This window comes from Chelmon rostratus, chromosome 18, assembly GCF_017976325.1.
Source record: "Chelmon rostratus isolate fCheRos1 chromosome 18, fCheRos1.pri, whole genome shotgun sequence".
In the NCBI taxonomy this organism is placed as follows: domain Eukaryota; kingdom Metazoa; phylum Chordata; class Actinopteri; order Chaetodontiformes; family Chaetodontidae; genus Chelmon; species Chelmon rostratus.
This window is the reverse complement of record NC_055675.1, coordinates 11,360,504-11,495,340: the sequence shown is the minus strand read 5'-3', so window position 1 is coordinate 11,495,340 and position 134,837 is coordinate 11,360,504. Positions and strand designations below refer to the sequence as shown.

The 134,837-nt window shown below is 44.0% G+C and overlaps 7 protein-coding genes and 1 long non-coding RNA gene across 16 annotated transcripts; 5 read left to right on the top strand and 3 right to left on the bottom strand.

Moving 5' to 3' along the window:
* Nucleotides 1-1,240: 1,240 nt before the first annotated feature.
* fez2b (fasciculation and elongation protein zeta 2b) lies at nt 1,241-13,636 on the top strand. Its single transcript, XM_041958413.1, has 9 exons — nt 1,241-1,603; nt 5,369-5,477; nt 5,738-5,854; nt 7,148-7,289; nt 8,048-8,175; nt 8,718-8,867; nt 9,688-9,763; nt 9,855-9,920; nt 10,761-13,636. The coding sequence occupies exons 1-9, from the start codon at nt 1,296-1,298 to the stop codon at nt 10,775-10,777; spliced, it is 1,113 nt and encodes a 370-aa protein (XP_041814347.1). The 5' UTR covers nt 1,241-1,295; the 3' UTR covers nt 10,778-13,636.
* Nucleotides 13,637-22,537: 8,901 nt separating this feature from the next.
* On the bottom strand, nt 22,538-50,969 carry LOC121621661 (estrogen-related receptor gamma-like). 4 transcript variants are annotated; one of them, XM_041958210.1, is made up of 8 exons: nt 50,848-50,969; nt 38,039-38,290; nt 37,756-37,913; nt 36,363-36,479; nt 30,545-30,655; nt 29,973-30,155; nt 24,790-25,059; nt 22,538-24,388 (listed from the first exon to the last, which is right to left on the bottom strand). In XM_041958210.1, the coding sequence occupies exons 2-8, from the start codon at nt 38,275-38,277 to the stop codon at nt 24,144-24,146; spliced, it is 1,323 nt and encodes a 440-aa protein (XP_041814144.1). In that variant the 5' UTR covers nt 38,278-38,290; nt 50,848-50,969; the 3' UTR covers nt 22,538-24,143. The 4 variants fall into 4 exon arrangements, with proteins under 4 accessions (XP_041814144.1, XP_041814143.1, XP_041814142.1 ...); XM_041958209.1 differs by lacking the exon at nt 50,848-50,969 and adding an exon at nt 43,226-43,576; XM_041958208.1 differs by lacking the exon at nt 50,848-50,969 and adding an exon at nt 41,169-41,272.
* Nucleotides 50,970-52,810: 1,841 nt separating this feature from the next.
* gpatch2 (G patch domain containing 2) lies at nt 52,811-61,375 on the bottom strand. Of its 2 annotated transcripts, none has more exons than XM_041958613.1 (10): nt 61,224-61,375; nt 60,090-60,333; nt 58,931-59,475; nt 58,399-58,463; nt 58,025-58,222; nt 57,267-57,387; nt 56,657-56,696; nt 56,393-56,457; nt 56,110-56,198; nt 52,811-54,251 (listed from the first exon to the last, which is right to left on the bottom strand). In XM_041958613.1, the coding sequence occupies exons 1-10, from the start codon at nt 61,271-61,273 to the stop codon at nt 54,082-54,084; spliced, it is 1,587 nt and encodes a 528-aa protein (XP_041814547.1). In that variant the 5' UTR covers nt 61,274-61,375; the 3' UTR covers nt 52,811-54,081. The 2 variants fall into 2 exon arrangements, with proteins under 2 accessions (XP_041814547.1, XP_041814549.1); XM_041958615.1 differs by having other exon boundaries at nt 58,934-59,475.
* A 4,954-nt stretch (nt 61,376-66,329) lies between these two features.
* LOC121621597 (phosphatidate phosphatase LPIN1-like) lies at nt 66,330-78,966 on the top strand. Its single transcript, XM_041958086.1, has 20 exons — nt 66,330-66,493; nt 69,173-69,376; nt 69,525-69,620; nt 71,133-71,422; nt 72,755-72,856; nt 72,956-73,079; nt 73,195-73,534; nt 73,932-74,025; nt 74,102-74,286; nt 74,376-74,469; nt 74,627-74,696; nt 75,375-75,467; nt 75,547-75,608; nt 75,721-75,859; nt 75,969-76,117; nt 76,408-76,494; nt 76,628-76,780; nt 76,937-77,051; nt 77,254-77,357; nt 77,450-78,966. Exons 2-20 carry the CDS (start codon nt 69,185-69,187, stop codon nt 77,622-77,624), a joined length of 2,664 nt encoding a protein of 887 aa, XP_041814020.1. The 5' UTR covers nt 66,330-66,493; nt 69,173-69,184; the 3' UTR covers nt 77,625-78,966.
* Nucleotides 78,967-79,783: 817 nt separating this feature from the next.
* Nucleotides 79,784-88,443, top strand: gnpat2 (glyceronephosphate O-acyltransferase 2). 2 transcript variants are annotated; one of them, XM_041959108.1, is made up of 16 exons: nt 79,784-79,910; nt 80,515-80,715; nt 80,807-80,929; nt 81,633-81,762; nt 81,894-82,021; nt 82,131-82,206; nt 82,354-82,505; nt 82,725-82,855; nt 83,102-83,343; nt 84,586-84,843; nt 85,218-85,297; nt 85,545-85,685; nt 86,581-86,680; nt 86,783-86,876; nt 87,009-87,070; nt 87,704-88,443. In XM_041959108.1, exons 1-16 carry the CDS (start codon nt 79,899-79,901, stop codon nt 87,754-87,756), a joined length of 1,983 nt encoding a protein of 660 aa, XP_041815042.1. In that variant the 5' UTR covers nt 79,784-79,898; the 3' UTR covers nt 87,757-88,443. The 2 variants fall into 2 exon arrangements, with proteins under 2 accessions (XP_041815042.1, XP_041815041.1); XM_041959107.1 differs by having other exon boundaries at nt 80,807-80,983; nt 87,704-88,442.
* Nucleotides 88,444-91,676: 3,233 nt separating this feature from the next.
* On the top strand, nt 91,677-93,308 carry LOC121622208. Its single transcript, XR_006007680.1, has 3 exons — nt 91,677-92,047; nt 92,282-92,364; nt 93,235-93,308. It is a non-coding gene; the product is annotated as an uncharacterized LOC121622208 (long non-coding RNA).
* A 34-nt stretch (nt 93,309-93,342) lies between these two features.
* fam228a (family with sequence similarity 228 member A) lies at nt 93,343-95,203 on the top strand. Its single transcript, XM_041959372.1, has 7 exons — nt 93,343-93,454; nt 93,536-93,613; nt 93,721-93,915; nt 94,132-94,212; nt 94,317-94,404; nt 94,864-95,017; nt 95,110-95,203. Exons 2-7 carry the CDS (start codon nt 93,542-93,544, stop codon nt 95,201-95,203), a joined length of 684 nt encoding a protein of 227 aa, XP_041815306.1. The 5' UTR covers nt 93,343-93,454; nt 93,536-93,541.
* Nucleotides 95,204-95,352: 149 nt separating this feature from the next.
* Nucleotides 95,353-134,612, bottom strand: itsn2a (intersectin 2a). 4 transcript variants are annotated; one of them, XM_041959103.1, is made up of 39 exons: nt 134,521-134,612; nt 126,336-126,407; nt 120,573-120,665; nt 120,389-120,452; nt 119,860-120,035; nt 119,420-119,641; nt 117,538-117,631; nt 114,907-115,049; nt 114,562-114,625; nt 113,416-113,553; nt 113,209-113,315; nt 112,864-113,126; nt 112,630-112,779; nt 112,400-112,540; nt 112,199-112,286; nt 111,965-112,104; nt 109,465-109,604; nt 108,955-109,348; nt 108,357-108,526; nt 108,069-108,129; nt 106,594-106,826; nt 106,471-106,511; nt 106,201-106,367; nt 105,721-105,754; nt 105,466-105,587; nt 104,492-104,588; nt 103,867-104,058; nt 103,578-103,622; nt 100,776-100,897; nt 100,558-100,664; nt 100,135-100,318; nt 99,936-100,034; nt 99,670-99,837; nt 98,397-98,609; nt 98,153-98,274; nt 97,989-98,071; nt 97,337-97,420; nt 97,049-97,222; nt 95,353-96,154 (listed from the first exon to the last, which is right to left on the bottom strand). In XM_041959103.1, exons 2-39 carry the CDS (start codon nt 126,340-126,342, stop codon nt 96,003-96,005), a joined length of 5,094 nt encoding a protein of 1,697 aa, XP_041815037.1. In that variant the 5' UTR covers nt 126,343-126,407; nt 134,521-134,612; the 3' UTR covers nt 95,353-96,002. The 4 variants fall into 4 exon arrangements, with proteins under 4 accessions (XP_041815037.1, XP_041815038.1, XP_041815039.1 ...); XM_041959104.1 differs by lacking the exon at nt 134,521-134,612 and adding an exon at nt 132,579-132,599; XM_041959105.1 differs by lacking the exon at nt 134,521-134,612 and adding an exon at nt 132,351-132,372.
* Between the last annotated feature and the right edge of the window lie 225 nt (nt 134,613-134,837).

The window sequence follows — 134,837 nt, the reverse complement described above, 5'->3', positions numbered from 1 at the left end:
CGGCCCTGAATCACTGCTTTTGGCAAAGCATGTGTCAAAGGGCCTGTCGTGGACAACACTGGGTTTAACTGTCAAAAATCTACTTTGTATTCAGTCATTCATTTCTTGAAAGCAATGTCTGGAGCCAGACTCTGGGAAGAGGCTTTCTTCAATGCTATTAGGAATAATGAGAACAATTGCCAATAAAGTGATGTTATTTTGAGTAAGTCTTGTTGTTCACCACACATTTCTATCCAAAACTTGCCATTTATTTTTGGAAGCAAGTGCACAAAGCATGGGTGCTGGTAAAATGTGAGGATATCTAGAGTCCAAAAATGTTTAGTGTTACAAATAGAAATACATGAAGTCATGGAATTGTGAAATAATCCGATACATTTTTAACTTGGTTGCTTCTCAGACAGCATAAGTGGCCTGTTCATCCTGACTGCCAAGTAATGGCTTTGTGATGAAAAGTGGCATCAAGGAATAAAATGGCCATTGTGGAAAATGTTAGGAAATTGGAAAAAAATAACTGGGAAAGGGACCTTTTATAAATAAAAACAGTTGGGCTGAAACACAAATGACCTGCAATAAACTCTGTTACTGTGAAACAGACATGAAATAAAATTTCATAATAATGAGATGGGTTTTTTAAAAGGTACTGAATTACTTAACTATTTTGTGTCTATATTGAATATGTACTTGTTTCATTTTTATTTTCATATTTATAGACAACTATGATCTTTATTAATATGAAACATCAGATTCATTGCGCCACCTGGTGGTCAGATTATGTAAAAAGAAAAAACATTCAGACAAATATTGCACTTAATGGAAATCAAATGAAATTTGAACACAACAAAAAAGGATAAAGGTCTAGCTGGTCTTAAAGATCCACACAGGCACGGGTAGATGGTACACTCAAAAACCTTCAAACTGGGCACAAAAATCATGTGATCCGACCTCAAATCCAGCAGCAGTTTATTCCATCATCCATTACAGAGCGCCAGACCGTTTTGGATTGAGCAAACCTCCAGAATTAAAGTACATATGAACCAACATGAACAGCACAACCATCATATCCGCTGCAAAAACAGAGCTGACAGGGGTTTGTTTTGCTCCATCTGAAGGGGGCGGGGCGTATGGTACACGTCACGCTGGCCCGCCTCTCCCTCCCTCTCTCTCTCTCTTTCTCTCTCTCTCTCTCTCTCTCTCTCTCTCTCTCCGCCTGACCGTCTCGTCCAGTGTCTAGAAGCCGAAAACAGAGCACCATCGTGGGGGTATAACTGGCTGTCAACCGAGCTCTCACGGCAGTCATGGCGGCGCCGTTAGCCCACTTCGATGAGGACTGGCAGGATTTTAACGAGTTCAAGCCGTCCTCTGCGTCGGCCGACCAGCTGGACCAGCTGAACTCAAACGTGGCCGATTCGTCGTCGGGCCTAGACGATTTCTCAGACCTGGACAACAGTTTCTCCGGAGAGATCTGCAGCTTCAAATCGATGGAGGACCTCGTCCACGACTTCGACGAGAAGCTGACAGTGTGTTTCCGAAACTACAACACCGCGACGGAGAACATAGCCCCCGTCAAACCCATCACAGAGGACAATTACTTGAAGGACGACGAGTGAGTGGGAATTTTATGCGGGTTTTATTTACGCTAACTTTTAATCTCTAAGATAGCTAGCCGCGTTAGCCTCGGCAGGCTAACGTGATGTTGATGTGACCCGCGGAGGGGAGTCCTTAGCTTAGCTGCAATCACTGTCGTCCAAAGTTTAGCCAGCTGGGTCATGTTTGCTAAACGAGAACACACTTTCTGCCGTATTGTACTAAAATACGGACCACCTGTTTGTATTATGTGGCTAACTTGGATTTAAGTTGACATTCAGTTGTTAAAGATGTTGCTTGAGTTCATGTTCATTTGTATGTGTATGTGAGTGTGTGTGTGTGTGTGTGTAAGTGCTATGCCACGTTACCAATACTTGATTTCAAACTAGATTGGTTGTTTTTTTTAGCCATTAAAACCACTGATCCATTAACTGTACATTGAGAGTGAGGGACTGGCTGTTGACCACTGCACATTTGCTCGGTAACCTGTGTTTAAATCACTCAGATCATATGAGACAAAACGTTTTTGACCCGACTTTTAGGAGCCCTGCTGTTCCCTCTTTGTGCAAACAGACACAATATGTCACGTTTCATGCATGTACTCATTATTCTCTGAAATGTCAGCATCTGTTCTTACCACCTTAATAGCCCCTGTTATCTCAGTCGGAGGCGGTTGTTGTGCCTCACAGACTCTTAAATGTCACAATTACACATTCACATGACAACATGCTATTACCTCCCAGCAGCCATTCACATCAATCCCACACCATGAACAGGCTTCCCCGTGCTCTCTGCTTTCTTCTTCTTCTTCTTCTTTTACATGTAACATTGCAACACTGTAACATTGAGACACTGTCAGATCTGATCACATAATGTTGTTAAGCTTCCCCTGCTTTACCAAAGGGGATGCTAGTCATGCATGCACACGTCCACACAGACAGCGATGCTTTACTTGAATCTTGGACACGACTGAACTAGGACTTGAATATTATGTTTGGGATTTAGAAAGTGTTTCCGTGTATTATCACATGATCATGTAGTTCAGCACCAGAGACCTGTACTGTATGTGGACATAGATGTTGACAAAAGCAAGAAAAATGGAATTACTACTTAAAATGAGCAAAAATATTTTCCAACAGAACAGGAAAATATAATTTACCCTGACCATTAAGCAAAAATATCTCATCTCAATGAGCCAACAGTTATCTTAAAAGTAGTGCCCTAGACTAAAATTACAGTACATTTGTCTGGACACCAGGAAATTCTGACTTTGACAAAGCAGTTTTGTATTTGTCTGTGTTCATCAAACAGCTTTATAATTCTGGAAATTCTAGTTCCAAGCATTAAGTTACTCAGAACCACTAATAAAATCTCAGGCTATCTCAAGTTTTGATATCTAATTAAGATAATTAGAAAAATAAATACTTGAATCAAGTGAAATAACCCATCAAAAAACTGCCTGTTAGGAAAATGTATCAAGCACATATTACCTTGATTTAAGATATTTCACCTGCCTTATATTTTGCTTTGTGTGGTGTAGTCCATCAGCAGAAAAGTAATCTGCAATTATTGTCATTTATCTATCTTAAATACCAAACCTTTTCTGATGTCAGATTCTCAAATGTGATTATTTGCTGCTTAGCTCTGTTTATTTGGCTTTTTTCTCGCTTTATATCATTGTAATTTGATTGTCTTTGTGTTTTGGACTGCTAGTTGGACTAAGCAAGACATTTGATAATGTCAGCTTGGACTCCTGCGATGACCATTTTTTTCACTATTCACAGCCCAGATGATTAATTGATTTCAGACAAGTAGTTCATTAGCACAGTTATCTATAGTGAAAATAGTCATCAGTTGCAGCTCTAATTGTTAACCTGCTGATTATTTACTCGATAGATATTGTTAATTGGTGAATTGCTGCTTAGTTGTGAAAAACGGAAATATGCAATATCCTGATGTTTTGTTCAGTGAACACCCTAAAATCAAAAGATATTTAGTTTATTGTCGCATTAGAGAAATAAAGCAGCAAATTTCACATCTGGAAATTTATGGCTGGACTGCATCAAGACCATGAAGCATTAATGTTGTGTTTTTTACTTGACATTTTGAAACTTAACTGCAATCGTCGCAGCAAAGCGTAACCGCGGTCTCGCAGTAAATGGTCCTCTGAATGGTTTGGAGAACGTGTCAGACAGGGAAAGGAGAATCTGTGGATGTTCGAGGTAAGAGACGGAGGAAGGGCAGAATAGAATAATTGGACAGCGGCCCGGTGAAGCCCAAAGAGCAGCGCCAGGCTCCGTGAGAGTCTTTTCTGGATGACTGCACTTTGCAGGACGTGCCTAGGCGCTTAACAAGTTCTCCAGCAAGACCAAGGCTGAGACGAGCAACAGGGATGACAAGGAGGAAATGTGTGTGTATGTGTGCCGCTTTGGGTTAAGACGCAAATGGAGAAAAGCTAAATGTGCTTGTGTCCACCGAGTCTTGCACGTGGATTATGTGTGTGCAAGATAAAACGATATCTGCGTAAACATGTTCAAGCAAGTAATTCAGACAAATTGGCACAGCGATGATGTAGAAGCAAGACAATTGGTCCCTTGAAATCTAGACTGGCCTCGTTTTTTTTAAATGTAAATGCCCTCAGTGAGACTGAGGCGAATGTCGTGTTTTGGCGTGCGCTCACGTGGCCGAGACAGTGTCTTTGCTCGAGGCAGAAAAAAAATTTCCTGCCAGCCTTTGCCCTATTTAGAATAACCCCTCAGCCCCCCGCTCCCCGAGCTGTGCATGAGCACTTCAGGGATCAACATGCAAGTTACATAAATGTGTGAGTGTGAGAGAGAGAGAGAGGGAGAGGGTATGACGATGCAGAGTCACTGTGACACATGGGTTCACAGCATCCATCCTCGCTCTGCTCGCAGCAGTGAGCACCAAGAATAAAAACACAGTGATTTGCATGTGCACTTATGTTCTGCACAGACTCAGACGTGTTTGAAAACATGCATAATGCCTCCAGTTCTTGGGTCGGTTTCCACTAGGGTCCACATGAAGGAGCAGTTTTATTCGGTGTTTCTAAAATAGCATTTAAGACTTCTACAAATCCTGAGTAAAACAACGAAGCACAAGTCGAGTGTAATGCGTAGAGGTTTACAAACACCGGCTGTTTGGGTCGTACGAACATTTGGGAAGAAAGTACTACATGCTCGCTCACATTTGAAAAAAGATGATGGATTTCACAGTAAACTTGTTTTTTTAACAGACTCGGCGCCACCATCTGCTTGGCCGTGATTCGTCCTCTGCCAGCTTGCATGCTGCACAGTATTGTAAACATTCAGCAGCCTGTTGCTGAATCTGCAATGATGACACTGTTTCTAAATCAGCCGACATTGTCAGCAAACTTTTTTTTCTTTCAAAAGGCCCGATGATCTTAAAACACAGTTGTTGAATTAATTCCATATGGGCTACCAAAAAGTTGGCCGACCTCTGCTTTGAGGTTGAACGAGCATAAACGCGTCAGGGGAGCGTTTCCTGGGGAATAAGTGACGTGCGATGGAAGGAGCTGTTGCGTTCGTCAGTGGTTTGATGCAGCAGCAGGAACACAGTGAAGTGGTGAGGGGGTGGTCAAACAGCAGGACGTACTGTAACACTGCCAAGTAATGCTGTGTCACAGTGAAAAGAAGAAGGAAGCAGTGTTTGTCTTATCTACTGTCAGATGACAAGTTTTCTCATGTCCTCTGTCCTTAACTCTGGTTCTCATAATATTTTGTTCTCGTCCAATCCATTCCTCCAGGGTGTGGAACGCTCTCACGGATAACTATGGCAACGTGATGGCTGTGGACTGGAAGACATCGCACACTCGCACCCTACACCTGCCCACCCTCAACCTCACTGAGCATGAGGTACCACACACACACACACACACACACACACACAGTACTGCTGTCATGTAATATTTGAAGCAGTAAAACTCACAAGCTACCTTTCCATACTTCTGCACTGTTTTTTTAAATGTCACCTTGCAGGACAGGAGCCAAATGTAAGCGGTTCGCCCGTCTGCCCTCAATCTGCTAAACCACCTGTTTGCTGTCTCATCCAAGTCGCCTCTCTCTGTCTTTCTCTCCCCCTCAAATCTGCCCCCCCTTCCCTCTCTGGCGAGCAGAAGCTGGACAACCAGTCTCTGGATCTGTCGGACGACGAGGAGCTGAGAGAGCAGATGGACATGCACTCCATCATCGTCTCCTGCATCAACGATGAGCCGCTCTTCACTGCTGAACAGGTGACAGTGGCGTGGGTTACATTTGCGCGGTTGTTTTCGAGCATATTATTTATTGAGAAATGTAAATCCAGCAGATTTACATTTATCAATATGGCTCTGTTCCCATCAGTGTTTTCCACTGAATTTGAATTGATGTTCTAGTTATAAATCAAGTGTCTGCACCACAATTTCCATATTTTACTGGAAGCTACTTTGTTTTTGTGTTTGCGGTGTTTCATATCTGCAACAACGACATGTTGCTTATTCACTCTCTCTTCTTCTGGCCTAACATTCTGGCCTAACATTTTCTGTCTCAGTATTTCACATTTAGCATCTCAACATAATGTTCAGAGCATGTCAGGTTCTGTTATTTTGGCTTCATGCATACACACAGGATATTTCTTCCTGGGAAGCTGTTCTACATCTCATGCTGATCTAAAATAGATTTTAGAGGGGTGAACTCCAAACAGACTAAACTAAGAAGAACCAAAATAGCAACCTGGAAAAACGTTTTTGTCAGCTAAGACAACAACTTTGATCTTTCCATTAAAGGATAACTTTCGTTTTTTACAACCTGGACCTTATTTGTAGCATTAAATACGCCCATTTACTCACCAAGACAACTTTGGTGGCATTTGGAGTCGTTTTGAAGAAATTAGCCCCAGAGGAGCGGCGCGTATATCCATATAATGCGAGTACTCGTGCCATCCATGCACAGCCTCTATAAACGCATAATCTGCGGCGAAACTTGTTCATATTCCAATATTGTGTTATGATATGCTGGTGCTATTCCCCTCCGAGCCCGTGATGGCATATTATCAACATCCGGCGTCTCTAGACAACTACTTCTGACGTGGATGATGTCATTACCGAACGCCGGGCACTGCTAGCAGCCAGCCACAACACGGCTAACTCTGCGGCAGTCGGCTACGAATACGCAATAACGAACCATAGCTGTGCCAAACTGCAGCTAAACTAGCCGACCGCTGGCTCAGAGGGGAATAGCACCATATGCTATTGAACGAGCATATGGTGCTTGTGAATATGAACGAGTTTCTCCAAATGCCACCAAAGTTGTCTGGGTGAGAAAATGGTCGTATTTAATGCTAGAAATAAGGTCCAGGTTGTAAAAAACGAAAGTTATCCTTTAACACTGAACTCTGATGGTGGAGCCAGTACCTTAGCAGACACCAAAGATAATGATATTATACAGGAAAGCACAGTTTCTGGCTGTAAATGTCCAACACAGAAAACACACGGTCTGAAATGTAGTGCCACACAAGCGTGAACACATTTGTGCCTGTTTGTTGTTAGGTGATAGAGGAGATCGAGGAGATGATGCAGGAGTCTCCAGACCCAGAGGACGACGAGAGTCCGTCGCAGTCCGACCTGTCCATGCTCTCCCAGGACCTCCACGCACTGAAGCGCTCCGGCTCCAACACCAGCTACGAGGACCGTGAGTGCGCCGCGCTGCTCGTGTTGCATTTCCAAGGAGAGAGTGAATAATGTGAAGCTTTTAATGCTATCATGCACACCCCCTTGTGAGACAGCGGTGCTTTTTCACACTCTGCTGCCGTTTGACGGTTATCTAAATCACTTAATGAGGTGTAATAGGCAGCGCAGTCTGGCACACAAAGAAGAAGCCACACATGCACGCATGCAGTAACTTTCTTATGTAATGTGTGACAAATGCAGAAAGACAGCAATTAGGTTGTTCCTACATGTTATATAATCAACAGCATATATCTGGCTTGACTGGTGTAGACTGAGTTTGCCTTTAAGGCTACGCACTGTGTCTCAGATATCTACATATATTAACTAGTCTTCGTGTGTTTACATATTGGACAGCACATAATGAGTGTTTGCCTTTATAACCTAGGATAGACCTTAGGATGCACTTCTGTGTAATGTCATTACAATTATAATCTTATGTATTGTACATGTACCTTACAGAGTTGCAAATTTAAAAAGCTTTTGTGCACTTTCTAACACAATATAGGGTCTGGATGCTAACACAGATAGAACATTCGATGTTCACATGTACTTTAAGCGTCTTTATCTCAGTAATGACAATGTTGTTTGCTGACTCTGATGTTTAACTGATGGTCGTATTGGAAGCCACTACATAATAGTGATCATGAATATTCATATTCACATGAATAACTGCACAAGCATACATTGCTTCCTGCTAATGCATCTGCACACCATCTCCAGGGCTTCGTCAGCTGTCCATGTCTGAGCTGACCGAGACTTTGGAGGAGGTGGAGACGGCCATCCGCCGCTACAGCGAAGAGCTGATCCAGGCTCTGGCCCTGCGAGACGAACTGGACTACGAAAAGGAGGTGCTTTGATTTGAGTTTGTCAGGAGCAAAGAAACCAGGCCAAAAAAATAACAAATCATAGCACATCATTCAACAACAAGCGTGGCTGAAAGCGAAAGAAACATCGCTTTCTGCTGCACCGTGGAGGAGGTCAGGGGAGCAAGAAATCATTCCACAGGCTGTTATAGCAACTAAAGTCTGGGGAAGGTGTCATTTTTAAAGTTACATTACAATCCTTTTGAACGTTTGCAACACAAAGCAGTTGATATGTGGAAATTGCTTCACATTCACACAATTGTGCCTTTAAATGTTAGAAACTTGGTTCGAAGACGACCATTTGAACATCTGCTGTGTAGTGAGAACAGACTGCAGCGCTCACAGCGCTCTGTAGGCTGGTGACAGAGGTCAGTGAACCGCTAGCAGCTTTATTTCTACAATGTAATCTGCTTCAACGGCACCACTGTGACGGTCTATTTTTAACGGCAGATGAAAATAGATTTCTCTCTTTGTGCATCTAATGCAAAAACTAAACAGCGGCTCGGTCCTGTGTTTAATAAAAACAGGTGAAGAACAGCTTCATCTCGCTGTTGATCGACGTGCAGAACAGACAGAAGGAGCACCGCGAGCTGCTGAGGAAGAAGAAGAAAATCAGAAGTACGACGACGACCGGGCCCAACGGCCAGAGGACAGCCAGCACGCACATACCGGGCACGGTGAGTCATGTGGCGTGGGCGGCATGAACAAAGGCACACGCGTATGGCCTGTATGCATGATGATAATGAAGACACTGTCACACAGCCACGCGTTCCTTCGGGGTTTAAGCTAGCAGAGCTTGCATGAGAGAGCTGCTTGTGTACCAGCACTAAGGGTGTGTGCCTCACCTTCTTCCTCCTTTCTCTTAATGTAGAAACCTCCTCATCACTCTTTATTCTCTTCTTTTCCCTCCTTCCTCTCGCTCCTTGTAGCTCCTCACTCTGGAGGGACTCTCCAATGTCATTCAAAACGGCCTCCGTCAAACTTTTGGCAACACAGGAGGGGACAAACAGGTGCCCCCGCTCTTTCTTTAGACTCACATCCCTTTTCTTTGCAGATGTTTTCATTTTGTTTCTTTTTGTTTTACCACCGGCATGTTGGTTTCCTTCGCAGCAGCTGCCACTGGCGTTTGGTGTCATTCGTTCTGTCATTGATTTCTTTGGTTTTATTCGTCTCTTGCTTTACTGGATAACTTATTTCTGTCCTTCACTTGCCATTTTATTCATTTTATCTCATCACTCGTCATATTTTGCAGCGTTTTCTGTGTTTTCAGCTCATTGCTCCTTTATTTTAAGAGACACTGTTGCATAATGATTGCTTTCTTTAGCTCACATGAAAGTGAAAATTTACCCTGTTCAGTGTCTGAAAGGTTGAAGCCAGTTAGCAGTCAGCAGAATAAATTACAGGACTGCACAATGGAAGATATATATGGCTGTAATTGTCACCTGCATGTGTAACAGGGCTCTCTCATTGTGTCTTACCTGATCTTCTCCTTTTCAGTACCTGACCACAGTAATCCCCTATGAGAAGAAGGCTGGCTCCCCGTCAGTAGAAGACCTCCAGATCCTCACAAAGAGTGAGTGCATCTCCGCAGCTCTTTTTTCATGCACTTCTCTTTATTTTGCAACGGCTTCATGTCGTATCCTGTGCCGCTCTCTCCCTGCTAGTCCTCCACGCCATGAGGGATGACAGCGAGAAGGTGCCTGCCCTGCTAACAGACTACATTCTCAAAGGTAAGCGCACAGTCATCCTCAGTCATTTTCAACTGCTTCCCCGTGCATTTGATATCAGTGAGTGGGATGAAAAACAGAGCAAAATTAGTCACGTCAAGTGGGTTTATTGCATTAATGTATTAAAAAAAAAAAAGGGATATACAGCCACGTGACTTTTGATTGTGTCTGTTTAACCCGACACTCAGACATCCCGCCCCCTCTCGCATGAAAGAGGAAGTTAATTTGTCCATTTTCAGGGAAGCTGATGGTAGAAAGGAAAACAGTAGCGCTCAACACAAACATGAATCGATGCTGTTCTTGCCAGCCTTCACTGTTGACCTGTGCCTTCCTTGTCTTTCGTCTGTGCTGCATTGTCCTTTGGGTAGCTCTGGTATGAGAGCAGTGGAAACTGAGGTTTGTGAGGCTCTGATACATTAACACAGACTCTTCACCTTCAGCCTTCTCTTCTGAGCCCTGTCAAACGCCCCCTTTTCTGTCTCTTTCTCTTTCAGTACGCCTTTGTAGTATCACTATCTCCACCCCCCCCCCCCCAAAAGCAGCAGCCTTCCCTCACTCACTCTTTGCTGTAGTGCGTACCGTGCTGTGCAGTGCTTGTGGCTGCACTACACCCACCCTGACACACAACAAACACACTCATGCACATGACTCCCCCCGTGACCGCGAGCTTGTAGTAGCAGCTGCTGACGTGTCTGCTTCTCACCTGTTCTTCTTCTCTCTCTTCTCACCCCACATTTTCTCCCTGTGGTAGTTGCTCTTCCATAACGTACAGCTCTCCTTCATGTGCCACGGTCGCGATGAAACTGGCGCTGATCATCGGCCGATCTGCTCTTGTCTCCACAGTTCTTTGTCCCACGTAAAGCCAAAGGCGAGCCTCCTGTTGCCAGAACCGTTCGTTGGACGATCAGAAGAGGGTTCTGGTGATTCGGAAGACCCCAGATAATTGATTTAAGATCCAAATCTTCCTTCCTCTTTTTCAACACATAGACTTTCTTTCCTCGTGGCATTTTTTTTAACTCTGCCACTGTTGTTTCCCCTAAAATTTTAATCTAGATATAACTCTTCAGTCTGTATAGTTTCTTTTCATTTGTCATGTTTTAACCTTTTAATGCCCGAGTGCTACAACCCTGTATATCCCAACTGCATGGTGATTTGTCTATGGATGCCAGTAATTAGTATTAGTCTGACCACCTCACTTCCTGATTAGCCAGCAGCTCTTGAATGGAGAAAGGGTCAGGTGTGTTTTGATTCCATGGGCTTCATCGGCAGGCCTGTGGCAGGCTGGCAATGATCAAGCATTAATCCTGAATGGAAACCTTTGCCATGATTGCATAATTTGTTGATTGATCGCATATAATGTCTTGGGGTTGAAAACTCTGCTTGCTAAGGATCAAAGAGCAAACCCTTTAACTGTAAAATCCAAAATCGTCAGTCTACATGTCTTTGCATGTTGGTTTTGGGTTTATGCTCAATATTAGCCGTTAGTTGAATGTGAAAATGAAATATTTTGTATACGATTAAGAGAAATTGCACAGTTTTGGGAACTTTTTACTTTTTGAAAAAGGGAAAAAAAAGTCTTGAGAAAGTAATAGCTGGACGAACAAAACAGGGAAAGCATATTTTTGGAGAAAGGGGTTTGTTTTTAGCGAGATTAGGGACTTGCTAGTAGCCACTTTTTGTGACCACCTCGCAACATCATTTTGTAAATGCTGTCTGTTGACCTCTGAGCCCTCGAGTAGTGACCTCCATCCCCAACAACTTTATCACTTCCCCAGGAGTCGTCATTCGACGAGTCTGCAAATACTTCCATAAACAGCATAGTTAAGATTATGTTAGGTTTGATGATTGTGTAGTTAAGCTTCTGTTAAAAGTCGTGGGTTTTGTTAACCCTTTAACTGTTGTGTAAATTTTGTGGTAGCACTTTAGCCTGTCAGTGATCTGGTCATGTAGTTGTGGAGAGTACGTGTCACTAGCGTTAGAGGTTCAACCTAGTGGTGCCAAAAGCACGTCAGCATTAAGTGTTGTCATGCTTCCTGTTCCACCTGTTTACTTTATTGGTCGTCATGAGCATGAGACTTCAAACAACCATAAAGGGGCGTTCCACCAATCGTGCAGAGTCCTGCTCAGCCTGTAGAAAGCTGGGTCAGCAGGGTCATCTCAATTTGGGCTTGAGATGACTAAATCGAAACCAAGCCTCAGATTGGGCTCAAGGCTGCAAATTTGCATCTGCAAACAGAAAGCCTGCATGGACAAAAATAAAAGTTGCATTATGGGAATTGTAGGATCCAGTGTTTTCGGACTAAACGTCTGAATATCTCAGCCTCTGCCTCAACGTTCAGATCACCAGCTACTACAGGTGCACCACACACTGTCAGATCAGGTCTAGTCTAGCTCTCAGGTACGATCATCAGCGTTAGTAGATTAAAATCTTGTTGTGAAAGGTACTGACATTCCTGAGTCTTTGTACGTTCCTGGCGACGTTTTATCAGCTGTACATCAACTTGCTGCACTTTTATCTCACAAATTTCTCTAAATGCCTGGACGAGCAGGCGGAGGTAGTCGCGATAACCTCCTGACTGAATCAGGGGAGCATTACACGCGTCGGTTATGTCACAATTTGTTGAAACACAGTTTAAAGCTTGATTGCAACACTTGGCTTCGTTGTGACAGCAGCAGGTGTAGCCAGCACTTAAACGGCACAGGCTGCAGTAGCATCCGCTTGGCGTAGCGGTCTAGTTACGATAGCGTACATGCAGTTGTAACATTTAGAGCCAAACTTTGATTCTTTGGAAAATCAGTACTTATGTAATATGTAGGAGAAGGTGAGACTTAAAAAAAGGAATTTGCTTTTACATGTGAATTTTTAGGCATGTTTCTCACGCATGTGGCCAGAAGAAAAAGGGCATAGGAAGATGAAAAGGGGTGTGATAAAGTTCATGCATGTTGGGGAAGATTGCACAAAGGGTTGCTTAAATTTGAGGGGTCCATTTATTCTTTCGTAAAAGAAGACAAAAGCTTGTGATACTATATTTAACTCTTTATATGTAACAGTTGTTTCTACTGTTCCCAGCTTTGAAAACGATCAAAACCAAGCATGTGCTTCATGCACTTTACCGCTGCAAACACATTTCTAAAGACGATTCATTTGTTTGTTTATGGACTTATTAATATTACACTAAAGGGACAAGTGCATGTTGTAGTGAAATGCAGAAAAACTCAAAGCAAATCAGAAGGCTCGTGGCAGAGAAACATGAGCCGCTTCAAGAAAAGAAACCCTCAATCGATCGTAATCTTACAGCAGCTTCAACGAAAAGGACACCAACTGTGTAAATCTATCTTTTGTTGTATGATTAAATGGCAGCCAGCGTGGAAGTTACTGGAGGATCTCGTCTCAGGCCAGATCTGGTCTCTCGTTAGCAGACATATCAGTGTAACTACAATTAAGAGATTTATATTTATATATGTACAACGAAACAAGCAAGCAGAAAAAAGAGGCTGCCTTTGTAAATGCCTGACATTTTTTGTACATTAAACCCACTCCTTTTTGTTTTTAATGCAATATAATTGCCCAGTTTGGGGTTTTATGTTTACTGTCTCATGTGGTACTACAGTATATTAATTTATTATGTAAATGTTCGTTTTGTAACCATTATTATTGACTGTGATGGTACAAGTGTCTTGTGCCCACATTGCATTGCAGCTCATTTCAAATAAATTAATATGTGAAGATTAATGTGGTTTTGGTTCAGTGTGAGGTGTGTGTTTATGTGTGTGTGAGAGAGAGAGACACGCACACATTTTATCACAGTTTATTGTATTAGATCCATGCTGTACTCACAAACATGCACATTAAAAAAGACTGTCCTGTCCTGTGGAAACCATGCATCTCCCAAACTTTTTTTTAACTTAATGACAATTTCTAATAGCTTGATGGATTATTTATCTCATTAATATATATATATATATAAGAATACTTAATCCTACAGTTTGTCTAAATGGAACAAAATCACCAAATTTGGAGATGCATGGTTTCCAGTGAACAGCAACATTGACACAGGTTGCAGTTATCTCCATTAAAAATTAGTTATTACTTATAAAAAAAAGTTTAAAAGTTGCTTCTTTCTTTACCTCCTGAAGCAAAGCCTGACACACTTGAAGAGAAGTTGACAAGTGAGTGCTGATAATTGATATATTTCACTCCTTAAATACACAAATATGAAAGTCTTGATTACTTCTCATGAGTATTTGAATGATTCACAAGACTGTTTGCCTGCATGTCGAGGTCACACTAGACTGAGAACAATGAGGCCTGAAGCTGGTTGTTCGAACCATTTGCTGCATCAAATGGAAACCACGAGCCAGAAGTAGCAACCAACCAGTTCTTTTTTTTTTTTTTCATATCAAACTGTACATATCAGTCCGCTTCTGTATGGAGGGAGGAGGAATATGGAGGGGAAATGGGAAAAAGACAGCAGGAAACAGTCTGATTTGTGCATTCAGCATTTCACCTTCTACTGACTAACTTAATGGCACTTGCAAGCTGCATCCACCAAAAGTTTCCAGTCATGGAGACCTGATTAAGTTGAGTGTGTCTGTAGATAAAAAAAGTATCCCGCTTACAAAATCACCAGATTAAAGTACTCTCTTCAGGGGAAAGCTACAGGGAAAAGCTCAGATAGATAACTGTTCTGCTGCATAACAATACAGCATCTTTGGTTTTTTTGTCTCTTTCTCCATGTGTGCTCTGAGTGTGAGTGTGGCTGACCTAGACAGCCACACTAGATGCTTTAACTCGTCGGAACTTCGGACCAAACAAGGCGGCTTTTTATGTGGGCGAGTGGCCTTGCTTGTTGAGGCGTTAGAGCATCCGGGTTCAGCGTCGTGCCGGGGTCAAAGGTCATCCTTCAGGTCACAGGTTGGTGTCAGTGAACATGGTGTGCTCCTTCCTCACGGTGCTGAAGCCTTTGATGGTGTCCACAAACTCCTCATCGTCCATAAACTGTCAAGGAGGAGAACAGCTTAGATTACTCCTGGTTTCAAGTCTGCATCTTCTGCATCTGTGCAGTGGTGGAATGTAACTAAGTACATTTACTCAAGTACTGTGCTTAAGAACAAAATTCAAGGTACTTGTACTTTACTTGAGCATTTCCATTTATGTATCTCCAAAGTAGGTTAGTAAGACTTGGAAAATGCTATGATTTAACAGCGGTAACCGTGGTAACAGAGTGGTCCGACCAGGTCAAGCATACGTTTTTGGGGTCTCTCACCATCCCGCTGTCATGGCCTGAAATGTTTGGGTCCCACGCCTCGTCGTCCCCCGCGAGGGACTTCCCGTCCATCACCTGGCTGACGCTGCGCCTCAGGGAGTTCACGCTGAGGATCCCCAGCTCGCCCTGAGGGGGGACCTCTTCTGCGGGCTCACACTTGGCCTCCAGCACTTCCTGGTGGGAGGGGAGAAAGACAGATATGTTGGCCGTGCGGACGTGTGGCCACACTTTGTTGGCGAGGCGTTGGATTTTACCTCTATCTTCATGGTGAAGCCCTTGAGTGTTACACTGTTGGAGAAGCCTGTCGTGTCAGGTACAGTGTCAAACTGAAAAGGAGAGAGGGTGACTCTTTAATAACAGGTGAAATACGAGAACTTGCACTCTGAAAGTAATTCTGTCTCAAACACAAAAACATGGACTGTGTGTGACACTATTCACTATTAGTCTATCTGCCTTTTATTAGTGCTGGCCAGACATTATTTATGGCATTATATTTGTGCCCAGGACATCGTTTGCAAGGAAATAAATAACATTTTCTGGAGCTTTTTGTTTGCTTATATGAAGTTATTCTTTGCTTGTTAATAATATCTCAACAAAATCTAACTATTGTGCCTGCAAAAATCTTTCTCTGCACTCAAAATTTCCCATTGCGCTCCGAGGAAGGAGGCACAAATATAAATCCATAGTGATATCTCTCAGACTGCATATAGTTTACTTAGACTTTCCCGCAATGCAAAGTAAAGACTGCAGCAGATATTTTGTCGTCTTAGCAGGAAAATGACAGCAGTGATTAATAACACTGAAGTGTTATCTGGCTTGTTCTGAGTTACAGATGTGCTTTTCTCTGCTGTGACAGCCATTACTCTTTAAGGAGTGAACAGTGATTGGCACATGAACGTCCTCACCAGAACAGAGTTGCTGGCTGGATAAACGGCCATGGGGCTCCTCTTCTGCATGGGCAGGGCCACCAGCGGGGGTCTCTCTCTGGTGAAGGGGGGTTTGTTCAGAGCCTAGTGGCGGAGGGAAAAGACTTAATCGGACTCACAGGAAGAGCTGCTGCATACAAGTTGAGTTTTGCTAGTATCTGCTCCCGGAAGTGATGTCACACTGTGCTGCACTACATCCTGTTTTCTTACTGATGAAAGGAGCTGAATTTCAGAGGATCTGTGGTGTGGACGTCATTACAGAGCACAGAATAATCCTCTCTTACCTTATGAAGCATGACACCTAAGGCGACGGCCAGCAGCAGCAGGGCGATGCCTGTCATCACCACGATGAACCACAGCTCCCGGACGACCGGCTGGCCTCCCTGACCTCCCTCTGCCCGCTCACCACCCCCTCCTCCTCCTCCATGAGGAGTGGGGCTGGGTGAATCTGGAGGGAAGGAGTTTAGTGTTTTTATGTAGAGATATCTATAATTTGTGCATTGTCATTTAATTAAGAATGTCCCCTTAGAGCACTTGACCTGCTCCTTAAATGTTTTTTTTTTCTGTCAAAACCTGCTTTTTTCCTTTTTTTATTCAGACATCTGTTGGGTTTACATCTGATGGAAGTGCATCACAAGTCAACACTCAGTGAGAAAGAAAGACGATCACGCATGTACTGTGGAGGAGATAACACGGTAACTGGAGACATCCTTGTGCTCATGGCCTAGTTTCTAGCCTGCAGATAGCACCACACTCCACTTTTATCCATTCATATTTCCATAGACGTATGCGGTTTCAAACAGGTCAAGTCTCTGGAAGTATATAGAGTATATTGATGGACCCTGAAGGCAACACGATGTTCACTGAGTATAATAATTCCACATAATTTCACGCTCCTTTCCAGCACGTTCCAGGAAAAGCTCTGCAGTAGGAACCCATGTGTGTCCAAGATGTTGCATGTTTACACGTTCTTGTTGCAAAATGAGAAGAAGCGATGGGGAAAAAAAAGTACAGTGAGAGAGGAGTGCGTCCTCCCAGAGACTCACCAGTGCTGAGGTCCGTGGTTCGGCCTGTGGCAGGGGTCCTGGCAGCCCCTCACTGTGTGATACATCGATGAGAAGGGCTAAGACCTGCCGGGGCGTTTAGGATCACACCTGTCGCCCCATCAATATTTTACACCTGATACTTTTACTTGCTGACTTGCTCTCTCCTGCAGCAGACAAATGAGGAGACACTGGAGAAAAAAGTTAGATCCCCCATGTCTTCTTCCCTGCCCCGAGGCCAACGTTTCCTAGAGAGCAGGAGGAAGAAACACACTATCCGAGCTAAAAGAGCCTCGAACAAGCTGCATGTGTGTCCCTCTGACGCTTCTAAACTCCCATCAACCTTTGCTTTGCCATGGTAACAGCCAGGTGTCAGGTTGCAGTTTACCTGAAGAGGCATGGTAGTATCACCCCTCTGATCCTCTGGTGCACCATTTGTGTGTCCTTTCTTAATAGAACATATGCCACCATGTATGTTATGTTCACTTATTATATTTCCTATTTGTGTGCCATGTAGCGTGATTTGTTACACTGTGGATATTACTTTTCATGGTGGCATTTGGCAGCATAAAAAACACATTTGCAAGATACAAAGCATTCAAGATATTATTTGCAAATGTCTTCCCTGCTGAAGTGTCCTTGAGCAAGGCACAGATTGCCCTCCTGCTGCGGGGTGCAGGTGAATATTCCCGCTGCAATCACTGATTACGTGTGTGCGCTTGAGTTTTTATATCCCGTGATCATGATAAATGAGCATAGCAACTTCTTCTGTTCTGTCTGACGCGACACTTTAATGAACACAACAATAATCCAAACAACAGCATCCAGTCCAAATTTAAGGCGTAAATTAAGTAGATTTGATCACCTTGCTGCAAAATACAACATACTTGTTACAAATACCGTCAGATTAATGCATTAATTATATTAAACACCTCTTTAGTGGAATCAGTCATCTTATAATGACATTCTGTAAATTTAGAGGAGGAAATCCTCTTTTCTCTCTCAAACAATGATACTGTGGCTGTATAAGGATAACACAAGAATACACAGTGCATGGTGTTCCATGCAATGTGCTGTATGACCACATGATGGCGCTAAGTGGCAGCTGCTGGCTGTGTGCTGGGAGGCAGCGTCCAGTACAGTGAGTCAACAGCAGCAGAGAAGAAACTCCATATGCAACTATCAGCTGTGTCTCTTCTCCTCAGTCACGGCTATTAGTGCACTGTACTGTCATGCCAAGGCTGACAGCAGGTGTGCACGTCCACAGGTGCGCGCACGCTCAGAAATACTAAAGGTCTAAAGTTGTGATGAGCTGAAGGCAACTTTTCTCTGTGTCGTCCTCTAACTGTACATGTACAGTTGTCCATCTGCTGTGGGGGAATGATTGAGAATGACAGGGGAGAGGTGAGGCGGCACATTTAGAAACAGTTTGTCAGGGTGCTCGTGGGGGTGCCGCAGGAAGGCATAAAACTTTCAAACATGTGAGCAGCGTCCCCGGATGAGTTTAGGAGCCTGAATCAGGACCAGGTTGTATTTTACTGCTGTGTGGTCTTGTTTTCGTCTTCTGCTTCAGAATTTCTAAATTAAACATGATTCTCCGTGGTGCACTGCACAGCGGGGCTTCCCAGACAGAAATATTTTAACATGATGCATATTCCCACTTACCATTAAAGTACCCCTCCACTGAAAAAAAAAATCTGTTTGTGGCCTCACTTGGAAGTTTAATGCCACAAGGCTGTTTCCACATTCATCACGTTCCTCTGTGCTTGCCTCAAATCTGACTTTAAGACATGAACGTGCAAGCAAGATTTGTGACATCACCACTATTCCCCAAGCCAATTGTAGTTCAACAAGCAAAGAGGTAGCAAACGTCTCGGAGACGCATTGTTTCAAAAGGTTAAACATTTGAAATGAATAAACATTTGCACATTGATTGATTCTGAAATTTTCAATAAGGCAAACAGAGTAGATGTCATTTTAAGATTTTTTAACTACTCAATCAAAACTGTCTTGGGAAAAACATATCAGACACATATGATTTTTTTAGGAAAAGGAGTATTTTTATATGTCTGGACAGGATCTTTATGATTAAAGTGTTTGAAATGCATCAAGTTTGTATAAAAATGTCCTATTAAAAATTTCCTATGGAGACAAACTTGTGAAACATGTAAAAGTGCAACATGCAAGCTATAGTTTACTCTTCTTTCAGTGTTATGGCACATTTCACTGACTCCTGATCCAGTGAGTCCACACCAGTAGCAACAAAGTCCTTTATGAAAAGTTCCAAAGTCCATTTGAGATAACGCTATTTTTAATTACCACTCTTCCATATATCTCTTTAGGGTGATGGAAAAATTCTGTTAATTAATGAAAAACCACACTTCAGTGGGTCAGGTGGGTTCCTACGTCATGATAATTAAGATTGTTTTATAATTTTGTTTTTATGGACTTTGAGGTGAAAGCCAGCGGGGTTAAGATGTATTTCCTGCAAGAAAACAAGGCCAGCTTAATGTTTGAAAGCAACCACGTAATAATTCCACCCAAACAGGGTGATTATTTAACACTTCCTTTAAATCTGTAGGCACTGGTCCCCAGTTTCAGACATCACCACTCTGTAGAAGAGGGGCCCCCACATTAACCAGCAGCTCATCTGATTTATTTCCACAGGCGAGCTCTCCTTCTTCTAATACCCTAATCAGCATTCATACCTTGCCGTGATGATTCGGGACAATGCCTTTTTATTGAGGAAGTGATCTCACCCTTGAGTGCCAGAATCAGCCTTTTTTACAGCCCATCTCCTCAGGGCCTCATCCATCACCGAGGTGTCTGGGCGACACGACCGCTAGACACATACTAACTCATTTAAGGAGAGGGACATACGAGGATATATCACTCAAGATCACTAACTCACTTACTGACGGCTCATGTGGTGAAACATCTCCGGCTTGTTCCAAATCCCTCGGTGCAGCCCGTGAGTTTTAACCACAGGTAAATAAGGAGATTATTTCGATTCTGCTGACAGATAAGGAGGGATAGAGGACAAATGGGTTCCCTTGGATCTGAATTTGTCTTTCTATCCATCCATCCGTCTTTATTCTTCAGGTTTTCCTGATCTGCTCTCCTCTCCTTACATGAGCCAAATCACATGCTTCAAGTTACAGAACCAGTCGTGACTGATCGCCGCTGAGAGCTGCACGTCTCTCCACCTAATGCTTCCTTCATCGACTGGAAACTCAATCAAACACCATGTAATCCTGCAAAACACTGTATCTGTTCGCTCCACCGCCAGCCTAACAAAGGCAGAGGGCAATAATTTCCAATTACATTTTCGAAGCGAGCGTTGTAGAACATGGCTGTCACAAATATTGGTCGCACTTTATTTTAGCCCCCTGTTTAGCATTTATACGCTGTACATAAACAATTAAAGCGAGACCATGTAGCTTTCGCACTGTGGCCACCAGTGACAATTAGAAGATAATAGAAAAATGTCCAGTGTTGCAGCAGCACAAGCAGAGGACGGTCATTAAGTCAGTTCTGGTCGTACCAGACCAAGCAAAACACCCGAGTGTGCTGATCTGAGCAAGAGTCCATTTTTACTGCTTAGAAATTTAATTTTTCTTTTGTAAGAGGAGTAACATGTTACTTTTTCATGTTACTTCTACCTCTTTACTTTCTACCCCCTACCCGAACCAGGCTTTGTATTCCCACCCCGCTTTTATTGGTGCAGTTGGTGAGAGGCAGGGGTAGATGATGGTAGTGCAGCAATTGGCAGTTACATGGGGCATCTAGGCCTGTGCTAGCATTGTAGCAGCTAACAATAGCTAAAGCGGTGGTAGTGTGATAGTATCTTAGCAGTTAGTATTGGCATCTAGCAGTTAACATTAACAGTATAGGTGAATCTAGCTGTATTGTCTTCTTCTGTTCCTCCTAGCAGGTAGCGGTTAGCATTTAGCATTAGTATTAGCATTAGCATTGGCATTAGCATTAGCTAAATGGTTGCATCGGAACTGTATTGTCTTCTTCTGTTCTTCTTAGCGGTTAGCATTAGCATTAGCTAAATGGTAGCATCAGTACTGGCCACTACCTGGAGCATCTCTGGGTCAGTTGAACGTGGCAGTGCTGTTTGGATTGTGTAGGAGCAGTGTGAACTGGCACTAGGGGGGCACTAGGGGGGGTGACTCTGGGACGCCTAGCCTCCTGGAGGTGTCGTGGGACTAAGTAGGTGAAACACCGTTGAAGGGAGGTATCTACCTGATGACCCCCAGAGACGTGTTAGGAATCAGTGCTCTTTGCCATGTATAGAGGCAGATGAGGGGTCCAAGGTTCTTCACTGAGAATGAATCCTCTGTTTGAGCACAAGGATCTTGTGTTTAAATTAACTTTTTTTTATTGCATTTACGCATATTTTTACTGCATATTAATTTATTTCATTCCCTGATCTTTACTTTACTTCATTATCTTTCTTATTATCTACACGGGGGTTGCAAGGCAAATTTCGTTAACATGCTCAATGACAGTAAAGGATTCTTGATTCTTGATTCTTGAAAAGCTGCATGATCTCACTTTGACAGATGTTAAATAAAGATTCTATAATGTGGTATTTTTTATTTTTATTCATGTATTTTTTAGTAACTATAACTGCTCATGCGAAGCATCCTGTGAATAAGAATAACTGAGTATTAACAAATAATAGATGATTATCAATATAATGTCATAGTCATAATTGTATGAAATATGTCGACATAGACTATGAAATATGTAGCATATTTATTAATAAAGTACTTAATGCAATTTTATTTATTTATTTATGCAGACTTCTTCATGCTCCATGACAACTGAGCAAACTCCATCCACGAAGGCCACAAGATGCTGCTGAAAGCCCCGGAAGAGATGTAGTAAGTGGACCTTGAGTTAAGAAAGCTCAATGAGTCGTCATGATAAACAATTTATTACATGTCTATATGTTGCTTTTAACTGCTAAATAGACAAGTTTAAAGCTGAGCATTGCCAAAATATTATTACTTTTACCTAAAACTATATATAAATATATATGGTGATGATGGAGTTAGTCTCTCTCAGGATGATGATATGATGAAGCGATGAGTCGACTGTCTCTGCTTCCATCAGCCTCAACAGGCATCTGATGACCAGCACTCCCTAGAGCCACTGCTGGACTTCATTACATTATGGCTGTTAATTATAAATCTCCATCCAACTGGGCTCTGATGGCCTAAATGTGTCATAATGGGCCTCATTTGAAAATGAGAGTCCATTGTCAGACGGTGCAGATTAGACTTAGACTTACCAGCCTAATGGATTTGTTTCAGAGCCTGTTCTCTCTCCTCATTGAAAAAGACGACACTCAGGTGACATTTGCATTAAGGGGATGATCTTTATTGCCCAAGAATCCACCTGAGAATGAAATAGCACGGCACAGCTCATCCAAACAAAGCTTATTTGCATCTTTAAACATCTCTGTTGGCGTAAGACATGACGTACAGTATATACAGCAAAAACGTACAGTACATACATTTAAACCGGCATATGGCTGCCATCATCTTGTCACAAAAATATGCACGTTATAGTGTCACGTTACCTTGAGTGAAATAAGGAGCGAGACGTGGGCATTTTATTCACTGTACTGAGATTCCTTCAGAGTTTAATCCCTTCATTTGACGTGTGCGGAAAAAGACAAATTTCAGATATAATTACTCTTCACACAAAACACACTAACAGATTAACAGAGCCTCCATCACCGGTTTCCCCAAACTTTTTGGCTAAAAGGAAAAGTAGTGCACAAATTTCATCCTACACATAGACTTCTACCATTGAAAGGACATCAAATGCCTCCCTTATCCAGATTATACAGTATGGCAGCCGTTTTACATAGTTAAAGTTATATCTATGGGTCTACAACAACTCTACGACATATGAGCTTCAAGTATGTACTCCAATTCTAATCACGTTGCCTTGAATGTCATGATATGGTATGCGTGGTATGTGTCAGTGCTGTAGCAGAGAAGCTAGTAAAAAATTATCTTACAATGGTATCATTTAAAAATCTTTTAAAAAATTATTACCCACTGTAATTGCCTTAATCTACTCTTCATTAATGCCACATTAGTAAATAAAAAAAACAGCAAACGAACAGAGACACTTTGAAATAAATATCACTTTGCTGTCGTACACCTGTACCATGACATCAGGTACTCTTTCCCTGAAATGTTCTTCAAAGATCAGGAGGCCGATTATTGTTTTATGAGACTCCGACTGCTCACTTGCTTCCCTTTAATCGTCTATATATGAATGAAGTGGATAGATACTTTTGCGATACACAACACAGCAGAGATGCAGGTTTATGTGAATGTTTTACAGGCCACATTATATTATTGTGGACCTATGCTGGTATTATTCATTAATATGAGTCTTTACTCTTTGGCAAGACTTACCTGTTAGGAGACATTTACCTTCTCTATACAAAAAGGACAAAGAAAATCAAATCATTTAAAGGCTCTCTAAATGCACTAGAATGCAGATTAACAGGCTTCAAGATGGACGAAATAATCCACGAGGATCTTCAAGTATCAGGTGGTCTTTTGACAAAAGGAGCTCTACTTTTGGCATGTAACTGTAAATAACTCTAGAAGGCGATTTCTTCTGCTCGTATGCTGCTTGTCCGTCCGTCTTCAACCTTTGAATCGGGTCAACACACTTAGAGGAGTGTCACAGCCGTCTAAGATGCTAAATGCAAATTAAACCCGCCGCATTCGCTTCCGTTCAAACTTTCATTGGGAGTCGGAAGGGTCTTGCTCTAAAAATGTTCCAGCTGCTTCCCTACAGAGCGCCTGCAGATTCAAAAGTTTACCGTCAAAGCTGAGATGGACAAATACATAGTGTCAAACCACACCATTACCCGTTATCCTTCACTTCCGGTCGTCCCGACCCCGGTTTTGGGGGTCGGGACGAAGCTGGTGGCTGTCTGTGTTCGGGTCAGGCCTTGGCCTCCAGCAGTTCGAGGAACAGTTTGTGCATGGGCACGCGGCCGTCCTGTTTGATGCTGCAGAAGTGCTGGACGGCGCGAGCGGCCGTCTGACGGAGGAGAGGCAGGGTCATGATCAGTTTGCCGGCCCTCCTGGGGTCCTCTGGGTGGTGGGTGACCTCGTAGTCCTGCAGGGCACCGTGGAGGACGTCCTGGAGTCTCTGAACTGCCTCTGAGTCCTCAATTTGCATGGAGTCTATAAGGAGAGATGGAAGTGGAGGTAAATACGAATCAACATCTTAGTCTACAGCTAAGCTAGCTGGCTCTGCGATGCTAAAGTCAGGCATGCTAACACAGGCATGCTGGTATTTACCATGTTCTGCACCATCTTAGTAATATGTTAGCATTAGCATTGCTAACATCTTCAGTTTTGCAGGTATTTGCTCATAAACCAAAGTACTCAATAGTTAAAGGGTTCATTCTCCGAGGACCGTGAATGTCTGTACATGATGTTGTGGCAAATGATCCAATAGTTGTTGAGATATTTCAGCGTAGACCAAAAGCGGTTAGCGGTCCAGTCAACTGACCGACCATCCATAGAAATCTGCGCAGATACGGAGCCAGAGAGCCCGATCTCTGTAATAAGTAACTTCATACCTGAGTTAGCAAGCGCAATAGCCTTCAGGACCACGAACTCCTCCTTCTCCAGCCCCATGGTTTTATACTTCTTCACCAGCTGCAGGATGGCGTTGTTGAGGTCAAGCAGCCCGGCCAGCTTCGACTGCTCCTCGTCCATGACGTAGTCCTCGGCGTACACCAGCTTATCCTCCAGGGCCAGCGAGCGAAACACCACCCGGAGAATCAAAATCTCCATCCAGCCGCTCTGCAGTAAACTCATCTGGTCAGCCAGAGAGAGGGAGGGGAAGCCTGGAAAGATGGGAGGATAACAATGGACCCGTTACTGGGATGCAGAGAGGGAAGATTTTAAAGGGAAGCTCCACATGAGGAAGCATTTTACACATAAAGGCCTTTACCTGTCATACAGTCGTAACCTGCCTGTAAAAACAGCTAAATATGGTTTTCGTTGGCTTTTGAGGGAGCTTTCTAAAAGTGCGGATGACAGAAATGTGAAACCTGCTTGATAAATCAAGGACATGCATCATGGGAATTGTAGGATCCAGATTATTGAAGGCTGTTGAACATGAATGATTCCCCAAAATTGCCAGCATGCTTAGAAGATGCTTGACAGTTGGATTAGAAGGTTGATACCTGTCTCATGTCTGTGCAGCAAATATGAAGCTGGAGCCAGCAGCTGGTTAGCTTAGCTTAGCATTAAGACTAGACTGTTTTTTTTTTTGTTTTTCTGGACTGGGTGACAGCAAAGAGATCAATAAATTCCTAATTTTTAGAGGTGTTGGTAGGCGGATTTTGTCAGTGGTTGACAAAATGTGAAAATAATAATTAGTATATGTTATAAGATCACTGATGATACAGAATATTCTTGCAGCAGAGTGTTTCAGTTGCAAAGGGCAGAACAAAGGACAGAGGAGTGAATGAGCGGTGAATTTAATTACACTCTGTTGGACACACCCACTTTGATTGACAATTACACCCCACAGGAGCCTGATTAAACCCGCTCACGTCCCGCACATAAACCTGCATACACACACTCACACACACGTTTACTGTAATTAAATAGATGATTTTACAGAGCGAGGGGAGGAAGGGGAGGCGTTCGTATTTTTGACACCATCAGTGATTGTTATCAGGATCCATTGCTCTTTACAATCACCACGGGGACGTCAGTGGCGCCCCTTTCCCCACTATCGCTCCCTGATTGATTGGAAACGCTGCCTGTGCACAATTTCATTGGTCGATAGGGATCAGTATTCTGGCACGGCACCATCGATCAGGGACGGGGACCTGTGTGAGTGTGATGAAATCTCAGGCAACATATCGATAGATTTTAAGGACATATACAAGTTAAACCTTCAATAAAGAGAAAAGGCCACGCTTTATTTTCCAAAGCGAAGGGCACTGAGGGCAATAAGGAGAGGGAAATTGCCTTGCCAGTGTTAGTTTTATCATATCAACAACAACACGCAGCCAGTCACACCACAGTTGCTCTTGCACGCACACACACACACACACATTTGACAGCCAACTTGCAGCATGGACTCAAAAAGGCCAAAAGCAAAGAGGGCAGTTGGTCTTTAGCCAGCTCATCTGCCAGTCTGGCCCTCAGACTTCAGACCACATCACTGTCAATCTGCCTGATAAGAGCAGACACAGAGGAGGGGGAGCAGCCAGGACAGTAGCCCCATCACACTCACCTCCCCCTGGGCAAAGAACTCAGATGGCCCTGGCCACTTTGCCCAGGACCCTGGTTCTCCCAGCGATGGGGGCCGTGTGGCCTGCCACTCATCCAGAGCTGATGTGACATGGTCATTACGCTGCTAGGAGGGGGCAGTCTTTTTTTTCTATCCATCTTTGTATGTCTCTTTTATCTACCTTTCCTTCTTTGTCTCCAGCCGGTTGAGACGTCTTGGTCTCTTTTACCTCCTCAACCTGTTCCTTGAATGATGCCATTGTCCCTTCATCGCATTTTGCCTTCTGTCTCATGATCTCTGTCATCTCCGCTCAAGTCACTCTCATTTGTTCTTCATCCTTTTTCTTGCTCTGCCTCTCCCTTTTCTCTTTTTCTTTCTTTTTTTTTTATCAGTGATGCCAACCAAAAACTCCACGTCGCTGTAATGACATTATTTTCCAGTGTGAGTATGTTTGCCAAAACGTCCAACCAGTTTATTCAGGTTCAGGTTACTTTTATTTGTACCCATAGGTTGATTTGGTTTGGAGTCGGCAGGTCATCCATCTCATGAATAATTATGATTTCCAATTTATCTTCAGAATAGATTAATGCCATTATATTTCTGACCAAAAAACGAACCAGAGGCTAAATATTATATATTTCATTTTATACTGAAATCCTTCACTGATCAATAAAATAAAATGTGACTAAATTTCTTTTGACTTAGCTGATAAAATCTTAAAAGTAAAAAAAATACTCACCAGACCTTATCTGAGCATAAAATAATGTATTAAGTGAATGTTATTTATAACTGATGAACTTCATTATCGATGGATTGCCACAAATCTGTTCTATTCATCATAACAGGAAGAGTTTGACATTTTAGGAAACATGCTCATTTGCTTTCTTGCCAAGAGTTAAATCAGAACATCGATACCACTCTCATATCTGTCTGTTAGCCAATTAGCTTAGCTTAGCATAAAGACTGGAAACGGGCAAACAGCTAGCCTGGCTCTGTCCAAAGATGACCAAATCTACTGGCACCTCTAAAGTGGTGACTTTGCGACAGCCAAGTCCAGCAAAAGGAAAAGGAGAAAGTTTCAATGTTTATGCTAAGCTAAGATAACTGGCTGCTATAGACATATACAGTCAAGTATAAGGGTGATATCAATTTGGTCATTTAACTCTCGGCAAGAAAACAAATCAGCATATTTCACAAAATTTTACCTTTTTCTGTAAACTAGTGTGGGCAGACTATGGCAGCAATGTCATATTCATGTTTGTTTTCATACGGTTATAATCACCTGGAAATAAGAATCATTGTGTTTTCATTAGCTTAAAATGAGCTCTGTATGTCAACAGAGCGTCCTCTTCCACAGAGTCCGCCATGTTGCACCGGCATGTTTCTACAGACAAACCAGATACTGACTCTGTGTACGTTCTCCTACATGCTTGGAGGGGGGGGGGGGGGGGGGGTGTTCAGTGGTTCAGTGGGATGCAATTCGCAACCTCACCACTAGATGCCACTAAATCCTACACACTGGTCCTTTATCTAATGGTTTGAACAGTTAATCTCTTTATTAGTTGAGCAGAGAAAAAGTGCCCTGACTGTTTTTGCAATATAGACATGTTGCCTCATATTCCATGTTATCAAAGAAAAAAACAGTTTGAAGTAGTCAAAACAACTTAAAATGTTATCAACAACCTTTCCTTTATCTTTAGATGAGAGCATTCAACATTAAACTGACACTAATGGACAGTAACAGTCTGCCTGCTCCTGATCAGGTCTTTAAAAGCCCACAAGAAGCCATTTATGTGCCTCAGCTCGCCTGATGGAAGTGCATCTTTTGTTGCATTTCATTTTGTTTTTTGTGACATTTCAAAACTTTTAGTCAAATTTGCTTGACAGTTGGATGAATACATGGCTCCCCGCCTCCCTCTCCCCCCTCAGGTGGGTGTCTGCTGTGTGTATGGCTTCCTCTCACCGCTGCCCCGCTCCCCCAGCCAAACCCTCCACTGGCAAAGGGCTACAAATACACCCATCAGTCGCACTCTGTCTGTCTCGTGCTCTGACAGTAAAGAGCCGCTACGGGAGAAAAGAGGCAGACAGCAACAGCCCGGGGGTGGGGGGAAGAGGAGGAGGAGGTGGAGGAGGTGATGCTCTTCCTCCTTTTCTAACAGAACAATGGAAACGCTGATGAGGGACACCAAACACTAACACACACTCAAATGGTTGCTTCATATCCACTGTGTCGGAAGAAATATGAGGACAAATATAGTAGAGATACAAGCACACACACACACACACACACACACACACACACACACACACACACACACACCTGCTTTGTTTGTTTTGTAAGCATTTCAGAGACAAGACATCAACAAAAAAACCCAGGTGTTTTCCTGGTGATGTTTTGGGTGTGGATAACCACGGCTGATAAAGCAGCTTCAGTTAGAGGAAAAAAGACGATAAGAAAACAGGACAGAAATCAAAAGTGATGACAGCGCCTCGAGTACGTGGATCATTGCTGGAGCCCGTATCTGTACGAGGGTACAGGGCATATATGCAATTAATAGTTTAACTGCCTAACATCCGGTTTTTCTATTTCATTTCCCTCCTAAGAAGCTTTAAGGTTGAAAAATGAGATTATTCCACCCTGTGTGATTGTATCACATCTATTATGTGCACTGTGTCAATCAACACCCCATTAAAGTTATATAATGTTTACAGTAAAACATTCACATGCTTTTTATGGCTGCATCAGTGCTCATTTTATACGCTTACCTTCAAAATCCAGCATTACATATTTGCAACTGCAAACTGCACATTTGAGGAGGTGGAAGCAGCAGATATTTGTATTTTCACTTGACAAATGGTTGAAATGATTAATCTGTTAACAAAAATTTTGTGCAAGTGCTGTTTGTCACTTGTAAGTGTCATAAAGGTGTCCAGAGCCAAGTATCAAAAGCAGACCTGCAAACCTCTGCTGCCACCACGTACACTGACATCCGCCAACATAGCTGCATACCAGCTTTTTAATCCCACTAATCTGTCAGAACGCACTTCCCCTCTCCTTTCCACCCTCTCATCCAAAGGAAAAAAAAAAACTCTGGACATCCCTTCTGCCGCTCCTGTGTCAGAGGAGAAGCTAAGTGTGGTCCAAGTGTCAGGTGGATTTCCGTAATTCAGAGGCGGCCACGGCCCAGGAAATGAATTAAAACGCCCAGGTGGCCCCGCTGGTCATCTGGTTGATATATTAGGAACACGCAAGGACACGCACACACACTCGCGGATGGAGGATGACTGACAGATAACACACAGCAGTGCCAACACGGCCTCTCTCCTCTGGGCATCCGGCGAGTGTCTTGGCAATCGCAAGTCACAACAATCTCCTCCTCTGATCTGATTATAGACTTAATGTGAGCTAATGTGTGCGGCGGATTGTGTGAGCAAACGACTGACTGACTGACTGACTGACTGACTGACTGAGCGAGCGAGCGAGACCCGGGGTTTCACACCGAGACGTACCTGGGATGTGTTTGGCCCAGCCGATGTTGACCACCAGCTCCCTGTCAGCCAGGTCACACAGCGTGGTCAGAGCCTTGATGTCGCTCTCAGGTACAGTGGGGTCCGGCATGGCGAAGATGCCCTCTGGCTCGGCCACCAGCAGCAGAGACACCACCTTGTTTTCCACCACGCCGCCAACAGTGACTGAGAGGGATGGAGCCAAATTTGATTTCTATTATTAGAAACAACTTTATTTGATTGTACACAGATATGACTATTCAAGCTCACAAACTGAGTAACATAATGATATATATATTTTTTAAACTGTCCAGTGAAAACCACGTATCTCCAGATTTGGATCTGCAAAAATGCATGGTCCTTCATTACAGGGCTGTTACGTGGTTTTCACAGGACAAAAACTATAGTTGGAATAGTAATGAGCAGATAGCGGCTATAAAAATGATCTAACGCTATGACAACATGGACAGCATCATGTGACCGTTGCAGGCCACGACACAGATAAACCCGAGCCTCTGGTAGTCCACTGACACAGACTGACTGCAGTCGACGTGAGCTTTAGTCTGCACGCTTACATGTTCTTTTCTGAGGCAAGGCATTCTGTGGGTGCAGATACGGGCTGTTCTCGGCGTCTATTCTCCTCTTGTACTTCTGTCTGCCGCCTCGAACCCGGTCCAGACGCACACCTACACAAACACAAACGCAGGACCTTAATGATGCATTTGCTGTAAACAGTCACACTCTAAATATACACACCAGTGTGACCTACTATAAGTGCTAAATACCAACAGTCCCATCTGGATGCATACATATAGGAAAGGTGCTTATATCAAAAATTCAGTCATTTCATTTAAAAAGTAGTAGAATTATAGTAAACTTGTAGAAACGAAGGTTAAATAAATCTGTGGATTTTGGAAATGAAGGAATGTAATTGACCATATTTCATTAGTATTGATGAAAAGAGTAATTTCTGCACACTGACTCGACACAACAAACGTATCTGAATGGACGACCTGTCAGTGTCACTCAGATCTGCGCTGGCTGAAGAGCTGGACCAGTTTGGAGTCGGTGTGCAGAAGTTACTTTCTGCATCAGTTGAGTGTTTGACACAGTTCAAACAGGTAGTTAACTTGTCAGAAAGAGGCTTCACGTGGAGCTCGGTCAACCATCGGGACGTTGCCCAATCACCTGCTGCCATGTCTTAACGATCCCAAGGAGACTGCACAGGACACGTCTAATGCCGGCACAGCAGCACGCATCCTGAAACATGACTCCCAACAACTGCAAGAGTGGCCGATGACAACTGCTCATCTTAACGAGCATTGTGGTAACCTTGTCACCATGCCAATGGGGATTTAAGAGTGTGTGTGTGTGTGTGTGTGTGTGTGTGTGTACAGGGGGCATTTAGATAAGAAAAAAGCAGATTGGATTCATGTTCATAAAGGAGAAAACACACATATTGAGAGGAACAAACAGTCACAGAGTGCATCTCTAAAGAAAATGTGTGTGCGTGTGTGTGTGTGTGTGTGCGCGTGTGTGTGAACGTGACTCAGGGAGCCTTTAGTCTTGGTGTTGGGTTACCTGATCCACACAGTGTAAACGGCCATAGCGGCCATGGATAGATCTATAGCAGCACTCGTGTCTGAAAGAGACACTCTGAGGGTATTATTTGCCAACTTGACACCTCACGGCGATACTCCATCCCCTTGAGCCTGCTGCCTCCTGCACTCATCCTTACTTGCGCATCCACGTAAAATAACACAATGTCCTCTTAATCAGACATATAAAATGTGCAGTGGGGTTGTATCCGCTTATGGAAAGGTTCTTTGGTTTGAAAAGCTATTTTGAGTCATTTCATAGCGAAGATATTGCCTTCACAACAGTTTTATGGGCTTTCTGCTTTATTAATTAATGTACCGTGAACAGAGATAGGAAGTTGGAAAGAGAGGACCACTCATAACAAAGTGATGGTGTGAGAATGTAGTCTGTGACCTTCACTGTAAGCCAGCTGACTCTTACATGAGACAATTATTAAACATCACACTCAGGTGTTGTATCATATAATAAACATTTGAAAACTTTTGAGAAATAATTTAAATGTGAAACCAAGTTTTCAGGGGCTTTAAGTGTGACGTTTGAATCGGGGCTGGATGAGAAATCCAATTAATTGGATTAGCTACATTGTGAATCTGATACCACGCTGATTGGTCCTTTAATAAAGGTTTATGACTGTTGAAAGTGGCAGAGAAAAGCTAGCAGGTGGATTTAAATTGAGATTGGGATTTTTTCTTTACTTTTAAGGGTCATGAACTAAAAGTGTCATGAATGAAATTATAACAACTACTGAGCTCAGATGTGAACAAAACCATCCCGGAGCAAACTCCATCTGCTGATGACAACAGAACAGAAATACTGTTAATAGTTTGAATCCCATTTCATTTAGCTTGCTGTTACATTACAAATAATGAGATCAAACACAAGTTCAACCAACCATCAACCCCACTTCAGTTCAGTTATTAAACACTGTGTTCATCGGTTTTTAAATTTATAGAAGAGGTTTAAAAGAAAAACTCGATTATTATTTAAAATTCAAACATATCATATTGGGAAAACCTTCAACTGGGCCAAGTCAAGATGAAAATGATTGATTCAGAAGCACTGAAGCAAGAAAAAACAAGCCCCTGATTTAATTTAACAGGAACGTATGATTTAAGAAGCACAAATGACTGAGAAAGTGACTCAGTGAATAATGAATATGGAAGATGTGTTTGAGAAAAGGTGCATTTTAGTTGATGGGGAATTATAACGACATCATCAAAATGCATCAGAAGGTCAGTTACCAGCGTTACATATATGCATGTGTAGCATGCACGCTCGAGCATGCATGCATGAACGTATAGGTGAGTGCATGTATATGTGTAAATGTGTTTAATAAACATAAGTGTGTGCAGTTTGTTTAGTTTCTCATTGCAGATTGTCTTTATCACGAGTTTACTTGAAAGCAGCTAAGTGCATATATGAGAATGCAATTGAAAAAAATAAAGCTTAAAAAAATAAATTCTTTTCATATATAAAATAATTTATTTTCATGAAGAGAGATGTGACGAATGATCCTGGCAGTGATTTTATCTCCTTCATACTTTTGGGCGGCACATTTCCGCGATGGTAAGATGTGAGTTTCAGGGTTAAAAGAATGAAGTGATGAGCTCGCATTCAAGAAGATGAGTGGGATATTGAAGAAGGGATTGCCCAGGTAAACTCCCCCCCACCCTCAGGTGACGCCATGTGGGGCAAACAGTGGGCATGGATTATCCTGTGGGCGTAGGATGAGGGTGCGTACGTACGCGTCGTCAACAGATTTGAAACAAACTGTTGGCAAACACCGGATTAAATCGCAAGAATCTGGCTGTTCGATATTGTTTGAAAAGCGTGTTTTATACGGGCGCATCTGTGTGTGTGTGTGTGCTCGGATCTGACAGTTATTCAAACACACACATCTGAGCTAAGTGTAACTCTTCACAGTGGAATGTGCTGACAACCAAAAGGCCAAGAATAGCTTTGGTGGATAACAGACACACACACACACACCTCCACCCGGTCCGTCTGTGCAGCCCATCAGAGTTCGATAAACACGGGCCGCTCAGGCATTGATCTATTTTCTGCCACTTTCATCACTCGGCTTTCTTTTGAGGGTGTCTGGACCTTCACATGAGAGGCTTTACAGGTTCCCAAAAGGCACACGGCGCAGCAGGATCAGGAACATGGAGATCAGCCACTGATCATCAGCCCCCCCCCCCCCCCCCCCCACCTCCTGCCTCCATCACTGCTGCTGCTGCCACCGCCAGCATGTGTCCAGCATAAACAATCCCACGCTTCTCAGGTATTGTGACAAACGTACGCATGGCTGCCCCCAACGCCACCGTGGCGCTGCTCCTGGTTGCAAATGAAAGGGATTTGGAAAGTTGGCAGCCATGCACGCACACAGTCCCTCCGTCCGTTCTGTTCTGACGCTTTTCTCAGAATGCAGATTAACGCACCTGAGACCAAATAACTTCAGCCAGCAGGAAGCGGGGATGAGGCGGTGAAGAAGAGACAAAGAAGGAGACGAAGGTGCTTTATAGAGGAACTGCTGCACCACTGACCACATTTCTTCAGGAGCATAAACCCTTTAAATACAGGATCACACAGTTACGTCTGTATGATACATTAGATTTTTAAGATACTGCACACATTTTGCTAACATACATGTTTTTACTGCCCTTAGAAGCAGCACCAACTGCAGAACTGACCCCTAAACAGGGCTTAATCAAATCCTGCCCGGGGTCTATATGTCTTTTAGCTGTGTATTTAATACGGCTCTGACTCTCCCCATTAAACCTCACAGCTCCTCTGTCTCAGCCTTTACTGCGGCCTCTCCGGGGAAGAGGGGCATTACGAGACACGGTGAAGCGCGTTACGAGGGCGCTTACGACTGGAGTTACGAGGGGCAGTTCGCATTTCACGGAGGTCCAGGAATCCCACAAGGCATCTGGAGGAATTTACGAGGGGGGAGGGAAAGCAAAGGGGGTGGCGAGAGGGGGTGGGGCTGAGAGGCGGCCTGGGACGCTGTTGATGCCCCTGCCCTATTAAAAGCGGCTAATTTAGAAAAAGGGCAGACACGCACCCGCTCACAAAAACACACAGAGGTGTGTGCATGAACGTGAGCGCAGGCAGACGTGTTTGAACAAACTCATATACGCAAACTGATGCGCGTGTAAAGATGCTATAATTCTGTGTATCCATAACTCACACACACACACACACACACACTGAGGAAGACTCAGAGCAGCGATAAACAGACGCTGGAGATGAGCAGGTGGTATTAAAGGATCATTCCGGTTTATTACAACTGGGATCTTTCCCACTTCTGTCGGTTGTGACAACATTATACTTATGAAGGTAATTGCTGAAATCGGAAACCAACAAAGTCTGACAGAGCGAGAAAAGAGAGTCAGACGATCGCACGGGTTGTAAACAAGTCAACAATTCAGCCACATTATGAATTCATTCGGAGGTGAAACCAAAAGTGAGTGCATCCAAGTTGATCTTGCGGTTCATTTTCTCTCTGGAATAAGTTAAGTTGGGGTTGAGGCTTGCGTTAAGGCTAAGCTTTGCATGAAGGCCTGGTCACACCAGCATTTAAACCAGCAAACCTTAAAATCAAAATCAAATAATTTTAAGTTCAACTTCATGAACTTTGTCTTGCATATTCTCCGGAGTTAGCAAGCAAGCATCTCTTTCCTTTTCAATAACTCTTCCATGAATGAAACGATGCCCTGAGAACAATCAAATGCTTCATCGTTACAATCCCTCAGTCCACCACACACGCACGCACGCACACACACACACGTTTTATCTGCTCTCCCCTCTTTATTATCATCTCTTGGCCCCACACAGCATGAGGCAAGTGGCCGGTACAGTAGGAGGTCGCTAATGTTTTCCTTTTTGAGTCACTTCTAAATCTGGACAATATGCCACCACGGAGGCACACAGTCAGACTCCAGGAGCACCTGACCGCTGTCACTGACTCTCCGTGTGCTACCGACACATGCCACCGCGCTCTGTCCACATTTCTGAGCGCACATAATGAAGTTTTGCACAGGAGAAATTAGCTGCACAAGAATGTTAGAATTTGAAAAGTTGTCGCTAAAATTATTTGCCGTATTTTCTATATAAGAAATTTTAAAAAAAACAGCTGTATATCACATCGTAGTAGGATGAGTTGTGTCGTTTGCTTGTCCCTTTCTAATTAATCCCCAAATGTATCTCAAACTTTTTAAAAAGTCCCTACATTTCATTTAAAAGGAGCCCCTAGCAACGGCTCGCTCCATTATCCCACTAGCTCCTGCAGTGTTGAACACACACACACACACACACACTCTGGCAGATTTCCAGAAGCTATTTTGGAGGAACACTGGTGAAGCAAAGACTGACACAATCGAACAGTTAGCGGCCCTCTCCACCCCCTCAAAGACGCAGCTACGCATTGTTCGGCCCTGTGTTTACTACCCATACACGCACCCACACACACTCATCACAGCTGGCACTCAGGGGCGGAAGTTTAACTGTCAAAAGTTTTAGGTTTCACTGGAGTCTACAGAACCACAGTACATGCCATCAGGTGAGACACTGAGACAATCTCAGCTGGTTATCAGTGTATTGTTTCCTGGAATGCACAACAAAGAAATTGCAGACTCGTGTTAGCCGTCGCTCTCCGGGTGCCTTTTTTTTCTCAACTGTCTGAAGGATGAGGTCTGAACTTCTGCCAAGTCTGCCGACCGATCAATCCTGGAAGAAGCGACTCAAACAATGATTTGACCCAGCCCTTAAAGTGATTTTCTGTGTATAGCTGACCTTCTCTCAACATGCCCACAGCCAGACATTTCACAAATCGACAGGCCTGGCAGGATTTCCTCCTTCGCTTGGTGATTTCACATTCATTGGACGCCGGGCAGCTGTATTCAATGTTACCTGGAGGGAAGAGAAAAAACATGTTTTTTTAAGTGGAGCAGTAATTCAGTATTATTGTTTCTCATCTCTTCGTTCAATTCTGATAAAACTCTCGTGTTGAGATTCACGGCTCAGACGTCAAAACTTACATTTCATTAAAATGCGTCACACACGAGATCTTAAAGGGATACTCCAGTGATTCAGCAACTTTCATTAAGTTGGGGGACTCACGAGAGACAAAAACCTACACTTCCCTTAATGCAACTGGAAAGTGGAAGTCCTCACTCCAAACTCCACACCTCCAGTTTTTGTGACTCAGGCTTTATGGTTTAAATTTGTAATCTCAAGCAGTACCTAAGATGACCCTGATGACATCATCAGGGTTATTTTGCCAGAGATGACAAAGCTCCCTTCATCGCTACCGAAGACATTAAATGATTGTTTTCACGGGCTGTGAAGTGCTCCTCGGGATGTGTAAACTGGACTTCACGTGTAGAATCGCTGGAGGTCACCTTCATATTCTCGAGAATAAACATCCTCATTAATTGTGGCTTTATCGCTCACAGTCAGTGTAGCCACATTGAAAAAAAACACGCTCCCGACACCTAATTGGGAGTAAGAGCCATGGCAGCCAAATATGCACGCTAAGCCCGATGGCGATCGGCCAGTTGCAGGCACTCTCAGCTGCCACCCTCGATCACAAACAGGAAGTAGCTGATGAGCCAGACATCAGATCTCCCCGTTTGATCTGACAGCCTCTGATCCTGTTTGCCCTTTGAACCCATCTAGAGTGGCCAACTTCTAGAGGCCTAAACACAGCGGAGCCTGCCAGGTCCTTAACCTGGGCCACGAGCCGACAGAGCGCAGCTCTATCCTTATAAAACCCAGACTCTGCACGCTGCTGGCTCTCGCCACTGACAGATTTCAGGGCTGAAGCGAATGCACACACATTCAGCACCATATGTTATCTGAAGATTTAAAGCCTGAACTCAAACATGTTGACTATATACACGATGCTCCGTAAGTAAAACCCCATATCAGCTGTTTGCAAACAGGTCTTTGTTGTGCAGTGTGAGAGGCAGGAGGCTGAAGCTGTGAGCTAACTGATTGAGGCATGTTTATACCAAAACAATCGCTCAGGGAACGACTGCATCTGCACCGTGTTGCTCGTAAAACAGGTTTATATGACACAGGAAGACATTATCAGCCATGCACAATAAACTCTGTTACTAAGTATAAAACTGAGCATGTTCCTGTAGTGAGAGTGTGTGTGTGTGTGTGTTTGTCTCGCCCTTACCCTGGATGGTTCTCTTGAAGAAGGCCTTGCAGGCCTCACAGGAGGCCACGCCGTAGTGGTAGCCCGAGGCCACGTCGCCGCACACCAGACACAGCCGCTTGGCCACCGTGCCCAGCATAAATTCACACTTCACTGGACTTTCCTCCTCCACAAACCTCCTGGACAGAGGTGGAGAGACAGAGAGGAAGTGAAGGGAAGAAACTAAGAGGACCGTGCTCAGATAGTAACATCTGAAGTGGGGTGAAACACACAAAATAAGGGACAGCGTAGCGCATACACCAACCTGTTAGTTCCGACGTTGTTGGCCAACCCCGCCGCATGACCGTAGAGGCCCGGCGAGTCCAGCCCATTGCTGTGGTTGTGGCCTTTGATCAGGGGCCCGTAGCTGGAGTTCGTGTCCGAGGACGAGCTTCCGGGGCTGGGCTGGGCCGGGCTGACGTCGCCCTGAGAGCTGGGGCTGGGGCTGGAGGGCTCACGCTTTATCGTGGAAGGACAGGCGGGGTCTAAGCCCCTCACTGACATCCTGTCGAGATGTCTGGAGAAGAGAGAGGAGAGAGGGGAAAAAAGAGGAGAAAACATATTAAATTTGATTGCATATGCACCTTATTGTCATACATATTCATAATGGTGAGAGATCTGACTTTCAGATGAGCTTTATATTAGGAGTCACCTTGGTATTGTTATTAATATTAATTACTGGAAACTGACCTTCAGGCTGGCAGGCTTTGATTATTTTTATTAAGTCAGGCATCATTTACACAGATAGTAATCATGTAATAAGAAGCTTGGAAAAATCACTACCATGATTAATTTATGGTTACATATATATTATTTATTATACAGTATTTTCACACCACATCCAGAAACACAAAGGCACAGGAAGCTCACATTCTTTCAACTACATCCTTTTTTTCTCATCAGTATCACAATGCCGCAACAATCTCCACATCTCCACCTATCCTCGTTCATGCGTCCATCCATCCCGGCCCTATCTAAACCAGCCGTTTGTCATTTCCCACATATGCAAAGCTGCTGTCCATTACACTGCTTTGTTTTCAAAGAAGGAGATGACTTAAACAAACCTAGGGAAATAGCCAAACCAGCAATCATCCGCGTCATCATCGCCATTATGTTCAATCCAAACACGTCGCCTCTCTCTCTCTCGTTTTTTTAACCTCTCTCTATTGTCTTTGAGACTCATCACACCTGTCAAACACTACAGCCTAAAACAGCAACAACAATGCTACAACAGTGTTTTTTTTTTACTGTTAGGAAATATTAGAAATGTGGACACATGATAAATGAGTTCAGTGAAACATGAACAAATGCTTCACAATGCAATAACTGAGATTAAATGTTGGAAAGCCAATTCAAAAATCCCTAAAAAGGACACTAAAGACTTCCTGTTGACAGCTATCTAAATGTTTTTTTAATGACATGACACATGTCCCTTATCTTGGCATTGATGACATATTTTTAGAATTAGTTTCTAAGAACGCCTCCATTATAACTGCTTGAAATAAATCTTCTCCCAGGCCTGCTGGATTACAATGTGACCGCAACAGACTCTCTGTCACCGCGCCGAGGAGAAAAAAGCAGCTGAGGTGTACTGTAGGCTCACTGGCATGTGATCTGCGCTCACACACACACACACACACACACACATCCTGAAAACACACGCTCACATCATGGCGCCGTTCAAGCGCGGATGTAAAAATAAAAATCATAGACAGGCTCCCACTTCTATGCATACGCCTCAGATTCACGTGGTGTTGGAGCTGCCCGCGCACACACACTTACACACACGCTTACAGACACATTTTAAAGCAAGTGTCTTCATAAACGCCCCGACACGTACTCGCATGCAAGTGTTCGCCGCCGGGCCGACTTTAAAAACTCTCCGTCGCGCGCTTCCACGCACAGAGGAGTAAACACGGGCACGCGCTCACCCGTGCGTCTTTCCCACTCTAATCTCGGCCCGGTCAGGTGGATCAAAGTCAGTCTGTTTCCTGTCATGTAAATCAGTATTTTCTCAGCCACAAGTCATTTGGTAGGCAAAAAAACTGGCTGCTTTTAACCACCCCCAGAGAAAACCATGGGCACGCGCTACTGACCCCTCTACAAACCCACAAAGACAGACATGCAGACGCAAGTTCAGGGACGGACGACGAGCAGGGACGCCACAGGAGGCGGCAGAAGGCGCTCCTATGAGAAAGCCAAACAATATGGAGCAACATAGTCACAGCAGCTGCTGCCTTAAAGTATTAAAAGTTGCTATGGCAACAACTGACACATTTACACCTTACAAACATGTTATGGCGAACATGCTCGCAAATGTTTGCTAGCTACACATCCATTAGACACAGAACAACATTAGCATTTGTTTGGAGTCGTGTTTCCGGTCACATGACGTGTGTAAGTCCAACATTCGCTCTGCTTTTAGCTCTGCTTTGGTCCCCGCCGACTCCAGAAAGACATGTGCGGCTCTTTAGCTAGATGCTAGTACTACGTCAGCTAGCTAGGTGCTGATTTTTCCTGTCTGGTGCTTTGGTGTTGGGCGGGTAGCGTACAAAAGGTTTGCCCGAGCTATTCCTCAAGGTCAACAAGAGCGAATCAAAACGCTGCAGGCCGTAAAACCAAAAACAGTTAGCCTGAGGACGCTAAAAAGCGTAGTTCTCTGTAGGTTTGTCACTACAAGTGACCCCTTTCACATTACACTGAGTTATTTGTTCAGTTAACATAGAAACACGAATGAGTGCAGCTTTAAACATTTTGAGAGGCTTTTGTTGAAAGAAAAAAGGGTTTGTAGAAAAGTACGCCGTCATCTTCCACATTCCTGAAGGTACCTAATCAGCACTGGTGTTCAATACCCAGCTCTAGTCTCAAGGCCCCAAAGTTTACCTGAATAACCAATAAACAAGATGGCATTTTGAATCCACCCTCCTTGTCATCTCTCACCTTGGAGAAACGGCACAGTGGAGAGATTTCAGTTTCCTTTTAAAGTGACTCACTGGTTTACTGGCTGGCTATCTATCACAGGCGTCCATATTGCTGTGTCAAGTCTCTGACAGGTACAGAGTGAGATATTCTTTGTGCTCTCCCATTACAATGCATCACGGAGAGGAAGAGGAGGAGGAGGAGGAGGAGTTGGGGGGAGTCTTGGCGTTTTGCTTTCATAATAAAATAACATTAGAGTGGGGTGATCAGATGTGATGTAATATTCACTCTGACAGATTACTAATCTACAACTCCGCATAAAAGCCCATCAAAAGACGGTTGGTGCAGCTCCTACAGCGTGCAGGAGGGATAAATCAGGGAGGATGTGTGTGTGTGTGTGTGTGTGTGTGTGTGTGTGTGCGCATGCATGTCTGTGTGTGTGTGTGCGTGTCAGTGGGTATTCAAAGTTATCATACCTTATCCCCTTTGTGTCCAAAACAAGCCTAATGGCACCTTGGCAACAAAGGCCAAAATGCAGCATGAAACGACAAGGAGACAAAAAAACACAGAAGAAGAAGAAGAAGAAGACGAGGAGGAGAGGCGGGAGGAAATTACAAGAGAGGCAGACAGATAGAGGGAGTGTGAAAAGACCAGGCAGGGACAGAGGGAAGGGGGCAGTCCTGTGGCTCATTAACCTGGGGGGTGCTGAAAGAAAAGAGAGAAGGCAACACTCACTTTCAAATGAGCAGAGTCATAATGCAGACAATGACCCAACGGATGAGGGAGGGAGGGAGGAAAACAGCAAGGGAAGGAAAAAGAGAAAATTAGAGGGAACTGACCAAGAGATATAAAGAAAATGGAGTGAAGGCAAATCTACGGGTTATGGGGAGATGGGGAAAAGGTTCAAGGCGACAGAGATATTCCCTGCACTGTCCCAAAACCAACACAAATATATCTGAGGTCCTTTTCGCTGACCCTTCAGCTCTAACCCCAACCCCGAGGAGCAGTTATGTAGGTCAGTGGGGTCTCAGTAGGTTTTTTTTTTTTTTTTTTTTTTTTTACTAATGAGCCAGTAGGAGATGAGCAGGGATCAGTAGCACCCGCAGCCGGCCGTAAGAGCCTTAGTCAGGCTTTGGACGAAGCTGTTAGCAGGGAGATGAGGTGCCTGTGGCTGGGGCCTGGACCCGCAGGCTCTGGAAACATGGATAGCGTGCCATACAGGGGATCATGATCATTTCTCCCACTCTTTATCTGGCCGCTTCTGTCACCAGCAATCAGCCAACCTGTACATCCGCATGTCTTCTGCCTTCGCTGTCTTTTTTGTCCCTGTCTGTCTGTCTGTCTGTCTGTCTCTGAACTCTCTTTATCTCTCCCTGCTGGGGGAAAGTTAATTTCAGTCCTAAAATGCTCGGTGTGATGTGCTCTCAGAGGCCAGTGATTACGCCGCAGCTGATAAAAAGCGCAGCGGTGATGATAATGAACACAATTTTTTTTTATGATTACAGAAAAGAAAAGGCAATCAAAAAGCAGTCTCGGGGTAATCAAACAGCTGCTCGGCACATCTCGTCGCAGGCTTTCATTCGCTTTTCCTCGCACCAAACTGATCTTACCCACCCACCCTCACCATCAACACGCAAAGAGGCCGGGCAGCGACGACCGTAAGCAATGCAAACAAGCCTTCTCACCTCAGAAATGCTCATGGAAACTTCCCCAAAGCACAAAGGGGGAGAAAAAAAATATTTGAACACTTATTTCTGTAAATCTGTTTCTATTATGTATGGAGCTGAAACCATCAGCCAGTCACAATCAACCTTCATGGACTAAACTGGGGGGATTTTCCTCTGTTTTCAATAATTTAAACTGAATATATTTAAGTTCAGGACTGTTGGTTAGACAGCACAAGCAATTTTAAGACGTCATCTTTGGTTTTGGGAACGTGAGATGAGCATTAATTAGTATTTTCTAACATTTTATAGACTGAAAATAACTGTCAGGGTCATCCGTAGTAAGTCTGCAGGCCTAAATTTACACCAGCTTAATCAAGGTGGGGGGAATTTGTGCATTATTCTCAAATAAAGTGCAAATTGCAACTAATGAACGAGCAAATGTTAAAGTAGAGGTCAGGCTTTCCCACATAGATACAGGGGATAGTCATGATGCTGAAGCACAGCAGTTCAAATACTTGTGCTGTCCTTCCTCCATCGCGGTTGGTGGTCTTGAGTGTGATGGTTCTCACGCTCCAACTCTCCTAAAGCGCGGAGAAATCTTTATTTCGAGCGCACAGATGCGTCATGGATGAAACTGATCCTCTGAAGTATTCAAATCGACTTGAAAACGAAAAGAGCGCACGAACGGCAGATAGCGAGGAGCAGACACCCGCGAGTCACGAGACGCGCACGTAGCGTCCCACAGATCATATAAGGGGGCGACCGGTCATTATTCCTGCAGCTTTCGCCCTCGGCTCAGTTTGCCATCACACCTGCGCGGCACTGATTTCCAGAGTACAGTCATTTAGCAGAGTGGAAGTACTTACTCTGTCTCAGAGTGGTAGGTGAAGCACTCTGGGAGGTAGAGGTCGACTAAATCCATGTGCGCTCTGCCACCATGCTCCGAGGGGGAGAAGAATGTTGTGTCCGGGAACGCGTGTTCCTGTCTGCCTGCCCTCCTCTACAGATTTTATAAAGCTGTATCTCTCCCTGCTCTGTTTGTCACTTTCTCTTTATTCTGCCTCCAAACTTTGTCTCCATCTACTGCCCTTGTGTCACACTCTCAGCTCCTCTCATTGCCCCCTGCCTGCGTCCTCCTTCCTGTCATTCACACTTCTCTCCGACAGCCCCCGGCCGCTGGCCGCCTTTGAAGTTCCGACTGTTGTGACTGAGGCTGGCTGCTGTGACAAGGGTCTCCGAGCAAAGCTGGCCCTCATGAATACCCAGCCATATCATTTGAATGGCCTTCCCCCGGAACGCTGAGCCGGCAGCTGATTGGCTGCCCCCTGAGCCTATTAGAGCCGGCCTCTCACTGGGGCAGGTGGCTGACAACAGAGGATGTTGAGTACTTCACAGGTTTCAGTTCTTAGAGGGATCTTTAGGCCTGTATGGAAATGTGGAGCAAGAATTATCGACTAATCGCAGCAGATTTTGTTTCAATCATAGTGGCTGAGAAAAAACGGACAAATAATTATCTGTATCTATAAGTGAATTAAAGGATAACATTTAAACCTTTTTCTTATTTCCGGCCTCAAAACACAGCCATCTGAAACACCCTGTTGTATGATCATAATCAATTCAAACCAGAATTTTGTAAAGGAGTGTGTTTTTAAAGAAAAAAGTGAGAATAGAAACACCACCATATGTCTAATCCTTTAATAATGGATTATAGTTATTAATTAAGCATCTTAAAGGAGAAAATGGCTTGTTTTTCCTTGTTTCATATCATTGTAAATTCAATATGCTTGGGTTGGGGACTAATGGTCGTACAAAACAAGCATTATCTGGGGATGTGGAAAATTGTGAATAATATTTTTCATTTTTTTCACAAAAAAATTCATCAAGCGATTAAAAATAATTATAAATTGAACAATAGCGTGGAAAAAAATTACTTGTAGCATTGCTCAGAGGTGAAAAAGATCTTTGGTGACAAGAGTGAGGTCAGATAATGTGGGAATGCTGGATATAATGAAAGAAACCATTTCCTCCAGAGATGGCTCTTTTAAAGTCGACGCCTAAAGTGAAATCAGTGCTGTTCCACACAGATATGACGTCCACACTCAGAAACACACACGCACATATGTGTGTTAACCAGGCCTGAACTGACTTCCTGCTACAGTGCTTTTATCTGTTCTAATCAGCTATGGCTATGTGCCTAATGTGATGCTTTTCGCCTTTTGCTGACAGCACACACGTGCACGCACATTGAGAAGCACAGCAAGTCGTGTTTGGCGCTCGAAAGAGGTGGCCACATGCAAAACAAGATACGGTATAATGGAAAACACAAGAAAAGTGTGTAAATTAATACTGCCCTTACTTTATGCCCATTAAGTGCTATATCAAGTTGCTGATAATGCAACCTGATTTGTTTGAATGTTAGAACAATGCACACTGTCATTTCTTCAGTGAGAGTGAGGCTACAGTGAGCAGCGCAGAGTTACATGAGTCTTATGCAATCTGTTGTCACTACATCCTAATCCACTTAAACGACTGACAAACACGCCAGTCTCTCAAAAATCACTCTTTATGCAGATGCAAAGCACACATTTGTACACATAGAAAAAGAGCCTTAACATGTGTTTGGCCATGTTAGTGGTTATATGTAGCTTCTTGTTTTCCTGTCCAAGTTTGCTGAAAACGCACCCAGTGTATTTTAACATACAGTGCTGGAAGAACAAGATAATTTCCAACCAAACAGGCCGAAAATACTGGAGCATCAAAAATGTACAGATGTCAAAGGGAGTTTGGTACACGGAAGCCTCAGAATTTCTGCTCTTTTCTTTTCCATCTCGGCCTGTCTCTTCCTCTCTCGTCGACATGACGCTGCGCTCGTGCTCCGATCTGACCCTCGCCGAGACCAATCTCCACAGGAATGAAATCACCTGCACTAATCTGTGGCTCAGATAAAGGCCAGACAGCAGACTGCATGGAGTGGGCCTTATCTCATTATGCACCACGTGAAACGGTTCGCCATCAGAAAGACACGCCGCATCAAAGCAGCCACATACACAGACACGCTGCATGTGTAAACGAACATATGAGAGCAAGCACATGCAAACACAAAGGAGAGTGCACATAAAAACCCATAAAAGATAAAGAGAGTGTGATTTCTAATGGTAGATAATTTTATCTCAACCATAAAATACAAAAGGCCAGACACTGAGTGCTACTATCAAACCTCCTGAAGTTAATGTATCACATAAAACATTATCTACACTGAGAAATTATCTTTTATAAACCATTTAGGAAACCGAATGTTGACGTTAAAGCGAAGTGGCCCTTATCGCTCAGGGGCTTTTAGTTTGGCAGCTGCCATCAATGCGTTCTGCAGTCGCTCAAACAAAGCTGAGGAGGGTTTTTTTTCATATATTCACACAGAAGCCAAGTGCAGGTTGAAATTAAAACAGAGATTAATACTTTTATCAGTGGTTGATATTTTCCTTGGCACCAGCTGAGTGGTCTTGCCACACACCACAACAATAGTGACGCACACTTGAGTCAAGTGGACCGCCTGAAGGGCAGAACGCTCCGGAGCCATTTTTTTTCTTCGGATCATTTCCTAGTTTGATAGAGCTTGAGGTTGTCTAAATAAAAAGGTTAGAGGCTGAAAAGACGTTTCAATCGGTTGATTGAACAGCTATCATCACGCAGGCTCAGAATAAATCCAGATCAGCGCTGCAGATTTAGTTAAATAACCCATCATATTTTCAACAACACCGTCCGGATTGCTCCAACGGGATGAACTTTAAAAGCTTAGTCATCAGCGGTTCAAGATTTTATGGCCACATCAATACAAAGCTACAGGCATACCCGTCAGTCTCAGTTGTATTTTGTGCTTAGTGCTACTTAGCGAATGTTAGCATGCAAACTCTAAACTAAGTCAGCTAACATTACCTGCTTAACATCGGCAGGTTAGCATTATTATTGTGAGCATGTTAGCATGCTGATGTTAGCATTTAGTGCAGCCTCACAGGCCTGCCAGCACGGCTGTAGACCTGCAGTCTTGTTTTATTCAATTGCTGATTAAAAAACATCCTTCACAAATTCCTGGAAACCAAAGTAACATCTTCAATTTGCTTCTTTTGTCCAAATAACAGTAGGACAGGAGTTTTGGAGTCATTGAAACTTCCTGTTGGATGTCAAAAATGTATTTGGATAAAATATAAAAAGGCACAAACAGGCAGCTTGTACAGTTCTGATGAAATAAAAACCTAGGGGGCTTCTAGAAAAAAGTCAACTTCAAACAAACAAAAACGACAAACCCGCCGATGACAATTGACAAGTAAACTGAACAGAGAGGACAATGACGTGAAGCAAAGCAAAATCCAGACATAACAAGCGATGGAAACAAGCCAAATGCGGCAAATGAAATTGAACACGCATGGCTGCAGTTACACAGGAAAAATATATATTTTTACACTGCCGACGCCGAACCGAGGACAGGAGCTCAATAGCTGCTCCAGAGGGGCGCTGCCTGTAACACAGCACCCAGCTGCCAGCTATTGACCCCACACACCAGATGCATCCCATTTTCTCTGAAGAAAAGGGAAAGTACGAGTGAAGCAGACGCCGCGTGTGTGTGTGAGTGTGTGTGTGTGTGTGTGTGTGTGTGTGTGTTCATCCCTCTCTCCTCATCCCTAAACTCACAGCCACCAAATCTCAGCCTCCAGGGACAGCTGTCGGATTGACTTCCAAAACTGGACAGTCACTCTGCAACTCCAACCCCCACCGCGCAAGCACACACACACACATTAGCATCAGCCCTCAGATCTAGTGAGTGTAATCTGCTTAGTTTATGCCTGACTCGCAGTCATCCATCAATTACTGAGACAGAGGGAAAGACTATTGACACTGTGTGCAAACACCATTGTCTCGCTGCACCAACACAGTACCTTTCAGACACTTAAATGCTTTACAAATGGAGGGGGGGGGGGGCTGCAAGTGAGATGGGAGACTGAGAAAAGGAAGAGAGGGGAGAAGGAAAATAAGATGCGAAACATGAGAGAGATATGACACAGATATGGAACGGTATGATGTGTTTAAATAGGTGGATGGGAGGGAAATGATGGACTGGCTGACAGATGAGCAATTGGAAATAGGATCAGTTTCCCTGTATTGATCTGTAGCGCACTGTACAGGGATCAGAGGTCACACACTCACACACTCACACACACACGTCCATGGTGGAAACCTCAGCGAGCCTCTGGGAGAAACTTAAAGCGACATAACCACTGAAATGTCACTTAGAGCTACTGGGACCTGCAGCTGCTATCCTCAGAGGGTCAATGTTCTTCAAATGGTTTTCACTTATCTGGAGATCCTGTGGTCCCACTGGGGAGGAAGCGAGTCAGTGCTGGGAAATATATGTGCAGAGGAAGGCATTCAGGAAGGCAGGGTTTCATTAGGACTAATTTGGGATCATTTTTATGAATATTTGAGACTAAATGCACAGAGAAAAAACTGTGCAAATGCAGGCCCTTATAATTGGTTTGCATACCCTAATAACTTAGGGGCTGGGCTGCCCCCTAGTGGACAGATTTCTTTAACATTCAGCTTTTTACAATGCAGCATCTTGCCTGGAACTGACCACAAGCTTGATAAGGGCTGATTATTCAAAAGCACTGTGAGGACTCTCATGGAAGTCTAATGTGACTGACTAAACTGTTTACCATGATTATGGAGCGTGCTCAGAGTTGAGTACATTTCATTGTTTCCATGTTGTCTTCTGGCAGGTGCCCATCTGGAGCTTCTTAGGGTGATTATGTAACCAAGCCTCTCCTAACAACATAATGTGGATTACCGCAGCACGACCCCTTCGTATTCTCTACAGGCAGCGCTGGATTAACCGGTCAGCCTCTGGTCTGCAGCTCTGACATTAGCCGCGGGTCACCCATGGTGTTTTGAATTAGAACGGGTAAATGAGGGACATCTCGTGTCTCATCTGCCTCTGTGTGAATGTGTCCTTGAGTCTTGAGCCGTCCTGTGTGTTTGTGAGTTCTGTCTTCTTTCCAAGTCTTTGTGGTGCAGGGGTGGTTTGTGGTCCGGGTCCAGCCAGTGCCTGGTGGTGCGCGTGGTACCTCTGATCCATGTTTTTTTCATATATGTTTGCACTTCAGAGATTTATGTTATCATTCTAATTCTTGACGATGTCATCTTGGGGTTTTTCATTGATGTCTGCAGATCCTGAGAGATCCCTCCTCTTCGTGCTTCCCTGCTGTAAGGCCACTTTGTGATTTGCAGTGGTGGAAAGTAACTAAGTATGTTTACTCAAGTACTGCACAGGACAATTTTGGTACTGTCTATGAACAGTTTGGCCACGGAGACCCTTCTCCTCTAAAGATTTCAGATGGTTGCAGTTAAAGAGATCTGTGTTTAGCATGCTACATTAGCTAATTAGCAACAAATGCAAAGTATATCTAAGGCTTACAGGAGTGTCATTGCTAGTACTTTTGCAGGTGATTGGTCATAACCTGAAGTACTGGACAAACTTCATGTTTGACCTGATGGTGGCGCAGGAGAAAAAGTTTAGAATACAGAAAAGTTGATACACTTCATCCTCTGGGGAACCTGAGCGTCTGCACCAAATTTCTTGACAATCCATCCAATAGTTATATTTATATTTATATTTATATAGATATTTCTGTCTTGACCAAAGTGGCAGGCTGACCTCACCATCCCTAGAGTTGCTAGCATGGCTAAAACCAGTAATTAGGCTACACAGTTTTCTCCTCTTTGCTGCACAATTAATCATCTCATGACCCCCAGATCTATCTTTTGACCCTTTGGAGGGACCTGATCCCCAGGTTGGAAACTACTGGACAAAACTGTTTTACTGTAGACGAAGTAGTTAAAATCAGATCCACCTCAAGCAGGTGCAGCAGTAAAATGCTGCTTACACATTGTTGGATCAGGGTTAACAGTTGAAGCTAATACACCATTATTATCAGTCACAGGGGGCACCGTTCTGCAGAACGAGTACTTTTACTTGCAATATGCAATTACAGTATTTTCACATTGTGATACTGGTAAATACAAATGACTTTACTTGAACACATGTGGTTCATACACGTTTTCACACGTTAACCCTGCTTTACACACACACATACAAACACACACACACCTGGTTCCCAGACCTTTCGTAGGTGAGGAGCCACCGGTGCAGACCCAACACACACACAGAATCCTGGGAGTCAGCACCATACACCTACTGCTGATGTCAGGAACTATTATACACACTTTCGCATAACCACACACACACACACACACACACATACAAAACAGTACACATTCTATCTCATCATATCACTTTTATCTCCACAGGTGGCAAATTTAGCCCTGTGGCTCACTGTCAGCATGTCGACAATAAACAAATCATCACAGACGTACACAGAGACTAAAAGAGCTATCCTGTCATGTCGGTTTAAAAAAAAGTCCAGCACAGCTTTATGCATTCCCCTCCCGGCTTTCTTTCTTCTACCCGTCCATCTAGAGCCACCCCTCTAACGTGGCCTAACACATTCTGTCAGCAGCTCCACAGGTGAGCCAGTCTCAGCTCACGGCGCTGTCTCACACCACAGAGAGTGACGCCGGTGCTCGCCTATCTTCCTCCGACTCCCTCACCTCCTTCCCCTCGTCTTTCTAATCCTCCACACTGCGTTGCCATACTTTCCTTCTGTCTACGGCTCCCTCCTGTCCCTCCTCATCTGATCACACAGATGCACCCAGGGCCACTGCTGGGACTTCCTCGCTTTCAGGCAAAATGTGACGCCGGGCCCGTTGCCTCATGGCTCCGGCCCCCTCCCCCCACTCTACCCTACACCACCCTTCTCCAGGCTTTGGAGGTCCTCTTGTAGTAACCCCACCTTCCGGCCAGTTAGACCGCTCAGCACAGTCCACTGATTCTTGGCCACGCCAAGGTACACCAGTCAAAATGTAATTTTCTGCAAGATTACACATGATAATGACTCGCTTTGGAGGGTCGCCATAAATGATGACTTCCAATTATAGATGCATAACTATCGATCTGCACACACACACAGTGGGAGAGGGGAGAGGAGGCACGGTGCTGTAGAGATGTACAGTAATGTTATGTTTACTGACATCTTTCCTGATGCTGCACACACACACAAACACACACTGCTGCAGACAGACTGACTATCTGAACAACTGCTGAACTGCTTACAAAGTCCTACATCAGCTGGAGAGCGAGTATCGACGGGAGCCAATAAAAAGCCTGAGAGATGAGTTCACCTGGGAGCATAGTAGACCTCCACCTGGACACACACACACACAGAGACAAATATATGATGCACACCTCTGTTTCCATTCCAACAGCGCACTGGGCTGTTTCTAAGCAGACAAGGAACAAAAACATATTTGCTGCAATTAAAAGAAGCCTGCGTCTACTTCCTCCCAGTCGCTCGTCTCGTTGCCTTTGCTCAGTACTCACTGTCAGGTTCATCCACTGGCTGGATGGCTGGTCCTCCGCTCTACAGCTGCAGTCAGTCAGTCAGTCTCAAGGACAAACGCTCCAGCTCTCCTCGCCTCCGGTCTCTGTAGCTCAGCGATGCAGCAGCGTGAACACACACACTCACACACACACACTCCCCTCTCCCTCTCTTTCTCCTCTCTGATCCAGTGCTGAGTTTACCTACCTGCCCAGCTCGCTCGCAGGGGAGTCCTAAGAGAGTGTGTCAGACAGAAAGTGCGTCCAAGAGGAGGGGTGAGGAGGGGGGTAAGCAGGCGGTGGGGGACACAGCCAGCGTTCCCCTTATATGCAGAGGGAGGTGGCGAGTAGAGGGGAGGGTGGAGGACACACAGCACTCCTGTATTCCCATAGATACAGAGGAGGGATTTCTATTGCAGCCTTGCAAAGATGGGAGAGAAAAGAGGGAGGGAGGGAGACAGAGAGGGGAGAGCATCATATTTCAGCGATGTTGAGTCAGCATGTGAATGTGATGCATGTGTTGATAGAGTTTGAAATATTCAGAGGGCACGTTCTTACGGGAAGTTCTGCTTTAAAGCTCTCTCCCGAAAGGAGCTGCGAGCAGGTTTGTGCAGAAAGTTCTGGTTGTGGTTTGTGTTCAGTCGGCGGACGTCATGGTTGGGATGGTTGATGCACAGCCATGAACCGGCTTCATTCAGACTGGACTAAAATATATTTTTCAACAGGTTTGATTTTAGTCAGATTTCAGCTTGAAACTCAGTTCAAACAATAACATATGTTCCTGGTAGCAGCTGCTGAGTTCTTTTCAAATATCCAGCAGACACGGATGAAAATGTTTGCAATAGAATTGGCTGATTTTAGCTTATTTTATCTTGGGATGCACGATGTTGGATTTCGCCACAATGTGCCGATATTTTCTACCTCTTTTTGGCCGATTGCTGATGCCGATATATGCACATCCATTTTTCCACCTAATTGCAGAGAACATCAAGTCAGTTGGAATTAACATTTTGTGCTGACTGCAACTGGTCCACCGGCAGTTGCAGTCACAAAATGCAAGGCTTTTCAAAATTTACACATTCACTAGGCAAAAGAAAACTACTGCTGACAGGCTTTTTCACCAGTGCCTGTCTCCCTTTGTTCACAAATTGGTCGTGATGATGGGCATTTAAATTTGTAGTGTTGAGGGAATGTGATGTGGCTCCTCCTCACATGGCCAACGCTGAGCAAAGGCTGATCAAATAGCCCTTTGCTATCTGTTTGACACTTCAAAAAATCTCTGGATTATTGGTGCATTGGCGCAAACGCTGGTCAACAAGAAAGAAGACACTGCAATACAGAAGTGCTAAATAAAGCTACATTTAAAGTTACTTATAATCATGGCTCTCTGCAAAGGTGATAGCACCTCTGAAGATCAAAAATGTACACATTATGTGTTTGTTTAATCTGTATGAACGCCAAAGTGTAAAAATGGCAAGTTGTGGCATTACAGGGGGCTGTTTGCCTGGCTATTTCCTGTAGTCACTGACAGGCTGCCAGGCAAGCAGTGCAGCCTCCAGGAAGTAACTGTGCCTGGCCAAGACATTTATCCATCACATAACCTGCAAATTTTCCTTCGGACACTTCACAGCTTTCATACGGATTAAACAAAGAAGATACTGTGTAACACGTCAATTAGAGAACTTTAAAAGGTGCTTTTAACTCTTCTCTTTCAGTTGTGATAATAACATGGGCTTGAAAAGTGCAGCATCGACGAGGCTCTAGTCAAAATGAACTGTCTTCCGATTTGGTTTAATGCTTGGGGATGGGACCTGTCTCATAGGACAATGACTACCACATAGTTTAGGCATTCTCTGAGTTTAATATTTGTTTCTGTCACCGACGGCTCATCTCACGCCTCCCTGAACAGGCCGGGGTAAAAGACCATCCATCTGGAGCTCAGTGGTTACAACAACACAGTAAAGGAAACAAACATTTTTACAGTACAACTTCCTGCAGTTTTTTTTTTTTTTTTTTTTTTTAATCATTAATGTCTGTTTTCCCCAAGTCCTTAATCCCTTTACCTAATTTTAAAATGATTTCACATCTGAATTCAGGACAATATATGGCTGCAGGTAAGATATATTGCCCAATAGCCTAAATAAACACATGAAACAATATCACAACTTAGTAAACGACAATGGGTCTAAAACTTTTTTTTAAGTGATTAAATTTCCACTATTGTTTTATTTTTTTATCATAGTTATGTAGTTTAAGGCCCTGCACTGTCACACAGGCATTTTCACTTCTGTCTGATTAGACCTCAGGTCTACACTCACCCTCAGTCCTGAAAAAAGGTCCAATCAGGCGAATTTCATGAAAACACCTGAGAACGAATGGTACTTAAGACCTTTATATGTAAATTATGACAGCAATAAAATTCTGAAAACACTGAAATGAGCTGAATCTGCTGATTTCCTCTCCTTCAGAATTTCCAAACCTGCACGCAAAAGTTTGTTTTTGAACAGATAAAAACATTGTGATGACATGAATTCTTCCATTAAATGAACAATAAAAAGGATATTCCAACACACATCCACACAGCGTACCCTCACTTCATGACATTAAAAAGAAACCGAAAATTAATCTTGACCTATGGGCTACTAGTATAGTCTTTTCTTGTGCAATATCAGAAGAAACCATTCATCATTACTTCACTAATCAATAGCGACCGCGGGGGGGGGGGCACCATCATCATCATCTGCACGCTCAGTATATGGTCAAAATTACCCCAATATTCTTGCCTGTGATGACGGCATCTGAGGTAACGGGGCTGAGGCAGCATGCCAGCTTAACACACTAACAATGAGGCTTCAGTGTCATTTATATTCTCCAACAAGGAGTTTCTTGAGAGGACGTCTTTGTTTGCTAGACATCTTTTCTCCAGTTCAGTTTCAGTCATTCATGTTCACCGGTCAGTCTCTCCATTTGTGGGAACAGTCTGTGTGGATATCCCAGGCTTCTCCAAGTTTCCCCAATATGGGAAAGTTTCTCTTTCATCACAAACTCTGTTGCTAGGACAAGCCTCATTCCTTCCTGTCTTATGACTCACATTCCTGGATTATTCTGGACCGTTTTCTTTTTTTTTTTTTAATTGTTCATCACACTGAGCAGCATCTGATCTCCTTCACTCCTTGTAGGTCTTGGGGCGTCTCTTGTCCCAGTCTGCTCCAGGTTCAGGATGCATAAAGCAGGTGTTCAGTTGAAACCTAGACCTGTGCCTTTGGGTCTCTGTGTGGCCCGGATGGGCTCTGTCATGCCCCTGCCTTCTGGACCCAGGCCCATCCCCGGGCTCCAGCCCATGCTCTGCAGCATGCGGCTCCCCACGTTGGTGTCTGGGATGGGAGGCGCGGTCTCCCCGACCAATCCTGAAACGAGAGGTCACGGGTTTAAAAAGACGGAGAGCTCAACAGCCTGTGTGTAAGTCTACTAGCCTGTTAAAACAAATAGCTGTTTATAGTTAATGTTGGTTTGCACCCAGCTGAGAGCTCGGTGCTTATTCACCAAGGGTAGACAAAATAATGTAAACGCCTCATCTTAAAACAACCTTTCATTGAAGCAATTCAATCACATTTGCAAACAGTGTCACAAAGGTGGCTCATGACAGGCTAAAGGCTAATTAGCAGTTATTGTCAACTATAAGAACTGAAAAGCCGCTCTTTGATACGTGAGCTTTGCAAGCAATTCATAGTTTCGAAAAAGCAAATTCCACTAAGTTCAGCAATCATAAATCTGTCAAATATGTAAAATATGTCACAATAGCAAATGCCAATTATACATGAAAAAACAGGAACATAGGAGCCATATACAGAGATTATCTTGCACGCAACATATCAACCTAATAAAACCCACCTATCAAGTAGTTTGTTTCGTCTTTTTGTACATTATTTTAAATGGGATGTGTCTGGGTTTAAGGCAGTTTGTCGGACAAAAACAAGCAATCTGAAGACACCATCTTTGGTTCTAGGAACGTGTGATGGCCTTGTTTTTGATGTTAATAGATTAACTGCTCGTGAAAAGAGTGAGTTAGTTGCAGGTCTAGCAGCGCTGTTTCATAGTTAAAATGCTTCTTCTCATCTCGTCTACAGCGGTACCGCCTCTATATAAACATCTGTGAAACTTATTGCACTGAAGGCTCTCCTCCAGTGACATCACTACTCCATTAAAATTCTTAAGCTACATCTAAGTAATGTAATCATGTAATCGACTTAGCCACATTTCCAGCCATGTAGCCCAGCCACGCCTGTCTCGAGCGGACAGTGGTCATTTTGTCCTCGCCCTTCCTGGAAGTTCACGGTCCAAACACACAGAACGGCCTGTTACCCTTTTTAATCCCGTCTTTATTTGTATGAAGCACAGGGCAAATCCGCCGCTCATTTACACACGACTGTTGAGTCCCAGGTGGGTTCGAGCCAAATTGTCAGGATGTGAGTTTGGCGGGCCCTCGCCGCCACCCTGCTGGGAGGTCGGCACCTGCTGTCTGTGAGCACTGCACCTGTGTCTGGAGCAGGTATCAAATGTGCCTGATATTTGCGACGCATCGCTGATTGTGTCACTTTGGACCAAATGTTATGTCTATAAAAAAAAGTTAAAGAATAGATTTCACTGTTTAGTTTAGCTCTTTCTCTCTTCAGTTTTCAGCGAAAACTAATATTTGTTTGTAAGGATTTGCCGGTTTTGGCATCAATTATAATGGGAGTTTGACCTAACAGCATTAGGCTTTGCTACCTTCCCCTTCCTCCTCCAAAAGCATTAACTTGCCCAGAGGTAAAGAGAGTGGTTTTGGGTGGTGGGGAGGGGTGGGGGGGGTACACAAGTGTTACTGGCTAAGAGCTAATCCAGTATCTCTGCTCTGACAGCATGACTAGCCAGCTGACTCTTGTCCAACAAAGCTTAGGAGGAAAGGGGGTTAAGAGCTAAAGCAGGGCTTAATAGTGAGAGAGGAGGAGAGCAGGAGAGCAATATGAAGGATGAGGGACTCCCTTTCCTCAATTAATTCTTTTAAAAATGTGTAGTGAAAGCCTCACTTTTCATCCTTTTACTGTTTACATCAGTGTATGTGCCAGACGGACGGCAATGAGGAAAGCAGGCTGGTGAACATACTGAGCTCGACCACGAGGGGCAGGAAAACAAGTGAGAAAGTGAGAGCCAAAAATAAAGTAAAAGGGCCAGTTGGTAAAAAGTGCCAGATGGTGTGTGAGGTGTAGCTAGGTGTGCATCCAATACCTGAGGGGGCGGCGGAACCGAGGGGGGCTGCTTTTCGCCTCCGCTTGACATCCCCCGTACACAGAGAGCCGAGGTGCCCGCTGGTCTGCCTGCAGAACCAGCCCAGCAAGACAAAAATATGGCAGCATTAGTTTTACTTCAACTAACACTACAGAAAGTATCCTTATTCATTTGAAAATACCATTAAACACTGTGAGGCAGCAGGGACAAAAGGTAAAAAAGGAAATGAATCCGAGCGCTGCTCATAAATCACCGGTGTTTTAAGTTCAACTGTTGTTCTCACCTGCTGGCTGTTTTTACTGAGCAGCTTCTCCGATGCCCTCTGTCTGCCCGTGGGTCCCAATGCAACTGAAGCAGCGGCGAGGGAAAGAAGAGGAGAAACAAAGGTTAATGTTCAAGCAGTTAGCAAGTAGGTCAAGAAATAACACAGCGCTAGTGTCTTTATTAACACCAACAACACAGAGTCTTTGTGATAGATCAAAATCTTTAACTCTGCATTTTAAGCAGCTTGAAAGGGAAAAAGAAGGAATAAAGAAACGTGGCTCACCTGTCCGTGCTCTCTCCTCGTTCCAGAGCTAAACCAAGGCCTGTCGGAGATATTATATTGTCACTCAGGGCCTCAAATTGCCACCAAGGCAGCGTTCCACAGACAGAAAGCAGACTGCTATTCATCACTTCTTTCCAAAAGTGAATTGTTGGCCCAGAAACCCAAGAAGCTCTTTAGACTTCAACTTGGGAACATTACTTGCATTTGGACTGCAGGAACTTAGAGTTAATACGTTCCATTGATTAGTCTGCTACAACTGTGAAAAATGTGCACCAGTAATATAAAAATGATTACATCAATATTACTACAAAACTTCTTACAAGACTCCCTGTCACATGTCTATGCTGGGATGTGTGTTCCAGTTTTTTATTGTATATTGTGTTAATACTAATTTAAGGCAATTTTGTTGTATCTAACCCTGCTGGCTGCTAGACAATAAAATCTTTATTTAATGTCTTTCAATTTCTATCTCTTTATTTGTATAGTGGGTTAGAGTGCAATCATAAGAGCTGATTAATAGAAAAATATATAAACAATATAAACAAGAAAATGCAAAGAAAAAACAGATTAACAAAACTCATTTTTGTTTTTTTTTAACATGGGGACTCACTCATGGGAGTCCTGGCTTTGTCTGCCCAGTCTGTCGTTGAAGCCTTGGCTGGAGCTGCCCTGCAGCCCCGCCTCAGACGCCTGCTGGTTTCCATGGAGACGACTCAGCCGGGCCTGGAACCCTGACAAACACAGCACGGGTTCGTTAGCAATACAACTCAGGACATAATTAGTGAAACAACAAGATTAGTTTGATCATTTTAACGTACAAATGCAACAAACAGTTCATGTTGGACTGACTGAGCTCAGTATGTCCCACCAAAGTCGATGGGATGCAACACAGGGAGGGGTCCTTTAAGATGTCAGTAAGTGAGAGAAAGGAAGCTTTAATTAATCAGAGGCACAGGATTGCTCATAAGCCTGCTTACTTTACATCTCAGAGCTCAGCCCACTGAAGATGGACTATATTCTGTGAGACACTGGGATATTTATGAAAAACATTATATTATATATACACAGATAAAATTATTTTTTCCTATTTATACTGCAAGCTAAGCAACAGGTAGGAGATTTCACTCCCTATGTTTACAACAGGGATAACAATAGTAGCCATACTGTAGAGTTGCCTTGATTTTTGTTTGTGTGAAATGTCTGCCTCCTACTGGTGATCAGTGACACTGCAACAACATTGTAAAATGTACCCATCTGTACATTTCCATTGGCCTCCAAATCCTTATGGTTATATTGTAAAATCTCACCCTATATACTCACGTTTCATCATGTATTTAATTTACATTTTTTTGCATGTTTTCAGCCTACCTCTCTGAGCTCCAGGGCTCATTAGGGGGAAGGATCCAGTGAGAATGCTGTTGAAGACAGGGTCGGCTAGGTCCAGCTCCTCTGAACCCGTCTCCCTCTCCCACCAGGGAACCACTCCTGCTATCCCACATGCCCCTCCAGGCCCTGAACCGGAGCCCGGATCACCCTCATAGAACCAGTCGCTCTGCTCATCATCACCTGGAAGAGAGGTCAAAAATGAGACCCCATCAGCAACTCATCTTTAGAATCTCAATGGTTTTCCACTGTTTCAGTGACGTGTTGATATATTCCACCAAATGTATAATTAACAGGTGTTCTGCTTCTGTTCTCCTGATCTTCTTTTGAGTCTAACCAACAATATTAAACATGTGTACCTTGCCTCCCCTCGTCATTGGTGTAGAGGCCTCCGTCACTGCTGTTACTGACACTGCTGGTCTCACTGAAAAAGAAGTAGATAGAAATAGATCAAAACACTTTCATCCAGCCGATTACTGTCTACACAAAGAAACACTAGCTAGCTGACACACTGTGGGGTTATATTAATATTAGCGCTAATAAGTTACCTAAGTTTCAGTATTAATACAAAAATGAAAGTTTTTTGATACCAATAAACACGTTTTTCTGCAGACATAAGAACATTTAAGATCAATAAGTAAACAAAGTGATGAAACAGAGCATAAATTCTATGCCTGCTTTTGTTATTTGACCTGTTTCTGATATTCAGTGCAATAGACACATTTACGTCAAAACAACGTTTGATACCCAACTCTACACAGAGTTCTTCCTTACCTCTTGGCCTACAGCGTCACACATACACACATAAATACAATACACAGAAGAAGATGCAGAGAAGTTGCAACTTCTGGAAACACAAGGCATAAAAAAAACAAAAGTCAAAACACTAACCACCTGTCACTCATGTCCTCATCCGATCCCTTCTGCTCCTCCAACTCCATCTTGTCCTTGGACCCTTCCATTGGAGAAGAGATGGGGTCCTCACTCTCCACCACCACCCCTTCATCTGCAGCCTCCATTCCCAGCCTGTGGGTGGCCAGTTTCCTCTTTTTCACCCTGTTCTTCCCTCCCCCTGGCCCGACCAGTCCTACTCCACAGAGCTCCATGGCACCCCTGCCCTCACCCTGTCTCTGTGGCCTGCCGCCAACACGTGCTTTGGGTACAGGTGGGGGTCCTAGCATGATGGATGAGGGAGGTTCCGGTTCCACAGGTGGGTCTACAGCCATACGCTTGACCTTTCGTCTCCGTCTAAGGCTGCGGGTGCCCTCTGCGGAGCCCAGGACGCCCAAATCGTCCGGCCAAAGCGGCCGCTTGCTTCGGCCCGTGTCAGCTGCTAGGAGGGTACGCCGTTTGGGGCCAAGTTGTTCATCGGAGTCGCTGTTGTCACGGGCATGGCTGTTGGCAGCAGAGACACCCCCTGTACCGGCACGGTAGTCCTGCATGAAAGGTCATTGTGGTAAATATCAGACTTGGATGCTAAATTTAGAAACTTGAACAAACTTGAGGATCTTAATTAGGCCAAAGCAATATTTCAGTGAGGTCAAATTTATTTAACACTGACAAATTTAAACAGGATGGTATCAAGGAAACTTTAAATGTGTTGGGCCAAAACACATATATGAGATATATTTAACTGTCTCTTAAACTGCATGAAATCTATACTAAGTGGGCAGTCTCAACTTTATTTGGAGACCAGTAGACTACAGTTACCAAACTTACTGCTCTTCCATCAGTGTAGAACATCTATTAAAATGTAGCGAGCAAGCTGTGTGAGTATAAACACAACAGCCTGGTTCCAGATCTCTGAATTATTGGCCAAACAATCCAATTCAATTTCCGTCAATAACATTTCAGAGGTGTACTATAAATCCTCCCCTCTTGCTTCAGCTAATAATGACATACTCTGTTGCAAATCTTACATTTATTTGCACTCTTAACACAGTAAGCGAGAAATTCCTGGATATCTTGGGATAGTCTTATGTGTCATGCTCAAGAACCTTTCAGTCTGTGTAACTGCCAAATCATTCTCCATCTTCTCTTCCCACCTCACCTTGTGTTCTTCCACACTGGACTCTGAGCCTTCGCTGAGGTGTCCTGTCTCCCACGGCGGGTGCGGGTTGTCGGAGCGCCGCTTCCTACCCCTCCGCTTCCGAGCCTGCCTCTTCAGCAGACAGCCCACGGCCAGTGCGTGGTCTCCTCCATCACCAAAACCACCACGCGCAGCTTGCTCAGAGCTCTCCTCCAGCGCTGACACCAGGTCATGGACCAGCTCGTCCATCGTCCGGCGAAAGTGCCTGAAGTGGAGGAGAACAAGAGGGATACTAGTTTACACATTGTTATATACCTGGACACAAATCATTTAAGAACGCAACTTGTGTTTTTATTGGAGCTGTCAGCAGTTTATGCTGGACAGGCATGGGTGCTACTGGGACACTTACAGGCATAGCAGGCTGTAGGGACAGTGTGTGTGTGTGTGTGTGTGTGTGTGTGTGTGTGTGTGTGTGTAGGCATGAATTGTAAAAGGCCATTGCTAAAGGAAGCGACGACAAGCATGGGGCCATCATTGTTTTACAGATCTAAATCCAAGCCCCGGAGCATTACCTAACCATCTTAACTATAGCTGTTTAGGTGGCTAACTGACATCAATGTTATCGTATCGTAAGTATGAGCAGCTACGAAACTCACATAAGCCTATTATCCACATTATACTCATGAAGTTCTCACTTTTCTTCGAGCAAAGCTGGACGCAGTTCCGATAAGTTCGTTGCAACTTAATACTTACGCTTATAAATCCTCAGAGGTCTGACTTAAGAGCCTGCGATGTGGTTTGCAAACTCCCCTGAAATTAGCATTACTCTGCTTTAGTTAGCTGTCTGTTTTAGTTGTTATTAGCTTCGAGAGCTAACGTTTTCTTGCTAGCTAGCTAAATCAACTACAACAAACGCCGAAGTATCACTAAACAGCTAACTGCCGTTAAGTACCATCACTCGTAGTTTCAAATATTGCTAATTAGTACGACTGTCGCCGGGAAATACTCAATAAAGAAAAAAATGATATTCATGTTAGCTTTGCAGCTAGCCAGTGAGCATAGTTAGCTTTAGCTCTCTAGCCGGCTGGCTGACTCACGAAAGTGGAGTGGACGTGAACAATATGTTACGTCTCAGTGATTTCAAAGACCACCTACCAGCCGGTTCCCGCTTTGCCGATGGTTTTTAGATTAGCTGCACGGAACATTAAAGCCGCCAAATGCCAGATACCTTTAACCAGAAACAACGGACAACCATATAGACACCGCAGGCACCATCCTGACACAAAAGCTAACGATCAGCTAGCTGGATCAATATGCGACAACAGGAGGACACCGTGAAAGCAGCAAGGGGTTTTATGCTGCCTTCACATGCTGCAGAAAATAAGGAAATATCACAATGACACGAGAGACCAGCAGTATTGCCAAATATTATTCAGAAGAATCATGTTTTTCCCCTTTTTCTGTCTAATGTCGCGGTTACCATTATTTGGTACACATCATACAGGAGTTGTTTGTCTTCTAACACTATGTACTATGTAATAACGTTTGAGAAAATAAATGTCATGCGTTCAGCCATTTACAAAAAAAGTGCGAATTATGTGCATCTTTGTTTCTAGACACCACTTAGGTTTCATTTACTACCAAAGGCAAATCAAGTGTAACAATTTTACACAACCGAGGAATGTAGTTGGAAGTCGGAGCTTGAATATAGCAAGTGAACGCAACTAGGCCCTCAATTCTAAGTCAACGTGTATTTGCACGTTTTGACCCCTGGAGGGCAGCGTAGTCTTTTATTGAAAAGGCTTAACGTGTGTAGTGGGCCATGCCATGGTTACAAGCAGCTGACTTATCAAACATATGGTCACCGGTTCAAATCATTTGTGACTCCAGTGTCATATTAATTACAGTGGTCACTGGAAGAGTCACTGAGACTTGGAGTTCACCCCATGCGACAGGTGTTTGGCTCCCGTCTGAATATCAGTGACGGCACTGCTGTGGTCGATATGGGGTCAACGGCAATGACAGGTGTCACAGTCTCTGTGTTAACTAATGAAAGAAATTTACACACTGAAAAAAGCTGCCAGGCACACATTAGGCAGGGGAGCTCTGTGCCGAGTTGATTAGTCGTCTGACTGGTGTGAGATTGCGTGTCACAAAATCCACTTAGCCCAACATTCTGATAAACAATCCCAGCAGGTGACCCCCACCCAAATGCCAAAGAAGTCAGAGGGTCTGGTGGAGGATGACCAGTCTGGGCCCGTCTCAGGTTTCTAACCAGGGGGCCCAGGTAAATTTAGTAAGACGCCGTCTACTCGTACCCGGCAGTCAGACACACATGCTCACAGAGTGAAGACACAACTTCTAGACTGGACCCGAACTTGTGGAGCTTTATTCACACACATCTTCTTAGACCAGAGATCTGCAGCCGGGATCAAACACATTATGGAATCATGATATCAGCAGAGGATGATGAAGAGTTAGATGAGGCTGTTGAGCACTATGCCACTGACACCACCTGGAGCTGGGTAAAGTGATTTATAAATCATCTGCATGTGTGGAAGAAAAAACCCAAAGCATGAATTATGGGTAAAAGAGAGTATATGCCGATGAACACGATCAGTGGAGGTAAAGGAGAGAAGGTGAAGGATGATGCTTTTACGTGCATCTAGTTTATAGCAGGAATACACACACAGGAAAAACAGCATGTGGGGATACATTTGTATCACAGCAGAGCAGGACTAAAGGCTTAATTTAATATCATTCAAAATTATGTTCAGTTTTTATTAAATCTGAACTTAAACAAAATCTCGGAAATGTTTTAAAGTAACATGTCCCATGGCTGGTTCTTTGGACAGCAGAGACAGACCAGCGGTGTGCGTGGCAATAATCCCCCCCCCGTAAGACGATCTGCTCCCACTGCAGCTCGGATCGAGAGGAGGAAGTAAAAGGAGTGCGAGGGGGTAACAAGTGGGGCCAGTGGGTGAAGCAGGGTGGAGGGATAGCCTGATGGGTCAGGTGATCTTGTCACCGCTTCTGTGGCTTTCTGAGATGTGGTTATTTGGTAAGAAGGGATTCCACCTTGGGAGAAAACAACCGTGTGTCATACAGAATGACAGCTTGCAACACAGACGCACTGGGTGAGGTAAAAGTTAGGATTAGATATCTATGGCACTTGTTTACACATCTGAATTCGTCATCTGGATGCTTGTATTTCCTGTTCAAATACCCCCGTTGTTAAATCTTGAGTTCAAAAAGAATGTCCGACTCATTCTCTCCTCCTTTTACAGTCATTAGTTTCTCGCTGACTAAGGCCAAAGAGTTTTTCATTTTAATCGCTGCATCACAGTTTTGCCAGTTCCAGCTAATGTTTCCGTCAGGTCTCATGACTCTCAGGCCAGCATAGCCTGAGCCAATCAGAGGCCTCGACATCAACCAAGTGTGAAGAAAAGATTATGCAATGAGTCTGTTAAAGCACCGTGCCCTTGCTGAGTCAACTGAAATGACATCTAAACAGAATGACTAGCACTTGCACATGTTTTCTGTGGTTTGAGAGGATTTGTGAGGACTTTGTCGTGTTTGTGGTGCAAACATTTTAACCTGGAAATAGGCGATGAATGAGAAGCCCTGGTTATTAAAAAAAATGTGAGTTTGACAGTGTGTTTGTGCAAAGACGCAGATTTTTTTTCTCTCCCTCCCAGATTTAGAATAACATCCTTATAGCTCACATTACTATTTTTGGCAGGCCTATGAATGTAGGGTAAACAAACTGTTGCCCTACTTCAATGTGGTTGGTGTACAGGAAGCAATCAGGTCACAGCTACGAACACCTCCAAAGATGCAATTGGCTGAACTGAGTGTGAGACCCCACCAGCCAAGCAGAGAGGGTGAATTTTGGGTGCAACGCTAGATACAGTCAACCTACAGGTGCCAAATTAGGCCCACTGCAATTCTGTGTGAATCCACATGATAGAAACAACTTTAAGGCCTTTTGACAACGCAAGCAAATAAAAAAAACTGCTTGTGTTATTACTCTGTTGATAACTGCTGCTGAGTGGCTTAGTGAGATGGCCACATGTCAACTTGTTTGTTGTAGCCTGATACTGACCATACATGTTAAAAATGAAAATGCTATCATGTGCTTATTGGTGTCCAGAGTACATCGGCTGAGTTCAGCTCTTCCTGGCAAAGCATCTCGTTCTTAGAAACGTGTCTCCGGGCAGCTGAGTGGCTCATGTATCGTTGCAGAATCCAGTGACAGTGACATTATGAACTTTAAGACATTAAGGCAGCTGTGTGATGCGTTGCAGTGCCAGTATGGACTGACTACTGATGAGACATAATATTATGTGTCACGCCTAGTTAGGACAGGATTATTACTGTATTTGCTTTGTTATCAGGGTGGAGACATTTACTCCTGCTTTTTCTAGTAAATGCAAATGAAGCTAGGGTTGCGGGGCTAAAATCTTTCTCTGAGCTGTTTAGTTTAGTACAATGCAGCAAACGTGATGAAAACGCGGAGATCCACGTGGCACATTCTCAAAAGTGCAAATTATCACTTGCAGTGGCTTGAAACTGAACTGTAGGGGAGAAGAGCTTTCTCGCAAATATTTTGCAAGTACTTATATTTTCAATTTGCGATAAGGCAAAAATGCTCAGCATGACGGAGAAAAAGTCAAGAGGACATTTAATACATCACAGAGGAAGCCTCGGTTTAAATGAGGCTGATGAACATAACTGGAAACCAAGTGATTGTACTTTTTTACATAACTGGTTATGCAGTAAAAGGAACAACAGTTCCACCAATCTGTCTATTCATAGAAAAGCTTGGTGTTAGCTGAGGTTGGTGCAGGGTCAACAGTTTGACGAAGCAATGTTCCCTGAAAGCAAACGTACTGAAACTAAACATTCTCAGCCGGTAAGGTCGTAAACCACAGAACACACACACACACACACAGTCAGAGCAAGCACAAGATGAGACAGGAGCTCTGACATTGAACAGTGTGACATGCACTGCTTGCACGTCTTCTTTTATCTGATCGGTTTTATCTTTAACTGCATTGACTGAATTCACAACAGTGCCATCTGGCACGACGGCGTGAGCTCAGCAGGGCTGGTAGACTGTGATGGGAAAAACCCAGACAAAGATGTGCATTCTTCCTCTTCTGGTTCAGCCCAGAAAGTCTGCCGCAGAGTGCAGAAAAACAATTAGCTCCCGCCCGTGCACGTGCGCACACACACACACACACACACACATACACACACTCTGGACTGGCTTCTGTTGTGGAAGAGCTGCACGTGATACTGTTGTAGCCCATCGCCTATCAAATATTTGGGCTGGTGGAGGGAGGTCTTCCATGAACAGGGAGATATTTTACTGTCAAAATGTTGGCTGTGTTCCCACTTACACACATATACCTAAACACACACACACACACAAAGAGAGAGAGAGTAGTACACTCATTAGAGTGTATGGGCCTAAGCAGGGAAATCTATTTCGACATCAGGACTCTGTTATCATCTGGTAATCTGTGTTTGTAATTACTACTATACAGATGTTACACATGTTGGTTTGGTTCATGTTGAGTGTCAGCCACATCCTCCAGACACACAGTTTCGCTTGATGGTCTCAGGTTAAACTGCAAACATGGCATGTGCAGTCACGCTGGGCTGTGATTGGTCGGAAAGATCACCTCACTGCCTCAGACAAACGCTGACGTCGCCGCGGTGTTTCCCGCCGTCACAGCATCGCTGCTTCACACTGTTTCCTTCAGGACCCTTTAAACATCACAGCGGGGCCAAGTCGAGCCAGAATATGAGATTTAACCCACTGGTCGCGTGCAGTTTTCACATGAAACACATAAACATCTATAGTTTAGTGTTTTTAAACTATTAATCACTCATTCCACTCACTTTTAGAGTACTCTACTTAATGTTTAATGCGACCTAATAAAAGCAGTGTATATTTTGTGGTGTTAAGTGACGCTTAACGTAAAACAATAACGAATATTAGCCAGAAAACCGCCACCACTCTTGTCCGCTATAAAAGAAGCAAGCAGCTGCTATTTCGTTGCCACTGTGGCAGCTGAGGCGATGCGTTTGGCAACGCAGCAGCTGTGCGCTGATTGGTCAGCAGGCGGGTTTTCGCTGCGATGATGTCATCCGCTGACCAGGCCCCTCGAGGTAGAGAGAGAGAGAGCGCGAGAGAGGCAGTCGCGAGGACAGATGAGTATCGCGTTCACTTAAATAGCCTGTGTTATTGACGCTGCAGGTCGATGACAGCGAGTCAGGGCTTTCTCAAACAGCCAGACGTCACCTTTATCCGGAAATGTCGCTCCTGTAATGTGTCGTTGTGCTGTCATTCACCGCTGAGGAAGCACCAGTCTCCTTGTGTTGGTAAAGGCTGTCGGCATACGCGTCTTTAAAAGGTATGAGCCTGTTTTTTACGTGTGTGTGTTTGACTGCACCTGCCTGCCTGATGATATGTCCCATGAAGGCTGTGTTTTCCACACAGTTGTACATATCTGTTACAGTCTGTGTCCTTAAAGTCATTACACATGTGTCACAGGTAAAATTTTCTAAGGTGTTATGAGTCAGCTGTTTATCTACATCTGCTGGGTTTTAAAATGTGTGTGTGTGTTTGGAGAAACTGTAGCTGACTGTATTGTGATTGGTTAATTACACTAATAATTCATCTCTTACATATTCCACCAGCTGAGGCTTTCCATCCCTTACATGATGAGGGTATATATTTGGAGGCACATGGGTTATATCTGTGTAGTAATGATATGGGACTAAGGAGACTTAGTAAAAATGAAAGAGTCTCGGTCTACACTTGCAACACAGTGTCTCCTGAGTGGCTCAGCCAGATTCCAGCCTGCAAGGAAATCTTCATAACTGCAGCTTGTAAATCCATTAAACCAGTGAGCATACCACAGCTGATCACCAGGCTTTATTTAAAAAGAGGATCCCTCAAAGTAAATGAGGGGTATGCTTTTATCCACCGCTCCTTTGCAATTGCAAGCGGTGCTGTCAGCGTTTTGAGACGTTTAGACGTCCTCTTTTTGTCTCATCTGTAACACAAGCGAATCTATTTTTGGCTTTATTGTGTAGCGGTGTTTGAACCAAAAAGCCCTTCCTGTAGAAAATCAGCTGTGTTGTCTGGCAGCTCTGTAACTCAACACCTCAGTGAAAAGTGAAATGAATAATTAAAGGTGGTGGAGGTCATCTGTAAGAGGGATTTCAAGATTCAGACATTGTTATGACTCTTCGGGTTCATCCGCTGCTGTGTGGGGCCTCTTCTCCTGGTCACGTGTACAAAGGGAAAGGGGGGGTGGGATACGTTGGCATTGTTCCAAACCTATCATCTCTATTGCTGTAAACATTTTGGGGGCCCTTTGCCAACCGAGTCAAGGTCAGACCCTCCTCCTCCTCCTGTAAGCTGTGCAAATGGGATTTGTCGCATTTGGCCTATGGTATTTGCATCATAGAAATCTATGTAATGTAGACATTATATGGCATCAGCAGAGAAACTGCTCTCCAAAGGCTACTGAGAGACCGAGATTTTTAGCTAACCGCATGATGTCACATATTTTAGAGTTTAGCTGTCACAGCTTGTGAGAAAATGTGGTTAATCGAGAGGTTTCAGACAGAGACAGGCACATTAACATAGGATCAGCACTAGAATTGAGAAGTTTGAATTGAATCCATGTCTCAACCAAAATGATGATAAAGAGTGCTATATATTGGATATCAGGCAGAACAAAAGTTCATTTTTAGATGTTTTTAAACGTTTGCCCCGAAAGCTTTCGGTCAGTTAACTTTGCTTGTGTCAGAATGAAATGAAATGAAAAGGAAGTCACGTATGAGCCATACTTATGTAATGAGCAACAGGGCTAAATGTTACAACAAAGGGGAAGTGTGTGTGTGAGCATGGTTTAAACATTCCACAGGTAAACAGGTTGATTGATAGTATCATGATTGGGTATGAAAGGAGCATCCTGGAAAGGTTCAGTCGTTCACAAGTGAGGATGGAGTGAGGTTCAAAACTCTGTGAACACATGATTGTATAAAGAGATTACTTCATGGGCTCAGGAACGCTTTGTAAAATCGTTTGGAAATTACTGCATTCTGTTTTTATGTAAGCGCTCCAACTTTTTTGGGATCGAGGTTGCAGGCTTTGCATCACTCATAAGAAGCTGATTGAGAAAATGGGTTTTCAGCGCCTTCCAACTGCTTTGAAAAGACAGAGATTTGCTCGTGTGTCGCTGATGTCAAAAGTGAGTTTGAAACAATCATTGGAGTGTAAACGGTATGACTGACTGAGAGATCTGTAGCTGTTAGGGAACAATGCTAAGATGAACAATCAGCATACTCAGACTCATGCATTCAGTCACTCACAGTCTAGTGCTCTAATACATTCTGTTACCTTTAAAAGACGTCTGCATTGTCAACATTCAGAGTCCCTCTCATGTGTCTCTGAAAGCATTGCTTGGGTGTTCTGCTCACTTTAGCTCAGCCAGTAGTTGCCATGGAGGGGATATGACATCATCTTCACTCCTTGAGTACAGTCTGGTCTAGTTTGTCCCTTGACCTCTGTTGTCTGGGGTCGCTGAATGGAAAACAGCTGGGAAGGATTGGCAGATTTATCAGGATGGGGAGAAGAGGGTGGGAAGGTCAAAGTGACAACGCGCTCTTTCTACAGTATGTAGGCCGCAGACTGTCCAGGGACAAATTACAAGAGTACTGAACAGGAACCAGCCTCTATGTCCTCTTTCCTTTGCCATACCAGGCATAGTGCAGCTCAGAAGCTGACTTCAGAACAAAGTAGAATAGCTTTCCCTGAAGGACAGTTACACGTCATCAGTGGTTTGATTGACAGGCTGAGGAATGACACAGCAGATGTCGGTTCATAAACACCTCCTCCTCTGAAGGGTGCCTGAGGTCGAAGGCATGCTTACGTCCAGTCTTGTGGAGCTTAGTGATCACGACCAGGCGATTTAAGTATCAAACTTGAACCTTTTGGTATGGATGTTGTTTCAATGCTAAGTATTTTTTTCTGTCCTTCCCTTGTCTACGTCACTCTCCTTTACTGTCCCCTCCACCAGACCCGCCAGACCATGAACTACGTGGGCCAGTTGGCAGGCCAGGTGTTTGTCCAGGTCAAAGAGCTGTACCGAGGCCTCAACCCCGCCACCCTCTCTGGCTGCATTGACGTCATTGTAGTGAGACAGCCCGATGGATCCCTGCAGTGCTCGCCTTTCCATGTTCGCTTCGGCAAGATGGGCGTCCTCCGGTCCCGAGAGAAAGTGGTAAGGAGACGAAAAAACAAAAAAAGGCTTTTAGTCAAAGGAAAAAGTTTCGTATTGAGAGAATTGTTATCTTTGAGACGCTTTATGATTGAGGCTAAATCAGGTTTCCATCCATTCCCCTCTTTTGCCCCTTTCTTCTGCCCTCCAGGTGGACATGGAGATCAATGGAGAAGCAGTGGATCTGCACATGAAGCTTGGGGACAATGGAGAAGCGTTCTTTGTGCAAGAAACAGAAAACGATCAGGTATGTGCAGCTCTGTGAGGGCCTCCAGACTGTGGTGTTTGTGGTAATTCTAAATGGAATGCAACATCTGTTAAATGGCGCGCTTTGATTCAAGTAAAAGCAAGATTCAAATGAAAACAGACATCATTGTGCAGCCTCCCCCCCCTCCGTTTACAACGGAGAAGCATTACTCAAACTATCTTCTTCCATACACACAGTCATAGCAGTTTCGAAAAGGTCACGCTGTGTGCAGATTTGGCACAGCGGCCAGGAATTTCTTCCTTTCCTTTTTGGCTGAGAAGCATTCCTCTGTTCATCAGCGGGTCCTGAATGCAGTATTTACGACCTCAGGTTCTCTGACCTACATTAAATGCTGCGGCCTAATGACTGAGGATAAACCAGGACTGGAGTTTCATGGCAAAGAAATATACTTATGGCTGTTAAAGCAAGACATGTGTATTAATGAATTTGGTTTAACTGTTACAGAAAAATGGTTAAATGACAATTTAAATAGGACTTTAAAAGTCTGAAATACCCTCTTCTTTCCAACACTGGCTGTACTTATGAAGCCCACAAGAACCACCATTCAAAACTCAGCTTAGAATTCATGGAAAACTCTGAAAAAAGCAGCTGTTCCTCAGTTGTTTGTTTTCTCAGCCGACTTTATCAACATCAAGTGTTTTCATTTGGTATTCCAAGATTTTGAGTTTGAGGTCGAAAGAGCCAAGTCGCGTCATTATAAAAAGCTTCTTCGCTATTGTATGCGCACGAGGATGCACGCAGCAGTAAGGCATAAACAAGCGGTGAACTACTGAGGGCCCAGCAAGGGAAGTGGGTGATTTATTTTCCCCCAGAGTGGTGTCAGATTCCCAGTCCTGGAAGGGCGAAGAGGGGAGGAGGACTGAACCATTTTTCTGGCACATGGAAGCAAAAACGTGAGGGAGCATTGTCAGACCACATATCATATAATTACAACCCCAGTTTTTCCTCCCTGTGTCTCTCTTTTTCCATATGTCTGCACACACACACACATTTACTGTATGCTCCCTTGCGTCGACAGCAGGAGATCCTCCTGGAAAGGCTGATCGTTTCCTAGAAGGAGGTAGAACCGCCTCTTTTCACAGAACTGAAGAACAGTTTCTTTTTTGGATTTTCTGTTTTGTTTCGCTGGCACAGGGCCTCCTCACAGAAAAAAGCGTCTGCAAACTGTTTGGCGGCGATTGCACACAATTGCCTCAGACCAAAATTGTGCAAAACACTAACAGTAGAGTCATATTTTACACATACAGCAGCACACATGGTCCTTTGTGTTGCATTTAGATGAACTCAACACTTAATCTGAGTCAAATTTTGCAGGATTAAAAAAAAAATAATGCAGATTTACTTGAAGCTGGTGACCCTGGTTTTATAAATTACGTTTTACCTTCTTACATGTGTTCTTGAGAAACCACCTCTCTCCTTTCACACAGGCCACATCCGTGTGAATTTCAAAGATTTCATTCATTGTTTCACTTCTGTTTCTCGTCACAACAGGAAGTGGTTCCCTCCTACCTGGCCACCTCTCCGATCCTGTCAGACGGAGCCCTTCTGATGAGCTCTTCCCTGATGGGGAAGAAGAGCTCCGGGCCCCCCATACAGACCCTGGGCTCCACGGGCAGCGTAGGAGAGGCTGGCGGCGTGTTGATGAAGAAGAGGAGGAAGAGGAGGAGGAAGGCTCGGGCAGACAGCGTGAGGAGGGAGGAGAGCGGGGACTACTCCGAGGACGACGACATGTTCACCATAGACATCAGCTCGGATGAAGGGACAGAGATGGAGAGCAACAGGTGAGAAACAAGCAAACGTGGAAAGAGTGAAGGAAAAAAGGAACAAAGGAGGAAATGGAATAAAGGGGGAATAAAGAAAGCAGAAAAGAAAGATTTTAGATAATAGTAGTGGAGTGGAAAAGAAATACATGTGAGCTGCGAGCGAACAGGAAAAGCGTTACACGTGACGAAGTAAGGGAGGGGAAAAAGGGCTGGGCGGCGGGGCAGCGAGATAAAAAATGTAATACATCACTGAAACGAGCTGTGAGAGCAGCTGTAATGGAACTGGAGTCTTGTCAGGCGAGAATAAACAGATCAGCCCCTGTAGAGGAGAGGCCCCCAGCTGTGGTGCATGTACACTGACAAGACCGTGTGGAAATCACTGCTTCAGCTGTGTGACTGGACAGAAAAGAAGAAGTTTTACATGTGAAAAGAGGAAACGTCCTGGCTGAGTGTCTTTGTTAAGCACGTACGCCGCGGCTGACGTGTAACATGGCCTCTGCAGCATTCGCTCTCAGTAGCATTTCAGGCATGCAGCTATAGGAGCCGTGTCCCTCCACATATCATGAATGCAGCCGCCACATGACAGATTTATTTTAATCTCTGCGTGTGAGTGGGGGATACGTCACATACAAATTCTGGCTCATCTCTACTGTACGCTACTGTAAAACAACACCAGGATGGTTACTCCATTCAAGTAAAGTGAGGACAGTCAGTGGCCTGTAATAACCAAGGTGGTTGTAGACGTAGTGTAAACAACTTATTATGCTTCGTTATTAGAAGAAACAATCTATTAGCAATATGATGACCAACGCAGGCATAATTACAATTTAATCTGATAACAGAATTTCTTCCAGTTATCTAAAATATAACCATAAATCTCATGTTTTGGGGGAACGTGACTGTGCTAACGTTGGGATGGGACTGTAGCTTCGGGACATGTTATGTTTTGAGTGCAGGCAGAGTCCGACAGGCATAACCCTGCGGGTGTTGAAAGGGAAATGGGTAAAAAGTGACACATAAATTACAGACCATTACAAAGTAAAAAATATGTGACATTATAAAAAAAGACAGATTAATGATATCCAATTATATGATACACAAAGTTTGTACAAAGGCTTGTAGGCTTGGAAAATGCTGAATTTTAACAGTTAGGAATGTGCTTGAATTTGACAAAAAAAATGCTTGATCCCCATCCCCACAATCTACATAACCATATGTCTGTTGTTGTCTCCTGGCATCTGAATTTACAGTAACAATTTAAGCTTTAAGAGTCTGGAAAGTTTTGATTTAAAGTGCTTGAATTGTACTCTTAATAAGCTGTATGATACACAGCATCCATGTGTGTTTCAGGACCACAGCTCGGGACGTCTTAAGAGACGAGACGACCGGCGGCTCTTTCAAACAGACTGGCATCTACACTCGCTCAGATGGAGAGTGGAGCCCGATTCAGAGGTGCTTCACTCACTCATATGATGAAGACCTACATGTTATTATTCAGAAGAAACAGCCGTAACAGCCAAAATTGTTGTTTATCCTCTATTCCTCTCTTAGCCCTGGAAACTCTCGTCCCAACTCTCCAAAGAGCGACTCTGAGCTAATGACCAAGCCGTCAGAGGCAGACAGTCAGAATCCGGCCATGCACTGGGCGTGGGGAGAGCTGCCACAGGCTGCCACGGTAACCAAAACATGCACTGTGCATGCATATGCAGAGAGAACAGCTCTGTATGTAGTTGTTTTTGGTCTGTTTTCTGTGTTTTTTATATATTTCCTCCTCTTGCTTGCTTTTCTAGCCGTCCTTCCTCCCAGTGAAATCCGACCCTCCACCAGTCTACCCAGTGTCCATCCCCGTGTCTGAAAGCACACACTTCCGCGTGATAACTCACGAGACATCCTCAGAGCAGTGCGGACCCTGCTCTGAAATATCAGCACTCAGGCTGCTCATGACGGAGGAGACCGCCGAGGAAACGGTCATCTCGGTCGGGATGGAGTCAGAACCCGCGAGGATGGAGCCGCAGACAGTAAGTGCAGAGATGAGGCCGGCTGGAGGTGCTGCAGCTCGTACGATGTCTGACATGGAGGAGACGATGCCTCGTCCGCAGGGCAAGACCGACTCTCCATCCAAGAGAAAAGGTAACACTTAACACTCAGCAACACAATAAAACAAATCATTACTCTGGGACTCCTTACACATACAGCCATTATTTAATCTACTGATCAGTTGTAGTTCTCTGACATTTGGTTTGTGGTGTTAAAATCACATCAAGAAAATACATTTGGAAGGTCTTTGTAAATATAACAGAACAACAGATACATGTCATATAACAGAAACATGAACACAGGCAGGAGACCGAAGTCTTTCTCTTCATCTGCTCACTACACAGCCGTCTATAGAGAGCCACCATATTCACTTAGTCACAGATGATTTTAAGCTGTCAAGTCAAAACCAAGCCTTCAAATGACTTCCTTGTGGATAAACGCAAGAGGGAAGCAAATACAAAGAAGCTGACAGCTTGTCGCTCTGTTGCAGACAAGAGAAGCCGCCACCTTGGTTCTGATGGAATTTACCTGGATGACATAACGGAGCTCGAGCCTGAAGTGGCGGCCCTTTATTTCCCTAAGAGGTATGTGGAGTCGTAACCTGCATGCAGTTTTGCAGGTTTAGCGCGCACCTTTCTAACAGGCTCCTCTCCTCTGCAGCGACGGTGGCGCAGCAGTGAGGAGCATCTCAGACCCGGGCCTCCACGCCACCAGTCTGTCCCCACAGTCGGTCAGCTCTGGAGGAGACAGCGGAGTGGACAGCTACTGCGACACCATGGCTGACTTCCCGTCCATCACCATCTCTTTGTGTGGAGGCCTCACTGACAACAGGGAGATCACCAAAGGTTAGACTCTCACACCGCTGCAGCAGGAGCACAGTGATAGAAAACCGTGGGACAGAGGGAACATGAAATGTGTGTGTGTGTCCTTACAGAGCAGTTCCACGAGAAGATCATCTCTTACCAGCAGTTTGCAGAAAACCCCTCCATCATCGACGACCCCAACTTAGTCGTGAAAATTGGTTCCAAGTAAGACATTCACACTTGCTGGAGTAAAAATGTGTTTGTGTTTAAACAAACTCCAACAGCATCTTATAATCCACACTATGTTTGGGCTCATTAAGAAGTTATGCAACATTTGTCTGGTTATGGAACTGATAAAACTATATGTTGTTTTCTCCCTCAGATACTATAATTGGAGCACTGCGGCTCCACTTATGCTAGCTATGCAAGCCTTTCAGAAACCACTGCCAAAGGTAAGAAATTGATACACAGCACAGATACTAATGACTCAAGCTGTAGGGTGGCTGTGTTACATGAACACCACTCCCCCCTTTTGTCCAAAACTGGTACTGCATCCTGTATTTTGCATCCCTACACGCCTCCTACTCCTACCCGTCTTACATTCATTGCATTGCATATTACTTCATGTGCGATCTATAAACTTACAGCCTAATGTTCTGTTATTGCAGCATCAAACAGACACTCAAGTTAAACTTTGTCTTCCCTTCTGTTCCCCTCCCTCTTATTTCATCACTTCCACCTTCTCCATCTGTGCATCCATCCAACCATCCATCCGTTAGTCTTCTTGCCTCAGTTATATTCACTCAGCCTTAGATTTCCTCCTCTGTTGTCTGACTGGTGTGCTGGGCTACAGCTCTGTATGTCACAGACAACTCTCTTTTCAAACCGCTATCTCGTTTTCTCATCTTATGAGTTTTCACTTTCTCCGCCTTCCTCATTCTTTGCCCTCCGCCTGCCCGTACATGCTTTAATTTCTCCATTCCAACCGCAGACACGTTGTTGTTTCCGTGTTACTGTTTGTTGATTTATGGTCTGGTTTGGCTTCAGTTTTGTTAAGCGTGTTTTTACCGTGTTGTGTTGTGTTGTGGTTGTTTGGGTGTGTGTGTGTGTGTGTGTGTGCTCTGCTCCAGGTTGCAGTGGAGAACATCATGAAGGAGAAAATGCCCAAGAAAGGAGGGAGGTGGTGGTTCTCCTGGAGAGGCAGGAACAGCAGCACCAAATCGGTAATTTTGCCTGTGTACATAACATTGTGAAGTGAATGAATGAGTAAAGTAAATCAACATAGTTCCTCTCCACTTGCAGGATTCGGTCTCAGAGCTCGGGGCCTGTGGCTCTGCTGAGCAGGCTGGGAAAATGACAAGCAGGTGAGGAACCTCAAAATGTTCAGAAAATGTCCTCGAGGTTAGCGAGGGGCTAAACATGCTAACTGACAGGACTGACCATCCTTTAAAACTCTGTTAATCTGTCCAATGCCAGACATAAAGAAGAGTCATCCTCAAGCGATGAAGACCACAGGGCAGCCAAGCAGGGCTCTCCCACCGTCCAATCAGAGCCTGGGTTCACACCAGGAGGCGTGTCTTATAAGAAGACACTCCGACTCACGTCAGAGCAGCTGGTGAGGAGTTCGCTTTGTGTACGCTGCAAAATTTGACATTTTTTAGTTATTAATAGCCATCCTTTATACACTGATATATTATTTCCCCCTCTCTCCGTCACACACACAGCTGTCTCTCCAGCTGCAGGATGGTCCTAACGATGTTGTGTTCAGCGTGACCACTCAGTACCAAGGAACCTGTCGCTGTCAGGGCACCATCTACCTCTGGAACTGGGACGACAAGATAATTATCTCAGACATAGATGGAACTATCACCAGGTGTGTGATGCATGTGGATACAAACATATGTTTCCATCTGTCTTTACGACATAGCTGAACTCAGTTTGGTGTGGAAATTGATACAGAGCAGTTTCACGTGTTCACACACACCAGTTTCATTTGCTCACTGTTGATTATGTGGCAGTTTAGATCAAATACGCAGCTTCCCGCATGCTAACATTTAACCTTTAACTAAATGTTAGAGTCAGTGGGTGGTCAGCACTTTTTTTGTTTTTTTAATATTGTGGAAAATCCTGTACTCAGCATCACATACGTGTGTTTGTCTCCAGGTCAGACACGTTGGGTCACATCCTGCCCACACTGGGGAAAGACTGGACCCACCAGGGCATCGCACACCTTTACCACAAAGTCAGCCAGTAAGCACTCACTTATTAACGCACAGTCAGCATTAAACGCAGATCGTTTGAAAATCAGGCACAAATTTTACAACAAAAAGAAGCTCATTGATCCTTTTTAATAAATACTGAATGCTTATTCTTGCTTCTTCAGAAATGGCTACAAGTTCCTGTACTGCTCGGCGCGAGCTATCGGTATGGCTGACATGACCAGAGGTTACCTCCACTGGGTCAATGAGAGGGGCACCATGCTTCCTATGGGCCCCGTCCTTCTCAGCCCGAGCAGCCTCTTTTCAGCTCTGCACAGGTCTCTCAAACACACAAACACACATATTTGTCCAAATTTGGACTCTATAGTAATGTAAATGTGCAGGAAAATGCAGGAGACATTGTGACTTGAGCATTCTCGTCTCTCTGTGCGTGTGTGTGCGCATTCGTGCGTGTGTGCGTGTGTGTTTGATAGGGAGGTCATTGAGAAGAAACCAGAGAAATTCAAGGTGGAGTGTCTCAACGATATCAAGAACCTCTTCTACCCCAACAAACAGCCGTTCTATGCAGCGTTTGGCAACAGACCAACGGTACACATGTGTTCTATACAGTACAACTGACGCTGTTTGAATCTATGCATTCATCAAACACATTAGATCATTTAAAGGTTGTTTCTCAGGAGTTTTTCAGGTCAAAATTCAAGACATTTTATTGTTATTATTATTTTTGCAAAGTTAAATTCAAATGTACAACATTTCTAACACTCAATTTAATTCTCATTTATATTTGCAGGATGTTTATTCTTATAAAGAAGTAGGAGTGCCACTGAACAGGATTTTCACAGTGAACCCTAAAGGCGAGCTAGTGCAGGAGCATGCCAAGACCAACATCTCATCGTAAGTCCTGCGTCCAGTTCACTGTAACGACTTCAGAGAAAAGGTTTCGTTTGCTCGTGCCTGACTGTCGTCTCCTCCTCTCTTCTCTTCAGTTATGTACGTCTGGGGGAGGTGGTGGACCACGTATTCCCTCTCAAGATGCGTGCTTCCTCCTCGGACTTCCCGTGCTCAGACACCTTCAGCCACTTCACCTACTGGAGGCAGCAGCTCCCTCAGGTGGAGCATCATGGAACTACACCCCCACAGACTCCCAGCCTTGGCAGCTGACTACCTTTGGCCTGCGAAGCAGCGTCCTAGCAGGCAGAGCGCCGACTGACTGATGGCGTGCTTGAGATGTAGCAGTCTTTGTGTGTGATGTGAATTTGTAGATTTCTGAAGATGGAGCACTTTGGTGGACATAATGCACAAGATAGATGTAAGCGCACTTTTATGAAAAGATGATGTCTGTAGCCTTCTGACTAGATGTATGTATATGAGAAGTTATAGTAATTTATTCAGGCAGCTTAGCACACATTATTATTTTTGAGTGACAGTATTTCAGTAGCTCGACTTTCTAGGCATTTCATACTGAACTCGTGGCATCTGCATCACACAGAACACAACCATACTGTGCAGACATCGGAGAGCAAGTTACTTCAACTTGTGCCAAATAATGTAGAATTTATTTTCTTACTCTGAACTTTTTCAGTCGTGACTGTTACAGATCCTCCGGCGGCATGGAAACACAGATATAAACATGCAGACTAACGTTCCTTATAGCGAAGCATGTGTTTGTTATCTATTATTCTGTTTGAAGTCAGTATTAGTTCTATGGTACATTGAAATGTATTGCAGAGCACAATGAATGAATGTCTATGGAGCTCGATATTAAAATGTGTTGAGGACAGGAATCCTGAGAAGATACGTTGTAAAGTTTAAAATAATAATTGTCGCTGATGAGAACAGAAAGCACAATAACAACAAAGAGTAATTGCGGCAAATTGCTAAATCGTTTATATTTTTCTATTTAAATCACAGTGTGTATGTGTTGTGATAGGAGCGTCATTTCTATCGCCCCTTCATGAAATGTCTTTTAATGCAGTTCATCACGTGACTGTTCCACTCTCCATGAGTTATGCCTATTTTCATAAATGCCATAAAGTATTTTTTATTTATTCATCTGATTAGATTCTGACTGATATACTGTTTGTAGCTTACACTTGTGTGTTAACATACACACCTTTGGTTCTTTTACTGTAGCGTTACTGCCATTCCCTGTAATATCACCTAAAGCAAAACTCTGAAAATCCTGATCAATCCAAGACAATCTGTATGTTTTATAATCCCACAGATGGACAGTATATGAGCCGGAGCTGCTATCAGGTATAATCACCTGACAGTATCATTCACCACAGCGGGTGTGAGTAGGTTTATGAAAGAGGATGCGTGTGTATATACAATGCTTTAATACTGTTATTATTCTTTCCATGAAAGAGCTGAAATAGCCTGGAAGTGTGTTATCTTTGCCTTAACTGTGAACAACATGATCAATAATTTGTTCATTTACTCCCTCCACTCCTTTTGACCAGTTCACTGTTAAAAATTGGTGTAATCATATTCAATAAAAATGCCTTGGTACATCAGTGAGTGTGTGACCATTGACTCCTTAATTACATTCACCTAAATACAGTGGTGGAAGAAGTAATCAGCTCCTTTACTAAAGTAAAAGTACTAATACAACACTGTGAAAATAATCCTGCATTCAAAACCTTACTTAACTAAATGCATGTAAGTATTATAAGAAAATGTGCTTAAAGTATGAAAAGTAGAAGTACTCACTGTGCAGTAAAATGCTCCCTGTCAGCATTTTACTATCATTTAGATTAATATTACTGCTGCATTCATGTGTATGTTGCATTTTACTCCTGTCAAGGTTGAGCTAATTTTAACTACTTCATATACTGCTGGATAGTTTAATCTCCAGGAATGCATCATATTCTGTAAGATCATCATGTGTTTGTAATATTGCTCTCCTGTCAGAGCCACCATTCATGTGGTATAAGAAGTAGGAACATAAAGGGACACGAAATCCTGCAAAATGAAAAAAAAAAAAACACCAAATTTGGAGATACCTGGTTCTCACTAGACCGGAAGACAAGAGGACAAATTTGTAATCTGAAAAATATCTAGTAACTAAAGCTGTCAGGCGAATGTAGTGGAGTAAACAGAACAATATCTGCCTCAGAGATGTAGCGCTGCAGGAGTGGAAAGTTGCATTAAACGGAAATAGTCGATTAAAGTAGAAGTACCTTAACTTTGTACCAAAGTACAGGAGTTGTGTGTCAGACACTGCGCTGTTTCACTTCGCGGCGCAGTCCAGGATGCGCAGAGCTGCGGGGGTTACTGGAGAGCAAAGCGCCGCGGGAGGAGGTTCCTAAACCCGGCGACACCATTGGCCTGAGCCCGAGATAGCCGTTCTCCACGCAGGCTGCATCGAAGTGCGGAAAACGAAAGTCTGCGAGGACTGCCGCCTGCGAGGGTCGAGCGAGTCCCCAAGACACAATGCCGGACACGGTAAGAAACTTCCCGAAACATGCTCGTTCGTTTGCGTCCGCGGCACCTGCCGCTACCTCTCAGTCCGCTTCGTCGCTCCGCTCCCGCGCGGCGGACGAGCTCGTGTGCGCGGTAAAAGTTAACAGGGGTCGTAAATGATGAAGTGTGTGCAGGTGCTGACAGCGAGCCTGAAGGAGCACAACGCGGATGGATGGATGGATGGGTGGATGTGTTTGCTGTTGTTGTGTTCAGTGAGGCCGCTGTTCGGCTGCAAGCTGTGCGCGCACACACACACACGCACACACACACGCAGCTGCTCGACGGGCGCAGAAACTTTGGCCTACTTACAAACTTTAATGTTGCCTAATAGGTCGTCACCGGCCAGCATCAGAGGGTCGTAGTACAACTCAATCTGCTGATAATGAGACGATGTGTTGTTCCTGTTGATAAAGACCTTCATGGAGTGTTCAAAGCTCTTGTTCAGACACGTTGCAAGATATTTTAGAGGGAGAAAAGCTCCTCAAAAAAACCCACAATCTAAAAAAAGTCTTCTTCACTGAAAAGTCAAGTTCTGTGTGTGTGTGTGTGTGTGTGTGTGTGTGTGTGTGTGTGTGTGTTCCTCCAGTACAGGGATTCAGGCAGAGCAGGCCTGGAAGATGACGAGGAGTTTGTGGATATACTGGAGGAGAGGAGGCGCAGCAGGGATCTTGGCCTGGCCTTCCGGACCTTCACCCCCCACCCCTACAGAGGCGCCCTGTCCTGCTCCACGGCTGACCTCACCAAGGCCGTGCTGGACTCCCAGTATCTACGCTACGTGGCCAAGGAGGTGGGACGGCGCGGTCGCAGGGAAGTCTCACATTCTCGCCTCCGTCAGCGTGGCGCCAGAGGCATTTCATTTTTCCTGCATTGCTCCTCAGATCGCCGCGGAGACGGGCTCGTCGGCGGAGGAGGTGAGAGAGGAGGCTCGCGGGATTCTGGAGGAAATGTCTCAGAACCTGCAGCTGGGGTTTATCCGGCTGATGGCCTACACGCTCACCAAGGTGTTCAAGAGGCTGTTCAGCAGCATCTTTGTCAACGTGGAAGGACTCAACAGGGTCAGGACATTACAAAATATAGAATATTTACTGCAGGTTGTTCTCGTCCCCACTCATCTTATCATGGTTTACTTATGACGTCTCAAACCCGACCCCCACCTGCACCCACCTTCACTTTTAAACACTTTTTAAACTTTTTTGGAAATACACATATTGACTGTTAGGCCGAGAGTTAGATGAGACGATTATCACCACTCTCAGTCCAATAAATGTGTGGAAACCTTCAGGTGTCTGGGATCCACTGTCTCCCAGGATCTAAGGTGGATTCAAACATACAAGACACAACAGAGGATGCTCCTCCTACTAGAGGACTCTAAGTTAAGTCACTGGACCTTCCTTTTGCTACCTCTGAACAGAGCCAGGCTAGCTGTTTCCCCTTGTTTCCAGTCTTTGTGCTAAGCTAAGCTAACTGGCTGTAGCTGTATATTTACCGCACAGATATGAGAGTGGTGTCGATCTTCTCATCCGACGCTCAGCAGGAAAGCAAAGCGTCTGTCCGACAGTGAAACGGTGAGAAGCTGATCTGAACGGTGACGTGTTTCAGCATATTTAAATGTGTGTTTAAATTCATGAAACAATGTGTTGCTTGTTTCTTGCGGAAACTGAACAAATCAAACAATATTTGATTCGTTTGTCTGTCGCCTTGCAGCTCCAGCATGCCGTTCAGGAGTCTCCCGTGATCCTGATGCCCAACCACAGGAGTTACGTGGACTTCCTGGCGATCTCCTACGTCCTGTTCATCTATGACATCCCCCTGCCCGTCATTGCTGCTGGAATTCGCAAGTATCTATTTGAATGAAAACGAACGATGATTCTCGAGTTTTCAGGACTTGTTGCTTTTGCTTGCTTGGATGCTCACTTCTCTCTCCCCCGCTCTTCATCCCCCCCACCTCCGCCCTCTGCTGTAAAGCTCTTGCAGGGATGAAGATGGTCGGAGAGATCCTGCGTCGCTCTGGAGCTTTCTTCATCCGACGCGCCATTGGCTCTGACAAGCTGTACTGGGCGGTACTGTCAGAATACGTCAAAACCATTGTCAGGGTAAGACGTAGCAATGTCCTTCGTGGCTTCGGCTCGTTCCAGTGTTTGGCTGCTCGCCATGTGACCGCCCTCAAAGAGCGCTTCCAGCTGTTTCATGTGTTTACCGCAGAGAGGATTTGCTCCTGTGGAGTTTTACGTGGAAGGCCTGCGGAGTCGCACGCTGAAGTCTTTGATGCCCAAGTTAGGTGAGTGTCCTGTGTGGCGGTCTTTTCTTCGCCCTCAAACCCCTTGGCTGGAGTCCGCCGGAGTTTACTTCTGGGGAAGGCGGTTGCGTTCATGCGTTGCCATTTGAAAGCTCGACGGGACTGTTCAGCATCTGCTTGTGTCTGCAGGTATGATGCACATGGTGCTGGAGCCCTACTTTAAAGGGGAGGTGTATGACATCACGTTGGTTCCCATCAGCATCAGCTACGACCGAGTGCTGGAGGAGTCTCTGCTCGCCCACGAGTTACTGGGTGTCCCCAAGCCCAAAGAAAGCACCACAGTACGTTCACGGTCGCATTACTCCTCTCTCGCCCCTGCCTTTCTCTGAACCCTCGCCGACGTCATATTTTGTTTGTTAAAGGTGCAAAATCTGGTGCAAACAGTGTGTTTTTGTGTCAAACCTCAGGAGCTCATTAGTGCGGGTCAGAAGGGTTCAGGCATGAATAAAGCTGATTATTTCTGGCTCGTGCTTCACTCCCAGCTTTGTCTTACCCTGCAGGGCTTGCTGAAGGCTACCAAAGTGCTGCAGGAGGATTACGGAAGCATGCATCTGAACTTTGGCCGTCCCCTGTCAGTCCGGCAGCTGTGCCAGGGCAAGATAAACCGCTGCCACTACAACCTCATACCAAGGTAGGAAAAAAAAATCTGTACAGGATATTAATCATTTAATATTGCATATGTAGCCAATTCAAACAGGGTTGTGGGCAGGATTACAGAAGTAATAATCAAACCCAAATACAATGTAAACTCCTGTTTAAGTCATTATAATTCCTCCAAATAAGGGCACGCAGCCCTGTGACATAGCCTGTGTGGCTGTATTCCTCCATTCTTCCTCCTCACCCCCCTCCTCTTCTTTGCCTTCACGTCCACTCACAGAGATCTTCCTCAGAAGCCCACCGCAGAGGCCCAGGCCTGCGTGAGCTGGCTGGCTCATCTGATGGTACGAATCCAAGAGGAGGGCTCTCTGATCAGCCCCTGGTCTCTGATGGCCTGCCTGTTGCTCCAGGCTCCAACCGCAGTCTTATCAGAGGAGGGCCTGCCGTGGCATCAGCTCACGGATAAAACCCTCTGGCTCAGGAAGCTGGCGCTGGACTTCGGGGCTCGGTTGAACTGGCCTGGTGAGTGAGAAGATGGACTGATTGTGTTGCGTTGAGTTTTGATGAAAATGAGTACAAAAGCAGCTGCATCAAGCTTGAGCACATGATTGGAATACGTGCTTTGCTTTCAAAGGGCTTTTGATGAGGTTTTCCTGTGAGTGACCACTAGGTGGCACCTGCACATTGCATTACAAGTGTCTGCAGAAAAATAACTGACAGGTGGAGGATATATTCAGATCATTTATGGAAGTCAAAGTACTAATACCACACTGTAAAAATTATCCGTTGCAAGAAGAACTCATGCACTGAAAATGTACCTTAAGTAAAAGTATGCAACTATAATCAGGAAAATGTAGTTTAGATATTAAAAGTAGAAATACTCAGTGCAGATGAATGTCCCCCATCACTGTTACACTATTATATCATTAGGTTATTATTTTTTATGCATTTGTGTAAAAGCAGGATTTTGCTGTTGTAGTTGGTTCAGCTACAGTTAATTTTAACCTATTTTGTACAGGGCTGCAACTACGTTAATTTTCATTATGGATTAATCCGCTGATAAATTCCTCCATTAATCGATTGTTCGTTTTATAGAATTTCTTAGAATGGTGAGAAATGCTGTCACAATTACCCAGAGCCCCAAGTGACACCCCCACAACACTTTGAATTGTCCAACCAACAGTCCAAACCTCAAAATGATTAAAGATAAATTAAATTATTTTAATAATAATAATTTAAATTATTTGTTTTGTGTGTGAAAATCTTAATTTTGAAATAACTACTAACTAAAGCTGGCAGGTAAATGTAGTGGAGTAGAAGTATAAAGAAAATACTCAAGTATAGTACAAGTAACTCAAATTTGCACTTAAGCACAGTACTTGAGTAAAGGTACTTGTAGCTAAGTGGTCGGCTCTAGCAGCGTCTCACCTCAGGACGCTGAGGGCTCCAGTCTGAGGTAGATCAGACAGATTAGATGAATGTGGGTTGGCACACGCGTTCAGATTCACTTAGGAGATGTTCAGTGGATTAATGCACTTTAAGTAACTTATCCTAAGAGGACCCCACTGAACTGTCTCACTTCACAGGTCTCGTGTGTGTGTGTGTGTGTGTGTGTGTGTGTGTGTGTGCAGACGAACACATGCGGGCACATAAACAAACACACACTCCTACAAATGCGTTACAAACTGTCCTGAGGCTGGCGCAGCCCTCTTAACCTCCAAGCTCCCGCTTCAGCAACGATATTGTGGGCCCTGTTTTCCGCAGGTCAAGTCCCTGACTCGGACGTGATGTCATCCGCCGCGGCTCTTCATCGAGCCGTGGTTCACCGCAAGGCGGGACGCGTCTACCTGGTCCAGGAGGAGGAGCCCGCCAGGAGGCATCCGATCGGCCCGGAGGAGGGCGTGACCAGGACGGCAGCGGCCGCGCTGATGCTGGCTTCCTACAGGAATCAGTCCGTGCACGTTTTCGTGCGTCCCGCCATGCTCGCAATGGCCATGCGTGTCACAAGGGCCACACAGAGAGGTGAGGGGTCACACGACGTCTTCCTCAACTACATACATGACCGTGAAAATGAGACACTACATGAACACATTGTTCTTAATTTGGAGATTTTGGAGTATTTTGCTTCCAGGACGGGATGTCATAGCTTCTTTCACACTAGTGAAAAGTGTCAAAACTCATATTAAGGGGTTTATACATGCAGATCAGCACATTTTTACTTAGTGCTAATTTGCTTATCTAACGGAACATTTCAGGAAAAATAATTATCTTAATGAAAGTGCTCAGCTGGGGAAGCTTCATGGTGATATCTGTCAGGTACATTTTTTACTCGTTCACCTGCAGCGGGAGAATCCATTGTCCTCTTGCCTTATTGCGACCCTCCGTTCTGTTCACAGACGAGCTCTTCACCTTCTTCTGCTTCCTACAGGACGTCCTCTCCAATGAATTCATCTTCATCCCCGGGAGGTCGTCTCAGGTAACAGCCGCGTCACTCGGGGCTCGGCTCTCCACGAGCGCTCTCTCGGGACAAAGATCATAAAGAGGATTATTGTCCCGTTAAACCTGCGGGAGAAATCTCGCTAATTAAATGTTAAGAGCTGAACATGACGGCGGCTCTGCTTCTGACAAACTGAAGTCAGAGTCCCGCTTCAGGTGGATGAGCGTGCATTTGCAAGCATGTGATGCTGTGTTCATCTGCCTGTTGATGTCTGTCTGTCCATCAGGACTTTGAGGACGCCTGCTCCCTCCTGAAGAAATGTGGAGCGGTCCACCTCAGTCAGCAGGAAGTGACGGTGTCGGACGCGGGGCCGGAGGTGTTATCCTTCCTGTGGGCCCTCATTCAACCCTTCGTAGACTCCTATCAGGTCCTTTGAGTTTTGCCTCTTCTGATCGTGATAACCTCGCACTCTATTTAAGTGGAATTTGGAGACACTGAGGCCACAACCTCGATATTTACTGTGGGAATTTGGGGGTTTTCGCAGTTTTTAGGGTTTTGTGGTAGATTAAAGTCTACAGTTGAACAATTTTCACTCATTTTTAGGCTGATTCCAGTCTTTATTTTTAGGCTGAGTATATTTCAATTTCAGTGCTTTGGCTCAACGAAAATGAGAGAATGAACAAAAACGAAATGATTCAGTATTCCTCCAACAGAAGGTTGTTCCTGGCAGGGTGGAGTAGGCGTTGAAACAGAAAAGAGACCATCACGGTGGACAGTAAATTGGAAATGCTTTATTTTACACGGCTGTATGTGCTTGCTTGAAATAATTATCTAATCTCACATCAATAATGGAGAAAATAGAGCCAGCGTGATGCAGCCATTCTAGACTTTAGTCAGTGTGGTTTATGAGCAGTTGTTGACTGTTCCATCTAAATAGCTTTTGCAGAACATCTAATAAATCTGCTATAATCAAAGAAATCAACATTTTTAAAATCCATATCTATATCTGGTATATGTTGAGGTACTGTAAATGCAGCAGCCTGTCTAGTGGAGTTCTGAACATGAGTAGAGACTCCCTCTGCTACTGAAAAATGCTGTTTGGCTTGTTGGGTTTCCTGTCTGGGAGTGATTTGTTTCACATTTCTTACATCCTGAAATCAGCAACATAAATCTACTAATTGGAATTGCACTTTGCATCTGTCAAGTCTTGCAGTTTCCACACGACCATCCACGACTTTGTATCTACCTGCAACTACAATGTTGTATTTTAAATGTCGGCAGTTTGTGTTCTTTTGTTTGAGCGGGTGTGTTGTCATGTCCAGTTGATGTTCAGGTACCTGTGTGAAGACGAGGTTCACGTGTTCTCTGAGAAGCAGTTCCTGACGGCGGTGCGGAACTTGTCCACGAAGCTCATCCTTTCAGGTAAAGCAGAAGCTGGTAGAAATGACCTCTGGCCTCCAGAATCATCACCAGCCTCGTTAAGCTCTTGTTAGCCTTCACCGCCATTATTTCTCTGTGCATCAGGCGAGCTTCACACCTATGAGGCCCTTTCGTCCGACATGCAGAAGAACGTTTTGTCGGCTCTGCGGAGGCTGGACGCGGTGACAAAGTTGAGGCCGTGAGTAACGAGATTGGCCCCTGAAAGTCTGTTTGTTTTTAAGCTCATTTTCTGTGGTGGTTGATGAGGTGCATGTGTTCCTGATGCCAAAGGTACACTTGTTCGGTTTCTCTGTCTGTTTACTCCTCGCAGATCTGAGCAAAACGAATACAGAGTGAACAAAGCAGTTGTCGGGAGAATCGCGGACATGCTCTGTGAGTAGTGATGAAGATGAAGCAGTTTTGTGTCCGTTGTGGTTTTGCAGATGAAAACATTGATCTAAAGTCCTGTTCGCATGGAACTAGTACTTGAATTTACTGACATTGTCCCTCAGATATGATGTCATGGCTCTGCAGTGGAGCATTGTTTCTTCAGCTGCCACATTAATAATATTGTTTTGCACACTTTCTGCATGTGTCACAAGCATGAATTCACATTTGCAGCTCATTTAGATCAAGTATCAAATGCTTTGTGGCTGTATTTGAATATGACAACCGTTTGTTGTCTGTCATTGCTCATTTTAAACATTTGTTCAGTTTTTTTAAAAACAGGAAACAGATGAAAAAAAGAAAATTTGTGTGAAATTTTTACGTAATGGCAGATTCAGGTGGGATTAAGATCACACACAACCTCCACAATTATCACAAATTACTAGAGGAATCCAGGTAATACTGGTCCTGTGCGAGTAGGGCTTTAGTTACCTTGCAGCCTTTAAAACACTCTTCCGTTGACTGACATGCCCTCACCATGTGTTTGAGATTTTGCTGTTGCCCTTGCTTGTGTTTACCGCACCAACCAACAAATCCTGGGGTATTTTTTTTCCCCCCTTTCCTCCTCTCTCACTGTAGCTGGGAAAATCCCTCCCCAGATGCTCCAGACTACACCTGACGCAAGACTTTAGTCTCCATTGGAACAGGTCCATCTTCAGTATCAGCTCACAGTCCTGCTCACCCCCGCGTGACCCCTTCCTCACTTCTTCCTCCCCCTGCGCCGTTATGCAGCCGTCAGTCAAACTGCTGCGCCTTAATTCTGCGCTCAGACGGAATACTTTCTATCCTGGACGCCAGTGGCCAGACTTAACCTGGCAGCGTTCCACTCGTGGAAGTTCGCCGCCTCCCCCTCTTTGCGCACTTGCTCTCGTCCCTTACAGATCTGACAAGATAAAGCTGCAAAGGCCTGATGTGGTGATCCAAAGTTGATGTTATTGCTGATTTTTGTTTGATTGCTATGATCAGAACCAGCTGATGATGGAAGACGTATATATGACTGATGCACTAGTGATGCCTGTGGATTAAGATACTGAACTAGAAGTGTATTTTAATCAGTTGCGCTGTGTTAGTATGTTATTGTCCTGAAGATGAGTTGTAGGTTGCCATGTTTAATGAACAATAGAAGAATTGTAAGCTGGTATAATAAGTGCAATTGGATACTAAACACTGAATCATGACACTTGATTGTCTGTACATTAATATACCAATAAAAATGTCAAAAACATTACAGTGTCAAATATCATAACCCATCAAAGATATGACGTTTTGTGTGTTTGAGACATTTATTTTAACTTCTTTACAATAAATGTAAAACAAATGTAACAAAATGCACCAAAGATTCTTGAATTTCTCACATGTAAATATCACATCTGTTGGTTCTATTCCCTCAACAGCAGCGAGTGACAACCAGAGGTCAAAGTTCAACCTCCTGTCGGCTGCCTGCACCTGTAACCCCTCAGCAAATAGAAGAAGGCCTCTTATGTGCCAAATAACGGGTGTGTTGTTTTACAGATTATCTATACACAGGTGGTACGTCAACTTTGATGCGCAAAGCGCTCACAGGGTCTTGACAGAACACCGAGATGTATTCCAACACTTTAGAATTTAGCTTTTTCTCGCTCTCTTTGGCTCTGTGCCGCTCTTTGTCCCATCGATCCTTCTCGCCGTTCATCTGGGAGAAGAGGTTGATCTGGATGGTGCGCAGCGTGGCTGCCAGGACGTAGAAGCCTCCCTGCATCATGTGGCAGAAGGCGGCGCCCACGCTGAGCGCCGCGCCCATCAGGTTGGGCACCGTCTCGCACACCACGCACATGCCCTCCAGGAAGTGCAGCGTGCCTTTCCTGGCCAGGGGCTGGCTCTGGTGGTGGTAGCCGTGGGGAGAGGGGGTTTGCTGGGCATGGTTGATCATGTATCTCGCGCAGTCGGCGAAGTGGGTGGCGGCCCGGCGCAGCGGGAGCAGGGCCAGGTACAGGTGGCAAGCGGCTTTGGTCAGCGCATGGAAGAGCAGCCGCAGCTCAAGCACGGCATTGCCTGGAGATAAGAGGGTAACGGGGTCAGGTGGAGTCTAATTTAACACTGTGGCTAATGTCAGTAACCATTACAAACAGCGTCTGCCACTGGATTAAAGTTTGTTCTTCAGCCAGGTAGGCGGTGGCCATCACCTGAGCACGCACAGCGGGCGGCTCGGCGCGTCATTACGCGCGGCCTTCATCACTGGACCCATCCTCTACAAAACCATCAAAGCAAAAATCCTATAAGATAGACTCATGTTTCTTTCTCTTAGGTTTCACTTTCGTTAAGTTTGTTCTTTGAAGCAGTTAGACACGAGGACAATGAGAGAAATATGTCTCAAATGCCAAAGAAGAAAATCCCTAATAATGTTCGAATCGTCTCATTATAACATTCTTGAAAAAAGATTGTTAGAATCATACTAAATTAGGCTTATTTGCCCTACACAACATCACGCCACACAGTTTTAGTGGGTGGCATGCAGTGCTACATCTGCGGCATCGTTTATTCTGCTCAAGAGCAATTGTGTCACTTGAAATTGTCATGATTTCCTGAACGTCCCAGTGCGGCATTCGGCCTGTGATTTAGGGAAATTGATAGTTAATTCTTAGAAAGACTGCAAGCAAAGATCTATTATTTTAAGGCAGTACATATATGGTTTATAGATCAAGAGATAAATAGTCTTATTTCTTGTGCTGTGAGTTTATATCAGCTGTTTCCGCCATTAGAGCGGTGCCACAAAGTTCTGGAAAAGCGTCCATGGCTCCATCAGCCGTTTCCTCTTACCGTCTATGAAGCAGAAGATCCAGAGCAGGGCAATACTCGCTGCCAGCGAAGTCCACCAATCCATGTGATCTCCCCACCGTCCTGGACGCGGCAACGGAAAGAAAGAAAGCAGTGAAAATCCCAAGTTATGATCTGGCCAAGCCCTGCCCTGCCTCGACGCCGCAGACGGCGTCGGGTGCGCGGCTACGCTGTGCATGCGGCGTAGATTTAACGCACTAGCGTAAATCAGCCTTGAGGTGTCAACAGGCGCATTAAGATCAACAGACTCTTTAACCTACTGCACCTGATCCCACAGGCAGGAGAGGCTCTGCAGAAACTGACACTTCGCTTCAGCAGAGGGCCAAATTCTTTCATTCACTTTGAATATATCTCTTTTTGATTCTTTCCTTTTACATAACCTATTAATATACTAATTATTTGAATATTTTGTGACATCCAGATATTCAGAGTTCATTCTTAAAAACAGGAAAGAATGGTTAAGAAGCATCGGATGAGCATTTGTGGATGTGGTAGGCAAGTGAACTCCAACATAATCGCCTGCTTTAATGTTGGACAAGATGACGATGTCTGGACAAAAGTGAAGGTCTTCTATAGGGGCTGGTGTTTGCTGGTGCTGATGGCTAACGCTGTTGTCTCTGCAGCTGCTTTCAGGACCTGATCACACCTCCAGCGATAGCGGCCTTGTGCCAGGGCCTTCGGGCAGCTGCTGAGGATGTGTTCAAGGGACCCCCCTCCAGAGCAGAGGGCACAGAATGGTGTTTCACTCTCACCCAAGATATTGAAAGCACAGGAGAGCCAGCTGGGGGCATGGAGGACGAGGGTCTGGGTACATTTTGGGGTCAGGGGGTGTAAAGTGGAGGCTTCCACAGGGAGAGAGAGCCATTATGTAATGGCCTACCAGGGGCACAAGGTTCCAGCCGGACGATCAGGTGCACAAACTGTATAACAAACTAATCAGTCACAGACACATATGTATCATACAAGCATGGTACATATGTACATAATCGCTCTGTGTATGCATTTAAAAAGATGCAGAGACCTGCAATGGAGCTGGGTGCAGCCCTTTACCCCAGGTGTTCTGTGGACACCAAGACAAAGAGGACAGCATCTGCTCTGCTCTGCTCAGCACTGTTTGTCAGGTCTTTACCTGTACACGGCAACACTCATACTGCACCAATGACTGTGTGTTTTACATGTACTAGGCAAGTTATGGTCTGTCTCATTATGAGGTTGATGCACTGTAACAATAAAATTTAATTCTAATTAAATTAAATTCATTCTAATTTAATTAACATCTCCACATTAAGAAGCAATGTGTAGTTAAATGTAACAAAGTTAGCACAAAGTTAAATGAATGTATGAATGAACGTAGTGGAAAACCTAAGTTTAGCTGTTGGAAATTGCATTGGGAACATTAGATTTGTATATTCTTATTCACACATGTACATTTTACGGAATGAAAGTTTAAGGTTTGGACAAACTGAAAAACGCCTTAACATTTAGAAAACATGTTATTAATCCAGGTTTTGGTGACATTAGGAACGTTTTCACTTTCACAATAAATGCGCAGAGATTTAAGATTAAAACACATTTATTTTCGGTAACACTGCTGAGTGACACAATTAAGGTAACATCAGGCCCAGGGCGGAAATACTAATATATGTAGCTAATCCTGCGTTCATGCGTGTTTACCTGCAGCAGGTGTGCCGGCCCTCATAGGTCATATCTCCCGGAAGTACTGAGGTCGTAGCCGAAACCTCCACCTCCTCCACCTCTGCTCTCGTGTGGCTCCTCGACAGGCGCGGTAAACGGTGATCCCCCCGCCTCACACACAGGCTAGACGCAGACTTCTACACGCGGTACGGGCTTGAGGTCCATGTCTCGCGATGAACGCCGCGTGCGTCTTGTGCGCCGGTGTTATGGCAACGGAAAACCTTCAGGACACCTGGAGGAGGCCCGTCACCCTGTGGCTGCCGCTGCTGCAAACTGAAGCCCAGCTGAATGCTATGCTTGTGTGTTATGACGAACGTCTGAGCCCAGAGTTAAGGAAGTTTTGGTTAATTTAGGCACATTTTTGGCTGTTTTCTCCCACCAACCTTCTACCCAGACGTCCTCAAATCAGCTCAGGTAAGAAACCATGACGTTGCTGTAGCTACACAGCTGCTAAATTCTTGATTAAAAACACCTTTAGATTTAACTTCATGTCATGCAAAACTCTAATCATTACACAATGTTAAATACATCGTATGAAACTTGAGGCTAACTCTAGACTCAGGTTTATCAGGGCCAGTAGGGCACTCACCTGTAAGAAAGATTAGATGCTCAAAACCTGTTTTTTTTTCTTTCTTTCTCATGATTTAGGGATGAGCCCCAAGAAAACAGACACAGCCCGCGGTGTGATCACCTTCCACACACCCTCTCCTGTCAGCCTGCTGAAATCAGAGGTAAAAAATAATAAGAGTTTTAAAGAAATCTGCAGGTGTAAACAAAAATAGCTGAATAACATTCCCATATTAGACCATATGCTGTATATTACATAGAGAACACGCTTTTAAATGAATTATATCAGGCATTTTAAGCACATTTTTCAGTTCATTTTTGGCAAGAACATTAGGGGTCTAAGTGACTGCTTGACAGCACTTCAGTAGTTATTAGGGGAATTAATTAAGGAACAAGAGGGTTTATTCACCTTACAGCCTTTAACTTATTACCCCTTCACAGCACTAGTGAAACTGTGAACTAATAATTCATCACTAGCCAGTCAGGCTGCAAAGAGGCTGCAATGCTTGTCTGAATGCATGGCTGCCCCTCTTTCTCCTCTTTCTGCACAGTCACATCTGAGCGTACAATGCTGGAAATCAATGCCCTCGGAAATATGAATGGAAAGGTTTCAGGTTATTGGCGGACTGATACGTTTGCCACCGTGATCCTCTCTTTATTCAGCACGATGGAAAAAGAAAAAAAAGGAGGTGCCAGGTCAGATGACATGCACATCAAGATGCTCATTTCAGACGAATGCAACAAGAGAATGAAGAGAGGGGAGCATCTTTGCGCTGATCCTGAAGTTGCTAAAAATAAATAAATAAATAAATCCCCACAGTGCACTGACATACACATACATGTGTTTGCGGAACAGTGAGCCGCAGCTCATGTTTCCAGGTGGTGACATGATCTGTCGCTGCCTGTTGTGCTCTCCTCTGTTGCCTTCTGTGCACCTACATGATTCTGTCTGTCTGTGAACTGAATTCCCAAGAGTCCATATGGAGCTCTGCAATTTATATTAAAATATGATCTGTATATTTGCACAATTACAGAAAATAGTAGTAAGTCACCACAATATTGACCTCCCCCCGGTGCACGGCAGATGTGGAGGATTCTGCAGAGAGCGTAAAGAGCCCGTCTCAGCCGAGCACGAGGGCGAGGAGCACTGGTAAATGTGCAGGAGCCGGGAAAGGGAACGAGGCCTTGCCCTCTGGGCTGCGGCCACGCATCAAGCAGGGCTGGCTCTCTCACACCTCTCTCAGACGACTGCAGGTATCGCACTCAACCACACTCACACCTGCACAAGACAGAGAGAAAGATGAGGGTGTTCTTACTGCATGTGCTGGTCCTTAGGCGAAGATGGAGGCTGAAAATCAGCAGGTGAAAGAAATAATCCAGCCTTTACTGGATACAGAAACTGGTTTTGTGAAGGTAAGATGCTGGAGAGATTCATGGGTCGCGAAAAAGGTTTTAAATCGAAAGGCAACACACTGACTTTTCTGTCTGTAACCCGCTGGTCGAAACGTGTCTTCATGGAGGAGTTGGAGAGGTTTCTGAGCCAACGGGACGTGGCTGAGCTGAGGAGGAGGGAGCTGCTGCACAAGCGCTGGACTGAGCGTGTATGGTTTCCCCTCCAGAGGAGGGTGGAGGAACATGTGTCCAGCCGTGGCCCTGCGGAGGCCAAGAGGCGCCAGAGTTTATACAGTCACTACCTCCACCACTGCAACACCAAGGTGATGCTCAGATCCCCAGTCAGACTCTTATACTTACTTTGGAAGGCAGTAAATTAACCCTCCAGGTCACTGCTAGAAACAGATTTTGCCTCAACTGTGACGCCTTCAGTGTGTTTCTTTTATGTTTTGCTTTTTACTCCAAAAACGGCTAAAATCACACAAAAGATGTGCAATTATCCAACTCAGTCTAACCGCTGTACTGTCTTTAATCTTCAGGGTTCTGTGTTTCTGGAAACCTGTGATCTAAGAGAATACAACCCTTTTCTTCTCAACATCAAACAGCCACAGTACCTCAAGGTGATTTTTTTTTCAAAATTCTTCAGTTAATATATGAAAAAGCAGCTTTGGGCATATTGAAGTATTCTAAATGTGTGTGAGTATATTCACTGCTCCATCCCTAGCTCACTGCAGCTGCTTTGAAGGACCCATTGTACCGTCAGCTACATGAAAGACTGAAGGAGAAGAGAACGGCTCGTTCTTGTGAAGCAGGTATGTGGGTATTTGCCTTTTTTAGCTACAGGAAATATAAGATCTATATGAATGCTTTACTTTGAGTCAGAGCGGCGATATCCACAGGGACATTTTCTCTTCAATGTATAGTGAAACTGTCACAAATGAAAAGTTGCATTCGTAGACGATAAAACGCACCATTGCTCAGTTCAATATACTATGTGTTACCACAGCCTTACTTGGTTTGGTATGCTTATGGTGGCTAGTGTTTGCAAGTACTGCTGTGTAATGCACATTACCGGGTCATTTCACTGACTGCAATCTAGCAAATGTAAATAGTTTCACATGCTTAATTATCCCATTACTGTCACTTGTAACTTTGGCTCCAGTTGAAGCAAATCAGTGTAAATCCATGTTAAAGACTTTTTGTTTCACACACATTTGTAATGGTTTTTAAATCACCCCTCAAATTCTAAACCAATTTGCCTTCTATCTTAGGATGTAAATACAAGCTACCTCAGAGTAATCGTCCTCTCAGTGAGTCTGTGGCGTCTCAGGCTGACATAGTGCTACAGGCCTCATCTATTTATCCAGTCTCTGTATCCAGGAAAGCTCCAGCAAATGATGAGACTGAAGGAAGGAAAACTGGCAGGTATTCATCTAACTATCATGAGAATTAAACGTTTTCTATTATGCTGCAGGATCAATGGTGACTTTAATGTCGTGCAAATGTGTCTCTTCCAGGCTCGACACCGTGCCGCACCACATCAGGGCAACTGCCACAGCAGATAGAAGGTGCCACCAGAGTTTACACCGGTCCTTGCCTACATCCAAATAAAATCCACATTTACTATGAGTCTTCATCTCTATTCCCTTCTAAACTACCTCACAGTTTTACCAGGTACCAGTTGAAAGGGTTATTGTGGAAACCAAGAATATGTGGAGGAAGTGCACAACATTCACCCATAACAAAGAAATAACGTTTACTATATACACACATTTTATTTGTGCCACTTGAAGGATTTAATAGCATACTTAACATGAAACGGCATCGTTAGACCATAAGGTTAACATGACATTACACTTTGCAGCAGTGTGCAACATTTGAAATGTACAGCGCACAGTACAAAGGATACAGGATGTGTGGCGGCATGCAACTGACCAGGTGAATGTATAACAGGGTAAATTAAGCATGTCCAATAAACATAGACATGTCAGAGAGGCTGTATTCCTCCATTCCGCCAGAGTAAGACAGTATTGGGTACAAATTTGGAAATATGAGAATTGCAAAACTCAGTCATTTATTAAATCTGACTGGTTACATTTTAAGGCATGTTTGTATCATTGCATTTTCAAGTGGTGAACATGAAAAAATTGGCAATTAAACTCACATATTAGCTGGTTTGCTGGTAATAAGAACAGCCCTTTTCCACAGTGCATGGCTTCTGAGGACATTTGATCCATTTGTCATCCTGCATTGTTGGCAAGATCTCCTTCCCCTTTCATTTTTCAGCTTTTCACATCAACACTAGCACTGCTATAACTAGGCACTTTTAGGCATGTGTGCTTATCCAAAATGTCTCCTCTTCGTTACTATAAAATTAAGTGGTGTGTGCCCAAGGCTGTGTTTGGCTGTGTCATTTGGTTGGCTCGTAGAGCTGTAGGTCTAGTTTGACCCAGACTTCTCCAGTGGGGACCTCGTGCAGTAGTAGGCGACGGTTTGCAGCACCTTTGCTCTCCATCTCTTTCTTTATAGTTGCCACGGGAACTTCAGTACGACCCAGGAAATCTAAAGTGGCAGAAAACAGTCATTTCATAAAACTGATGAATAATAAAGAAACGCTTAATATTAATACTGATTGATACTGAAATTTTTCAGGCTTTTACCAGTGACAGACTTTAAAAAAAAAAAAAAAAAACAGGACGCCATTATAACAGCAGATATAGAATCACATACTGTGGATCACTGTTTTAAACATTGAATATTTTTGGCATTTCTGGGCTTTTTACTATTTTTACTATTCACACATGCAGCTATGTTTCAGGAATATTTCCTTCTTGTGCCTTTTCACACACGTCATGGCAATGCTGAACTAGATGGAGCAGGGGAAAATCCAGCAGATGGCGGTAATGCAACACTTATGGATGCCAGCCGCCATGAAACTCAACAGAAGAACAAGAAGAAGAAGCTAGGACAAGGCTGGCTGTAGATGTATGTAGAGGACGTCTTTTATTATTTTCAGGACATTGGCGGGCGAGGATATCGATACCTGCTCCCATTCACACAGGACCCAGTGCAGGAAATGTCCCTTAACCTTTCAGGGATAGACTGCATGTGTGATAGGGGCTATAGAGAGCTATAATATGTATTTATGTGAGAAGCTAATAACGGCTGATATATCTTTGTCTTCTGCACCAAATCTCCTCACTTGACAGGCAGTGCATGTCTCAAGGCCGCCAACACATTCACAGTCACGAAACAAAGGCTGAACACAGGGAAAAGCGACAGAAGCAAACACAAAGCATTAGTGGAAATGGGAACGTCTATTGCTTTAAAAAAAAAAGTTAAAACAAGTCAAAAGCAGTGATTACGTGTGTTGCCATCATGCTGTAAAGGCAGAACAAACAGGACAAAAAGCCTAATAAATGTGAGAGCATCTGTGTGTGGCTCTCACCCACTCACCATCTGGTGAGAACTGGTCTTTCTCAAACACAGTGATACACAGCACGTCCTGGTAGAGGTCTTTGATGAAGAACTGGCAGTTGAAGTTCCACTTTGGGTTCAGAGTGTCGCTGACCGGTCGGGAGGTGTAGCACTGAGCGCCCATCGTCAGCTCACAGTACGGATTACTCTTTCCTGGAGATGAAGTACGGATCATATACGTGTGTTTTTTGAACAACTGGAACAGTAAAAGCTGAACTGATTAGGAAAGGCACAGGGCGACAGGGTCCGCTCCTCACAAGGCCTTACCGTTGGGTTTGCAGGCTCTGAGCTCCTGGGCTTCAGTGACGGTCACCAGCAGCCGGCCGATACCGCTGCTCTTCAGGGAACGAGCTTGAACAGACACACAGCCGTTAGATGCTGGCCTGCGACACTCTGATGGTGTGAATGTATGCAACAATATACACATATAGGTCCTCATACAATTCAGACCATATTCACTTAATGCTTGTGTGTGTTAATCTTTGCCCTGCATATCCAAGTTTGCCTGGTGAAAAATATCATTTATTATAAAATAAAATAAAATGAAAATAATCAGGGAAGGAGGATTAACAGCTGTTCCTCCTTCACTTTAATCTGACCTACATCACAATTCAAGTTTCTTTTATTCTAGAGAGGCTAAAATATTCAGAATTCTGCTCTGATTTCCAAAAACTAGAAAATGCTAGTTCCACATCTTATGCACATTGATCGCTATTGTGAAAAGTATTATTCCATTAATATATTAAGGTTTCAATCGAATTACACAATTGTTATTAAATCATCTTTCAGTGCAATGTGCACAGTATGTTAATGCATCTAACTAACAGCTACACTGTGCTCCAACACCTTTTTCATTGATCCTTGCAGAGATCCATTGCTATGCAAGGACACTGCAAACCAGAGAGGCGGCTGCGTTTACCTTGGTAAGCCTTCTCTCTCTTTTTCTTCTCCGTCTCTATGAAATGTTCAGATGCTGCTTTGATTTTCTGGACCCACGTCGTCCTACAATAAACACAGAAATCCTTTCACTCAGCATGTTTGGGTAATTGGTGAAGTGTGAGGATGTGCATGTGCACGCCGTACCTCTCATTCAAGGTCTCAGTTTTTAGTGTATAGACACGGTCGATGTGTGAAACATGGAAGAGCGGCTCATCGCTCGATGGGTCGGGCGGCATTTTCACCAAAACCTCATTCAGAAACAGTGGCTGGAGAAGAAAATGAAGCGGTGAACGACGAATGGATAAGAGATATTGTTTATATTCACCCATGCACTGCTTCACAAATAATCAAAGCAAAGCACAAAGTATTTGAACACCACATCGCTTACAGTTTTGTACATCTTCAGCTGTATGCTGGTCTTGAGGCTGAAAAGCTTGTCCGGTCCTGAGGAGGAGAAGGGTTTGGCGCTGTGTGTGAGGAGGAGGAAATCATTGAAGAGGAAAGCCCACAGCTCTCTGCTGCTTTTGGTTTTGTAAAGCCGACCGCTGTGGAGCAGCTTGCGGGGCCCGAGGCAGTTAGTCAGCGAGTTGAAGACCAAGTGCTGAAAGAGAGACGGGCAGAAAGTAAGGCGTGACTGAGGAGCGCGATGCAGGAAAGGAAGGAAACTGTCAGGTTAGTGCTTTAGGGAAAAATGCTCCCTGCCTTTGCTCCAGTGTTTGGTAACACATAACATAAATTCTGAGGTGAAGGAGGAGTGAAACTGCGAAATAGTCCTGCGCTATTCTTGTAAAACAATCCAGCAGAATCTAACACTGTGGTATCCACCATATAATACCTTGTAGAGGCTGTATATAACTGCACTGCACTGCAGTAATAACATATCAGCAATTACAGACTACACCTGTGCTGGAGGTATTCAGGTATTCACATCTTTTACTTAAGTCAAAGTAACTGTACTGTAGTAGCTGCTACAAGTCCTCCATTGAAATGTTACTTAAGTAAAAGTATGTAAGTATAATCAGGAAAATGTATTTAAAGTTACTTAAAGTATTCTAAAAGGCAGACAAATGGTCCTGATCACGGTTACTATATATACTAGATCATTAGATTAGTATTATTCATGCATTAATGTAAACGCGATTACGATTTTACTGGTGTAGTCGGTTGAGGTGGAGCTATTTTTGGACTATTACATCTGTACTAGTGCAAAAGATCATACATCTATTATTATTTTTATTATGGATTAATCTGCAGATTATTTTCTCCATAAATTATTTATTGACTAAAAAAGTATTTAAAATTAATTTAAATTATTATAGTACTTTAAAGTACTGTAAAAGCAGCAAATCATCACATTCGTGAAGCTGAAGGCATGGAATGCTTCTGCATGAAAAATAACATTTTATTTATAAGTGCTTTGCATGTTTTGTATGTGAAAACCTTTCTTTCTAAAGTAACTAGTAACTAAAGCTGTCAAATAATTGTGGCGGAGTAAAAAGTACAACACTCCCCTCTGAAAGTTGCATGAAATGAAAGGACTCCAGGAAAATACAAGCACCTCAAATTTGTACTTACAGTTGATGATCTATTCTTTTCTAATTGGGGGCACCACGAATAAAAGATTGATTTGCACCCATCAATACTGAAACATGCACATTTACCTCAATAGGGCCCTCACACTGGACGTGGCTCTGTATCCACTCCAGCCTGTCTGAGTTCTCCTTCTCCCGGACTCCCTCGTTGACCTGCGAGCACAGCTCCTCGGCTCGCTCCAGAGCTTCTCTCAGCGGGCTCCGGTCGGCGTGGCCGTCTGGGGTGTGCTCCAGGATCTGGCCAACGGGAGGAGGAATTAGACAGACTGTGTGATTCCATGTCTCTCTCTGAAAAAATACTGTAATTAGACATGTAACGAACATTTTCCACATACATTCTTTATGAGCAGGGGGTATCGTGTGATCCTCTGCATGGGTTTGAGGAGGAAGCTGGACAGCGGCATTCCTTTACAGCGGTAGTTAGTGGCTATCTTCTGCTCGAGAGGAGGCAGACAGCGGGAGAGATGAAAAATTTAGATTTTACTGCATTTCGCGAAACCACGTCTGTTCTGTCCCTTTGTTTCTGTCTCGCACCTTGAGGAAGTCTTTAAAGTCAGGCTGGTTGTGGGTTTTGCTCTGCAGCAGGGCGGCGGCGTTGAGCTGGCAGGAGCAGAAGCGGATGTAGGGCTGCATGTGAGCGAGCTCTGAAGCCAGCAGGTCTCCAATCAGCTGAACCGGCATGTTCTCTCCTCCTGTCTTCTTACGCACGCGCAGCGCCCTGAGATGATGATGATGATGCAAAACACCATTTTTGTAGCATCTTTATAAATATATGCTACGTAAAGCAGATATAAAACTGCAACCAACGTTTTTACACGGCAGCTGACCCAGTGCGCCAAATCTGAAGTGTCAAATCTGGATATTTTGCAGTGAATTTTCCCTTAATCATTTTTTTTTTGCATTTCCTCCCTTTGGCACATAGTAGAATGGCTCATAAAGGCAGCGTGTGGTACTTACTTGAGTAGTTTGGTGTTACACATAATCAGCTCCCTCCAGTTAACGAAGATCACTCCCATCTCAGCTTCTGTCAGACGGCCTGACTCAGACATGGGCTTGTGGAAGACCTGAGTGACAAATGGAAAGAAAAAATGAAACACTACAAAGCAACACCAGTGATTCAAACTCTGAACGAATGATTTCTGAATATGCCTGTATGTTTGTATGTTTGTGTGTACCTCCAGAACCAGCTCCAGGTCATCCACGTAGGTCTCCTCAGTCCTGATGAGCTCATGGATGTAACCCTGCCTCTTCCTCTCCTGAGGGGTCATGGTGTCCAGCGTCATCAGGTCGGCACACCCTACAGCGCACGCGCATGCGGGCAAGCGAACATGCGGGCATGCACGCATGCGTGCACGAACACACCAACGACACAAGCACGTGCAACACGCACAAACACTTCGCTGTCAATCGTGAGAAAACACTGCACACATCAGCATGTTAAAATCTCCCTTTATTATAAGTTCTATGATATTTTATTTACATTCAATGCACAGACAGGAGTGAGGCACGTTGTAGTTGCAGTACACGAACATACCAGGCAATGCTAACGCTAAGAACACTGCTACCAAGGACGCTGAATTAACGAAAAACAAAGCACCTTTGACGGCGGAGCGCTCACTCCGAATGATTGCATAGGTGTGAATGAGTCCAGTAGCTAATGCTTGTGTGAAAGAGCAGTGGAAGATTCAGTTGGTAGTTCAAGTCTTTGAGGTACAAACTTGGCAAAAGTTGGACATAAATGTCAGCAGTGTGGTGTCACTATCTCTGAATCTGCTCTTACCGGTTGGTATGCTAATATCTGCGTGTTTATTCTGCTGGTGATATCACAGTTCAGTACAGGATGAGTCTCAACCTTTAATCACTTGGAAGCATCAATAAATGGGAGTGCATAAGAGGTTCATAATAAAATCACAATAAATTACTTTTAGTACGAGCAATGCAATAGCAAGCAGCAATCAAGGTTACTGGTGATTTAAGCGACAGTGAGTCTTCACATTGGTCCATTTTAGCAAGGTTTAATGTTGTTAGTGCAAGAATGAGTGACCCTGTTAAGATTTGTTTTTTTTTAATCATAGCCTTAATTTAGAAAACTAAATGACTTCAGATTGATCTCATTTACATATCATTTTCATTATACTGTGTAATCAAACTGTTGTGATCCATATTTCCTTTTATCTTTAGCAAAACTACACATTTCATGCCTTTGCATCAGAGGGACAAAAGCCTGTAAAACATGTCTAGCTGCCTCTGCCTCGCTCCCTTGGTTGATTAGTTAGTTAAAGAAACATCAAGGGGAACACAGGAGAGGAGAGAGAGAGCGAGGGGAATAAGGATGAGAAATCAATGCCTTATTGAAGAAGAAAATTAAAGAAGAGCAGGTAAAAGAAGCTAAATAAATTAAAGAAGGGATCAAAAACAAGAGACACCACAGTCCTAAACGAGTGAGGTGGAAAGTGCAGAGCCGGGCTGTTCTTGCTGGCGGCTGGGCTTCCTGTTGTGACAGGGCAATTCGGATTGGCTCAGACAGAAGGGGTGAGGAAGAGGAGGAGGAGGAGGAGGGGGGAGGAAGAAGAGAAAGAGGAGGAGAGAGGAAAGCCAGCATTATTGTCCTACAGAGGAAACAGAAAAAAGAGATGAAGCGGGGGAGCGGGAAGGGGAAGGTGAGTGAGATGAAGGAGAGATGAAGAGACAGCAGACATTAATATAGTTTTAATATTAATGCTAGACTCATACATGCAGGTGCATTAATAATGTATTTCTGGAAATGTAAATGTTGTTACTAATCATATCAGCTGGAGCATGATGGTAATTTCTTACATTTCATTCCACTGATGAAGCACAGACCTCGAGTGAACTGGGGTGTGCGCGAGTCAGAGCATGTTCATTAGAACGAAAATTTCACTGTGCTTTTGCGTCTGCAGCTTTAACGAGTTCATCCTAATTAAACGTCCAGCGCGTTCGCTCTTGTTAACACGGATCCACTGCTGCGAGGAGAACACGCGAGCCATGAATACTAATTCAAAACACACACCTCCGGCTTAAAAATGGGCCCTTTTCTATCACAGGACCAGCTACGTGCGAATGAGTTGTGAATGTATATGAGTAGGATCACCCCCTTACCAACAGACCAATGATCAGTGTAATGTACACACACAGTCATATGCACAGTGGATCGTTTCTACCCGTCGACCTCTCAGTGAAAATAAAGCTGAAATTTCCACAAATGAGTGATTAGGATGAAAACAAATGCGGCAGTTTATTCTGAAGCTGATCAGTGATTGGTCCATTTTGTTGTGTGACCCAGTGATTTGTTGGCAAGACTTAAGAATATTTGGACTTTCTGAGAAATATGGTTCTCCACTCTCTTGCCAAGAGTTACATGAAAAGATCGATACCACCCTCATGTCTGAATGCTAAATATGAAGCTACAGCCAGGAGACGGTGGCTTAGCTTAGCATAAAGGCTGAAAACAGGGGGAACCATCTAGGTAGCCTTTTCGCACTTAGCTGTAAGGTTTAAGCTAATGAGCTAATAACGTGTTGCTTAGTGAGCTTTGCAAGTCCTGGAGGGAAGATTTTCAAGTTAGTTTTACCTTCCGAGTTAGCCAGGCTAACTTTTCCCCCCTGCTTCTAGTTTTTATGCTAAGCTAACTGCCTGCTTACTCCACCTTTATTGACAGACGAGCGTGGCTAACAACCTGCTCATGTAATTCTCTGCAAGAATATGCATAAGCATAGTTCCCAAAACTATGCCATTGAATGAATTTTTGGTGCAGCTAGTTCAGGGATACTTAAAAGGCCCGATCTTTCATGTTCACTTGGACTGAAGGGAATCGTGCTCATTTACGAGGGTGCGAGACACCATTAATTTCAACAAGTACCCAAAATATTTAGGGGATCGAGCCTTTTAAGTGCAATGAGTTAATGTCCACCAATGATCCCTCGGTGATTGACAGAAACCAACTCGTTTGAGCTTACCGTCAGTCTCTCCATGCTCTGACATGGATAAGGAATCTACTGTACCTACAGTGAGGCAAGTCAACCAATCAGATTTTTCAGCAACAAGAGAGAAGTCTGTTTCTACAGCTGATAAACACGCGTTATCAGTTCACATGTGTGCCTGCAGTCTTATTTTCCCCCACTAACAGCACTCCCACAATAATTTTGACTGACTGTGTGAATTATTGATTTTCTCTCAGACGGCGTGACAGAAAAATATCCTCCCTCTCAGAGAAATTGTTAAGGCAGGCACTTGAGGTTTACTCACATTGCTGGCTGGGGTCTGACTCTGTTGTCATCTTGACATAATTGGTGGGCAGCAGGCCCGTGACCCCGTTGGCATCTGCTTTCCACCAGTCAGGGTTGGTCTTGTCCAGGATGTTGATCAGCTGACCCTTGGAGAAGCTCAGCTCATCCCGGTTGGCGGCGGTGTAGTCGTACATGGCAATAACTTGGCACACTGAGGGATCAGAGGCACACACAGGGTTGAGTTTGAGGCATGTTGATAAGTTTGATGTTTAAGTTTACTGATTCATTTTACTCATGTTAGTGGAGTTCTTCCTGCTAGCTCAAACGCTATTGGGTGGATAGCCATTATATTTATTGCAGGCATGCATGGGCCTCAGAGGATGAATCCTAATGATTTTCATGATGCCCTGACATTAGCAAAACTAGACGTTTGACGTTTGTAACAGCTTTTTACCTACTGCCATCAACAGCCATACTCACCATAGTTGTATCATATAAGCAATTTACTACAGACGACATTTACTACTGCAATCCAAATAAGAAAATGTGGAAGCAACCCCAACTATAACTATGTACAAAAAAAAAACGTCTCATGCACAGTGATCACGAGTAGGAAGTCGTGTCCACAGTGTGTCAGCCATCACCTGGCAGAGGGGAGGGGGAGGACTTGCTGCTGGAGGGGCCCAGGAGCTTGACGTGAGAGGAATGAAACCAGCCTCTCTGCCGCTTCTTGCCTCGAGCCTGGAGGGAGAAGAGCCGGCAAGAGTAAATCAATCTCCTGCTGGTTCAGTTCTGAATTCTAAACCGAGAGCTGAACTGATGGATCGATTCTGTCAGGCAGAGAGCTGAACATCCAGAATCTCAGTAGCATAAACAACAATCTATACTGATTCCCGATGGGTCTTTACTGGGAACTGATATTCACTGCCTTCATAAATCGAGCCAAAGCTCAGCCTGAAGTCTGCGGAATGACCAAAAGGTTGCTGCTCAAGGTCTTATCCTTCTTGACTGAGCTTAATACAAATCATAATGAGTATACTCGTCATTGTGAGTATTGTAGAATTAACTCCAGCTATGTTAATTTAAATTTTGACTGTCCAGCCTTCGCTGGTACCTCTGCCCAGTGGTCTCATTACGAAAACTGTTCACAGACAGCTTAACCACAGCCATGGCAGCAGCCTCAGCACGAAACAGGCAGAAATGATCTCGCTGCTGAAGACTTGTGACCTATAGACAACCCTGTTATTACTCTTGTAACCTCCTGTCCACTCCTCACCAGCTCTTCATTGATCGGACAAGTCAGCAGATACAAAGACATCAACTGTCTGGCGATATGGATATTCTAATATGGGCAGAGGATTTAAGTGAATGAAAATGGACTAATCATGCTTGTACAGTGCTCCAAGGTGCAGTTGACCTTAAACTACTTTTAGAGCCAAAGGAAAACCTTGTTACGGACATGTTCAACTTTTAACAGCTAACATTATTATTTTACTCTCATTTTCTTTAAACCCCCCCCCCCCATAATTCTCACTGAGCCCTTAAAGATACTTTAAGCTGTGATTCCTATATGAAAGGTGCTATAGAAAAAGTTTTATTACTCATTATAATGACAGACCTGCAGTTCCCCGAGCCACCAACCGGTGGAGTTCTTGGCCAAGACCACAATCAGTTGTCCTGGAGACAGACGCAGCTGATGTGTCGTCGGAGCAACGGTGGTGGTTACTGCCTGGGCGATCTCTGTTGACCAAACAGAAATAGCTGAAGATGAATTTAGATCAGGTAAATGAGCATTATAGAGTTCATCAGCAGACTATGACAGTGTGTGTGTGTGTGTGTTCGTATGCATTATAATTGCTGTGCATATTCTCACCGGGCTTTTTGGTTGGCGCTCCGGGTCTTGTTGCCTAGAGATTAAGCAGTAGTCAATTGATGAGTTAAGTTCTAAACAGGTAAATGACACACATTAAAGAAGAATCCAAGAGAAAAATAATATTAGATGATAGATGATTGTCAATATAGAGATTCATAATTAATTGATTTTTTGGATTATTGTTTTAACAACAGATTTATTACTTTGTAGAACAAAATGTCAATAATAACAAATGCTCATCACAGATTTCCAAAATCAATAAGTTCTCTTATCTTTGCAATATGACTATATATGTAATAGATATATATTATACAATAGTAACACACACTCATTTGTATTTCTATTGTTACAAACATTACAAATTGTGTCAGAAACAGCAAAAACATAGGTTTTCTTACAACCCTGATTAGAAAAAAGTTGGTCACATTCTGTTTTATTTAGCGTCCCAACTTTTGTGTTCATACACACAACTTGACTCACCTCTGGTTCAACAGGTCGGACATAGTTGGAAGGGAAAACCCCGGTTTGATCCCCGATGCATCCCCGCCACCACTCTCCTTCTCTCTCCGTCACCATGACAACGTCCCCCTCAACAAACGTCAGGTCCCCCACCTCTGGGCTCTCATACGTGTACAAGGCCACATACTCTGGTTAGGACAAAACACAAGAATGAAAATCAGAGCCACACATCCGACCACGTATCTTGCTCAGGGCTTGCCGTGTTTAAATATACAGATGAACGATACTTACCCTCCAGCTGAACAGAGTCACATGCGTCGACTGCATCCACGCTAGAATGGGAACAACACACAGGCAATTTAGTCATGTGCTCAATTTAAATTTAATACCACAGGCGAGTGTGTGTCTTCATACTCTGTACTGCCACCCGTCTCCAAGGTGACACAGCCTTTGGGGAACCATCCCTGCGTCCCGTTGACCTGTCCCAACCACCAGTCCTCCCTCTGCTGCAGCACGCTGATGATGTCGCCCTGTGAGACGCTCAGCAGCGCAGTGATGACGTCACCCGCACCGGGGGAGAGGCTGGGGTGGGTTTCGGAAGTGGCTGACCACGAGGAGACCGCTCGAGCCAGCAGAAGGGCCGAGGACTGAGGAGTAAGATAAGAAGAGCAGCGAGTTTCAAAGCGAGGGATTCATCTATAAAATCAAGTAAACCAGCCTCTATGGTGTTCATATAAAGCAACTATCTATCGCTGATCATCTGAGCATGAGACATAGCCTACAAATGCCAGACCTACTAACACTGATGTTATCTTTTGGGAGATGGAGATCTGTAAATGTCTGGGTGACCCACAGAGAGGCAGAGAGAGAGAGAGAGGAACTCCCTATAGAGAAAAGCTATTAATATACAGCCATACTGCCGTTCAAGATGTGTGCGATGGTGTCAGCAGCAGTGTGTGTGCTCCAGCCAGACCTAGTTCTTTGCCCACCAAAGCCAGTTAATAGTTCAGATATACTATGAAGGCAGACATCACCGTAGTCACAAAAAACGCAAAATACAAGCAAATTACATTTAAACTCTGATGCAACTCTGACATATTATTTTCTTTTAGCTTTATTTTGGTCTCTGCCCACTCCTGAGGGAAATATCTGCCTCTTTAGCTCATAAATTCTCCCTATATTAAAGCAGCTAGTTGCTAACTTTGTCTGCCTCCTGTTTGGTGTTGGACAGGTAGGATACAGTCGACAAATCACAGCTGCACGCTGTGCCTGGAAATGACCGGTGAGAGTGAACCTGAAACAGTAACTTTGTCGGCTGGAAAACCCAAACGATGAGCTGGTTGAAGCCGAAAACCTCAGTAGAACTAAGGAGAACTGGTGCATCGGATGATACGTCTCTGTGGATTTGTACAAGTGACTCATAGTCATAGCACATTTGGTCCACTGTTAACATCAAAATAATGATTATAGCAGCTTTAATCTTAATAAACTGACACTGCAGGGAAGCTCCAAATAATCCAGAAGCTCATTCAGTCATTTTTTAACTAGATATCAAACGACAGAACAGCTGTATGGAAACCCGGCACTCTGAAAACCTTTTGGAAAAGACATTATGGGAAGATTTTGTCCTTGTGATGGCTGAAAACACAGAGTAAATACTGATACCATAAAAACAGACAGCTGCCAGTTTGGCTCCTGGATGAAACATGGCTACTTGATTTCTGAACTGACACAGCAACAAAGCAGGGTTGCAGTTTGCATCTGGAGTATGTCACTAAAAAGTTTACTTGTCCATTAGGCATGAGTTTTCTTTTAAAGAAAACTAAGTCAGACCCAGTTCACTGCATGGCTGGAGTTAAGGTAAACAGAAGTCAAGCTTTCCTCCTTACCTGTGAAGCGTCTGATTGGGCAGGAACAGTGCTTTCAACCACTCCCTCCCCATCTGGGACTCTGGGTAAAACAGGAGGGGCAAACCATTGGGGAAGGAGCCAACGCAAGAATAAAAACAACCTCACAGCGCTGTGGCATAAACTACATTGCCCAAGGTGACTGTTACAGACTAGCAGACAGCAAAAAAAGCACAAAATCGTTCTATCTTTAGTGTAGGGGAACTGAAATACCACACAGAAAATGTCTTTGATACTGTCCCGAGCATCCCGTTTCTTCCTGTATGTTACCTTGTGTTAAGTGGTGGTGGCGGACAGGACGTTCTCCCAGGTGAAGAAGGGGCAGCCTCAGTAGCAGATGGGGTAGGACATTTCTCTGCGTAACTCTGGGGGAACCAGCCCCTGTTGCCACGGTAATTCCCGTACAGCCAGCCAGGCTCGCCAACGTTCTGCTCATCCACCTGCATCAGGGAAAACACAGCTTAATCAACCGCAATCAGACAAAACGAGGTGACGAAGATGAGCATGTTGGTTCCCAATCATCGCTTGCATCAATCAGGACAATTACTGTTACACTTATGAAAGGATAACTACTGTTACACAGCAATCGTGCACAATGTTTAGACACCATGCATTATGATCATTACACACACAACTAACTGCTCGCTTCATTAATTTATTCATTAACTCATTTTAACTTGAGTGGATCTGACAATTCTTTTCACTTGACCACACTATAGTTACTATAGTAAAAAAATCTACAGCTATGAAGTAGGCTAATGCGATTATAAGATAGCAGAAGCAAATACTGAGGGTAAATGTGTGAATTTGTGAGTCACACATGTGTAATGTGTGTGTGTGTGTGTGTGTGTGTGTGTGTGTGTCATACCTCTATTAGACAGTCTGCGTCCACGCTCAGCTCATCAGCGTTTCGGGCAACAAACGAGTACAGAGCTCTGTATGAGGTCAGCTTGGAGGATCGCTGAGCCACCGACACAGGCCGCTGTCCTCCTCTATCCTGCTCTTCTTTCCGCCTCCTCTCCTCCTCCGCCTCCTCCTCTTTCTGTTTCCTCTCTTCCTTCCTCTTCTCCTCCTCCTCCCTCCTTCTCCTCTCCTCTTCCTGTGCTTTCTCCTGGGCTGCCCGAAGGCGAGCCTGTGCCTCCCTCTCCTCCTCCTCCCGCTGCCTGGCCCTCTGCTCCTCAAGGAGCCTCCTTTGACGTGCCTCCTCTTCCTCCCTCTCCCTCCTCTCCTGCTCTCTTCTCTCTTGATCTAGCTTCGCCTGCCTGTGGGAAGTAAATGCGAAACACGACACGTGTTTTATCGGAAATGAACAGAAATGAAAGCAGATTCAAGTCAGAAACACAGACAAAATGTAAGTCACAAGTTCCCTCACACTCACCTGGCTGCCTCCTCTTCCTCCCTCTTCCTCCTCTCTATTTCCTCCTCCCTGCGTATCTGCAGCTCCCTCAGTTTCTCCTCTTTGACTCTGTACAGGTCGTCCAGGACAGCCTGCTGCCTCACCTGCTTCTCCCTCAGCTCCTGACGCAGCCACAGGATATGCAAAGCATTAGAAAGACTTAAAAGACACAAGCGTCAACTATCTGAACAAGACAGAAACAGTGATGATCAGTCACAAAGCACAACACAACTCTATGTAAGATGTGTTTCAAAACTCACCTCTACATGTGCTGTGGTTTTAAAATAGTATTTGATGCAATAGTACACGTACAATCAGTCCAAACATGCAAAACTGATGTAAAGAAAAAAGCCAGCCCACAAACTGGCAGCCATTCACGGAATCATGCAGATGTGCGCATACACACACACACACACACATATATATAAAAGCTGAGTTCAATATTTTTTTTCTCTGCCTAACACACAAATTGTGCAGGTTATGCATTCTGTGTGTGTGCTTTACCCTCAGGGTGCATCCTGTTTACACAGAAAACATAGGCTAGAACAAATCCCACAGAGCGAAACAACAAAAAAAGAGAAGACATGGTACAGAAGCAGAGCTCCACTTAATAATGAGCCAAAAGACAAAAGAGCAAGGATTAGTGAAGAGATCAAATCATCACGGGATGAAAAGGGAAAGATTTTGTGGCTTAAGGGAAAACAAGAGGTGAGATGTTAAAAAAACATAATAATGAGGGGCGGTGAAAAAGATCGGAGGTAAAGAGAGAGATGCAGAGAGGAAGAAAAATAACCTTGATGAGGAGGAAGAGCTGGCTGAGGCAGGCCAGCAGAGACAGAAGGCCCCGCAGGACACAGTCATCCATATCCCCAAGCTATGAAGCAAACACACAGCGCGAGGATGGAGGAGGACAGAGGGAGGGATGGAGAGAAGGTGAATAATTAGTGTGATCAAGATAAAGGGAAGAACACAGAGGTGAGTAAAAGGAACATCAGCAAGAAACAATGTGAATTAGAGAAAAAGATGTCCAGGTAGTGGGAAGCAGAGGAAAAAGACAGGGAGGAGAGAAAGAAAGACGTTAGAGGCTTTAAAAAATCAGTTAAGAACAGATCAAAAGAGAAAGAGCGGGCGTTTCGATGCTGCAATGATTAGTATCAGATTGACGATATGCCGTGAGAGGACATGACATCGTTTTTCACAGGTATCGAATTATCAGGCTTTCTGCCCGCGAATGTGTACATCCGAGTCTGCATGTGCACAATTACGGTGAGGTAATGAGATTTTCTTTGCCTGAGGGGTGAAACTCTAAAGTTACCACGAGCAGCTGAACAAGATTTCACAGCAGCAATTCAGTGTGAAACTCCCTGTTTTTGTTCTGTTCCAATAAAAACCTGCTGAGGGACAGAAAAAGAAAAACTCCCTACAAACCAGCTTGTGGTTCGGAAAATTGGTATAATCCATCATATAGTGATGTTGCCTAGTTGGCTTACTGTTGTATTATTCTGAAAATACCCAACTTTTATCCTAAAATGTAATCTTTTTAAATATACAAAATAATCTTTAAAGAACAGTTTGACATTTTGGAAAAATTAATATCATGTTTAATCAGGATGCAAAAAGGAATAAAAAATGGACACATTGTTGTAGGGGCAGCTACGCTATATGACCAAAAGTCAGTGACACCCCTGCTAATTATTAAGTTTCCGCCACACCCATTGCTAACAGGTGCACAAAATCCAGCACATAGCAACGAAATCTCCACAGACAAACATTTAGAATGGGCCGTAAAGAGCTCAGTGACTTTGAACATAGCACTATCCCAGCTTTCCACCTTTGCAACAAGTCAGTTCATCAAATTCCTGCCTGACTAGATTCATCCTGGTCATCTATGAGTGCTGTTGTTGTGAAACAAAAGCTCAGCCATGAAGTGGTAGACCACACAAACTCCAAGAGTGGGGCCAATGAGTGCCGAAGCATGTAAAAATCGCCTGTCATCTGTTGCATCACTCACTGCACAGCTCCAAACTGCCTCTGGAGGCATTGAAAAAGGCTCAAGCAAGCTTTAAGAGCCTGCGACTTGATTTTCATACCATTGGGATGTTGATGAAAATCCATGGATGGCTAGATCGACATGTTAAATACATTCAAAACTCTAAAACAGAGTAGCATTGCCTGCTATGCTGCCTCCGTTAAAGTAGGTTTAGGAACACTAAACTGCTTGATTGACAGGTCTCTTAGCAAATCACAATATCCCAAATGTTGATATTCTGCCTCCGACAAGTGACCCAGGTATTGGAGAGCAATGAACCTAAACTTCTTCGAAGCCACAATCTGTGATCTGAACTACACTGCAGTGGCCTGACCTGGCTCGTCCTGGACTAATTTGGGTCGTGTTGAATTCAAATGGTCTAAACTCCTCTGAGACAGGCTAAAAAAAGGTCATCACCATCTTCCACATCCTGACTCTGGTCTGAAAACTGACCTTAAGCTCCTTGTTGTACTGCTCCATCTGGGCCAGTTTGTCTGTGGTCTCCCTCTCCAGAGTGTCAAGTTGGTCCTTCAGCCTCCGACAATTCACACCTTTCTCTGTCACGCTCCCGGTCAGAGAGGTCAAAGCCACCGCTACAAGGCAAAGGTCAAAGGTCAGAGGCAGGCGAGGGAATTCAGTGACCAACATTTGTTCTGTGTGCTGTGCGAGTGGGCGTTTGTCACCCACAGGAGAGTTTGTTGAGGTTGATGTTTCGCAGCTTCTCAGTCAGCCTCTGTTGTTCTGGGACCAGCTGTGAGAGCTTCCTCTGCCAGTCCTGTGGCAAACCCAGAGGCACCCAAGCAGGAAATGAAAAAAAACATTTGTCGGAATAATTCAAACGCAACCTTTTGATGGGGAAGAAGCAAAAGCAAAACACGTTTCTTTCACCTCAAACTGAAGCTGCAATGTGTTGATCTCTGTGATGCGAATGTCCCTCTTCTGATTGACGAGGTCCACCTCTGCCTTCAGAATCCGCCGCTTGCTCTGAGCGTCACGGAGGCGGTCTGAGATCTGCTTGTGCTTGTTGCCCTGTGAGACCGGGCGGTTGAGATTAGCGTGCGCCCGTGCTTTCATTAACTTTGCACGATTGCCAGTAGGCACATGCATGAATGTCTCACCACAGCCTCCAGCTCCAACTCCAGACTCTTCTTTTTGGCCCTGAGACGAGAGATCTCCTCCTGCTCCCCTTCTCTCTTTCTGCCCAGCTCCTCTTTCTTGCCACGCTCCCACTCCTCCCTCCGCTGGCGCTCTATCTCCTGCTTTGCCGCCTGAAAGGAAGAAGAAACGTGGTCATGGGACTTGGCAATCTAGATATTCAGCATCTGGCAGGTGAGGCTGCTTCTCCCACTCACCTCCTTCCTCTCCAGCTCTCTGACTCTCTCCTCCTCCCTCTGCCTCTCCATCTCCCTCTGCCTCTCCAGCCGCCTCTCCTCCTCCAGCCTCCTTCGGTTTTCCTGCTCTCTCGCCTCCCTCTCTCTCCTTTCCTGAGCCTCCCTCTCCTCCCTCTCTCTCCTCTCCCGCTCCTTCCTCTGCGCTTCCTCCAGAGCCAGTCGCCGCTTCTCCAGCTCGGCGCTGCCCCGCACAAAGTTCTCCTTCAGCTTGTCCTCAAAGGACACTGAGGGGAGGAAGAGAGCGGCGTGACACAGAGGAAGATCTCACATTATAAGAAAGCGTACAGTGTGCAGGACAGGCCATACCACTGCTCTTGGTCTTTTGTGCAGGTTCTACTTCAGTTGTGTCTATTAGACAGGGAGTTATGTAGGGCCCCGTTCCATTTACAAGCTCACTGGACTTGATTCCTCCTCTGAAATGAGGAGCAAAAAAAAGAAAGTTTGTGGTTGTTATAATGAATGTATTCATAAACCCAGTGAGTGTGTCCTTCTGTGTGTGTATGTATGTGTTACCTGAGAGAGGGAGGTACCAGGTCTTGAGGCAGTGTGAGGGGCAGAGGTCGGCCAGTTTTAGCCATGTCCACCAGATGCATGGCCAGAATGAACTCATCGCCTTGTAGCTGACCGTCTTTATCCACATCTGCCAAGGTCCTGTGTACGCACAACACAGCAAGTCACATCGCAAAGCAGGAGAGATGAAATCTGCAACTTTTCTGGTGAGAACTTCACGACTTTAAAGCAGCATAACTGTTTTCTTTAGAGGCAACAGAACAGGCTGAAAACACTGACAAATTATGACCTCATAAACTTGTTATGGAGAACGAGTTAGCAAACAGTTGCCCATTTACACATCCAGCAGACACAGAGCAACATTTACATTCATTTGCTGTCATGTGTTGGGCCGCCTAGCTCCAACAGCCGCTCTCCTTTTAGTTCTGTCTTGGTTTCTGCCAACTCCTGAAGGAAATATCTCGCTCTAGTCGCCAACTTTGTTTGCTGGTGCGGCGCGTTACATAAACAAGGCTTATAAGAGCTGTTTTGCTGAAAACAGCTGCCTGCTGCAGCTGAAAACAACACTGATGAGAGCACTGAGAGTGAACCAAAACATCAAATTAAATTCAGATTTAGCACTTAATTAATCTTGCTTGGGAAATTAAATTTTTGCACTCTGTTATTAGTTTTTTTGATTACATACACACACACACAGGACCTACAGTCACGGGTTAGTGGAGAGGTGTCAGAGTGACGGGGCTCCCAGCAGTGAGGGCTTTGGTGCTTGCTTGCTCAGGGACACTTGGGCACCTCTCCAGCTACTAGTCTCCACTCTGCAGCATGGTTTGAGCTGGATTTGGAGCCGCCCTCACGTTCTCAAGCCAAGTCACTACGGACTAAACTACTAAAACCAGGACAAAAACTCTAAAAAGCTCTGAAGCCTAAATTACAGCAATGAGCTAAAAGATGCTATAAAGCTCTGGTCAGCTGGCTGGACAGCTATTTAAAGCGAGATTACAGATTTCAGCATTAACACCAGAAAAACAGACAATATTCAGCAGTTTAGTTCAGATGTTCCCACCTCAGTTTTCTCATCTTTTGAGCTATTATTATTTACAGTGGCGTACAGCTGGAGAGCAAAGACACCACCACACACTTTATACTCACCAGATGGTTGCTAGCTGGGTCTGTGTCAGGTTGGACGCCATCAGCGCATTTCTAACCTGAGGTCCTGCGAAGCAATAATTACATCAGAAACAACAGCAGAGTGAATTCTGACGCCAACTGACGTGGACGTGTTCGTGTAAGCCTGACTGCCGCGTTCTCTCAAGTGGGGTTAAGAGCAGCCACAAGAGTACGTGAGTGCGTTTGTGTGAAGCGAAACTGACCCAGAGTCTGCTCTGCAAAACATCGAGAACAGCGCTCATGAGCAGCCAAGAGGTCCTGTTTGTTTGGCTTGGAGAGAGTGTGCGTGTGCGTGTGCGTGTGTGTGTGTGTGTGTGTGCGACCTACCTGACAAGTAGCCACTCATGAGCTTGTCTAGTGTGTTGAACTGCTGACGGTACTTGAGTCTCGAGGCCTGTGGAACGGCCCAATCACCTGCACCCGTCTTCGGAGAGTTACTGGCCAACGACGTGGTGGAGGAAGAATTTGAACTACAAAAAGAGAGAAAGACAGGCATGTCAGCATGTCAAGATATCACCTATAGGGAAATTACACAATAATATTATGTGGTCAGTGCTGCCTTTCTCCCTTGCATTCAAGCATTGACTTAAAACCACTAATTGCCTCGAGACTCCCCGGTGTTATTTCTTGGCTCTTAATTAGCTGCAGAGGAAGCTGCTGCAAGCGACTGCGTGGACTCTGAAACAAGACAGCACCCAGTATCCTCAGGCAACGCTAATCAGCTATTCTGTTTTTACTATAAACAATGGCTCTGCAAGAATAGAAGAGGATAGGCTGGGTCAGTGATGTTCATTGGAGAAGAATGTGTTTTTTTTCCAGACATTATAGGGTGGAAACTTGCAGCACTCCTCAGAAATAAAAGGTTTCTGGGAGACAATGGAAAATATAGTGTGGGATCCTCCCGCTGCCCAAGGGCTTTTTTATTCTGTGTGTGCCTGTGTGTGTGTGAATTACTGCCACCAAGTAGAGCCGTAAAATTTCCTTATATTAAAACTTTTTATGGGTCCAGAAACAAAAACAGGAGAAGAACAACGTGTCTAGCATGATATGAGAATGTGACAATCAGAACTGAAGGTTAAAGTGATGTGGGTGGCTCCTGGGTCAACCTGTGCTGGTATTTGACTTGCAAACACCCCTCTTGCCCCTATTACTGCTTACCTTACCACTCACAACAATACATTCAGCATGAAATCAGACACTACTCCTATCCTGTTTCCCAAGCCACACACACAAAAAATGAGTAGGATCAAGGATACTGGATACTACTATTGTCTCCTTTGAAGGGAATCTAGCTGTTGCTCAAAGTTCACAAAACCTCCCAGACTCTGGTTTCTTTTTTGTTCAGTCTTCATTACATCCCACTATGGTAACTATTCCAGGCAAGGATTAACTGCTTCGTTCAAAAGCACAAATGAAAATTTGACTGTTCTAGATGTAAGGCTACAAGTCCATCCAGTCACTATCCCATATTTCCACTTCCCGCTGATAACACATGTGACATTATTAGTACTTAATGTTACAAATCACACTGGTGACAAGTTATTAGAACCAGTCACCTCAACAATAGTGCGTATGTATCCTTTAGTCCAGTCTCTATGACCTGCTCCCTTGTTTTACAGACCTCATTGAAAACACAAACACTATTTTTCCTTACATTTGAACTAGACTAGGAGCCTACAGGCATCCTACTAGCTCAATGCTCTGAGCTAAATGCTAACATGAGCATACAAACAGCTTAAAGGCTGAAAGGACTATCATTAGTTTTTATTGGACAAATTAAAAATTTGACCTCACAGTGGCTCAATAGGAATATTTTAATATTTGTCATGGTGCTCTGACCAGAAGTTGTTAAGATAAAATACTCTGGACCAGTGAAGTGGACCGAGTATGGCTACTAAAATAGACAAAAACGTCACAGTAATAGGCCTTGTTTAGATTGCCAGCCTAAATCGTTTTTTTTCCAGACTGTATACAGATTTTAAAAAAAGCTTTGGACAGCGAAAAAATCACATGAAATGCGATTTTTGCAAATCGAATCCAAGCCATAGTGTCAAATCCAAAGTGACAGGAGTTCAGTAGAGTGGCTTAGTTGTCAACTCTTAAATGAATCACCTAATCTCTATTTTGATTGGTTTGAGCAATTTTTTTAAGGAAAAAAAGGTAAAATTTTTCTGATTGTAGCTTCTTAAATGTAAATATCTATTGGTTTCTTCATGCCGCTACAACACTAAACTGATTATCTTTGGGTTGTGGACAAACATTTGAGTACATCATCTTAGGTTTTGGGAAACGCTGATTGACGTTTTTCACTATTTTCTGGCATTTTAAAGCCCAGACAACTAATCAATTAACTGAGAAAATAATCCACAGCTTAAACAACAATGAAAATAATCGTTGCAGCCCTTTTGCAGAGGGGTCAGTCTGTCATAAAGATATGCTTTGAGAAACAAATCTGTTGCTGCCTGTTGCCTGAACAAAGCCATAGTGACCTCCTCCCATAGGAATGCCATTTGATTCCAGTTCTCCTCTAATGTTTGTAACTTTGAACAAGTCCACTTCCTACTGTTGCCAACTAGAACATCGGATTTCAAAATGCCTTCCTGCTCTCTCTGTTATCTAAGTGTTTCATCTCTGCCCGCATACTGATCCCCAACCCCTCCCTGCAAAAGCCCCGCTACTTTGTGAGCACTGAACTAATGGGCTGGTAGTGTGTGATGTACACCAGTGTTTATCCCAGCCTTTCTTTTAAAATCACTGCATGATAAATGGTGCAGTTTAGAAATCCTCACAATCCCCAAAAAACTTGGAAATTTACTTTATTTTAAATGCATGTTTCAGGGGAACTCAGCGTGCTGTCAGAGGACATTCAAAATGAGCAAAATTCTCTTTGCAGGCTCTTCACAGCAGCAGACATGATTATTTCATACAATATGTATTTATTTACACTGTGGGTCTCACCTGCTGGATCCAAGGTCCAGAAGAGAGTTTGCCTTTGACATGCCAGTGGATGGCGAGAACGCTCCAGGAGAGGAGAAGCCAGAGAGAGGGAGCACTGAAAACAGGGTTGGAGGCAGTTAATTAATAGTTCGATATCATTTTGAAAAATTCAAGGTAATATGAAACAACAATGTGGTGAATGCTTCGTGCATGCATGTGAATACATACAGTGTGTGCATGTGCTTTCCTTATGTAATCAGTCCCTATCACACTGCAGACGTACAGGGTGCAAATGTCCTTGAACACGTGTACATCTAATCTTATCTCCTCATACTTTATAGTCGCAGCACACAGAGCTCCAGCAGCAAGGTTACTGACATCTGACTAAAAGCAAAGTGATCCTGGTTGTCTGCAAGCCTGCACTAAAGAGGGTTAGTGTCGGGAGCTGCAGCAAACTGATATAGTTTCATCAGCAGGGAGAGGGGGATAACGACTGAGGGGAGACTAAATAATAGTAGACATTTCACACTCACTCTCATTAGATTGCTCATTTCACAGACAGAAATTGTAGTTGAACAGACAGAATGAGATTAAAGAGAGCAACCAAAATACACATGGAGGAGGGGAGAGGTAGAAGAGAAATATATATCGACATCAAAATATCAATGACTGTTTTCATACAATAGGTACAGTAACTGCAGTGAAGACTGTGGTGACTCATTTCCTTGCTGTTAAAATGCAGCTTTTACCGCATATTATATTCAGTGCAAAGCATGTGTGCACTCCGAGACAGATACACAACCTCAGGGAGTAGACAGATAAGGTTCAGCCCTTTCTGGTTGCATGTGTAATCCACACACTAACACCACACTGCACCGAGGCCTGAATAACTGACCCTGATACACTAACTATTATACAACAGGATTGGATTGCACCAGCTATTCATGAATCCATTACTAAGTTTGTGCATTAAGTCCCCCCTAGTTTACTAACGACTAGTTGGTTTCAAACTAGTAATTTACTAAATCAGGTTGCATCATTAAAATTTAAGAGATGCCTTTGCTAATCAAGACTTCAGAAATGTATAAATGCTAAGAAACATTTGTTCAGTCAAAAGCATCAACTAGCATTAAGAAAATAGGAAATCAGTGTCGTATCACAAGCTGTCAAACTGGAAAAAAACAATAGTTTTAGTGGTTGAAGTAATAAATTAAATTTTACTGCCAATTCTTTGCACATTTAGGCATGACTTTTGTTAATGAGTACATTGAGAAATCAGTATGCTTCAGGGATGCCATGAATGGGAAGGAAATATTGAGTTATGCTAACCCTAAATGATGTTACTGATGCTAGCGACGTTAATTCAGTCTGATGTGTAACATTTTGTAATATAAGGTATAATGTGCTATTTTTTGTGAAATTTCCCTAGTTCATCATTATCAAACAGCATTTTGACTTGTTCTCTGTCATTATTTGACTTACTCTTCAATACAGGTCACAAGTTAGCAAGCTAATGTTAGCTTTGTCAGTTGATTCAGTTGACTATGTAGCAGTTATACCTGGTAGTCACTAGGTTTAAATATTTAGTAGCTAAGTTGTACCTAAAATCTAGTTAATGATGCATAATGGCCACCTACGCACAATGGCCTTTCAGCACTCTCTGTAGCTCTTTTGCATTTAATCTCAAACTGACTTCTGCCAGTGAAGAATTCCTGCTATATGAAATGGAAATTAGTTGAACAGAATGGCTCTGGAACACAATACACCATTTTCAGCCTATGTGCACCCTCTTGATTCCGGGTCAAGTTTGAATGAATTGATGCTAAACCATTAATTAATATATGTGTTTTGGGTTTTTTTTTGTCTGACAAGCAAATCAGAATGGTTCCACTGCAGAACCAACCTGCATTGTTGGGAACAAGAGGTGGGGTGAGGAGGCTGACATTGCCGTTGGGGAGTCCAGAGTTTCCCAGGCAGGTGATGAGGGGCAGGGTCATTGGCGTTGGCTGCAGGGGTTGCACAGTGTGCATGTGGGGGTTAGCCGGGATGGGTGTTAGGATGGGCATGGCTGACATAGCTGACATGGATGACACACCAATGGACAGGTTTGGCATGGAACCCATACCTGTTAGGAGGAAACGCACAGGTGAACATGAAGAGATCAAGAACACTGTTTGAAAAACAGACTAACTTGACAGATCACATTTAAAAATGGGTTACTTTTATTTTCCCAGGCCACTGATGAAACAACACTTCTAAGAGGTTAGACTGTTAGAGAGAGCGCTAAAGTGTAGCTGTTTTGAAATTGGATTGCAGTTGTAATATCCTCCGAGACATTTTTACCAAAGCGTGCAGATGAAGGGATGGTTGAAGCTGAATTGGAGATGGGAGATTGCTTCATGATGATTGGCAGGGAAGAGGGTAAGTTCCGCCCCTGAAGTTTGAGTTTAATGAGCTTCATGGCGATGGAGAACTCCAGTCTGTCCATCTTCCCATCGCTGTCCATGTCAGCTAGGTGCCTGGAGGAGGAGGAGAGAGAGCTGAGATATAACATGATCTGTTTATAGCAAAGGGCGCATTCCTAGTATTGTTTTTTCTTTACGGAGACAATAGAAAAGGCGGGAGTTACACAAGGGACGAAGCTGTGGTGGGACTGAATTCCTACACACACACACACTTTCTCCCTCCTCTTACACACAGTTTACTAGGTGGGGCAGGCTATAGAGGAAGTTAGTGCTCAACAGGAAGTTCAAGCAGGCTGAGAGGACCAAACTGACCACAAAACAAAGGTTGGACCTACTGACCTACTTGCTCTGGCTTAACGACACATTATTTAGGATGAAGACTCAGTGAGTGGTCAGATGGCGCTTACCAGATCTCAGCCAGGACAGAAGGAGGCAGGCCAGACTGGAGGAAGAATTTCCTGGCTTGTTCTCCTGAAGACAGACAGAAATCACCCAGAGAGACAGACATTTGATATGGCTGAACTACTGATGACATTTCTAGGCGTTCTTGAGAAACAAGTATTTGGCCTGTTTGTTATGACAACAGCCTACCTGAGACATAGCCGAGGACGGGGGCGATGCTGTCAAACTGTTTGTCGTGTTTCCCCCTCTCCTCTGGAGTGATGGCCCACACACTGGCTCCGCCTGGACAAAACCAAGAGACAATCCTGACTTTTGAAGTTCTTATAAACCACAATGAAACAGGATTTTGAGGTCATCTTGTCATTTATTCAGTTATTGCAAATCCTGTTCCAACTCAAAATGTTTGATTTGCAATAACAGGATCAAGGATCACTTTAAAGTCTGAGCCACGGGGCAAACTGGTAGTTCACTAGTTAAGATGCAAAGTACATAACTGAAATGTCCACAGTTCGGTGTTGGTCAGGGACCTCTACTGCATGTCATAGCCCTGTCTACCCATGTTTCAATGCCTTAGGGAGAAAAAGGCTGTATATCAAAAATACCATTTCATTTACACCTGTTGGTGCAGTTATAACTAACAGGAAAGGACAATTAAGAGGGATTTTATAGAAAGATATATGGAAATAAAATACAACATGTTGATGTTAGGCAGGCATAGGCCCCATATTTACCATGTAAACAACCTTTGATGAGCTTGTTAGCATGCTAACAGCCTGTTAGCATTAAACACAAAGTACAGCGGGCGCTGATGAGAGTGTCAGGTTTGCGAGGATTTGGTCATAAATGAAAAATTTAAATGAACATCAGTGGATCAACACAGTTATAACATTTCATCCTGAGGGGTCATTAAGTTTGTATTTAATGTATTAAAAATTAATTAAAAATCAAAAAGCTTTTCTGCTTTTTTTATAATACCATATAATACTATTTTTTTATAATACCATTATAATACCATCTATATTCTGGTGCCCCAGACTTTAACTATGACAGTACAATTTCTTAGGAAGAAAAACATTCTGTAGTTCATAGAAGAAGAAAGCTTTGCAATGTTTGGGCTACGCTCCACTCGTCAACACACACTAAGACAGCAACAAACCGGAAATCCCCAAAGCAGAAATGCTAATACTGAATTCAGTGTTGAGTGTCTTTTTAAACTTCACCATCCAAAAAGTCTGCATAATTCCCATCGCAAATGAGATCTCCCCCTCAGATGAAACCACTCTTAACCAGCCCACGACAATGATTAATGTATAAAAAATGTCCAGTCAGCTCTTTTTCCACTCTTCTCCACTCTTGCATATCTCAAGGTAAGTTCAGGGTTGGTCATGAATTTAACATGAAGTCAAATGTGCAGTGTGAGGGATATGAAGCCCAATTCTTACTCAGTTTCATGAGACGTCTTTAATAGAGGGGGATGACAGATTATCATTGGAGCTGATCATCAATTAATCATGAGGGAATCCATGAAATTAACCAAATCATAACACAATCTGGGCTTACTTCCTTCATTTCTTTTCAATGAGCTCTGAAGCCATTTTGAAGAGAAGGATCGACTGTAGGGACATTGTGCACAGACGGATCCCTCCATATGGCAGTAACTGAAGGACAGAGATGGAGATAGGAGACAACGACGTATAATGAGGCCAGACGGAGGAGAAGACGAATCCAAACTGGACTAGCTGAGAGGCAAACTAGTTTATCAGCTGTAAACTGAACACAGACAGTAGGAGTGAGTTGATGCAAGAAACAGCAAACACTACAGCTGTGCAGTGGATGGCTGCAGTGTTACAGCGCTCATGTCTCTCACTTCCTGAACAGCTCATCTTCCCGTGCTAGACGGCGACAGACGGGGCTCCCTGATGCCAGAGGCAGTTACCATGGCGATCACAGCGGTACAAACCTCAAACAAAATGTTTACACAGACTTTTCACAACAGTGAAGTTGATGTAAATTGAGGACAACACACTGAGTTTGATGAGAATTTGTCTTTCAAACTATTCACCCACAATCATCACAAGCTCACCGCTGCTTAAAGCCATCTTTGAATTTACCAAAAGAAATGTCTCAACAAAAGTAATATCTCAGATTAGCTGTTAAATATATCTGAGGAGGAGAAAGATTCAATTTGTAGTTATTATCTAGCCTTGGCACATTCTTGTGATATGATCTACATAAACAATTAACAATCACGTGATTGCTTCATATTACATCTTCATATCTCTGTTTCTGATTATTATCCTAACATGTTAGCAACAGCCACATAAATACATATTACAGGAAGTTTTCTCTAAAGTTTTCATCTCAACATGGACAACCATGCTATTACCAGTGGAGAGAAAGATGGAGAGACTCATAAATCACAGAGTTAAAGATAAGAAAAACTATAGTTGTAATATAGAAGCTGTTATATTGTTATTGGCCAAAATACAATTGTGCTACTATGGGTGTGTGTCATTATAGACTTGGTATCCAGGGTGTAATCTATTTACCAGCTTCAGGAAATACCACCCTGCCCATGATGGAACTTCCTCCCCTACGCTAACCCAAACACCACCACTGAGCGTGCACGCACACACACACACACACACACACACACACACACACACACACACACACACACACACACACACACACACACACATACACAAAGCTACAACACAGCAGTCCCTTTTCTTCAGCCTGAAGATTCAATGTGGAAGCTATATATAATCAGAAAGTGCCAGCTGTTGCCTCACTGTTTGTTAGCAAACACTCCGCCACCTTGAGCTGGTTTCAATATCTAAACAAACTCGCTCGACCCTAAACCGCCACTGCAACACCTGTTCAGGTGTACCCTTTTTCCCCCTGACAAAGCCGGTGTGAGCAGCTCGCGGTGCCCGACCTACTTTTTGGCACTGTCAGCAAATTGCAGCCATAAAGAGGAGAAAGTAATTAATCTCGCGCAGAGATGTGAGTATTCTTCGCACTGTCTCGTTGGCTTTGATAGACCTCATTTAGAAGCTATTGTAAGTGAGAAAGGGATGCCATATTTAGCACAGCGCCACTGGGACATGTGGCTAGCATGGCCACGTCCACAGGCCTGTCAGTTGATTCAGTGCGTGTACACTATCAGCGAGGCCTGAATGCTCCGTGAATAAGTGGGGCACTGGAAAGCTTCTTACACAGCAAAGGCACAGTCCATGGGGGTCTTCTGTGGCTTGACTCTTGTGTTGGAAACAAACGGCCATTTAATGTGAGACCAGATGAAGAGGCAACCAATTTTACAACTATAGTGATTCTTTTAGGCTATTGGTTTTAATAGTTTTGAAAAATGGACCACAAATAGGCCTAAGAACTAGAGACCTCAAGTTCTCACGTTAAATAGTCAGTTTGGCTGACGAATTTCTGAACACAGGGAGTTTTGCCCCGCTTTACCGATGTTGGACATTTCTTTGAAAAGGAGTTCACCTTTCAGTCCTTCTCACCTAGACATGCCCTGTAAGCATTTGATACCAGGAGTTCAACTGGAGAAGAGGGACATTTTTTTTCTACGGCCGTCCACTCCATTTATCACTGAGCAATTAACGCATACAGTATATTTAATCCGTCCATCACAACAGGCTTATCAGTCATTGACTGAGTTACTGAATATAAATGTCTGGCTTGATGGGAAATGTGTATTTTGTCAGCGCCAAAATTTTGCTTCTTTTATAGAAACAGACCCAGCTCTTCCCTCAGTTTCGGATAATGGGGACGAAATTTATAGAAATCCTGCTCCTTCTACTCTTAAAACACCAGACATGGAGCATCAGTCTGCCTTCGGGTTTATTGCTGGTGACAGCTACGGCACTCAGCAGTGCATCCTGCACGATAAGGTGGGTTGGTCCCAGGGTTAAACATTGTCATTTTTGTTTATCTATAAAACCCTTGTCGGAAAGCTACCAGTGTGTATCTCAGTGATGCTGGATTGGAACTTTGGACTCTTACTGGCTCACATGTCTTATGCTTAAGGTCCTGTAGACAATATAAAACTGTGGTCACAAAGCCTCCTGCTTCACTGTGTGATTGTTAAATTATTTTTTCTTTATTCTCTTGTGTGTTTTGTTCTATTTATGCATGCCCAAACTAAGAGGGAAAGCCACCCTTAGCCTTTATGCTAAGCTAACTGTCTCCTGGCTGTAGCTTCATCTACAGACAGATATGAGAATGGCATCATTTTCTCATCAAACTTTAAGCAACAAAGTGAGTACGTTTATTTCCCCAAATGTTGAACTATTTTGTAAATGTGGCTTCTGTTGACTTTTGCAAACCAGCATTCTTCAATAGAAACCCAAGTTTCTATTAACATTTTGATTTTTACTTGGCTAGAGATAAAATATTCTAAGATATCGCTGTACCCGACACGTATCCATCCCGTCACACACTGTACATATAAAAACAGATTCCTGCGCAGAAACCAAGAACAAAAACTCTCAGCGAATACACAAGAACCCTTCAGCCAATATTGAGACAATATAGCACACGGTCCATCCACAGAGAAAAAACTGCAGCATCCTCTCATGGAATAGCTTCCACAGCATCGACGCCTGTGCAGAATTTAAACCAACTGTACCACAGTTCACCTCCTCAGCAGCTGCGACACAAAGAGCCTCTGCTCTGTGTGGTTTTACGTCCCTTTGTCAGCCTGTTTGCTGTTGTCTAGGTGCTGCACAGACCTCAGATGACGCTGGAGTCAAACCTCCAGACACCCAGCGTGGGTCGTCTGGGGGATACCACATCACCGCTTTCATAAATATTTACATATCAAACGCTTCACCTGGGGAGGACAGGTTGATGTTTCAGATAGGTACAGTGGATCGACAGTCTGTGCAGGCTGCAGCATTTCAGTCAACACACGCACACACACACCCCTCTCATTCTCTACGAGCGTTGCAGATTGTCCACCTGTTTTCGGAAATTCACAGACAAATCACTTTTACAATTGCCTCATTTTAGATTCACTGGGTCCATGAGAGTGCAATAATGCAAAGAGCTCAGCCTCCCATGCATTATGTTTCCATGGAGCAGCTCATCATATACTGATGTTGTGTTTCTGAATTGCTTTCTCCCAGTGTCTATACACTGGGTAGGATTAAAGCAGAGAGTGTAGTTGTGGGGTTTGGCATTTTGTTAAATTGCAGAATTAGTCATGTGGACAAGATGCACCCGTCAAGCACAAACACACACACGCACACTTTCTCTGAGGCATTTCCCATAGAGGCCCTTAAGGAGCAGCAACTACTGTTCTGTGATCAAAGGCTGGAAACAAGAGGATTAACACGCGCATACACGCACACTGTGGAGTAATTCTGTCCACACCAAGGACAAAAGAGATGCATCATTTTCCAAGACTGAGCACAACAGAAACAGAGGCAGTCCCCAACACAAAGACATACACCAAAATAGCTCATGATTTGCAGGAAATGCATAAAAAAATTTGCTCCTTCAAGCCCTCTTTGCTGAAGAGGTTTGTACAACATGTGATTGCCTATAATTTCTTTAAAAATGTCACTGGATCAAAGATGGGTTAAGTCTGATCATTCACTCCGGCACCTGATCAATATCCCAAACATCATTACAGACTGAAACAAATGCACCTTTTACTCTCGACAGGAAGGTGGCCACAGGAAAAGATGAAAGTTTAAACAGCAGGGAATGACACAACTGCTGCTTATTGGTCAACTCTACCTCTTTATGCTTTAAAAAAAAAAAAAAAAAAAAAACTTTCTTACTAATTGATCTATTCCGTTAATTTCCACCCTCACCACTGTCCCCAAAGTGCATATTTGCCTCACATGGACAAACACCATGAGCAAACACACACACACACACACACACACACTCACTAGCACATACAAGACAAAGTGTTCTTACCATTCATGGCTGCAGGTGGAGAGCACGGACACAGAGGGAAGTCCTCTACTCAGCTGGCTAGCTCTCAGACATCTGCAAGGAAAGAGAGAGTGAGACACAAAGATGTGAGGGCGATTGCGTGTGTGTCACAGACCGGCTGGTTTATGCGTGGATCGCGAGCATGTGTGTGCGAATAAGGCAGAGAATAGAAAGGATGTAATTGCGTGCAAGAGGAAAAAAAGAAATCTCATCTCCTTGGTCACAATGCAAGGAGAGCACACCGAACAGCTAGCACCGTGAGGGATGACGGAGCGAGGGGGAGACGGAGGAGGGGAAATGAAGAGGGGGGAGCGGGACGAAATGACAGAGAGAGAGAGAGAGAAAGAGGGGGAGGATGAGGAGGAGAGGAGGAAGAGCGCAGTACAGCCGCCAACAGGGAGAAGGAGGCGAGAGGAGGACAGACAGTTGAGGGACACCATGGAGGGGAAAATGATGGTGGTCTGGGAGGAAGAGAACATTTATCATTGTCTGCTCTCAGATGACAGATGGCGGCTCAAGCCAGCAGTCTTTCGCAAATCTTGGTTTGTCTTTACTTCTCCAGCGTTAATATGTCTGTCATCAAACTTTATGTGCAATTACCATTAAATCAGGTTTCATCACTTATTGGGAATACAAACACTTCCCTTATTAGGAATAAAAATGTGTATTATTAGAAATATAAGTATTTACTTAATTAGGAATATAATAATTTGCCCATTTTTATAATATACATTTTTGCCTTAGGAATGCATGCATTTTCCATATTAGGATTCTAGATATTTGTTTTGTAACAAATATAAATGGAGCTGGAGATATAAATATTTGTTGTATTGGGGTTGCACAAATATTTGCCTTTTTAGGGACATAAAGGTTTGTTTTAATAAGAGTATCAACATTTGTCCTATTAGTGGTGTAGAAATTTGTCTGCTGACAAGTTGATTATCAAAAACTGTATATCTGCACGGCACGTATCACATGCAAAACGAAGACTCAAGGATGCACTGAGTGCAGTGTGCAGACACTGCTGCTGGCAGGCAGGGAGCCCGGCCCACCGGATGAGACTCCGCTGTGGGATCTCTGGCAGAGTCCCAGGAGGTGCAGGGGGCAGATGAGCCCATGCAGGTAATGCTCTTCGATTGGAAAATGAGCCCTACGTGTATGGGCTTTCATTGTTTAGCACCACGGAGAGCCCCGCCACATAAAAATCCTCTGCAGGTGGGGTGCCATGTCTCGTCTGCTGTTTCCTCTCCTCACAATTTGTCTTCATCCTCCTCCTTTGCTGTTGTTAAATCATTTTTCTATCATATTCCTCTGGCAATACACTGCTCATATCAACATATGACATGCATAGGATATTGTAATACGCATAACATGTGATATTGTATCCCTGTATCATCATTTGTGCTCGCTGCATCTTCAAATTGAAAATGCATACTTCCTTATTGAGGTAGTTTGTGTCATTTTTCACCCTCAGCTCACCCCTCCATCCAGACTTATTTCCTCTTTTTTCATCCATTCATCCATCCATCTATCTAGAAGTCTACAGCTAACAAGCAAGGTTTCTCCTCCGCTGTGATTCCTGTCAGGCCTAAGCAATCTCTGCTTTTGCCAAATCATTCCTTCACACTTTTTACCTCACTTCACTCTCCACCCTATATTTTCCATTTCAGCTCCCCTATCTCTTATTCATCCCTCACTCGAACATGCATCCCCTTATATGACTCCCAACCAATTTCTTTCATCCCTTCCTCTCCTTCTGCTCTCGTTACAGTATTGCTCCATCACTGGCCTGCCTCTTTTCGTGTGAATTCCTGCAGGGGAGACCGTGGTTGTTGTAGTATAAATCATTCTCTGCACATGCCGACACTGCCAATTACTTAAGAGCAATGAACCGCTCACTGCGCCGTATGCCTCTGCATGCACTTGAATATGTGCGCCAGTACGTGCGCACACACACACACACACGACCAGTAAACACACATGCACAAGCAAACAATGGGTGCATTCCATGCCCAAAACCATTAATTCTAAGAAGGAAAATACAAATTAAACAGTACACACAATACATAGGAAGCAGCTACTCAAAGAAAATCATGTTAATCATTCTAAAGCAACAGTTAACTGTGTGTAGTCCTCTTCATTTGCCACTGCATCATGAATTTGTTTAGACACTGTATCCACCCATAGTTCTTTGTGTATACTAGCACTACTATCATTACTAGCTAGTTTGAAAAGTAGCTCCCAATGCTAGTGATACTGTGTGAAAGATGTTAACACTAGGTCAAGTAATTTGAGATACAGTATGTTGTTACTTTTGTGAAATGTACTCCCAGTTCCCATCATTCTATCAAGTGTCAATATTGTCTCTTTATAGAGAGTAACACTGACACTGTATCCACCCAAGTTCTGCCTCAGTGCTAGCTAGCTTGAAACTGGTTAGCACTGCATCTAATCTACCTTAAGTAACTGCTGCTAGATCATTGATTTTAATTTGATGTTTTGTTATTTTTGTGAGAAGCATAAATCTCACTAGTTCACATCATTAGTAACAATATTATATTAAGGCCAGTTCAGATTTGTCCACATCACCTCTTTCATTCTTCACTCTAAATGGGTGATATCAGCTAGCTATGTTAGCTTCGTCAGTTAGTTCAGTTAACTGTGAAACAGTTACACCTGGCGGTTACTTGGTCAAAATTTGAATGAAGTAATCTATGAGAAAACATTTGTGTGTGATACAACCTTTTTTAATTCAGTGATGCTAAAATCTGCATTTAGTAAATGCTTACACGGCCAAGTTTAAACTTAAAAAGTTGCTACCTGGAGCACTGTTATGATCCTGAGACTTAACATGTTCATAACCCACTATGTGTTATGTATATTAAGCCTTTACCAGTTTTTTTTTTAGATAAATATATTTACAGGTGAACTATTCTTTTACAATATTACATTACACAAAATCATTCTCCTAATGACCCCTGAGCTATGCGGGTGCATGTGTGTGTGTGTATACACTGTATCTGTCTGCCTTCCACTCCCTTATGCAAACACTGTATGAAGGTATTTAGCGCACTCATCCGCCCTCATACACAAACGAGCCTGAGGTTTGTGTGGTTTCAACACAAGATGCTATCAGCTATTGGCCATGTTAGAGAGTCTTCTCTGTTCAAACACGGACACATCCTGGATAAAAACCAGCACAGAATCAACACAAGGCGCCGAGGACACCCTCTACATCAACACTGGCTGCACCTTCACAGGCTCACAACGAAATGTTTCAATTCCTAAATGTTTCTGAAATGCTTTAAAAGACTTATGCACTTCTGGAACGTATGCATTTTGATTTGATTTACCTTGTAATCCCTGTAAATGTGACTGACGTTATGTCAGAGGTATTGGAAGCGAGTTATCTCACAGTATGGACAGTACTAGAAATGTAAACTCATCCCTGTGTTAATGTATTATTTCATATTTTAATTTGTTAGAATAAGTGACACATAAACCATCACCACATTAGGTCACAAATAGTTTCTGTACTGAGTAGTGAAATACACTTTCAATGCAATTAGTGATTGAAATGTATTTTATGTGCACAAGTTTCACACTAATGTACATTAAGGCGCATGCACAGACAAGATCTTTAGTTATGACTAAGGAGGACTGACAATATCTAGTGTCTCCAAAACTGGTAGTTTTGCTTGGATTGTAGTTGGATTGCTTGGTGCTGGAAAGTCTTGTCAGAAATGCTTAACCAGGAGGAGACGTTATAGTTGCTACTGTGCTTTGACCAAACTTCATGCTGAATGTCAAACGTTTCCTACCCAACAATTTTCTGATGTTTCAACTAGGGAGGGCTGCGTCTGACCATTTTTGTAACTTTACCAATCGGACATACCCGCCCACTTCACACAGTGATATAATAGACAGTAAACAGGAGTTAAACTTCTCTTTCAGGCTCTCATTTTACAGAGACCCGATGTTCCCGGTCAGCTGAGGAGGAAGACACGGGGAAGCCGTCTCAGGGCTGAGTGATGTGCTACGTGGACACGTTACAAACCAGTCCTCCCCTCGTCCCCTCATCATGGGGAATGTCAGATTTCGCCCCAATGAGATAGATGACTTAGCAGCACTTACTCTGCATCAGGGGGCACATGAACGCTGCGTTGGACCATTTCCAGATGATGCAGGTGAACAGGATAAAGGAGAGAGCAGTAAGAGCAGGGGAGGAGGGCTGGCAGAATTTGTTAATGATAACTCTCAATATCACAATAGTGATGAAACCAGAGACTGAACATACGAACATTTCTGCAGTAAGAACATTGAGCTGCGAGCTGTTAGCATTCTGTCTACCGAGGGTATTCACACATCATCGCAATAGTGGTGTATATTCTCCCACTCAGTTACAAGCAGACTGCAGACACAACACCTACATGCCCTTCTTCTTATTTCTGGTAAGTTTAATCTTGCACTCTCCCACATTCACACAGTATGTTGCATGCTACACCAGAAACAACAAAATACTTGATATATTTTGAACTTATCCCAAGGGGAAGATCTGATTGCAACCTGGTGTACCCTCTGTCTGTCTACAAACCTCTCGTACACTTGCAGCCAGCTGTCATTGGCTCAGTGAAGAGATGGTCCAAGGAGACTGAAGAGGCTTTGAAGGGCTGTTATGATGTAACTGTGTGGGAAGTACTTCATGATGCTCATGGGAAGGACACCCACAGTCTCACACACTGTACAACAGACTACACAAACTTCTGTGTGGAGAATGCCGTAACCATCAGGACTGTACAGTGTTTTTGCAACAACAAACCCTGGATTACCCCTGATATACCCTAAAAGCTCTCCTCAAGAAAAAAAAAGGCCTGAAGGTCAGGAGACAGAGAGGAGCCGACGAATGTGCAGAAGGGGAGAAGAGGGAAAAAGAAACTACAGGAAGAAGCTAGAGGATCAGTTGGAGCGAAACAACATCAGTGGAGTCTGGAGGCACCTGGCTTCTACTCCCACTCTCATCACAACAGCTACAGGCTGATGGTACTGCCACACCTGATGAAGACCCTGTCCATTTCCACCCCCGCCAATGGACCCTCCACAGTTCTCCTATCAACCTGGCAAAGGGGTGGACGACACCGTCATCTATCACACAAATAGACGCCGCTCTCATCATGGACTGCCTCACCAACCGACCACAGTATGTGAGGATACAGGACTGTGAGCCCAGCATGGTTGTCTGCAGCATGGAATATGGAGGACAGTCATCTTTATCCTCTATACTGCACAAGTCAGCTGCCACCTGCAAAAGTTTGCTAACAGCTCTGCAGTCGTTGGCATCGTCGCAGATTGGGATGACGGGGAATAAAAAGAACTGACCCAGGGACTTGTGAATTGGTGTCAATGGAACCAACTCAAGATCCATGCAGAGAAGATAAGCTGGTGGTTGACTTCTGCAGATGCGAACACTGTCCTCCTATACCAGTGAACATCGAGGGAAAACTAAGACAGCGCAAAAACTAAAACACTTACACGTTTATTCAGGTACATAATAGAGTTCACAAATCATCTCAATCATGTCTTCATTTGACAAAACAGCCTTGACTCAAGGTTCACTGACTAGCTTTTTTTTGAGCTTTCAATCTGTTATCACATGACAGAAGTTCCATGCTTAGACTAAGTGATGAGAAGGAAGGGCTGTGGCCAGGCAGTAATATGAGTACCATGTGTATCATGTGTGCACTGAGAACTTGAAGGTGACAGGTTACATACACAATGCATTGAGGGTGGGTGGGCCAATAGGGATTCACACCTTGCCTTGTGGCCCTCTAACAGGTTAATCTGGCCGTGCACATGATGACAACTGAACTACTTTAATGACAAATGGAAAAGTCAGGGAAACATTAAGTTAAGATTATTTTGTCAACATACTAGTCCAAGGTCAACTATGAACTTTCACACTCATTGTTTCATTTGTTTAATAGGCTGAAAATAGTATACCTTCTCTCAATTACTATCCCATTAATTTTCCACCTCCTATGTGGGTATGTGTTGCAGTGGCAAAAGCCAAAGACAAATAGCCCAGACGTCCTCCTCCCTCCACCTCTGATGGTAATTTGATGCTTAGAAATGCTGAAATGTGGCACAAAGTTTTTGATTAGGGAAACAGAGTGAGACAGTTTAAGCTTGCTGAACCACTGCACTGAGGGAGAAAACGAATCAAAGAACCTTTGACTCCGGGCTGCATGCTGATTGACACCTGTGTGCGTTGCACCGGCCCGGTCGGATGTGCGTATCAATGCGTCGGCCTGTGTGCATGAGTGTGTCTGACACACACTCCTCACACAGAGGGAGACCCTGTTCTAGCAGACACAGCCCAGGAAGCTTTGCTGAGCCGGAGGAAGAAAGAAGCCTGTGTGTGCGTACCTCGTGTGTGTGTGTGTGTGTGTGTGTGTGTGTGCTCGTATTTTCTGCCTATTCACAAGAGTGCAGAAACAGATACAAAGACGTCCACACACCTTCCTCTGCTGTGCTGCAGGTGAAAATCAGGGACGCTTCCACCAGAAGAATCAGCCTTAAATTTATCCTTTAGATACATTTGTGGGTCAGCTTGAACAATGATTCACAAAAGCCTCTTTTACTTTCTTTACACTACCCACCCCCAACACTCAGCAGCATGCCCTACCTCTCCTTCTTACTTATACTGTATACCTCTGGCTCAAGATTTTTACTCTTGATGTCAAAAATAATGCCAAATTGCCCTCAATACAGCACTCGCGCTACTGTGAATGTCATATGAAGATGGACCCTGAAAGTCCATCAGCCTCCACTTTCAACACAGCAATGTTTGTGTGCATTTCTGTGCATGTGTGTGTTATGCAAGGCTTTCTTTCCTTGGCAGGTGGATACACAATGGCCCCTGCAGGGAGGAGAACAGATGTCATTAGAACTGCAGTTTACATGGACTTTGCCACTTCAGCAAAGAAAGCCTCCCCTTTCCATTTTCACTGAGAGCAGCAGAACACAAACATACACGCAAAAAGCAATCTCTATAATTAGTCTGTGCTGCAGCGAATGAGCACGAGCCTGCATGAACTGCCAAACTTGCAACAATCGTCTCACAGGAGAATGGGAAACGGCAGAGATGTTAAACAGGCTGAAGATCTGATAACGCCTTTAAAGCTGAGCACAGTGAGATAACGTCTGACAAACAAGAGGTCATGCTCATGTTGGATTTTGCATGCTATGAAAGATATGCGTTTAACTGTCACTCACCTGTAAGGCAAAAAGGAAAAATTATAGCCATCATAAACAAGTGATATAAAAAATAAATATAAACTACATTATGGTCACTGTGTGGGTTAAGTAAGGCAACCACAGACACTCACTCCTCTATGGAAATATCCCAGTCATTTCTTTTTCCTCAAGATAAAAATATTAATTGCTATAATTAATTAATATTCTGGACACTGGATGTTTAGGTGGTGGTCTGATGATGACAGTAAACGCATCATCTCTATGACAAAAAAAAAAGGTGAATAACCTCTGCCACCTATTTGTGGCATAAAACAATAAAGCAATTGTTTATTGCCTCTTTGTGCCAGGTTAGGACATGCTTGCTCTAAAATAAATAAATAAATATATCACCACACATTCAGGACACTTCAACCTGTCACTGACAATGTACCAACTGACAAGATCAGCCGGCAGCCCTTATTTTGGTAATTAAAAAAAAATATATCTTCAAATGTAAGTTGGGATGTTCACTAAAATGCAACTAAGCATATTTTTGTGCTAAATATACCGTTTGACAAAGCGTTTATTTCAGCCATATGGTATTTTTTTCCATCTAAAACGCAGACAAAAGGCTTTCTCTCAGGGTTCAGAGAAAGCTGCCAGAAATGCACAAACATTTGTTTCGTCTTCCCTGTAAATCTACTACAGATCTCCTGCTGCGTTGTAAAGAAGCCACGCTGTAAATACGCGACCTGCCTCGCCTTTTAAATTCAGCATTTAATAAAGGAGGACACCCCCATTTACCTGCCAAAAAAAGGCACAAACAAAAAACAAAAACACACACACACACAACAAGGTCAACAGCGGTGGTGTGCACTGTATATTACATGTTGCTCCTTTCTGTTCAGCATTAAAATGTTTTCTGGTCATTTACCTGTTGCGGTAGAACTGCGGTAGCGAGCCGACATCCAGGGAGGGAAATTATGCTGCTGAAGAGGGAGGAACGGATCCGGGAGCCGGGGCGGGTGACTGGAAATGGGCGTCTCCAGAGAATCAAGTTACCTATCTATACACGCATGACTTCCGGCCAAGTTTTTCGAAATAAAACTCCTCGAAGGTCCTAATATGGCAACAGTTCGATTAAAACCACGAGAGTCGTTGTGATGGAAGGTTTTACTCCACATATCCTTCATAACACACATAAAAAAACACAACTTCATAAATTAGACTTGTGATTCAGTTACACACTCA

Excerpts from the sequence above, each read along its gene's own strand:
- fez2b (XM_041958413.1), top strand. The coding sequence starts at position 1,296 with ATGGCGGCGCCGTTAGCCCACTTCGATGAGGACTGGCAGGATTTTAAC. Across the intron at positions 5,855-7,147 it reads CGCTCTTCACTGCTGAACAG|GTGATAGAGGAGATCGAGGA; the intron begins GTGACAGTGGCG and ends GTTTGTTGTTAG. Across the intron at positions 8,176-8,717 it reads AACTGGACTACGAAAAGGAG|GTGAAGAACAGCTTCATCTC; the intron begins GTGCTTTGATTT and ends TAATAAAAACAG.
- LOC121621661 (XM_041958208.1), bottom strand. The coding sequence starts at position 41,233 with ATGCTGCATTTTGGCCTTTGTTGCCAAGGTGCCATTAGGCTTGTTTTG. Across the intron at positions 38,291-41,168 it reads TTGGACACAAAGGGGATAAG|ACATCTCGACAGGATGTCAG; the intron begins GTATGATAACTT and ends TCTCTTCTCCAG. Across the intron at positions 37,914-38,038 it reads AACAACGTCGGAACTAACAG|GAGGTTTGTGGAGGAGGAAA; the intron begins GTTGGTGTATGC and ends ACCTCTGTCCAG.
- gpatch2 (XM_041958613.1), bottom strand. The coding sequence starts at position 61,273 with ATGTTCCGTGCAGCTAATCTAAAAACCATCGGCAAAGCGGGAACCGGC. Across the intron at positions 58,464-58,930 it reads GAGGACATGAGTGACAGGTG|TGAGACCAGCAGTGTCAGTA; the intron begins GTTAGTGTTTTG and ends CTTCTTTTTCAG. Across the intron at positions 54,252-56,109 it reads CGGTTCCGCCGCCCCCTCAG|GATTGGTCGGGGAGACCGCG; the intron begins GTATTGGATGCA and ends CTCTCGTTTCAG.
- LOC121621597 (XM_041958086.1), top strand. The coding sequence starts at position 69,185 with ATGAACTACGTGGGCCAGTTGGCAGGCCAGGTGTTTGTCCAGGTCAAA. Across the intron at positions 69,621-71,132 it reads AAGAAACAGAAAACGATCAG|GAAGTGGTTCCCTCCTACCT; the intron begins GTATGTGCAGCT and ends TCGTCACAACAG. Across the intron at positions 76,118-76,407 it reads ATAGATGGAACTATCACCAG|GTCAGACACGTTGGGTCACA; the intron begins GTGTGTGATGCA and ends GTTTGTCTCCAG.
- gnpat2 (XM_041959107.1), top strand. Across the intron at positions 80,984-81,632 it reads ACGTGGAAGGACTCAACAGG|CTCCAGCATGCCGTTCAGGA; the intron begins GTCAGGACATTA and ends GTCGCCTTGCAG. Across the intron at positions 82,022-82,130 it reads ACGTCAAAACCATTGTCAGG|AGAGGATTTGCTCCTGTGGA; the intron begins GTAAGACGTAGC and ends TGTTTACCGCAG.
- fam228a (XM_041959372.1), top strand. The coding sequence starts at position 93,542 with ATGGAGGCTGAAAATCAGCAGGTGAAAGAAATAATCCAGCCTTTACTG. Across the intron at positions 93,614-93,720 it reads CAGAAACTGGTTTTGTGAAG|GAGTTGGAGAGGTTTCTGAG; the intron begins GTAAGATGCTGG and ends GTCTTCATGGAG. Across the intron at positions 94,405-94,863 it reads GGCTCGTTCTTGTGAAGCAG|GATGTAAATACAAGCTACCT; the intron begins GTATGTGGGTAT and ends CTTCTATCTTAG.
- itsn2a (XM_041959103.1), bottom strand. Across the intron at positions 115,050-117,537 it reads CTGGACCTTGGATCCAGCAG|TTCAAATTCTTCCTCCACCA; the intron begins GTGAGACCCACA and ends CTCTTTTTGTAG. Across the intron at positions 114,626-114,906 it reads CATGAGTGGCTACTTGTCAG|GACCTCAGGTTAGAAATGCG; the intron begins GTAGGTCGCACA and ends ATTGCTTCGCAG.